The sequence below is a fragment of the Bos taurus genome, chromosome X (genome assembly GCF_002263795.3).
Source record: "Bos taurus isolate L1 Dominette 01449 registration number 42190680 breed Hereford chromosome X, ARS-UCD2.0, whole genome shotgun sequence".
Taxonomy (NCBI): Eukaryota; Metazoa; Chordata; class Mammalia; order Artiodactyla; family Bovidae; genus Bos; species Bos taurus.
The window spans coordinates 93,763,175-93,907,353 of NC_037357.1; the positions used below are offsets into that span (position 1 = coordinate 93,763,175).

At 38.3% G+C, this 144,179-nt stretch overlaps 1 protein-coding gene and 1 pseudogene across 1 annotated transcript; one reads left to right on the top strand and one right to left on the bottom strand.

Annotated features, from left to right (window-relative positions):
* Positions 1-16,386: 16,386 nt before the first annotated feature.
* On the top strand, positions 16,387-73,820 carry NBDY (negative regulator of P-body association). Its single transcript, XM_024988382.2, has 3 exons — positions 16,387-16,739; positions 18,592-18,728; positions 73,580-73,820. Exon 1 carries the CDS (start codon positions 16,504-16,506, stop codon positions 16,708-16,710), a length of 207 nt encoding a protein of 68 aa, XP_024844150.1. The 5' UTR covers positions 16,387-16,503; the 3' UTR covers positions 16,711-16,739; positions 18,592-18,728; positions 73,580-73,820.
* Positions 73,821-124,623: 50,803 nt separating this feature from the next.
* LOC112445017 (ubiquitin-conjugating enzyme E2 D3-like) lies at positions 124,624-125,527 on the bottom strand (annotated as a pseudogene).
* Positions 125,528-144,179: the final 18,652 nt, after the last annotated feature.

Consider the following 144,179-nt stretch of genomic DNA (forward strand, 5'->3'; position numbering starts at 1 on the left):
AGGGCTGATCTCCTTTAGGATAGACTGGTTGGATCTCCTTGCTGTCCAAGGGACTCTCAAGAGTCTTCTCCAACACCACAATTCAAAAGCATTAATTCTTCAGTGCTCAGCTTTCTTTATACTCCAACTCTCACATTCATACCTGACTACTGGAAAAATCAGAGCGTTGATTAGATGGGCCTCTGTTGGCAAAGTAATGTATGCTTTTTAATATGCTGCCTAGTTTGCTCATAGCTTTTCTTCCAAGAAGCAAGCGTCTTTTAATTTATTTCATGGCTACAGTCACCATCTTCAGTGATTTTGGAGCCCAAGAAAATAAAGTCTGTCACTGTTTTAATTGTTTCACCATCTATTTGCCGTGAACTGATGGGACTGGATGCCATGATTTAGTTTTTTGAATATTGAGTTTTAAGCCAATTTTTTCACTCTCTTCTTTCACATAGTCAAAGGCTTTGGTATAGTCAATAAAGCAGGAGTAGATGTTTTTCTGGGACTCTTTTGCTTTTTAGATGATCCAGTGGATGTTGGCAATCTGATCTCTGGTCCCTCTGCCTTTTCTAAATCCACCTTGAACATCTGGAATTTCACATTTCATATACTGTTGAAGCCTGGCTTGGAGAATTTTGAGCGGTAGTTTACTAGCTTGTGACATGAGTGCAATTGTGCAGTAGTTTGAACATTCTTTGGCATCATCTTTCTTTGGAATTTGAATGAAAACTGACCTTTTCCAATCCTGTGGCCACTGCTGAGTTTTCCAAATTTGCTGGCATACTGAGTGCAGCAATTTCACAGCATCATATTTTAGGATTTGAAATAGCTCAGCTGGAATTCCATCACCTTCATTAGCTTTGTTCATAGTGATGCTTCCTAAGGCCCACTTGACTTCTCATTCCCGGATGTCTGGCTCTAGGTGAGTGATCACACCATCATGGTTATCTGAATCATGAAGGTACTTTCTGTGTAGTTCTTGCCATCTCTTCTTAACAACTTCTGCTTCTGTTAGGTCCATACATTTCTGTCCTTTATTGTGCCCATATTCGCATGAAATGTTTCCTTGGTATCTCTAATTTACCTGAAGAGATCTCTAGTCTTCCCATTCTATCGTTTTCTTCTATTTCTTTGCACTGATCACTGAGGAAATCTTTCTCATCTCTCCTTGCTATTCTTTGGAACTCTGCATTCAGTTGGGTATATCTTTCCTTTTCTTCTCTGCCTTTAGCTTCTCTTCTTTTCTCAGCTATTTGTAAGGCCTCCTCAGACAACCATTTTGCCTTTTTGCATTTCTTTTTCTCGGGTATGGTCTGCATCACAGCTTCTTTTACAATGTCATGGACCTCCGTCCATAGTTCTTCAGGCACTCTATCAGATCTAATCCCTTAAATCTGTTTGTCACTTTCAGTGTATAATCATAAGAGATTTGATTTAGGTCATACCTGAATGGTCTAGTGGTTTTCCCTACTTTCTTCAATTTAAGTCTGAATTTGATAATAAGGAGTTCATGATCTGAGCCACAGTTAGCTCCAGGTCTTGTTTTTGCTGATGCTCTATATAGAGCATCTCCATCTTTGGCTGCAAAGAATATAACCAATCTGATTTTGATATTGACCATCTGGTGATGTCCATGTGTAGAGTCATCTCTTGTGTTGTTGGAAGAGGGTGTTTGCTATGACTGGTGCATTCTCTTGGCAAAACTCTGTTAGTTTTTACCCTGCTTTATTTTGTACTCCATGGTCAAATTTGCCTGTTATTCTAGGCATCTCTTGACTTCTTACTTTTGCATTCCAGTCCCCTATGATGAAAAGGACATCTTTTTTGGGTGTTAGTTCTAGAAGGTCTTGGAGGTCTTCATAGAACCATTCAACTTCAGCTTCTTCAGCATTAGTGCTTGGGACATAGACTTGGATTACTGTGATATTGAATGGTTTTCCTTGGAAACGGACAGAAATCATTCTGTCATTTTTGAGATTGCACCCAAATACTGCATTTCAGACTCTTTTGTTTACTATGAGGGCTACTCCATTTCTTCTAAGGGATTCTTGCCCACAGTAGTAGATAAAATGGTCATCTGAGTTAAAATTCGCCCATTGCAGTCCATTTTAGTTCACTGATTCCTAAAATGTCGGTGTTCACTCTTGCCATCTCCTGTTTGACCGCTTCCAATTTGCCTTTATTAATGGACTTAACATTCCAGGTTCCTATGCAATATTGTTCTTTACAGCATCAGACTTTACTTCCACCACCAGTGTTATTTTTGCTTTGGCTCTGTCTCTTCATTCTTTCTGGAGTTATTTTCTCCACTCTTCTCCAGTAGCATATTAGTCACCTACTGACCTGGGGAGTTCACCTTTCAATATCATACCCTTCTGCCTTTTCATAATGTTCATGGAATTCTCAAGGCAAGAACACTGAAGTGGTTTGCTATTGCCTTCTCCAGTGGACCATGTTTAGTCAGAACTCTCCACCATGACCCATCCACCTTGGGTGGCCCTACATGGCATGGCTCATAGTTTCATTGAGTTAGACAAGGCTGTGATTCATGTGATCAGTTTGATTAGCTGTTTGTGTTTGTGGTTTTCATTCTGTCTGCCCTCTGATGGATAAGGATAAGAGGCTTATGGATGCTTCCTGATGGGAGAGACTGTCTGTGGGGGAAACCGGTACTTGTTCTGATTGCAGGGATTGCAGGATCATGCTCAGTAAACCTTTAATCCAATTTTCTGTTGATGGGCAGGGCTGTGTTCCTGCCCTCTTGTTTGACCTGAGACCAAACTGTGGTGGAGGTAATGAAGATAATGGCAAACTCCTTCAAAAGATCCCATGTAGGCACTGCCACATTCAGTGCCTCCAACCCTGCAGCAGGCCACCATTAATGAATAGCTCCTCCAGAGACTCCTAGACACTCACAGGCAAGTTTTGGTCAGTCTCTTGTGAGGTCACTGCTCCTTTCTCCTGGGTCCTGGTGTGCACAAGGTTTTGTTTGTGCCCTCCAAGGATCTGTTTCCCCAGTCCTGTGTAAGTTCTGTAATCAAATTCCACTGACCTCCAAAGTGAAATTCCCTGGAGGTTCTCAGTCTTTTTGCCAGATTCCCAGGTTGGGGAATCTGTTGTGGGTCCTAGAACTTTCTCAACAGTATTGTGTCTTAAAATTCATGAACATGAGATGTTTTTCCATGGACTTGGCTCTTCTTTAATTTCTTTCTGAAACGTTTTTGTAGTTTTCAACGCACAGTTCAGTTCAGTCGCTCAGTTGTGGCTGACTCTTTGCAGCCCCACAGACTGCAGCACGCCAGGCTTCCCTGTCCATCACCAACTCCCGGAACTTGCTAAAACTCATGTCCATTGAGTCGGTGATACACAAATCTTGCACAAATAACTTTCAGTGGACAAATAACTTCCTTGGTTAAATGTATTCCTAAGCATTTCAGTCTTTTTAATGTTAGTATAAGTGGAATTGTTTTATTACTTTTTCTGGGTTGTCTATTGATATTATATAGAAATGCAATTGATTTTTGTCCAATATTCTGCTATTTTTCAAATTGATTTATTAATGCTAATAGCTTCTTTATAATTCTCTATGATTTTATGTATATAAAACCTTGGCATCTGAGATAGAGATAATAATACTTATTTTCAAAAGTAAGTGGTTTTTACTCCTTTCTCTTGTCAAAATGGTCTGCCTAGAAAGAACTTGCAGTACTATAATGAATATAAGTGGTGAAAGGTACACCATTGTATTGCTCCTGATCTTGAGGGGAAATTTTTCATTCTTTCACCATTCAGTATAATGTCAGCCATAGGTAATTCCATATGTGTGGTATGTCATAATGAGGCATTTCCTTTCTAATTCAGGTTTATTACTGGTGTTTTGTTTTGTTTTGGTCATGAAATGATACTGGATTTTGTGAAATGTTTTTTATGGATCAATCGAGATGATGATGTAGGGCTGCTTGCTGTGGGTTTGTCATATAGGCTTTTACTATCTTAGATAGGTTCCCTCTATGCGTTTTCTGGAGAGTGTTTAATCATAAATGGGTGATGAGTTTTGTTGAAAGCCTTACCTGCATCTATTTAGATGGCATGCCTTTTATCTCTCAATTTGTTAATATGGTATATTACATTCATTGATTTGTATATATTGAGGAATCCTTGTATCTCTTGGATAAACCCCACTTGATCATGTTGTATGATACCTTTAGTGTGTTGTTGGATTCTGTTTGCTAGTATTTTGTAGAGGATTTTTGTATCTATGTTCTTTAGTGATTTGATCTGCAATTTTCTTTTTTGTGATATCTTTTCTAGGTTTGGTATCAGGGTGATAGTGGCCTAATAGAATGAATTTGGGAATGTTCCTCCCTCTGCCATTTTTTGAGAGTTTGAGAAGGATAGGTGTTAGCTCTTCTCTAAATATTTGATAAAATTCACCTGTGAAGCCATCTGGCCCTGGGTTTTTGTTTGCTGCAAGATTCTTAATCACAGTTTCAATTTCAGTGCTTGTGATTGGTCTCTTTATATTTTCCATTTCTTCCTGGTTCAGTCTTGGCATATTGTACTTTTCTAAGAATTTGTCCTTTTCTTCCAGGTTGTTTCTTTTATTGGCATATGGTTGCTAATAGTACACTCTTTGATATTTCTGCAATATGGTTGTAAGTTCATAAGTTCTCCTTTTCATTTCTAATTTTATTTATTTGAGTCCTCTCCTTTTTTTTTTTTTTTTCTTGACCAGTCTGTCCAATGGCTTATAAATTTTGTTTATCATCTCAAAGAACTAGCTTTTAGTTTTATTGGTCTTCACTATTAATTTCTTCATTTCCTTTGCATTTCTGCTCTGATCTTTATAATTTATTTCTACTAACTTTGCATTTTGTTGCTATTGTCGTCATTCTTTCTCTAATTGCTTCAGGTGTAAGGTTAGGTTGTTGACATTTGTCTAGTTTCTTGAGGTATGATTGTATTGCTATAAACTTCCCCCTTAAAACTGCTTTTGCTACATCCCATAGGTATTGAGTTGTCATGTTTTCATTGTCATTTGTTTCTAAATATTTTTTATTTACTCTTTGATTTATTCAGTGATCTTTTGTTTACTTAGTAGCATATTGCTTAGCCTCCATGTGTTTGTGTTTTCACATTGCTGCTGCTGCTGCTAAGTCGCTTTAGTCGTGTCCGACTCTGTGCCACGCCATAGACGGCAGCCCACCAGGCTCCCCTGTCCCTGGGATTCTCCAGGCAAGAATATTTCCTGTAATTGATATCTAATCTCATAGCATTGTGGTCAGAAAAGTTGCTTTATATGATTTCAGCTTTCTTAAATTTACCAATGCTTCAGAAAATGAATTTCTTCAAAAAAGCAAAAACTAAAAGAACTCACCAATATGAAATATATAAATACATGTGTGTATAACTGAATCACTTTCCTGTATACCTGAAACTAACACAATATTGCCACTTAACTATACTTCAATTAAAATGGATATATTGTAGAATTCAGTGAATATACCCACTATTTTATAATAATTATAAATGGAAAATTACCTTTAAAAATTGTGAATCACTACATGTTTACCTGAAATATATAATGTTGTACATTAACTACACTTCAATTTTAAAAGTAAAAGAAATACCATATATATAAGGAAGTAATAATATGCACTTAGAATGCACTCACATGTATACCTGTGATGGATTCATTTTGATATTTGGCAAAACTAATACAATTATGTAAAGTTTAAAAATAAAATAAAATTAAAAAAAAAGAATGCACTCAAATTTAAGAGACCATTATCTTCTAATAGACTGCTACATAAGTAGATAATTATATCAATATATAAACCACATGGTAAACACAAAGCAAATAAACCTATAATAGAGACACATAAACTTAAAGAGAAAAGAATACAAACATAACACTTAAGAAATTCATCAAATCACAGGGAAAGGAACACAAGAGAAAAAAGGAGCATATAATAACTACTAAAAATAGAAAGCAATTAACAAAATTACAATACATATCATACATGCCTAGCAATAACTATGATAAATATAAATGCACTAAAGGCTTCCTCAAGGCATATATTTATGCTGCCTACAAGAGACTTACTTTGGATCTACAGAAACACACAGTCTAAAAGTGAAGGGATGGAAAAACACATTTCATGCAGGTGAAAATAACAACATAAAAGGTCTAGGATAGCAGTACATATATGAGACAAAATAGATTTTAAAACAAAGACTGTAACAAGAGACAAAGACCTTACATAATAATAAGGGTATCAATTAAACAGAAGGATGTGCCAATTATAAATATCTCTTCATTATAGGAGCACCTAAATGCATAGAAAATATTTACAGACAGAAAGTGAAGAATTGACAATACTACAATAATTAACAAGGGATTTTAACACTTCACTTTAATCAATTAATGAATCCTGGAGGCTGAAAAGCAATAAGGTAACATTGGCACTATATGATACCTTAAAGCATATGAACTTAATATATATACAAAGAGTATTCCACCCCCAAAAAGCAGAATACCCATTCTTTTCTAGTGCACATGGAGTACTCTCCATTATAGATCATATTTAGGACATGAAAGAATTCTCAGTACATTGAATAAGACTGCAATCATGTTAAGCATCTTTTCCGACCAAGGAAGTATTAAACTAGAAATTGATTTTTTAACAAAATTATGGAAGAAATAATCATAGAGAGGCTAAATAACCTGCTTCTATATAACTAGTGGGTCAAAGAATTAACAAAAATATCTGAGATAAATAAAACATAAACACAATGTTACAAAATCTAGGAGACACAGCAAGAGCAGTTTTAAGAGGGAAACTAATAGTAATAAAGTCCTACCAGAAAAACAAGAAAAATCTCAGTAAACATTCTTTCTAGAAAGAAGCAAATAATAAAGATCAGAGTGGAAATAAATGAAATGAAGACTGAAAGAGTACAGAAAAGATCAATGAAATTAAGAATTGGTTATTTGAAAAGATAAACAAAAGATAAAACTTTAGGTAGACTCAAGAAGAAAAAAGAGAAAAGATTCAAATAGATAAAATGAGAAATAAAAGAGAATTTACAATTGATACTATAGAAATAAAAAAGACTACAAGAGATTATTACCAAAATTTATATACTGCTAAAATGAACAGGTTAGAAGAAATGGATAGATTCCTAAAAATATACAATCTCCAAATACTGAATCATGAAGAAATAAAAAAAGATATGAACAGACTAGTTATCAGTAATGAAATTGAATCAGTAATGCAGAAAAACATTTTCAAGAAACAAAAGTCCAGGTTGTGATAGCTTCACAGTTGAATTCTATCAAATAGTTAACGGCTAACACCTATCCTTGTTAAACCATTACAGAAAATTAAAGAGGATGAAATGCTTTCAAACTCATTCTATGTGGCCAGCATTACTCTGACACCAAACCAAAGACATTATGAGAAAAAAAAATTATAGGTCGATATGCCTGATCAACTGGGCTTCCCAGTTAGCTTAGTGGTAAAGAACTTGCTTGCCAATGCAAGAGACAAGAGACATCTGTTCTATCCCTGGGTTGGGTAAATCCCCTGGAGGAGGGCATGGCAACCTACTCCAGTATTCCTGCCTGGAGAATCCTATGGACAGAGGAGCCTGGCAGGCTATAGTCCATAGAGTTTCAAAGAGTCAGACACAACTGGAGTGACTTAGCATGTATGCCTGATCAACATAGATGCAAAAATCCTCAATAACATATTAGCAAATAAAATTCAACAGTACATTAAAAGTTTCATACATCATAATCAAGTGGGATTTGTTTCATGGATGCAAATATGGTTCAACATGCAAAAGTCAGGCAATGCGATATACCACATTATCATACTGAAAAATAAAATTCATATGGTCATCTCAATAGATGCAGAAAAATATTTTGACAAAATTCACTATGTGTTTAAGACAAAAAAAATTTCAACAAAGGGGGTCTACACCTCAACATAATACTTTCATACACAACCAACTCACAGCCAACATCATACTAAATGATAAGAAACTGAAAGCTTTTTATCTAATATCAGGAACAAGACAAGGATGCTCACTCTCACCACTTTTATTCAATATTTTATTGGGAGTACAGGCTCCAGCAAACAGAGAAGAAAACACAACAAAAAGAATCTAAATTTTAAAGAAAATAAGTAAAACCACCACTATTTGCTGATGACATATAATATACAGAAAATGCTAAAGACTTTACAAAATAGCTAATAGAATAAGTGAATTCTGAATAGTTGTGAGATACAAAATCAGTATGTAGAAATCTGGTGTGTTTCTACTCACTGAAATAAACTAATGGCAAGAGATATTAAGTAAATTCCATTTATACTTTCATTGTAAAGAATAAAATACCTAGAAATAAGTTTAACCAGGGAGGTTTAAGACCTGTACACTGATAATCATAAGGTACTGATGTAAAAAATTGAAAAAAAAACACAAATAAATGATGAATTATTCTGTGTTCATGTATTGGAAGCATTAACACTGTTAAAAAGTCCATACTACTCAAGACAATATACAGATTCAATGCAATACTTATCACAATTCTAATAGCATTTTCACAAAAATAACAAACAGTCCTAATATTTGTCAACAAAGGTCCGTCTAGTCAAGGCTGTGGTTTTTCCAGTGGTCATGCATGGATGTGAGAGTTGGACTGTGAAGAAAGCTGAGCACTGAAGAACTGATGCTTTTGAACTGTGGTGTCAGAGAAGACTCTTGAGAGTCCCTTGGACTGCAAGGAGGTCCAACCAGTCCATTCTAAAGGAGATTAGCCCTGGGTGTTCTTTGGAAGGACTGATGCTAAAGCTGAAACTCCAATACTTTGGCCACCTCACGCGAAGAGTTGACTCATTGGAAAAGACTAATGCTGGGAGGGATTGGGGGCAGGAGGAGAAGGGGATGACAGAGGATGAGATGGCGGATGGCATCGAAGACTCAATGGATGTGAGTCTGAGTGAACTCCGGGAGTCGGTGATGGACAGGGAGGCCTGGCGTGCTGCAGTTCTTGGGGTCACAAAGAGTCAGACACGACTGACTGAACTGAACTGAATATTTGTTAATACATGACCAAACAATATTCACAAAAACCAAAGTTACCTTGTGAAGGAACAAAGCTGGAGGCATAATAACTCCTGATTTCAAACTATATTACAAAGCTGAGGTAATCAAAATAGCATGGTATCAACATTAAAACAGACACATAGATCAATAACATGGAATAGAGAGCCCAGAAATAAACCCATGCATATGTAGTGAATTAATTTTTGAGAAAGAAAACAAAATTATACAATAGGGAATGGACACTGTCTTCAATGAATGGTTTTGGGAAACACGTACAAAGAATGAAACTATACAACTTCCTCAAACTATACACTAAAAAAAGCCCTCAAAATTGATTATAGACTTAAATGTAAGACTTAAAACCATAATAAACTTAGAAGAATACATCAGAGACTCTTGATGAGAAGACTCTTAAGAGTCCCTTGGACAGGAAGGAGATCAAACCAGTCAGTCCTAAAGGAAACCAACCCTGAATATTCACTGGAAGGACTGATGCTGAAGGTGAAGCTCCAATACTTTGGTCACCTGATGCAAAGAGCTGAGTCATTGGAAAAGACCCTGATGCTGGGAAAGAATGAAGGCAAAAAGAGAAGGAGGCAACAGAGGAAGAGATGGTTAGATAGCATCACCAACTCAAATGACATGAATATGAGCAAACTGTGGAAGATAGCGGAGGACAGAAGAGCCCGGCATGCTGCAGTGCATGGGAACAAAAGTGTTGGACACGACTTAGAAACTGAACAACAACAAACTTTGTATAGGGACAGATGGTTACTAGACTTACTGTTGTGACCAATTCTGTGTATGTGTGTGTGTGCTCAGTCGCTCAGTCATGTCTAACTCTTTGCTGCCCCATGGACTGCAAGGTTCCTCTGTCCATGGAATTTTCCAGCCAAGAATACTGGAGTGGGTTGTCATTCCCTACTCCAGGGGATCTTCCTGATCCAGGGATTGAACTGACGTCCCTGGCATCTCCTACATTGGCAGACAGATGCTTTACCACTAGCGCCACTTGGGAAGCCCCATGATATCATAATGTATGCAAATAAGTCATTATATCATACACCTGAACCTACATTTTAGTAATAAAATAAATAAAAATAAAAATATTTTTACAATATATAAAAGGAAGGAAATTTAAACACATCCTACAACATAGATGAACCTTGAGAACATTATGCTAAGTAAAATAATTCAATAAGACTAATATTTTATTATTTTATTTATATGAATTAATACTATAGTTGTATCTATGTAGACAGAAAATAGAATGGTGGTTGCCAGGGGCTATGGGAAGTAGGGAATGGGAAGTTGTTTAATGGATGTAGCATTTCAGTTTTGCAAGATGAAAAGAGTTCCAGAGATTGGTTGTTTAACAATGTGAATGTACTTAATACTACTACTTTTTAAATGGTCAAGATGGCAAACATTACCTCAAATGAAAAATAAAAAAAAATATAGTAAACTTTATGTTATGTGTATTTTTATCATAATAAAAATATAAAAATAAAAAAGGATGAAGTACATTGCATAGCCTCATGAACCTTGGAAATATTGTGCTTGCTGAAAGAATCCAGACATGTAAGACCATATATTGTATGATTCCATTTGTATGAAATGTTCAGAATAGACAAATCAATTGAGACTGATAATAGATTAGTGGTTTCTAATGGCTCTGGTGAGGGAAGATTGGGAGTAACTGTTAATGAGTACATGGTTTCTTTTTGGAGTGATGAAAATGTTCTGGAATTAGTGGTAACAGATGCACAATTTTGTGAACATACATTAAAATACTGAACTGTATATTATTAAAAGGTGAATTCATGGTATATGGGTTAATTTTTAATTTAAAGAATTGGAATAACCAAAGAGTTCATAAACATACACAAATAGAGAATTATTTAAATAAAAAAAATTATGGTAAGTTCATACAATAGGATTGTGTGCAGCTATTAAAAGGACATTTATAAATGAGAACAAAAAACATGTTATATGGAAAAGTCACCAAGGTACATGGTTAAGTTAAAAAGGAAAACTACAAAAATGGTGACTATATGATCACTTTTGTGAAATGAAAAACAATAGCTATGCAAGTAGATACAACTCTCACACATATCTGTGTGTATGTGTATGTTTGTGCAAACATATACAAATTTATAGTCTGCCCCTCTCCCACCTAGTAATTACTGAAATGCAGCTAAAATGAACAACTTCAGATATTTTTACTTTTTTATTTGATCTTTCAGAAGTATTAATTTTTTTCCAGATTTATACTATTTTATCTCTTATACTTTAATGTTTTGAATGTTTAGAGCCTATCTAGGTGGAGAGATAATAGATCTCACTTTCTTTGTATTTCATAGAATTCTAAAAAATTCTTAGTGAAATATTACATCAAAAACCTGAAGTAAAACACACATTAAAAAAAAAAGATGTCGTCTTCCTCCAAATCATTCTTATTTTTCATTTTATGAGAATGTTATATGAACTCCATGGTTCTTATCCTTAGATTTTAGTTAAAAACAATTAACAGAGAAGTCCTTTATATTTGTACAAGGAAGAGAAAAATTCTTGGCCTTAAATGAAAGCTAATTTCCAAAGAAACACAACAAAACAACCAACTTCTCAATTTAAAAAAAATAAATGAAAACAGATTACTACTACCCAGAGGCAGATTCAGTTTTGTTCTCTGTTGTCATCCTCTAAGCTCTTGAAATTATGAAAGGAATTCAGATCTATGCTACTCAAATTTGATACAATAGTCCTTCAACTTAATAGTGCCTTCTTCTGGTGCCATGTTTCACATGCAACTACTTGTTTAGTTGCCAGTGGTGTCTGATTCTTTGCCACCCTATGGACTGTAGCCCCTCCAGGCTCCTCTGTCCGTAGGATTCTCCAGACAAGAATATTGGAATGGGCTGCCATTTTCTTCTTCAGCAGCTACTTAATCAATGTTAATAAAGAGGGAGAGGGGCTGAACTTGGAAAAGATGTTTGAGAAAAACCATTTTGAAACCTAGAAGTAAAATGTTTTAGTTTTCTATTATAATATAACAAAAATAAACAAAAATCCAGTTGTGAGTATAATGGGGGTTGACAGGGCTGGGGAGAGAGGAAAATGGGAAGTTGTTTGCAGTAGTATTGCAGTGCTAGTTGCTCAGTCATGTCCAGGGATCAAACCCAGGTCTCCTGCACTGCAGGCAGATTCTTTACCATTAGAGTCACCAGGAAGATCCCAGAAAGTTATTTAATGGGCATAAAAAATTCTGGACTTTGGTTGTACAACACTGTGAATATACTTAGCATTACTGCACTGTACACTTAAAATGGTTAAGTTAGTAAATTTTAGGTTATACGCATTATAACACAATTTAAAATAAAAATAAATAAATCCATTTGAAGTATAAATAGTTCAGGTTGATGTCAGCAGCTCTAAATTGAGACTGTTTTCACTTCAAGTCAAATCTTTACCATAAAGCAAATCCATGTGGATTTGATACAATTTTTAATTTCAGTCATTTTACTAAAATAGGCACATGTTTCTCTTAATTTACTGAGAGACAACTTAATTTCCACTTTAACTCTTGAAGTCTTTAATCTTTCAAGATAAAAGATTGTGAAAATGGTATGGTTTCCCCAGTAGTCATGTATGGATGTGAGAGTTGGACTATAAAGCAAGCTGAGCACTGAAGAATTGATGCTTTTGAACCCTGGTGGAGAAAACTCTTGAGAGTCCCTTGGACAGCAAGGAGATCAAGCCAGTCAATCCTAAAGGAAATCAGTCCTGAATATTCATTGGAAGGACTGATGCTGAAGCTGAAACTCCAATACTTTGGCCACCTGTTGCGAAGAAGTGACTCTTTGGAAAAGACCCTGATGCTGGGAAAGATTGAAGGCAGAAGGAGAAGCGGACAATAGAGGATAAGGTGGTTTGATGGCATCACTGACTCGATGGACATGAGTTTGAGCAAGCTCGGGGAGTTGGGGATGGACAGGGAAGCCTGGCATGCTGCAGTCCATGGGATCACAGAGAGTCAGACACGACTGAGCAAGTCAACTGAACTACTTCATTTATTTTAGGAAATAGTAAAATAGAGATATATATATATATATATATATATATATGCATAGTGATATATATATGCATATGATATATATATATGCATATGATATATATATATGCATAGTGATATATATATATATATATATATATATATATGCATGCATGCTCAATCACTTCATTCATATTTGAATCTGTGTGACTCCATGGACTGTACTCTGCCAGGTTCCTCTGTCCATCGGACTCTCCAGGCAAGAATACTGGAGAACCTGTCTGCCAATGGAGGAGACCTAGGATACTCCAATTCAATCCCTGGGTCAGAAAGATCCCCTAGAGGAAGGCATGGTTACCTACTCCAGTATTCTTGCCTACAGAATCCCATGGACAGAGGAGCCTGGTAGGGTACAGTCCATGGGGTCACAAAGAGTTGGACATGACTGAAATATACACACACACTCTAGGGTTTGAATTGTACAACTAGGTAGAAGGTTTAACATTCACTGAAGTGAAGACTAGGAAAGGAGCAAGTTTGGAGGATTAGGGATAGACCAACTGTTCTAAAAAAGTATTATCCGACCACCACCCCCCTTCCTTGCCACTCTTCCACCCTGCCCAGGGTATATTTGAGAGTACCTGGAGACATTTTTGGCTATCAAACCAGGAGGCAGTTGGGGCAGGGTTGCGGGACATGCTACTGGCCCGGATTGGCATACTGCTAAACATCCTACAATGCACAGGACAGGGTCTCACCACGAAGAATGATCTGGCCTCAAATGTCAATAGTGCCAAGACCAAGAAACCTTGGGTTGGAATCCTCTCTTCTGAATTTGTCCATTATTTCTCAGCCTTTACAACAGGCTTCTCCTCTTCTGACCCTAATTACTCAATAGTCTGTCTTTAGCAGCCCACTTCTCTTTTCTCTACACTTTCTCTTTGGAATATCACCCATAACTTCAACTACCACATCTATGTTACTGACTCCCACAATTTTGTCTAGTCCCAACCGTTCTTCTAGCTCTACAGCATTGTTTCTTTTACATTTTTTCATTAACTTACTGCTACATCTCTTGTCTTTATAAGTAGCATCTGATAGAAAACCACAGGGTCATTTATTTCCCAAACTGAGTATCTAGTTTGTGCAAAGGGCAACACTAGTACTCAGAGTAAGGTAGTGATGGTGATGAGAGGTAATCATGGTAATTGCTTTAAATGCATTATCCTTGTAAAGCAATTATCCATCATTTAGAAAAAAAAATTAATGCATTATCCCTGATTCAGTTCAGTTCAGTTCAGTCACTCAGTCATGTCCGATTCTTTGCGACTTCAAGAACTGCAGCACGCCAGGCCTCCCTGTCAATCACTGACTCCCAGAGTCCACCCAAACCCATGTCCATCGAGTCGGTGATGCCATCCAACCATCTCATCTTCTGTTGTCCCTTTCTCCTGCCCTCAATCTTTCTCAGCATCAGGGTCTTTTCCAATGAGTCAACGCTTCACATAAGGTGGCCAAAGTATTGGAGTTTCAGCTTCAACATCAGTCCTTCCAATGAACATCCAGTACTGATCTCCTTTAGGATGGACTGGTTGGATCTCCTTGCAGTCCAAGGGACTCTCAAGAGTCTTCTCCAACACCACAGTTCAAAAGCATCAATTCTTCGGTGCTCAGCTTTCTTCACAGTCCAACTCTCACATCCATACATGACTACTGGAAAAACCATAGCCTTGACTAGACGGACCTTTGTTGGCAAAGTAATGTCTCTGCTTTTTAATATGCTATCTAGGTTGGCCATAACTTTCCTTCCAAGGAGTAAGCGTCTTTTAATTTCATGGCTGCAATCACCATCTGCAGTGATTTTGGAGCCCAGAAAAATCCCTGATTATGACAATAGTTTTACAAGGAAAAAATTGTCATCTCCTGGGAAGGAAAGGTGCAAGTGTTTAATTAACTACTTAAATATAAGAGTGTTTGTAAATAGCAGAGTATTTTAAAAGTCAGTTCTATTTTGACATTATGGATTGCATTCTCTCCATTAAAAAACACTGGGAACAGAGCTGGAAAAGTGTGTCCATAGTCACAGGGAGGTGGATATGAATGATGAAGGCCTAAGAAGTTCTGCCTGTCTGTTTAGTTGCATCTGACTCTTTGTGAACCCATGGACTGTAGACCCCAGGCTCCTCTGACCACGGGATTCTCCAGGCAAGAATACTGGAGAGGATAGCCAATCTCTTCTCCTGGAGATCTTCCCAACCCAGGGATCAAACCAGTGTCCCCTGCATTGCAGGCAGATTCTTTATCATATGCGCCACCAGGGAAGCCCTAAGACATTCTGCTGCTGCTGCTGCTAAGTCGCTTCAGTCGTGTCCGACTCTGTGCGACCCCATAGATGGCAGCCCAGCAGGCTCCCCCGTCCCTGGGATTCTCCAGGGAAGAACACTGGAGTGGGTTGCCATTTCCTTCTCCAATTCATGAAAATGAAAAGTGAAAGTGAAGTCCCTCAGTCGTGTCTGACCCTTATTCTAAGCCGCAGTGTACCTGCTTCGGTTACTTACCTACCATATATCACAGAATATAATACACCAGCCATAGTGGAATGAATCATTATTTTCCTTAACTGTAGAGAAGGAAAAAAATGACAATGAAAGTATGACATACTGTCAATTGTCAGAGATTTCGTAGATGTTGACATATTTTAAAAAAGATAAGCCTTCAGAGATTTGTAATTTGTTAAAATATGAAGAAAAAACGTGATCTTAGATTCTATGACATACGGTGAATTTGTTTTCCACATTCAATTTCCATGGTCGGTGCCTGTGTGCTATCTGCACTTCAGCCAAGTAAGACGTTTGTATATCGCTTTCTAAAGGGTCGTAGGTAGTTTTATGACTCTGTTGTGCTTCTACAACTAGAACGTAAAGCTCTTAGCTTTTCAATCACCTCTTTGTTCTCCACACAAACACTCCCGCCCCGACACGCAGCGCCTTTCCACAATCTATGCAGATGCTTCCATTTAAGAGTAAACCTGAATTTGTTCTAATCTTAGAATTGCATAGATAGTATAAGACTATCTACAGATTTAGTTACACTGGGGGCGGGGGAGACATTCTATTAAATAAACGCTTCTTTTTTTTTTAAGACCCATCCTCGCAGAAACGTTAAAATAGGGTGGGGTAGGGAGCGAGGGCGGAGGCAGAGAGGGGATATACGTCTCAGGATACAGGAAATACGGAAAAAGCGAAACCCAGAGGAAGCTCTGTGCCTGGAAGGGACCCGCCGCCATCTCAGGTCTCTTGGCCTCGCCAGGGCCCACTGGAGAGAGCTGACACCCAGGTCCTATAATCCTTATGGGGGACCAACCTTGTACCTCCGGGAGATCCACGCTCCCACCTGGAAACACGCGGGAAACGAAGCCTCCAAAAAAGCGCTGCCTCCTAGCTCCACGTTGGGATTATCCTGAAGGAACGGCTAACGGAGGTAACACCACTCTCCCTTCCACACCTCCTCCAGCATCACCGGGCCTGAAGTCGCATCCACCTCCTCCGGAGAAGTAGTACAATATACTTCTTCCACTCTAAACCAGGTCAGATTCTTTCTCATTTGGGACAACCAGGCTCTCTCAAACTTAATTATGCATTTCCGCAGATCTCCTTCTCCCTTTCCCTATTCTTTTCACGATTTCAAAATGTAAAAAAAAAAAAAAAATGTAGGCATTAAATAGCTCTTTCACAAAATATGTGGGGGTGAGTTTATAGATATTTAATAACGTTAAGTAATTATTTTTAAATATATATTTTCAGTAGACGTATCTGTTGATTTGCTTTAAAGTCAGTTGGGCCCAGGTGAGGGGTACAAATGTTAATGACTTGATAATTGTTAAAGCTGAGTGATATATACATGGGGATTCATTAAACTATTCTTGCTACTTTGGTGTATATTTGAAGCTTTTCCGTTCAAAAAATGCCTGATTCAAGATCAATAACATCATTGTATTTAAGGCCTAATTCCTATAGCCATAGCTTTGTGCTAACAGAGTATTTTAAAGCGAACCTTCAGAGTTGTATAACAGGAGAATTTAATGATTTAAAAAATATAGTATGGTAAATCAAACCCAAGTACCATAATATTTGCTTGCTCAAGGTATTCAGGAAGCTTGGGGGACGGACCTTGAGCCATCAAAGAGGAAGGGGTAACTTTGGGTGGGCCTTAAAGGATGAGTGACATCTGCCTTGTGGAAGGGGCGGGAATGCTTTACTGGCCTAGCTTTCCCAGAACAAAAGCCCCAAGCAGGTTTGTGCTAGGAAAAGCTTGTCTATAATTCTGAATGTATGAGAAAAACTAGGAGGTGAGATAGTGTTGCAGGGGTTGAATATTTATGGTAAGGAGTATGCAGTTTAATCCAGAAGCAGTGGAAACCATTGAAGATTTTCAAGGAAATGATATATTTTAGGAGTCCAGTTTTTCTATCAGGAAAACAATCAATTTAGATGAGCTTACAGAATGTAAAAACTAAGGTCTGACTCAAAACTCATAGATTCTTGTACTCCAAATAAGACATGGCATACTTTCTTCATTTACGCAATAAACCTTTAAGGAACTGTTGCAATGGACTAAGCATTATGCTGGGAACTGTAGGGGTTAGATAACTAAAGCACATAGGAAAGTGAAGTGAAGCCACCCAGTCGTGTCCGACTCTTTGCGACCCCATGGACTGTAGCCTACCAGTCTCCTCTGTCCAGGGGATTTTCCAGGCAAAAATACTGGAGTGAGTTGCCATTCCCTTCTTCAGGAGATCTCCCCGACCCAGGGGTTGAACCCGGGTCTCCCACACTGTAGGCAGACGCTTTACCATCTGAGCCACCAGGGAAGTCACGTAGGAGGGAAACAGATATTGAATGAATAGGTCAATGATTGATGGGATTACAGTGGCAATTTAAGGAAGTTCTGGACTTGGGGCTTGGTGGTAGTGCATAGTAAAAGAATGAGCTCTTTTGTGCTTGAAAGCTTCACTCTCAGTCATTCCTTACTGCCTGATTTCCCTCAACTTTACCTCTCTGTTCAAAGGGGTAGAGTTGGGGTAAAAGGGAACCATAGGAATAGGAGTGCTTAAACAGAAAACAAAGGCGGTTGTATAGGGCAAAAAATGCAAGAAATATATAATTTCCTCCAGTGATTCAAATCATTGAAATTATAATAACAAACATTTACTGAACATCTTATATGCCAGACACTGTTCTACAAAACTTCCCAGCGCCTATGCTCTTAATTGCTGTGCAATAGATCCCTTCTAATTCTGTCTGTATAACTTTTTCAGGAATACATAACTGAAATAGCTGAAACGGGGGTATGGTAGAACATAAGAACTTGAGGAGGTCATGGGAAAGAGAGGAACAGTAAAAGAAGAAATGATTTAACCTTATTTTATTATTTTTCAGTCTATGAGGGATTGCAGTATGACTCCATTTCCTTGGTGTATTCATAAAATAGTTCACTCAGTGAAGACAATGAAGATTACTGACATTGCCACCCTGCTTTTTCTGATGTCCTGCACCAGGAAGTTGTGATTTTTAAGGTAATCTCTTTACTAAAAACTTATTAAAGAAGGAAGAGGAATAAGAGTTGATTATAACACATTAAAATAGTTAGCCAAACAAAGGGCTAGCACCAATGATAAATTGAAACCATTTTCTGCATTATATGAAACCATATATACCATATAATAATAATGCTATCTATAAGCTGTCTTGTTATATTCACTCCTAATTACCTTATAGTTTCTGGTATCGTGGTGAAATGAATCTTTTAAACCACATTTTCAGATTATTGTTGGTAAATGGGAATGTGATTGATATTGTAACATACTGATTTTATATGCTGTGAACTTTCTGATTTATATTTGTTCTAATATTTGTAGATTCTTTGTATTGTCTGTTAATTAAGTATATTGTAAATGATGGAAATTTCTTCCTTTCCAATATTTATTTTTTAATTAGTCTTACTGTGTTAGCTAGGATCTTTGGTATAATGAAATATAGTAGCAGTGATAGAGGATTCTTTTGCTCCTGAATTTACAAGGGAATTTTCATAAATGTTTCACCATTTTTAGTATTTTCTTTGTCAGGTTATGTAAGTTCCTTTATATTCTTCGTTTGCTAAGAGCTTTTATTATGGATGAGTATGGAGCTTCTCCAAATACTGATCACATGGAGTTTTTTCCTCCATTAACATGACACTGAGACCATGTGATAAATTACAGTATTCAATTTTCTAATATATTTCTTGCTTCTGGTTTCATCAGGCCTTACCACTGAACATTGTCTCTTATTTTAATAATTTTTCCTTTTATTTTCTTTTTGTTTGCTCTTTTTCTAATTTATTTGGACCATTAGCTCAGTAATTTTAAATCTTCTTTCCTAAAATAATTTATAACCATAAGTTTTCTACTATGTACTACTTTAGAAGAATTTCATAGGTTTTTATATGGAGTATTTTTATTATTATTCAATTATTATTTTATAATTGCTCTTAAGATTTATTTTTTGACTCATGAGTTATTCGGGTATTTTAAATTTACAAACATGGATTTTTTTTTAGAAATCATACTGTGAAATCATTAATCCAATTACAGTTAAACATTTTATTTTCTATTTTAAAATATTTAATGTTTTTTATTCTTGTAACAAAAAGCAAAATTATACACTGGCTCCTCATCTCAATAGATTTCAGCAATATAAAACTTTCATTAAATACATAAGAAAACTGTGCTTATGCTGTTCAATGATGGAGTTATTGCTGATATTTATACTTGTGGTTTTAAATCTTTTATTTTGATCTAATTCTACACCTAAAGAAAAATCGTGAGAATATTACAAAGAACTCCCATACACTCTTTATCCAGGTTCACCAATTACCATTTTGCCATGTTGGCTTTATAATTCTCTATTTCTGTTTCTTCCTCTCATTCCCCTTTTCTCTTTCCCTTTACTGTTGTCTACCTCTCCCGCCCCTTAGCCTGTCTTCTACCTCCTCCTCTTCCTGTTTCCTTCTCTCTCTTTGAGCTGTTTAAGAGTAACTTGAAGACTCCAAGTGCTTTTACTTGTAAATACTTCAGTGTATATTTTCTCAGAATAATACCTTTTTCTTATATAACCTCAGTTGCTGCTGCTGCTGCTAAGTCACTTCAGTCGTGTCCGACTCTGTGCGACCCCATAGATGGCAGCCCACCAGGCTCCCCCGTTCCTGGGATTGTCCAGGCAAGAATACTGGAGTGGGTTGCCATTTCCTCCTCCAATGCATGAAAGTGAAAAGAGAAAGTGAAGTCGCTCAGTTGTGTATGACTTGTATCGACCCCATGGACTGCAGCCTATCAGGCTCCTCTGTCCATGGGATTTTCCAGGCAAGAGTACTGGAGTGGGGTGCCATTGCCTTCTCCCACATAACCTCAGTACCTGTTTCAAAATAGAAGTTGGACCTTCTTCCAATTTTTGTTTCATAAGCCTTTATTGTCAAGATTATCCACTCATATTCATTGAAAAAGGGATGACTTTGGGAGAACATATATTTTAAATGGACAATGTAAGCTCTATTACAGTTCTTTTTCTCCTAGCTTTATTGAAATATATTTGACATATAACAGTGTAAGTTTAAAGTGTACAGTACAGTGTGATGATTTGCTAAATGTATATATTACAAAATGATTACCCACAATAATATTAGGTAAGACATCAGTCATATAATTAATATTTTTTTGTGTGATGAGAACTTGTAAGATCTACTGTCCTAGCAACTTTTAAGTATACAATACAGAATTGTTAACTATACTCACTATACTATAGTATTAACTATACTATCACTGTAGTTATGTAACTATATATTGATAGTGTAACTATAGTGTTATAGTATAATGTACATCATGCTGTAGATTAGTGCCTCAGAATTTATTCCTGTTACAACTGAAAGTTTATATCCTTTGACCACCTTTATACATTTCTCCTACCTTCCCTTCCCTGGAAACCACCAATTTACTTTCTGTTTCTATGAGTTCAGTTTTTTTTTAGATTCCATGTATAATTAAGAGCATTCAGTATTTATCTTTTTCTGTCTGACTTAACCTCACTTAGCCTGATATCCTCAAGGTTTATCCACTGTGTCATAAGTCCCTTCTTTTTATAGCTGAGTAGTTCCAGTGTAATGTGTGTGTGTGTATCACATTTTCTTTGTCCATTAATCTGTCAGTGACACTTAGATTGTTTCCACATCTTGCTTATTATAAAGAATGATGCAGTAAAATTGGGATTGCAAGTATCTTGTGATTGTGATTTCATTTCCTCAGAAGTGGAATTGCTGGATTATATGCTAGTTCTATTTTTAATTCTTTGAAGAACCTCCATACTGCTTTCCATAGTAGATATTTCACTTCACATTCCCATCAAGGAATATGCAAGGGTTCACTTCTCTCTATATCATCACAGGCATTTTTTATCTCCTGTCTTTGTTAATAGCCATTCTAAAAAGTGTGAGGTATCTCATTGTGGCTTTGATTTCCTTTTCCTTGATGATTAATGATGTTTAGTACCTTTTCATGTACCTGTTGGCAATCTGTATGTCTTTGGGAAAATATCTATTTAGGTCTTTTGCACCTTTTTGAATTAGATTATTTGTTTTTCTGATTTTGAGTTGTATGAGTCCCTTATATATTTTGGATATTAATTTTTTATCAGATATGTGTTTTAAAATGTTTTTTTCCCATTCCAAATATTGTTTTTTCATATTGATCATTTCTTTTGCTGTGCAGAAGCTTTTTTGTTTGATGTAGTACCATTTGTTTATTTTTTGCTTTTGTTGCTTATGTTTTGGGTGTAATATCCATAAAAACATTGCAAAGACAAATGTCAAGAAGCTTTTTCCCTGTTTGCTTCTAGGAATTTTAAGTCTTTAATCTATTTTGAATTAATCTTTGCCAGTGGTGTAAGATTGGGCTCCAGTTTTATTCTTTTTCATGTGAATATTCAGTTTTCTCAGCATTATTTATGAAATAGACTATCTTTTCTCCATTAAGTACTCTTGAATCCCTTGTCAAACATTAGTTGACTGTATATACAATGTTTTATTCTGGGCTCTCAATTCTGTTCCAAGGTCTATGTGTCTGTTTTTACGTCAGCACCATGCTCTTTTGATTAGTATAGCTTTGTAGTATATCATAAATTAGTGTTCCAATATTATTATCTAGACCATATTGCACTTTGACCAGTTTGTTCCAATAATGTGTTTTATAGCTATTTTGGGCTTCCCTGGTGGCTCAGATGGTAAAGCATCTGCCTGCAATGCGGGAGACTCGGGTTCGATTCCTGGGTTGGGAAGATCCCCTGGAGAAGGAAATAGCAATTAATTCCAGCAATCTTGCCTGGAAAGTCCCATGGACGGAGGAGCCTGATAGGCTACAGTACATGGGGTCACAAAGAATTGGACACGACTGAGTGATTCCACTTTCCACTTTATAGCTATTTTCTTTTCTTGATCAAAGTTTCAATCGAGGATGATGTGCTGCATTTAGTTTCCATGTTTCTTCAGTTTTCTTTAACCTGGAACAGTTCAACCTTTCTTTGTCTCTGATGACAATGACAGTTTAAAGATTTCTGGACAATTGTAGACAGTTGTTTTATAGGTTGTTCCTAAACTTAAATCTGTGTGCCCATTCCTCATTATTGTATTTAGATTATGGAATTTGGCAGGAATGTCAGAGAAGTAATGTATTATTCTCAGGGCAGCATATAAGTGGCACATAATGCTGATTTGACCCCTTAGAAGAAATGTTAACCTCGATTACTTGGTTAAGATGATGTTTACTAGATTAATCCACTCTAAGTTTCCATTTTCTGCTTTATACTTAATAAATTTGCTTGGGGTACTTTGAAACTGTGTAGGTATCCTATTTCTCCTCAAACTAAAATCCGCTGGCTTTAATATCCATTGATAATTCTTGACTGAATCAGTTATTACCCTGTTGCTGCTGCTGCTAAGTCACTTCAGTCGTGTCCGACTCTGTGCGACCCCATAGATGACAGCCCACCTGGCTCCTCTGTCCCTGGGATTCTCCAGGCAAGAATACTGGAGTGGGTTGCCATTTCCTTCTCTAGTGCATGAAAGTGAAAAGTGAAAGTGAAGTCGCTCAGTCGTGTCCAACTCTTTGTGACCCAATGGACTGCAGCCTACCAGGGTCCTCTGCCCGTGGGATTTTCCAAGCAAGAGTATTGGAGTGGGTTGCCATTGCCTTCTCTGAGTTATTACCCTAATGGCTGCAAAATGGTCATTTTCTTTCTTTCTGGCTGCACTGGGTCTTTGTTGCTTTTGAATGAGCTTTCTCTAGTTGCCATGAGCGGTGGCTACTCTTCATTGCAGCGCCTGGGCTTCTCACTGCCATGGCTTCTCTTGTTGCAGAGCATAGGCTCTAGGCTCACGGGCTTCAGTAGTTGTGGCACACAGGCTCAGTAGTTGTAGCTCTTGGGCCCTAGAGCTCATGGGCTTCAGTAGTTGAAGCACATGGGCTCAGTAGTTGAAGCTTGTGGGCTTTAGAGCGTGGGCTCAGTGGTTGTGCTGCACGGGCTTACTTGCTTTGCGGCATGTGGAATCTTCCTGGGCTAGGAATCTAACCTGTGTCCCCTGCATTGGCAGGTGGATTCTTACCCACTGGGGCATCGGGGAGATCCTGAAATGATCATTTTCAAATGTCATCTTTTCACTACATTTATTACTTTGTATTCTGCTTCAAGGAAGAGGTTTTTTCCTCCTCCTTTTATTTATTTATTTGCTTATTTTGGTTTTGACACATAGATTTTTATTTTATTTCATGAGTATGCTATTGCTATCATTATTTATTTTAATGCTCAAATTGTCCCAGTGGCAACCTATTCAAGCTGGATTCTCTGTCCATTTGACATATTCCCATGATTTTTTGATACATTCTTGACTTCAGCCATTTCCTTACTTTTTTAACCTTTATGCTTGTTTTGTATTCCCTGCTTCATTGCTAATTTCTCTATGCATCTCTGGTACATTTTGTGGGAGACGGTATTTGGAAACCAAGATGTGGGTACATGGATATATTTTGAAAAAAACTTTAAACATTTTAAAGATTACTTTCCAGTTACAGTTATTACAAAATATTGGCTATATTTGCCATGTTGTATGATACATCCTTGAGCCAATCTTATACCCAATAATTTGTACCTCCCCCTTCTCCCTATTGGTAACCACTAGTTTGTTCTCTATATTTGTGAGTCTATTCTTTTTTTTGTTACGTCTGTGTGCTAAGTCACTCAGTCACTCAGTTGTTCCAGCTCTTTGCAAACCTATGGACTGTAGCCCACCAAGTTCCACTGTCCATGGGATTTTCCAGGCAAGAATACTGGAGAGGGTTGCCATGCCCTCCTCCAGAGGATCTTCCTGACCTAGGGATTGAACCTGCTTCTCCTGCATTGGCAGGTGGATTCTTTGCTACTAGTGCCACTTGAGAAGCCCCTTTTTTGTTATATTCACTAGTTTTTTTTTTTTTTTTTTATTCTACATATAAGCGATACCATACAGTATTTGTTTTTCTCTGTCTGACTTATTTCACTTAGCATAATACCCTCAATGTCCATTCGTGTTGCAGTAGATGGCAAAATTTTAGTCTTTTTTATGGCCGAGAAGTAGTCCATTGTGGGCTTCCCTGGTGGCTGAGTAAAGAATCTGCCTGCCAATGCAGGAGATATTGGTTTGATCCCTGGCTTGTGAAGATCCCCTGAAGAAGGAAATGGCAACCCACTCCAGTATTCTTGCCTGGGAAATCTGGACAGAGAAGCTTGGTGGGCTACAGTCCATGGGGTTGCAAAAGAGTGGAACAGGACTTAGAGTCTAAACAACAGCAACAATGGTAGTTCTATTTTTAGTTTTTTGAGAAACTTTCAGACTGTTTTCCACAGTGTCTGTGCCAATTTCTGTTCCCACCAACAGTGTACAAGGGTCCCTTTTCTTCACATTTTCTCCAACATTTTTTATTTTTTGTTTCTTTTTGATAATAGCCCTTCTGGCAGGTATGAGGTGATATCTTATTGTGGTTTTGATTTCCATTTCCCTGATGGTTAGCAATGCTGAACATGTTTTCCTGTGCCTGTTGGCCATCTGCATTTCCTCTTTGGAAAAATGTCTGTCTTACTCTTCCTATTTTTTAGTTGGGCTGTTTTTATGATGTTAAATTGTATAAGCTGTTTATATATGTTGGATATTAATCCCTTATTGGTCATATCATTTGCAAATATTTTCTCCTATTCAGTAGCTTGTCTTTTCATTTTATTGATGGTATCCTTGGCTGTTCAAAAACTTTTAAATTTGATTAGGTCCTATTTGTTCATGTTTGCTTTTGTTTCCTTTAAGAGACAGATTTAAAAAAAAAAATGTTGCACAATTTATGTCAGAGTGTTTTGCCTGAGTCTTTCTCTAGGAGTTTTGTAGTATCCAGTCTTATATTTAGGTCTTTAATCCATTTTGAGTTTATTTTTGTATATGGTATTAGAGGATGTTGTGATTTGATTCTTTTACATGTAGCTGTCCAGATTTCCCAGCACCATTTATTGAAGAGACTGTCTTTTCTCCACTGTGTATTCTTGCCTCCTTTGTCATTGATTAATGACTGTGACTGTGTGGGTTTGTTTTGGGGTTTTCTGTCTTGTTCCATTCATCTATACATATGTTTTTGTGTTACACATAGTTTTGATTACTGTAGCTTTGTAATGTAATCTGAAGTCAAGAAGCATGTTCTTCTCTGTTCTTCTTTCTCAGGATCATTTTGGCTATTTGGGACCTTTTGTGTTTCCATACAGATTTTAAGGTTTTTTTGTTCTAGTTTTGTGGAAAATGCCATTGATATTTTGACAGGGAAATGCATTGAATCTGTAGACTGCCTTGGGTAGTATAATCATTTTAATAATACTTATTTTTTCAATCCAAGAGCATAGTATATCTTTCCATCTATTTGTCTTCAGTTTCATCAGTGTCATAGTTTTCAGAGTACAGGTCTTTCACCTCCATAGGTGGGTTTATTCTAGGTATTTTATTCTTTTTGATGCAATAGTGAATGTGATTGTTTCCTTAATTTCTGATAGTTCATTATTAGTGTATAGAAATGCAACAGATTTCTATATATTTATTTTGTATCCTGCAACTTTACTGACAATTGATGAGCTCTAGTAGTTTACTGGTGGCATCTTCAGGATTTTCTACATATAGTATCATGTTATCTGCAAACAGGGATAGCTTTATTTCTTCCTTTAGAGCACATGGATATTTTTTAGCTTAGCATTTTGTTACTCTTTTCCATTTAATTGCACTTAATACAGACAACATGGTTTACATGATACTGATTATTTAGTATATGTTGAGATATGCTTCATGTTTTAAAGAGCAAGATCAATTTGTGATGCACGTGTGCTTGAAAATATTTTGTATATTCCAATTGTTTCATATAGTATTCTGTAAATGTCTGTTAAACTTATTGATTGTATTGTGTGTCTTCTATATCACTATTAATTCTGTTTATTACATCTATCAATTATTGAAACCAATTTAAAATCTTCCACTGTAGTTGTATAAATTCTTGTAGTTTGTATATATTCAAGGATTTATTATTATGTGCATACAAATCTAAAACAGATATACCTTTTTATCATTTTTAGTGACTCACTTGAATTTAAAGTCTATTTTGTCTGATAGACTTCTTTTTGGGTGATATTTCTTTTTTCCATTCTTTTACTTAATTCTTTTTTTTCCCTTTCTTTTATTTTTCAGCAAATGTTCTGCCAAAAAATTGAATACACTGGTTTATTTCTGAATTTACCGTCAGGATTTATAATTAGAATTAAGGATAAGCTTTATAGCTTCAAACATTGTTTTCTTCACAATTTTTAAAAAATTTTATAAAATTCCAACTCTTCAGGAATGCCAAAAGACATCATTCATGTAGATACATCATTTGTTTTTCTACATATGTTTTTCTTTCTCTTTTTGTGTGTGTGTATATATATATACACACACACACATACATACACATACACACAATATACACTTTTTTGCTAAACCATTTGGAAGTAACTTGCAGATATCATGACACTTAAGCCTTAAACACATCAAAGAGTATCTCTTAATAACAAGGCATAGCATTCAGAAAAATTCAACTTTGATACAATTATATAGTATACCATTGATGTCAAAGTTCCCCAACTGTCATAACAATGTCCTTTATATCTTTTTATTTGTTTTGATCCAGGATCCAGTCAAAAATCATGCACTGTATTTAGCTGTCACGCCCCTTTAGTCTTTTAAAATCTAGAATAGCACCTTCTCATTCTTTTCTTTCTGGAGAAGGAAATGGCAACCCACTCCAGTATTCTTGCCTGGACAAGCCCATGGACAGAGGAGCTTGGTGGGCTACAGTCCATGGGGTTTCAAAGAGTCAGACACAACTGAACGACTAAGACAGACAATTTTTTTTCTTTATATTTTTCATACCATTGGCAGTTTTGACAAGTCCAGGCAGTTGTCCTGCATTCATCCCACAATATGAATGTGTCTGCTTTACCAAGATTAATTTGAACATTTTTAGTAAGAAGACTACATAGGTGATGCTGTGTCCTTGCTATTGCATCACATCAGGAGACACAAAATGCCATTTGGTCCCATTCATTATTGATGATGCTAAGTTAGTTGATTTTGTTCAAACCACACACCCTACTTTCCTTAAGCAACCATAAACTATCTTCTACACCAGTATTCTATAGATTAGTAAACATAAATACCAATGATTTCTAAAAACATGTGCTTTCTCAAAGAGAATATCTCAGGGTGGCATCAAACTCTGTTTAGTAATTGATAACTCAGTATCTTATTTTATTTGGGAATGACCTAGCTATTCAATAAACTGCCATCGCTTAATTTAGAACAACTCTAAATATCAAATAAATTTTCAAATACCTAGAGATTATATTTGAAAAAAAATTTTATTGGAGTACAGTTGATTTAAAATATTGTATTAGTTATTGGAGTTGGTGATGGACAGGGTGGCCTGGCGTGCTACAGTTCATGGGGTCGCAAAGAGTCGGACATGACTGAGCGACTGAACTGAACTGATTAGTTTATGTATACCAAGGTGAATGAGTTACATATATCCTCTCTTTTATAGATTTTTTTCCATTTAGATCATTACAGAATACCCTGTGCTATACAGTACATGTTTGCTGGTTATTTGTTTTATATATGGAGAAGGCAATGACACCCCACTCCAGTACTCTTGCTTGGAAAATCCCATGGACGGAGAAGTCTGGTAGACTGCAGTCCATGGGGTCGCTAAGAGTCAGACACGACTGAGCGACTTCCCTTTCACTTTTCACTTTCATGCACTGGAGAAGGAAATGGCAATCCACTCCAGTGTTCTTGCCTGGAGAATCTCAGGGATGGGGGAGCCTGGTGGGCTGCCGTCTATGGGGTCGCACAGAGTCGGACACGACTGAAGTGACTTAGTAGTAGTAGTAGTATATCAAATGATTCATAAAGCACAGATATTAATAGAGTTTCCTGAGGAACCTCAAACACCAAGAAACATGAAGAAATCTAACAAATATTTTATCCCTGTTATGAGCCTAAAAATAAAACTGTCCCAGTTTTAAATGGGTATGCATAAAAATTCTAAAATGGTGATGATTAGGGAATACCAGACCACCTTACTTGCCTCCTGAGAAACCTGTATGTGTGTATGTGTTGATCCCAATCTCCCAATTTAACCCTCCCCCCATAGATTACACAAATAAGCAATATCCTATGATATCTTTCTATGTCTGACTTACTCTAGGTTCATCCATGTTGCTACAGATTACATATTTACAAAACAGAAATAGAGTCTCATGTGTAGAAAACACACAGTTTGTTGTGATCCACATAGTCAAAGGCTTTAGCATAGTCAATAAAGAAGAAGCAGATATTTTTCAGGAACTCTCTTGCTTTTTCCATGAGTGAGTATTATTCCATTGTACATATGTACCACATCTTTATCCATTCCACTGTTAATGGACATTTAGGTTGCTTCCACATCTTGGCTATTGTAAATAGTGCTACAGTGAACACTGGATAGCATGTATCATTTTGAATTATGGTTTTCTCTAGATATATGTCTAGAAGTAGGATAACTGGATCATATGATAGTTCTGTTTTTAGTTTTGTAAGGAAATTTCATACTGATATCCATACTGGCAGTACCTATTTACATTCCCACCAACAGTGTAGGAGAGTTCCATTTTTTCCACACCCTTGAAACCGTGCACCTCAGACTGGGACTTGAACCCATGTGCTGGGACTTGAACCTGCCCAACAAATTCTGTTAAGGCAGCCGAATTGAGGAAAAGCATCAGATAAGATCAGCCTCTTACCTAACTACCCAGCACAGACCACACAGTCTCCTACAATGGAGCAGCCTTGGTATCTGGATGAACTGAAGTTCAGGGTCTTTTTTTTCTCAGTGCAGAACAAATTCAGCAAGAGGCAAAGTGATAGGCATGAAGTAGGTTTATTAATACAGAAGGTTTGGGAGAGATGCAAGCTGACAGATGAGCATCCTCTGTCCTGAGGATTGTGTGGGCTGCAATTTTATAATCAAAGGAAAGTGGGGAAGAGAAAGACTGCCTTTGAGTAGACCTGAGAATAATATCACTAGCTTCTCTGTTGTAACAGGCAGAAGAGTGTCTGACCCTGTGAGATCAAACAGTTCACTAACTCAGTCATGTCTGAGTCTGTAACTATGTGGACTGCAGCACACCATTCTTCCCTGTCCATCACCAAATCTTGGAGCTTGCTCAAACTCATGTCCATCAAGTTAATGATGCCATCCAACCATCTCATCCTCTGTCATCCCCTTCTCCTGCATTCAGTTTTTCACAACAGCAGGGTCTTTCCTAATGGGTTAGTTCTTCACATCAGGTGGCCAAAGTATTGGAGGTTCAGCTTTAGCATCAGTCCTTGCAATGAATATTCAGGACTGATTTCCTTTAGGACTGACTGGTTGGATCTCCTTGCAGTCGAAGGGACTCCCAAGACTCTTCTCCAAAACCAAAGCATCAATTCTTCAGCGCTTAGCTTTCTTTATGGTCCAAATCTCACATCCATACATGACTACTGGAAGAACCATAGCTTTGACTATACAGACCTTTGTTGGTAAAGTAATGTATCTGTTTTTTACTATGCTGCCTAGGTTTGTCATAGCTTTTCAACCAGGGAGCAAGCGTCTTTAAATTTCATGGATGCAGTCACCATCTGCAGTGATTTTGGAGCACAAGAAAATAAATTTTGTCACTGTTTTCATTGTTTACCCATCTATTTGCCATGAAGTAATGGCACTGGATGGCATTATCTTAGTTTTTTGAATGTTGAATTTTATGCCAGCTTTTTCACTCTCCTCTTTCACCTTCATCAAGAGGCTCTTAAGTTCCTCTTCACTTTCTGCCATAAGGGTAGTGTCATCTGCATATCTGAGGTAATTGCTATTTCTCCTGGTAATCTTGATTCCAGCTTGTGCTTCATCCAGTCTAGCATTTCTTATGATGTACTCTGCATATAAATTAAATCAGCAAGGTGACAATAATTCATAGCCTTGACATATTCCTTTCTCAATTTGGAACCAGTCTGTTGTTCCATATCCAGTTCTAACTGTTGCTTCTTGACCCACATACAGGTTTCTCAGGAGGCAAGTAAGGTGGTCTGGTATTCCCATCTTTTGAAGAATTTTCCACAGTTTGTTGTGATCCACATAGTCAAAGGCTTTAGCATAGTCAATAAAGAAGAAGTAGACGTTTTTCAGAAACTCTGTTGTTTTTTCGATGATTCAGTGGGTGTTGGCAATTTGATCTCTGGTTTCTCTGCATTTTCCAAATCCAGCTTGAACATCTAGAAGTTCTTGGTTCACATACTGTTAAAGGCTAGCTTGGGGAATTTTGAGCACTACTTTACTAGCATGCATGGTGAGTGGGATTGTGCAGTAGTTTGAACATTCTTTGGCATTGCCTTTCTTTGGGATTTGAATGAAAGCTGACCTTTTCCACTCCTGTGGCCACTGCTGAGTTTTTAATATCTCCTAGTATGTTGAGTGCAGCACTTTAACAGCATCATCTTTTAGGATTTGAAATAGCTCAGCTGGAATTCCATAACCTCCACTAGCTTTGTTCATAGTGATGCTTCCTGAGGCTCACTTGACTTCACAATCCAGGATGTCTGGCTCTAGGTGAGTGATCACGCCATCGTGGTTATCTGGGTCATGACGATCTATTTTGTGTACTTCTTCTGTGTATTCTTGCCACCTCTTCTTAATATCTTCTGCTTCTGTTAGGTCCATATCATTTCTGTTCTTTATTGTACCCATCTTTGCATGAAATGTTCCCTTGGTATCTCTAATTTTCCTGAAGAGAACTCTTGTCTTTCCCATTCTATTCTTTTCCTCTATTTCTTTGCACTGATAACTTAGGAAGACTTTCTTATCTCTTCTTGCTATTCTTTGCAACTCTGCATTCAGATGGATATATCAAACTAGGATTATCTTAATGCTGATTCAAATCAGAAGAAGGAGGTCAACATTTTTCTGTCACCTAATGGACTGGGGCATATTTCATAATTTTATTTATGGTTTTATACATAACAAAGCCTGCTTCATTCCATGACATTCCAATAGCTTTCCTGATCCATCATTAACTTACAGTGGTCTTCCAAAGTTTCCTAGGTTTCCCTCTCTATCTATAATCCCCTACTGGGACCTGTATAACTATCTGGTTCTTGTTACTGAGTCCACACTCATTGTGCTCACTGCACAACAGGCCAGTGAATCCTAGAGATGAGGTGTTGAGGCCAGGATTATGACTTTATTTGGAAAGCCAGCTGACCAAGAAGATGGCAGACTAATGTCTCAAATTAAGCATCTTTTTGGGGTCTGGATGCCAGCTTCATTTATAGAGTCAGAAAGAGAAAGAGAGAGAAAAGCAATGAGGAACTAAAGTCAAAAGGCAGAATAGAGAAGGAGAGGCAGTGAGAAGTGAAGTAAAAAGGGTCTTCAGTCTTGCAAAACATCTCCAAGAGCAGCCTCTGGAAAAAATGTGTTCAGTTCAGTTCACTTGCTCAGTTGTGTCCCACTCTTTGTGACCACATGGCCTGCAACATGCCAGGTTTTCCTGTCCATCACCAACTCCCAGAGCTTGCTCAGACTCCTGTCCATCAAATCGGTGATGCCATCCAACCATCTCATCCTCTGTTATCCCCTTCTCCTGCCTTCAATCTTTCCCAGCATGAGGGTCTTTGTCAATGAGTCAGTTCTTCGTATCAGGTGGTCAAAGTTTTGGAGTTCCAGCTTCAGTATCAGGATGTGTTAACGGTCGGCAGGGTCTGATTATCTCTCTATGAGCTGAACAAAGGCACATTAATTTACATTCAGGCAGTGGTACACTCAATATGCTAGCAAATTTTCAAAATTCACCATTGGCCACAGGACTTGAAAAGGTCAGTTTTAATTCCAATCCTAAAGAAAGACAATGTGAAAGAATGTTCAAACTACCATACAATTGCACTCATTTCATATGGTAGCAAGATGGTGCTCAAAATCCTTCAAACTATTCTTTGATAGTATGTGAACCAAGAAATTCCAGATGTACTAGCTGAATTCAGAAAGAGCAGAGAAACTAGAGATCAAATTGCCACCATCCACTGGATTATAGAAAAAGCAAGGGAATTCCAGAAAAACATCTACTTCATTGACTATGCTAAAGCCTTTGACTGTGTGGATCACAACAAACTGTGGAAAGTTCTTAAAGAAATGGAAATACCAGACCACCTTACCTGTCCCTTGAGAAACCTGTATGTGGATCCAGAAGCAGCAGTTAGAACAAGGCATGGAACAGTGGACTGCTTCAAAATTGAGAAAGAAGTACATTGAGGCTATATATCGTTACCCTGTTCATTTAACTTATATGCAGATTTTGTCATGTGAAATGCTGGGCTGGATTAATCACAAGCTGGAATCAAGTTTGCTGGGAGAAATATCAACATCAGATATGGAGATGATACCACTCTAATGGCAGAAAGTGAAGAGAAACTAAAGAGCCTCTTGAAGGTGAATGAGGAGAGTGAAAATGCTGGCTTGAAACTCAACATTCAAAAAAACAAAGTTCATGGCATCTGATCCCATGACTTCATGGCAAATAGATGAGGGGAAAGTGCACACAGTGAGATTTTATTTTCTTGGGTTCTGAAACCATTGTGGACAGGGACTGCAGCCAAAAAATTAAAAGACACTTAACTTCTTGGAAGAAAAGCTGTGACAAACCTAGACAGCATATTAAAAAGCAGAGATATTACTATGCCATCAAAGGTCCATATAGTCGTAGCTATGCTTTTTCCAGTAATCATGTATGGATGTGAGAGTTGGACCATAAAGAAGGCTGTGTGCTGAAGAATTGATGTATTCTAATTGTGGTTCTAAAGGAGACTCTTGAGAGTCCCTTGGACTGCAAGGAGATCAAACCAGTCAATCCTAAAGGAAATCAGTCCTGAATATTCATTGGAAGGACTGTTGCTGAACAAGTTCCAGTACTTTGGCCATCTGATGGGAAGAGCCAACTCATTGGAAAAGACCCTGATGTTGGGAAAGATAAAGCACATGAGGAAAAAGGGGCCACAGAGAATGAGATGGTTGGATGGCATCACCCTCTCAGTGGACCTAAATTTGAGCAAACTCTGGGAGATAGTGAAGGACAGGGAAGCCTGCCATGCTGCAGTCCATGGAGTCACAAAGAGTCAAACATGAGTTAGCGACTGAACAACAACAGTTATGTATGATCGTAATAACAAAAGCAAGTCAAAGAAATATTTCCATTATGGAGTCAGAATTGGATTCTTTGCAACAATTCTGCACTTTAAAAGCCCATTCCACAATCTTGTGGAAAAAAGGGGTGACAACCATTTTGCTTCATCAGATGGATCTTTCTGAGAATGTCTGCCATTAGTGCCAATGTTTCACATGTTAAGATTTGTCTTCCTTTTGTTCCTCTTCAGTAAATGTCTACTTTATACTTGTCGACTTTAGAAATACTGATCTTCAAATCCAGGAGGCAGCATTTCAAATTAAAGGTATGTAGTACTTTTCTAAATATAGGAAGATGCAAGAGTCAGGGATCATTAAAATTATTTCCTTTATATGTACCTCAGCTATCTGGGGGCTTCCTTGGTGGCTCAATCTGTAAGGAATCCGCCTGCAATGCAGGAGACCTGGGTTTGATCCCTGGGTTTGGAAGATCCCCTGGAGAAGGGAATGGATACCCACTCTAGTATTCTTGCCTGGAGAATTCCACAGACAGAGGAGCCTAGCAGGCTGCAGTCCATGGGGTCACAAAGAGTTGGACAGACTGAAGGACTAAGGACAGCACAGCACAACTGCCTGGGGGTCTGTAATCCTGTATTCTCAAAGTTTCCTCAGAGTTCACCATAGGAAGAGGCAGCAGTGTGATGACTGCTAGATGGCAGGTATTCTCCTTCCTCGGGTTTCACTGGCTCATGTTGAAGGGCTGCAATTCCCGATTCAATTCCTCAGGTCTTCCCTTCTTGGTCATGAATTTGACCAATGTTTGGAAGACATTTCATGATCAACTTTTGTCCCACAGCACTGGGAGACTTATCCTAGTTCAGGCAAAATGCTTGATATGCCCCTCCAGGTGTTACGTTTTGGACTAGGCCCCATCAATAATTAAAAATTGGATTTTGTCTAACTATAATCCAGGAGACATTTTCCACTGTTGCTTCTTTCCATACCTAGAATCACACTATTACAGTCATTTTATTTTATATATGTGATTTTCTCAAAATATTTAGCCACACAAATATTTTTGGAGGTCTGATTATACATTGGTTACTACAAGAGACAACAGTCTTATAAATTAGAGAGGACATAAGTAGTGCAGCTAGTAACATTGACAATGACATAGTGCAGCACAAAGCACTATTTGAAAACAAAAAAATTAAACAATGATTTGTATAACTAGTTGTAATCCAGTTGTAGTAATTGAGTGACCAAAGGAGCTATAACTGATTTAATGACCTATTTGCAGTTCCATTGTACTGGCCATGTACATTTATGCTTGGCTTAATCTTTTGAGACAAGCATATGTTACTGGCAGGATCAACCAGGTAGAGAGAAAAAGAATAAATGTTCCAATTCTCACAAAAGGCAAAATCTACCAAATTACTACAAGTCATAATTAAATGAAGAAGAACATTTTTCTTACACCTAGAAAACACAAACCGATAGTCCTTTTAGATAGAAACCATAAAAATTACAACCATATTTACCCATTTACTCATTCTTGTGTAACTTTTTGTTAAGGGCTTTATGAAGTCATCAGGTGTTCTAGTAGAATTCTTCAATTTTCAGTTCAGCATTGTGTGTGGAAAGTTAGACACTTATATTTCTCCAAAAGTCCTTTTTAATTGTTAAGAGGAGGCATTTTTGCAATGGCATTAGAGTGAAACCGTACCTGTCATCAAAAAGACTTAAGAAAGCACATTTAAATCTAATTACAATGCAATTGATAAAGCAACCCAGTTGCTGCTGTGACATATGACAGTTTCAGAAAATAACTAGAATTATGACTGATAATATTCCACCTGGACATATCAGACTCTTAGGAACTCTATATAATCTCTAGAATATTTGTACTATTTATCATATAATGCAACTTAAAATTTATTACTCACTTGACAATACTCTATTAACATACCAAGTGAACCTAATTAGTTTAATATCTCCCTTTGGGGTGCCTCAGGGGCTCTTTGAAGCACCCCAAAGTTAGCTAGAGGTCAAAGGAACTTTATTATATAATTTAATTTGTGAAGCCCTATCAAAGGAACACCAAAAATTTTTTTAAATACATCAGGACCATAGGTCACTGTGAAACTTAGCCAAAGTGACTATACAAAATTTCAAAGGCAAATACATTCTTTAAAAGGTAAACTTAAATATCAAACGCAGTTTAGCATGTTAAGAAAACTTGTCTGTTTTAACAGAGAAAAAAGCCAAATTTACATTTTGCACCTGCTTATTTTAAGTTTCATTTACTCAGTTAAACTTGTTTGAAACTTTGTCAGTCCTGATTGATCATGTACATAACCCTTTTTGGGGTCCATTTTCCATAAACCTCTCATTACTTTATTTGTTTTAACAAATTTTACCTTTTAAGTTGTAGAATATCTGGAGAGATCCTAAAACATGTATTTATAAAAGTTCACTTAAAGCTCATATCTCATTTGTATTTTCTTAAAATTTATCTAAAAAGCTGTTGTTTCATTTACACTTCTTTATCTAAATGTTTGTTTACATTGAATTGGGTCACCACCCAGTTGTGGGTGCCTCACTTAGCTTCCTGATGTATTACAAAGAGCATGTACTGCGGCTCAAGGTCTAGTGGAAACAGACTAGTCTACCATGTTGGACCTGTTTGCTTATAATCAGCCTTGTAATGTCCTAGGGTTATGTCACTCTTTCAAAGGTTGTTCCCTGCCCTCTTCCCTCCTGTTTCATTTCCCCTCTCAGAGATTTTACTCCCATATTCTTATGGAAAGCAGAGAGGGGATGGTCTTATTTTCTGTAACTGCTTCAAGTCTGAGTAGTGGCATGGACTGCTGGTCAGGGAATAAAAGTCTTTGGATACCTGATATAGGGGCCTCAGGGGCAGGACAGCTTCTTGCTTTAATCCATATGGATTAGAATTCTTGAATAGCCATCATTTTGATGTGGAACTATTTTAAGTGCTTCCATAGACTTCCTGTGAATTTCCTTGATAAAAAAGCCCATTTTGTAACAGCATCAGAATGCAGATGTATCTATAAATGACAAAAGACTTAAAAGTCATAGTTAAACATCTGGTTAATTGGTAAAGTAAGTTGGATCACACTTATTCCTTAAGCAAAGTAACCAGAGATCTCAAAGGCAAATACAAAGCACTTAAAGGCAAAGAAACTCATATAATGTGTTATCAAAAATGGCATTCCAAGAATACTTTTTTCTCTGAACAGAAAGAAAAAGCCAAATCCAAGTCTTAGCTTATTCCCAACATGATTCATTTACTCAACTAAATTCAATCTAGTCTTAGGAAATCCTGATCATGCATAGCTCTTTTCAGTATTTTTTTTTAATTCCTCACACCTTCTTCTACTGACAACACATATCTTGATATCCCTACAGTTTTTTTCCCCCACATTGAGGTACTTTACTTGCTGACAAATTTTTGACAGATATAATACCTTATTTAGCTTATGTTAAGCGTAGACACAATGAAAGTCTTATGCTTAATATTATAGTTAATTTGATGATGACTCAGGACATGTCTATATCATTAAAATTAGATCAACAAACTTAAACATTGATACCAGCTACCAATTTAATATTAAATATTTACCAGTTCACGTGAGCCTGAAAGTCATTTTTAAATTTCTCTTATATTTAGAGTTGATTGGTTTGTCAGTGTTTATTACTTTTATTTAAGCCAATTAAATAGAGCTCTTTTTACAAATCAACTGCAGCAATGTTATCCAAAAACAAAGATATATGTAATGCACATTGAGGCCTCAGTTCTTCAAGGTTTCTGTCCTGAATCAGATATAGCAATGTAAAACCCAGTTTACAGAAGAGGTTGGATTAAAATTGGCTTTCTCACAGGTGGAACAAATCAAGCTCATTTGGCTAGATGGCTAAATATTAATATTTGCATAAAAAGGAATTTCTAATTACCTTGGACGAGACAACTTCTGAATTACTTTACCCTCTCTAAAGAAAGGCATTGCAAGAGAATGTTCAAATTACCATACAATTGCACTTATTTCATATGCTATCAAGATTATGCTCAAAGTCCTTCAAGCTTGGCTTCAGCAGTACATGAACTGAGAACTGCCAGATGTACAAGCTGGATTTAGAAAAGTCAGAGAAACCAGAGATCAAATTGCCAGCAATAACTGGATCATAGAAAAAGGCAAGGGAATTCCAGAAAAGTATCTACTTCTGCTTCATTGACTATGCTAAAACCTTTGTGTGGTTCACAACAAATAGTGGAATATTCTTAAAGAGATGGAAATACCTGACCACATTTCCTGCATCCTGAGAAACCTGTATGCAGGATAAGAAGCAACAGTTGGAACTCAACATGGAACAATGGACTGGTTCTAAATTGGGAAAGGAGTACATCAAGGCTATACATTGTCACCCTGTTTGTTTAACTTATATGCAGAGCACATCATACGAAATGCTGGGCTGGATGGCTCACAAGCTGGAATCAAGATTGCCAGGAGAACTATCAACAGCCTCAGATATGCAGATGATACCACTTTATTGACAGACAATGAAGAGGAATTAAAGAGCCTCTTGATGAAGGTGAAAGAGGAGAGTGAAAAAGCTGGCTTAAAATTCAACATTCAAAAAAAGAAGATCATGGCATCTGGTCCCATCACTTCACAGCAAATAAATGGGGAATAAGTATCAGATTTCATTTTCTTGGGCTCCCAAATCACTGTAGATGGCGACTTAAGCCATGAAATTAAAAGACTCTTGCTCCTTGGAAGAAAAGCTATGACAAACCTGAACAGTATATTAGAAAGAAGAGACATCAAATTGCCGGCAAAGGTCTGTATAGTCGAAGCTATCATTTTACCAATAGTCATGTATGGATGTGAGAGTTGGACCTTAAAGAAGGCTGAGTGCTGAAGAAGACTCTTGAGAGAGTCTCTTGGACAGTAAGGAGATCAAACCAGTCAATCCTAAAGGAAGTCAACCTTGAATATTCATTGGAAAGACTGATACTAAAGCTGAAGCTCCAGTACTTTGGCCACCTGCTGAGAAGAGCCAACTCATTGGACTCTGATGTTGGGAAACATTGAAGGCAGGAGGAGAAGGGTGCCATAGAGGACAAGATGTTTGAATGGCATCACTGACTCAGTGGACATAAGTTTGATCAAACTCAGGGAGATAGTGAAGGACAGGGAAGCCTGACATGCTGCAGTTCATGGGCTTGCAGAGTAGGACAGGACTTAGGGACTGAACAACAATAACTCTAAAATTTACATTAAAAAACAAAAAGCAGAGATAATGGTTTTTGAGAAGACCAGAGAAGGCATTTGCTTCTCAGTGGTACAGGCAATTTCTTCCTAGGATGATTTTGTTTCCCCCTTTTAAAAATATTTACATGACTCTTAAGATGAACAGGCAAGATTTTGGAAGTGGTAAAAGGACTTTTTGGAGCCTCCCTTCTGGTGCTATAAAGACTACATTGTAAAACAAGTTTTGTTTTTTTCCCTTTTTATTTTTTTGAAAGAATTGAGTGGCTACCTCAGGAAAGTTTCACCCATCCTTCTCTCTCATAGGGGAGAAGGCCTCCTGGGATGGCCGAGTGACAACACTCAGGCTTCTGCAAAATTAATCTCGACTGAGAGGGAAAGAGGTGAAGGCAACAGGGAAGACAGGCTGAGGAATCTGCCTTGTAATCCTACTGGGAACTTGTCTGTCAGGGGAGTGGGCTCAGTGTTTTGCTTGAACCAATATGTATCTGAGTTTCACAGAAGTTGTCTTGTTGGGGACAGATACTCTAATACTGTAGTCCATTTCATGATTCCTTTATCCTGTCACTGGAGTCTGCAAGTGGCAGGCACCCTAATGGCTTTTCTGTGCCTGACTTGTGCCCACATGATATTAATTGGCCTGGTCTTCAGCTTAAGGGAGGGAGAGGAAAGGAGAGCCCTCACCCGCTTAGGTGGCAGCTACTGGGGCACAGTGACCTTTGGGCCTTCAGAACACACCAGAGAGGAACCCTGGCCAGAGTTCCTCAATTGCTTCCATAGCCACTTACCTGTTTGCAGAGGGTTCGAGGAGAAAGAAGCAAGAAGATGTAGAAGAAGCCTTAGAGGAAAGAGTACCAGATGTCTATGTATTACCAAAGTACCAGAATAAACCAAAACCTAGCCAACCAGAAAGTCACATTAGACCTGTGACCTTTGTCCAAATGCTCCGAGTTTTCCCTCTCAGGGGGAGCTCCCTAAACTGGAGCTGGTGCTCCCCACTGTCAAAGTTACCTGGGGCTGCTGTAGTGGAACTAGAATCAGATGCCTCAAGTCCAAGGGAGCCCTAGGGCCTCTTCATTTTCAGGGAGTTCCTTTCCTTTGTACTTCTATCTGAGAGACTATAATTGTGAGCCATTCTGGGGCCATTGCTCTTCTGATCTTAGTATATCTAATATATGCCCTAAAGAGCTTTCCTTAGGGATAGATTAAATATTTCCCATTTTTATAAGTTTGATAACGCCAAAACACAAAAGACATGTGCAAATTCCAAGAAAGACAGCACAAACAAATTCCAGCATTGATGCACAGATGAACCGGTTCCAAAATCAGGTGGATAAATTTACCCTATGAAACAAATGAACTAATTCCAATGAGGGTAGGCTTGTCTTACAAGAAGTAATTCCCCAATGAACTGGTTCAATGTAGAGTCCAACAACACTTCCGCTTTCCAACAGGGTACCCCAACCAAATTGGCTTTTCCCATAAAGGAAAAGCCCAAATTGAAGGGGGGAATATGTTCCTGGTGTGTACAGCAGAGCAACTTCACCTCCAAAATTGAGATCACTGACTCATAACACAAAAGGGCAGACAAACAAGCAAATTGACTGAATGGGCCATCAAATTGAGTAGATTTACCCTTGAACAAAATCAAGTCTGTTGACTTGTAGAAGTTTGTTGGTTCCTTGTCTCAACTCCCAAGTGCTGGGGTAGCTGGTGCCGCTTCAGGGAATCTTGAAGAATAGATCCTCAGGACAAATGGTCCTAGAAGCTGCTTAGGGCCTTGTCTAAATATTCCCTGATCGGGGCCAGCTAGCCATGAGCAGTAAGGCTCCTGTGCTGGCTCACCAAATTTGTTTCCGTGTCCAAGCTTACTGTACTTGTTGCATAACAGGGCGATAAATCAAAGAGAGGTATTGAAGCAAGGAATATGACTTTATTCGGAAAGTCTTCTGACCAAAAAGACGGCAGACTAATGTCTCAAAGTAACCATTTTGTTGGTGTCTGGATCCAGGTTCTTTTATAGAGTCAGAGAGAAGCAATGAGGAACTAAAGTTAAAAGGCAGAATAAAGAGGGAGGGGAAGTGAGGAAGTAAAGTAAAAAGGATCTTCAGTCTTATAAAACATCTGCAGGAAGGGTCAGCTTTTGGAAGGGATGTGTTAATCTCTTCTATTCACAAGTGAGCAGGGTCTGATTGTCTTTCTATGAGCTGAACAAAGGCACATTAGTTTATAGTCAGGCAGAGGAACAGGGTCCTTTGAAGCAGGCCATTATGTATGACTGTAATAACAAAAGCAAGTGAAAGAAGCAGTTCCAGCATGGAGTCAGTATTGGCTTCTTTGCAACATTCTATCCCTATCACCCCGGAGAGATTATTTTTAAGTAGATATTCCTAAAGCATAATTACTTCTAAAAAGTTCACCTAAAAGCTCTTACTTCACTTGCATTTAATTCACTTATAAAAATTTCATCATGCCAAGTTATTTTTCTTGCTGTCAGAACAGATACAGAAAGGTCTCATTTGAGCTCTAGTAAACGTAGGTACAACATTTTATTTTTTAATTAGAGGAAAATTGATTTTACAATGTTGTGTTGATTTCTGCCATACAACAACGAAAATCAGCCATAATTACACATATATCTCCTCCCTCTTGAGCCCCACTTCCCCTGCCCATCCCACCCCTCTAGATCATCACAGAGTGCCAGGCTGAGTTATCTGTTATATAGCAACTTCTAACCATCTCTTTTATATGTGATAGTATATAAAGACATTTATATTAATCAAACTAAAAAGTGCATACTAGATATTAATATAATACTGAATATTTTTTAGATCACATGAACATGAAATTTACTCTCGCTAGTTTCCTTCATATTTATGAGTATTTATATACAAATCAAGGTCACCTATCTAGGTTAAATAATTTTTTACTGGCATTTATGAAAAATACACTGAAGACATTTATTTGTCCTCGACAAGTTCCAAATTACCTACCCTTTTTCAAAATTTGTATTTTAAAAAGATGGCAGAGATAAGGGTTCCTCTAGAAAAACAGGTAGAATATTTTCATTTCAAAAGCATGAGAGGAGAAAAGCAAGTTCTTCCTTGATGATTTTGTCCCTCTTTTGTTCAATACTTACAAGCTTCTGAAGACAAATAAGGAAGGTTTTGGGAATGGTAAAAGAATTGATGGGCTTTGGATTATTTTTGGAGCCACCCATTTGGTCTTCTTTTCCATTCTCAGATCTCTGTTTCCATACCATGGTTTGGACCATTACCATTTTTCTCCTAAATGACAATAATAGTTTTCTAACTGACCTCCAGCCTGTTCCACTACCGCCTGTTGAGCTGTGGCACAGCCTCTAGAATAAATACCTAACCATATTTTTCCCTACTCAAAATCCTTTAATGACTTCCTGTTTTATATAATAAAATATTAGCATGATCTAAGATTCTCTCAAAAGCCTCTTAATTTAGCCTTGCTTGTTGCTTTTAATTCCTACACTCCATCCTGGACTTCTCCAACCCTCTTCTTGTATATTATATTCCACTAGGCTGTCCTTGAACATATTTTGTTATTTCATTCCAATCTTTTGTACATTTGGCTCTCTCCAATACCTTTAGACCCGTGTCTACCTCATGGTCTTTGTTCTTCAAGCTCTGCTCAGTTGTGCTAGTCTCAGGGAAATATTTCCTTATTTCCTGTCCTCTGCATCTAGAGGTGACTAATTCCTCTTTGCTACTTCTCTGCGTGGTATACATATCATACATACACTTGGTAGGTGCACATTGATTTCAATCAAATTCTCAGTGTAGTATCTTGTCATCTGGTTGATTAGGAGTGTAAAAGAAAAATAAAGTACACAACAAGAATCCATAGGTTCGTTGTATTTGTTTTACTTATTAATTGAGATATAACTCACAGTGAAGTACTATATTTTAAGTATGTAGTTCAATGAATATGTGTATATATATACATGCTTGTATAAATATCACCACTTAAAACAAAATATAGAACATTTCCAATAACTCTGAAGGCCCATTTCTGCCTGTTCCAAGTCAATACCCTTGAGAAGTAACCATTATTGTGACTTCTATCACCATTGGTTAGTTTTGCCTGTTTTTGAAATTTGCATAAATGGAATCACAGACTATGTGCTCTTTTGTCTGACAGGTTTTTATGTGAAGCCTTATAAAAACCATAATGGTGCCTATGAGGGCACAATATACTGAAATAGTTCATGAGGGTAATGCTCAAAGAGGGAAACAAATACTTTAACAACTCTTAAATAAGTAGAATCAAAAAGTCTAAGAACATTTGGATGGGTATCCTCACACTGAAATAAAATAATCTGGCACATGGCTTCTCAGGTGGTGCTAGTGGTGAAGAACCCACCTGCCAATGCAGGAAACATAAGAAATGCAGGTTCTATCCCTGGGTCGGGAAGATCCCCTGGAGGAGGGCATGGCAACCCACTCCAGTATGCTTGCCTGGAGAATCCCATAGACAGAGGAGGCTGGTGGGCTATAGTCTGTAGGGTTGCAAAGAACCAGACATGACTGAAGTGACTTATCACAGCACAGCACATATATTGTCTATGATAATGCAAAATTAAATATAAAAAACTTTTGAAGAAACTGTAGAAGAGTTCTTCACATTTTTCTGGGGTAGAGAAGATATTAATTTTAAGTTAACTCAGTTCTATTTTTTTATTTCTATTTTTCCTTTACACAAATGTAAAAAGCTGATAAATCTAAAGATTATAAAATTGGTTTATTGTAAAAGCAATTCAAGAATACCTAGTTAAAATCTTATTCCAATGCCACCCAATACAACCAAGAAGCAGTTAAACACTTTTACATTAGAAACAAGGACAAAAACCAAGAAAGACTACATCAAAGCTGTAATTCAAACTCAGAAAGAGAAAGGCTTAGGTCTCCTTCAGGTCAATACAATGGGTACAATTAGGTCAAAGCACCATTTTCTTTAGACACCACGGTGCTGCTACAACATTGAGGTGTAACTGATTCTATTTAATCAATACTGACTGAGAACTTACTGTGTGTTGGGCACACAGCTCACTAAACCGTGCATCTGCCTTGAAGATCATACAGTCTAGTGCTGGAGAAAAAATCATCTTGTAAGGGAGAAGATAAAGATAGGAAGCACAAAGGAGGGATCATAAGCTCTAAGAGAAGGGTTCTTGGAAGGGATAATGTTTGGATTAAACTTACTTTATAATTGGGGGACACGCAGGTGAAGAAAGTTGACAAATTATTTCATTTTCATCCGTAATGAATTTGAGATACCTGTGGGATATTCAAGTGTGCATGTTCATTAGAATGTCAGCATTATAGGCAAGGAATGCATATTTGGATGTTACCAGCATGTGATGGAAGTTGTCAGCATATATATGAGAGCTGCAGTCATGAGGAATGTGTATTGTGAGAAGAAAGCAAGAATTGAATTCTGAAAAACACCAATGATGAAATGACTGACAGAAGAAGATCCTGCAAAGGAATTGAATAGGCAAAGAAGTAAGGAAGGAAAGCAGGAAATGAAGTGTCTTGAAACCTGAGAGAAGACATTAACCCAAGAAAAAAGAAATAATCAACAATGTCAAAGAGTTTTGTCATTTTGCTTAGTCACTCAGTTGTGTTTGACTCTTTTCAACCCTGTGGACTGTAGCCTGTCAAGCTCCTCTGTCCATGGGGATTCTCCAGGCCAGAATACTGGAATGGGTTGCCATGCCCTCCTCCAGGGAATCTTCCAAACCCAGGGATTGAACCCAGGTCTCCCACATTGCAGGTGTGTTCTTTACCATCTGAGCCACCAGGGAAGCCCAAGAATACTGGAGTGGGTAGCCTGTGCCTTCTCCAGGGAATTTTCCTGACAGGAACTGAACAGATATCTCCTGCATTGCAAGTGGATTCTTTACCATCTGAGCTATCAGGGAAGCCCACTTAAAAGTGTCCATTGATGTTGGGGAAGAAAGGAGACAACAATCACTGAATTTGTCAAAAGATGTTTGTGACTTTATCAAGAGCAGATTCACTGAGGAGACAGAGAAAAGATTGTAATAAGTAGAGGAATTTGTGGAGGGAATGTGAGGAAGTGGTCAAAGAGAGAACTGACAGTGCTTTCAAGAATCTGAGCTATGATACGTAGGAAGAAAGAGAAAAAGTTATAACTGAAGGGGACTATAAGGTAAAGGGTCGTTTTTTTAAGAAGGAAAAGATGAGCATATTTAAATGTTTATGGGAAATATCAAATAGAAAGGGAGCTAGGAGAAAGTGGCTATAATTAATAGTCTGACAGAAGTGAGATCATATGAGATCAAGAGTGGAGATAGGAAAGTATGCTGTAAGAAAGGAGAGAATTGAAGGGAGGAATAGACAGTAATAGTTGGAGACAAATACTCTATTCTCAATAATTAATAACACATGTAAACAGAAGACCAATAAGGAAATGGCAGACTTACACACCACTATAAACAAGTAGACCTAACAGACAAGTATATCACAGTCCTTGCAACAATAGCAGTGTACATATTTCTCTCAAGTGCCAGGAACATTCTCTAGGATCGGCCATGTGTTACTTCACAAATTTAAATCATACAGTGTATCTTCACCCATGACAATGTAATAAAACTAGAAATCAATAACACGGAAACTTATGTAGAGAGAGAGAGAGAAATAGATTGATTATACACCATGATGCAAAGGCAATCCCAAAGAAAAGGGATTCCCAAAGAAAGGCAGTGCCAAAGCATGTTCAAACTACAACACAATTGCACTCGTTTCACATGCTAGCAAAGTAATGCTCAAAATTCTCCAAGCTAGGCTTCAATAGCACCTGAACCAAGAACTTCCAGATATTCAAGCTGGATTTAGAAAGGACAGAGGAACCAGAGATCAAATTGCCAATATCTGTAGGATCATAGAGAAAGCAAGAAAATTCCAGAAAAAACATTTACTTCTTCTTCACTGACTACGTTAAAGCCTTTGACTGTGTGGAACACAATAAACTGGAAAATTTTTCAAGAGATGGTCACCTTACCTTCCTCCTGAGAAACTTGTATGCAGGTCAAGAAGCAACAGTTAGAACTGGACATGGAACACCAGACTGGTTCCAAATTGGGAAAGAATTTAACTTATATGCAGAATACATCATAAGAAATGCCAGGCTGGATGAAGCACAAGCTGGAATCAAGATTGCCAGGAGAAATATCAATAACCTCAGATATGCAGATGACACCACCCTTATGGCAGAAAGCAAAGAGGAACTGAAGAGCCTCTTGATGAAAATGAAAGAGGCTAGTGAAAAAGCTGGCTAAAGACTCAACATTTAGAAAACTAATATCATGGCATCCAGTTCCATCACTTCATGGCAAATAGAAGGGGAAAAAATTGAAACAATAACAAGCTTTATTTTCTTCCAAAATCACTGCAGATTGTGACTGCAGCCATGAAATTAAGACACTTGCTCCTTGGAAGAAAATCTATGACCAACCTAGACAGCATATTAAAAGGCAGAGACATTATTTTGCCAACAAAGGTCCATTTAGTCATGTGTGGATGTGAGAGTTGGACCATAAAGAAGGTTGAGCACTGAAGAATTGCTGTTTTTGAACTGTGGTATTGAAGACTCTTGAGAGTCCCTTGGACAGGAAGGAGATCAAACCAGTCAATCATAAAGGAAAGCAATCTTGAATATTCATTAAAAGGACTGATGCTGAAGCTAAAGCTCCAGTACTTTGGACACCTGATGCGAAGAGTTGACTCATTAGAAAAGACCCCGATGCTGGGAAAGATTGAAGGCAGGAGGTGAAGGGGATGACAAAGGATGACCTGTTTGGATGGCATCACCTACTCAATGGACATGAGTTTGAGCAAGCTCTGAGAGATGGTGAAGGACAGGGAAGCCTGGTGTGCTGTAGTCCACAGGCAAACAAAGAGTTGGACATGGCTGAGTGACTGAACAACAATATACTATGATGAGGTGAGATTTACCTCAGAAATAAAGAAGGGTGGTTCATTATAAGAAAATCAATCATTGTAACACATCACACTAACAAAATGAAGAAAGGAAACAATAATCACAATTGATGCAGAAAAAGCATTTGACAAAGTCCAATACTATTTCGCAATTGGAAAAAAAAGTCAGAAAACTAGGAATAGCAAGAACTTCGTCAATGTAATAAAAGGCATCTATGAACCCCAGGTGACTCAGTGGTAAAGAATCTGCCTGACAATGCAGGTGACATGTGTTTGATCCCTGGGTCAAGAAGATTCCTGGAAGAAAATGACAATCCACTTCAGTATTCTTGCCTGGAGAATCTCATGAACAGAGGAGCCTGGGGGCTACAGTCTGTAGGGTTGCAAAGAGTTGGAAATGACTGAGAGACTGAGCATGCACACACATATGAACAACAAACCGCTAACATCATTCTTAATAATAAGTGAGTAAAAACATTACTCTTTAGATCAAGAAGACAAGGATGCTGCCTTTCACCACCGCGGTTCAACATTACACTGGATGTTTTAACCAAAGCAATTGTGAAGAAAAAAGAAATAATAGGAATCCAAATTGGAAAGAAAGAAGTAAGACGGTCTCCATTTGCAGATCACATAATCCTATATAAAATCCCACAGGATTCTCACACCAAAAAAAAAAAAAAAAAAAAACCCTGCTAGAGCTAATAATTCAGTAAAGTTGCAGGATACAAAATCAGCACACAATGTTCAGCTAAGTTTCTATACACCAGCAATGAACAATCCAAAAGGAAAATCTAGAAAACAGCCCTCTTTACAATAGTATCTCCCCAAAATAAATACATAGAATAAATTTAACCAAGTAGGTCAAAGACCTGTACCCTCAAAGCTACAAAATGTTGATGAAAGAAATTAAAGAAGACAAATGGAAAAACATTCCATGTTCATGGATTGGAAGCCTTGATATTGTTAAGATATCCATACTACTGAAAGTGATATACAGATTCAATCCAGTCTCTATCCAAATTTGAATGGCATCTTTTTTTTTTGCAGAAATAGAAAAAATGCATTCTAAAATTTGTATGGACACTTAAAGGAATCCCAAACAGCTTGAACAGTTTTGGAAAAGAACAAAGTCGTAGGACTCACACTTCTTGATTTTAAAACTACAGTAATCAAAACAGTGTAGTACTGGCATAAAGATAGACAAATAGACTTGAGAGTCCAGAAACAAACCTATATGGATCAGATGAACTTCAACAAGGGTGCCAAGACCATTTAGTGGAGTAAGCACAGTCTGTTGAACAAATGATGTTGGAAAAACTGGGTATCCATGTACAGATGAATATAAGAAATTCAACTCAAAATGAAATAATGACCTAACTACAAGAGCTAAAACATAAAATTTTTAGAAGCAAATATAAATCTTCTTTACCTTGGATTTGGTAATGTTTGAATAGGACACTGAAAGCAATAACAATAAAAGAACAAAAATAGATGGATTTATCAAAATTGAGAACTTTTATTCAGCAAAGGTCTATAATAAAGAGAAGACAGCCTACAGAATGGCAGAAAATATTTGCAAATTATATATCTGGTAAGGGCCTATATCCAGAATATGAAAAAAAAAAATTGCAACTCAACAACAGAGCAGTGAACAGTACAATTTTAAGAAAAATGGAGAAACTTGAATTAGACATTTCTCTAAAGAAGATATACAAATGGTCAATAAGACTTTAAAACGTGCTGAACATCATTAGTCATAAAGGAAATATAAATCTAGACCATAACTTTACAAACCCACTAGGATGGCTATAATTGGGGGGAAATAAAGGAAATAAGTATTGGGGAGGACATAGAGAAATTGAAATACTGATAAAATTACTAATAGAAAAGTGAAATGATGCAGGTGCTATGCAAAAAGTTTTCCTGTTTCTCTAAAAGTTAACATAGAATTGCTTCAACCCAGAAATTCCATTCCTAGATATAAACCCAAAAGGGCTGAAATAGATACTGAAACAAATTCTTTCACATTAATGTTCAGAGCAGCACTATTAACAATAGCTAAAAGGTGAAAACAACTCGAAGAAACGAATTGATAAAGAAATTGTGGTATATACAATAAAATCAAATATTATAGTTTGTGGTCAGTTGCTTCAGTCATGTCTGACTCTTTGAGACCCTATGGACTGTAGCCCACCAGGCTCCTCTGTCCATGGGATTTTCTTGCAAAACTGGAGTGGGTTGCCATGTCTTTCTCCAGGGTATCTTCCTGACCCAGGGATCGAACCCACGTCTCCTGCATCTGCAGGTGGATTCTTTACCACTGAGCCACTGGGGAAGACCCAAATATAATATTCAGCCATGAAAAGGAATGGTGTTCTTATACATGCTACAACATGGATGAACCTCAAAAACGTAAGTGAAAGGATGTAGACAGAAAAGGTCACTTACTGTATGATTCACTGATATGAGATGTCCAGAATGGGTAAATTTGTAGATGTGGAATGTAACTAGGGGTGGGTGGTGAGTAGGGAAGTGGCAAACTGCTTAATGGATAGGGAATTTCCTTTTCCTGCTAAAATGTAGGGATGGGGAGGGAGGTGGGAGGGGGGTTCAGGATGGGGAACACATGTACACCCATGGCTGATTCATGTCAATGTGTGGCAAAACCACTACAATATTGTAAAGTAATTAGCCTCCAATTTAAATAAATAAATTAAAAAATAAAAATAAATTTAAAAAAGAAATTAGATACAGGTGGAGGTTACACAACATTGTGAATGTGATAGATGCCACTGTTCACTTCAGAAGTAGTTACTTTCATGATACATGAATTTCACCACAATTGAATAAAGAAGAAATGAAATAGTAACTATTTGGAAAAGAAAACTGTTCAGTAAGACGGATATATAAATCAGAAGTCAAAAAGGGAAAAAAAAGTAACATTTAACAAACTAAATTATGAGAAGACTTACTCTATGAAACACCTAAGAAAAGATAAGCAAGTAGGAAAGAGATAAAGTCATGTCAAAGCCAGTAGGATCCAGGGCTCCTAGATCTGTCTTTCCCATTGTGGGGAGGGCGTCCCCTTAGGCTTCTGAAAGTTACTTAGGATTTTACTTCTCCCAAGAGCAGGCGTGAAGAAAAAAACGGGTTGGAGGCAAAGAAGGGGGAAAGACCTGCAGGACGTCCAGCCTCCTGACCAGTGGTCATTCTGTCCTTTTCTCCCGTCCTTCACGGGGTTGTCTGTGTTGGTCTGATAGTGGTTTTGCCTTGGAAGGGGAGGAGGATCAAGGCCTGATGGGATGATGGAGGCAGGGTCCAGCCCTCGGTTGGCATTTGGGGAGCCATGCTGCCATTAAGTGGAGCTTGTCTCTGTCAAAGCCAGTCATCTGGGCTCAAGTGATGGAGACAGCCATGGATTGGGAAGAAACTGGCCCTGTGGGGGTTGAGGGGGGTGGGGATGGGTGTTGTGTCATCCTGAGGGTGCACATGGGCAACGGGCTCCCGGCTGTCCCTTCATCTGTGCGCTCCATGGGAGACTGGACCGTGGTTCCGCAGTTGTGGAAGGCCCTCAGATACCTCAGGGGCAGCCCGAGATGGCTGTCACTGGGAGTGCCAAGTGTAACTGGCCCCAGTCCCAGAACCTCAAAGCCCCTCAGCTCCCAGTGAGGAAAGAGGCCGCCTGACCCCCAATGTGGTCCCAGGCAGGGCACCCCGGCACTCCCCAGCAGGGACACCACAGGAAAAATTGCAGAATCTCTCTGGGTCCAGCCCAAAATGACAGACAGGGGAAGCTCCGCCCCCTGAGCTGGTCGTTCCCTGTGCTATCGGCAGGGTCCAAGGCTCCTAGAGCTCTTGTCTTTCCCGTGGTGGGGCAGGGGTCACTTTAGGCTTCTGAACTTGGGGTGGGGGTGGGGTGGGGAAGGAGAACCTTCAGCTTGGGCAGACCTCAGAAGGCCCAGCACAGCCTTGCTGATCCCTGGAGGCCTGGCAGAAGACAGGTGTCTGCTGCATGGACTTTTGAGATACACGTTCCGCTGGGTGGCACTGTGGCTCCAGAAATGGCAGTCGCCCCTTTCCTAGGCCCCAGCAAGCCTTCCTCTCCTTCCTTTAGCTGCCAGACAGAGTATGGGATGGGGGTGGAGATGAGGAAACGCTCAGGTCACCTTTCTCCTCCTCCTCTTCTTGCTTCTCCTGCCACCCCCCTTCCTCCTCACTCCCCCCATCATCACCATCATCATGAGCAGCAGCGGGAGCAATATCCCAATACCCTCATCACCACTGATAGTCCAGCTCACACAGCACCCAGCTCCATTTCAGCTGGGCTCCTCATAACCTTGGCCACTTAGGGATAACCTGCAGGTGTAGCTAGGCTGTTCTTGACTGCCTTCACGTGAACACCAACAACCCTGCAGAGATCCCACCAGTAGGCTTGCAGTTTCTTCTTTGTATCTTCGGGCTCCTCACAGCCTCTCTTGCTTGTCTGCACTGTGCTCTTCTAGGCAGCAACCCCTGTTCTCCCGAGGATCTGGTGGGACAGAGGCAAGCAGGTCCCAGGGAGGTCCAGAAGTTTTTTACCCCTTCTGTAATAAGGGGGAATCTTTCCAGGAGTCTCGAGGGTCTGGAAGAGGCCACCAGGCTGCCTCCCAGCGTGGTACCTCTGAGCACTCATTCTGTGCCCATGGGTGGGACTTTGGGGGATGGCATGTATCACACAGGTGGAATCTTTGGGAATGCCCCACTTGGCCTCGCCTACATTTGTCCACAGGTTTGCCATCTGGGTCTTTTCTGCCCACAGGCCTTGGTAGCCAGGCTCTTGCAGGCTTCAGTTCTGCACCAGGAACCCGTCCGCATGTCACCTTCAATCTTTCTAGGTGCCCTCCCTCTGCTAGCAGTCCTATTAATTTTTATCCTCTGGGGAGTAGGTGGAGTTTAGGGGGAAGGGAGAGAGGAGGCGGGCTTGGGGATTGAAGGGGTCAGGTGGCAAGAAGGGAGTTTGGTGGCTTGGTTTGCCATGTAGGTCTCTTAGCTTCGAAACCTAACCCCTGACAGTAGCCTAGTATTCACCCTGGAAGCTCACCCCCACCCCAGGGGAATTATGGATCCCCCTTAAACAGACACACACACACACACACACACACAAGCGGGCATGGCAATCATGACAAGGGAATCAGGGCCTTTATCCAGAGAGTTTTGGGATGTGGGCAAAGAAGGAAAACACACAACCTGAAAGCTGACAGTTTCCTTTCATTCGGGGACCTTCCTGAAGGATACAGCCACAGGGCCACATCTGCTCTGATAGCTCTGAGGAAAGGTTTCCCCAGAGGTAAGGGAGGAAGGAGCCAGCCTATTTTAGGAGTTTTTGTTGAAAAAAAGAGAGGAAAAAATTAAAACGTGGGGAACACTGAAAGGTTACTGCTAGTCCACTGCCCACCCCCCGCATTCCACCCCTCCCCCCATCCCAGGCCAGCAAAAGCCAGTAAACATACATACATACATATATACACAGAAAACAGCCAGACATCTCATTCTCTGTGTGGAAAGGTTTCAGAGTTTGGGCCCACTGAAATCATTCCTAGATTCACATCTGAACTATCCAGGCCCCGTATCTTGCTCTTCCCCATCCTGAATCCCTCTCAGGGTGACACCTTTCGGGGCAGCTGCAGTGGCTGAGGGCAGGGCCACAGTCTTTGTTCATGGAAAAGGCCAGGGACATTGTTTTGGTCTGCAGGTGCAAGGGAAAGCAAGTGGTCACCATGGCCTGAGTGTTTAAGGATGTCGTGCCCATGCCACCCAGTGCCTCGTGAGAGACCAGTGTGGAAGGTGAACCCGAGTCTCTTTTGTAAGTTCCTCAATGGTTCCTTTCTTTGCTCCTTTAAAGTCTTCCTAGATGTGTAACCCGAACAGGAGGGAGCTCCAAAGGAAAGCAAATCCACGTCCCAGGGATTTCCCACACTCAGTATCTTAAGGACTCTTAGAACTGAGGAGCAAATCCACGTCCCAGGAATTTCCCACACTCGGAAGTATCTTAAGGACTCTTAGAACTGAGTGGCAGTTTCAGACATTCTTCTACTTATGCCAAGCTGTCCCAGAAAGTAGGCCAACATTCGAAATTGGTGAGAGAAACCAAACACATAGCAAACAACCCACTAAAACCAAAGTCACCACCTTCCTATCAGGTAGGACCTGAGGTGGATCTTTCCCAGGCATTAAACATCAGGACTTGTGGAACACTTACTTGGGGAAGATGCAGGGAGGAAGGAAGGAGGGCAGGGATTGGGACCAGCAAGTGGTGGAATCCCTACTCTCTGAATCACTTCACACCTTCCCCTGCCTTTGCCCGGGCTTACTGTCCTGAACTGGGGCACACACCCACACAAAGGTTGCATTCCTGAAAACATGCCTGTGCAGGCCCCACCACACCCCCAACCCCCGTGCTGGCACCCATTCCACCAAGTCTCGGCAGACCCGATGGTTGCCTTTCCTTCCTTGTTCCCTGTCCTTCCTCCTTGCCCCTTTTCTGTTTGTCTTTCCACTTCCCAGTTGGGCACTAGGGCATCACAGAACAGGCCTCTCTCTGGATGGGGTTCAGCCCCTTGCCTGCATGGCTGAGGCTCTGCCCTGGCTGATGACTCTTTGGCTGATGGCTCTTCTCTTAGGAGGCCACGGTTGGTTCCACCAGCCTACTTGGGACACAGTGCACTGGAGACCCCCTTTACACTTCACCTCCACTGTGGTTCTTTCTTGTGCTTTCAGTTTGCTCTCCACTTTCAGCTCCTTCCTTTCAGTTCTTCCCTGTGTCCTGAAGGCAGGGTTGGGCGGGTGTCTGAGAGCATCAACGCTGCCAACACTTTTACTTTTCCTGTGGGAGTGAGGGGAATTCCCTCACAACCATCCTTTAATTGCCATCAGAGATTATTACCTCATCCCTCTCATGTGTGCCCTTCACCTCCCACTTTTAACCTACAGTTCCTGGAGTCCTCCCTAGCTTTGCTGAGCCCCGCGTGCACGCCCCGGGCTCTTTAGCCCTGACATGCTCAAGGCATCCAAACTTGGCCGCGCCTCTCCTTTTGCCTTCTGGAGGCCCACCAGGCCTCCTGCCCGGTTGGTTGGTTGGTTTGTCCGTTGGTCAGTCTGGAGCCCTGGAAGGCACTCAGGAGGGACCACTCCTGACAAGGGGCTGCCTGGCAGCGTATCCTTTGGGCTCCAGGCAGCTTGTGTTTCCCTGTCATTCCTTGTGTATGTTGTGTGAGAGACACAATGAAGCGCCCTTGCACAGGGCCCAGGGGCAGACAGTGTTGGAGGTTGGAGCTTGGAGGTGGCATGACCACAGTGGTAGTGAATTACTGCTTCCCACTCTGCCTTTCAGTTTCTTTTAGCTGGCCTAGTGTCCTCAGTGTCCTTGCTCTTCTGCTCTTTGGTTAAGGGGGAGGTACAGGTGTAGGAGAAAGCAGTAAGTAGTGTGGTTCAGTTTCCACTCTTCCCCTGCATCATTGACATCTCCCTTCTCTAGTGGTGGAGATCCCTGCCATCCTCCAGAAAAACCCCAAGAACTAAACATAAATAAAACTGAAGGTGTTCCATGAATTACTTGGCAATGAAACAGCAAGAGAAGCTCAAGGCTTGCAAAAATATCTCTTGACTTTGCATTCCTTACAGCTGTCATGCTTATGGGAGCTCTTAAAGTCCAGAGGTGAGCCAGTAGGAGCCTCCTCAAGTCGTGCCCTGCTCCCTTTAGGTTCCCAAGACCAAGGGCATGAAGGGAACAATACACATTTCACTGTATACTTACAGGCTGTTGCCTCTATATCCAGGAGCCTGGCTAAGCTGGTTTTTAAAATCATTTTCAATTTTTTACTTGTCATTGACCTATTCAGTTTTTCTGTTTTCCTGTTTCAGTCTTGGTAGGGTGTACATTTCTAAGTATTCATTTCTTCTGGATTGTGTATTTCATTTCCATATATTTGCTTCCAGTAATCTTTTATGATTTTATTTATGTGGTTTCCATTGTAACTTCATTTTTTAACTTTCTACTTTTATTTATTTGAACCCTTTTTTTTCTTGAGGAGTCTGACCAGAGGTTTATTATTATTATTATATCTTCAGAGAACCAGCTTTTAGTTTATTTTATCTTTTGTATTATTTTCTTCATATATGCTCTGATATTTATGATTTCTTTCCACTAACTTTGTTTTTTGGTTGTTCTTTTTCTAGTTGCATTAGGTTTAAAGTTAGGATATTTATTGTGGATATTTTTGCATAAATGCTAATTATTTTTCACTATTGTATCAGCTGTTACTTTCCTTTTTGGCAAAATAGCCAACTGATTTTCATAAAAATTACAGAGAACTTCACCTTGAAATTCATTTGGAACACTCTATCATCCATTCCCAGCATTAATTAATATCCTATAAATAATCCCTTCTCCATAAAGCCATTGAAAGAAGTTTACAGTGTTGAAATCCTCATTATCCCTTGCACTTGCTAAGGTAACACTCATTTTACAGTTGATAAAACCTAAGAGCTGAGTCTTGAACTTTGTTTGCAACCTTTATGGAGATAACAACATAGTTATTCCTATGATCTATAATCCTCATACATTACTAAAGTTCATTCCTATTGGAAATAAATTCTTTACCATAATTTTCCAGCTAATGGAAGTGTGTACTCAATAGCTTTTTGCTTTACTTGGGAGCAGAATCAATTTTCTGGACAGTAATGCTTCAGGGTTATACTGAGTGTCCTTATTCCTCACACAACCTGTTGGCTGTTCTGGAAGACATAAAGTTCCATAGAGGCTTTATTTTGTTTTAATATACAGATAATATGCTTCTTTGCTCTCTTTCTCATGCCTCCTCACAGAAAGACAGCATCCACTTGCTAAAGCTTTTAACCTTAAAATGTCATAATGCTGCGAAAGCAAAACTGTAGGTTTCCCAAATCCATGTTTGAGAAAGCTATCTTGAATGCTGCCTCTGAGGCTTGAATTCCTCAGAAAGGGTTTCTGATGTTAGAAAAAGAGTTTCAGCTAGATTTAGATAGACTTTATGTTGCCCTAATTTTTTGAAAACCTCATACAATGCACAAACACCAAGGTTTTCTCTGGTTAGTTGTTGCTGATACTGGATTGCAGTTTCTCTCTTATGGCCAAATGTCCAAATTTTTACTCAGCTGTAACAATTTGGACCCAGTTTTATAGAACTAGATCATGAAGCTTTCAAGGCCTTAAGGTAGAATTTGATGGACCCACCTAAACTTGGGCATCCCAATTATCATATTCTTTTTTTTTCCTTTCTCTATTTGAAAAGATAGGGGATGCCCTTGGGGTACTCACCTATAAACAGAGGGTTCACCATAGATCCACAGGTTATTATAGCCAGCATCTGGATCCTGTGGCAAAGGTATACCCCATTTGTGTTAGAGTAATTACAGTCACTGCTTTTTTTGGTGAACACCAATGAGAAAATTGTGAATTCTTCTTTAACCTTTTTTGTACCTCTTGCAACAGAAGCGCTCCTGAAATCTAATCCGACTCAACCTTTTCTCAAGTAGCTGCTTCACTTCCTTTGAAGTAATTTTGTTTCCTGCCCTTCACCTAAACGTTTTACATTGTGAGAACATTAACCCAAATATACTTCTCCCCTGCATCACCAACGTGTTCCTTTACAACTGTTTGATTCTTGGATCAGGAAGATCCCCTGGAGAAGGGCACAGCAATCCACTCCAGTATCTTGCCTGGAGAATCCCATGAACAGAGGGTCCTGGCAGGCTACTGTCCATAGGGTCACACAGAGTCAGACATGACTCAAGCAGACTTAGCATGCACGTATGTCTTTTGACGTAAAATAATTATGGATATTATGTACTTATTGCCATTTAACTACATGTTTTTCCAGTTGTTTTTTGTAGTTCTTCCTTTTTCTTTATTTTGTAGTTCATTGATTTTCTTTACTGGTATGCTTGTATTCCTTTCTCATTTGTTTTTGTGTATGTATCATAGATTTTTGATTTGTGCCTACCATGGGATTCACATATGTTGATCTATTACTATATCTACTTGTTTTAAACAGGTAGTGTTTGAACTTCAAGCAAGTACTAAAGGACCTAAATTTATTAATATTACTACCTTCCACTATACTTTATGTTTTTGATGTTACATTTTACATCTTTATGTTTGTCCCTTTACTGATTATTACAGTTATATTTGATTTTGCATTTTATTTTTACTTTTAATTTTCATACTGGCTGATTTAAGAGGTGGAATCTCAGTCTTTGCTATATATTTGCCTTTAGTAGTGGGATTTTTCATTTTGTCTAGGTACTTCTTGTTAAAGCCTTTTATTTTCTACTTAGATAATACATGTTAACATTCTTGTAAGGTGGGTTTAGTATAGAAGAAGTCTTATTTATTTCTTCTCAGAGAAGTTCTTTATCTCTTTTTCAGTTCTAAATCATAATCTTGCTGGGTAGATAATCCTAGGTTGCAGTTTTTTTTTTCATTTTAGCACTTTAAGTATTTCATGCCACTCCTTTCCACCATGTAAAGTTTGTGCAGAAAAATCACCTGATAGCCTTATGAGGGGTTCCCTTGTATATAAATCTATTTTTTTCTCTTGCTACCTTTATAATTTTTCTTCTTTTTTTTCCTTTTTACAAACTTTTATTTTATGTTGAAGCATAGTTGATTAACAATGTTGTGTTTCAGTTGGATAGCAAAGTGATTCAGTTATATATAAACATGCAGTTATTATTTTTCATTTTCCCCCATTTAGGTTATTACAGAATATTCAGCAGCATTCCTTGTGCTATACAGTAGGTGCTTGTTGGTTATCTATTTTATATATAGTAGTGTGTACATGTCAATCCCAAATGCCCAATCTATCCCTGCCCTGCACCCTCTCCCCCTGGTAACTATAATGTTGTTCTCTAAGTCTGTGAGTGTGTTTCTGTTTCATAAATAAGTTCATTTGTATCATTTTTTTAAGATTCTACATGTAAGCAATAATACTAATATATATTTGTCTTTTTCAGGCTGACTTACTTTATTTAGTATGATAATCTCCAGGTCTTGTTTCTTAAAATGGCATTATTTTGTGCTTTTTAATGGCTAAGTAGTATCCCCTTGTATATGTGTATTACATCTTCTTTATCCATACGTCTGCTGGTAGACATTTAGGTTGTTTCCATATCGGGGCTGCAAAGAACATTGTGTGGATGTATCCTTCCGAACCATGTTTTTCTCTGGGTATATGCCTAAGAGTGCAATTGCAATAGTATGTGTTGGCTCTGTTTTTAGTTTTTTGAGGAACTTCCATATTATTCTCTACTGTGGCTGAACCAGTTTATATCCCCTCCAGCAGTAAAAGAAGGTTCCCTTTTGACCACACCCTCTCCAGCATTTATTGATGTAGACTTTTTAATGATGGTCATTCTGACTGTTGTGAGGTGATATGTCATTGTAGTTTTTTTTTTTTTTTTAATTTATTGATTTTTAATTGGGGCATAATTGCTGTACAATATGGTGTAGTTTACTGCCATACATCAACATGTTTCAGTCATAGGCCTACATATGTCCCCTTCCTCTTGAACCTCCCACTCACCTCCCACCCTATACCACCCATCTAGTTTGTCACAGAGCACCAGGTTTGAGCTCCCTGGGTCATACAGCAAATTCCCACTGGCTATCTATTTTACATATAGTAAAGTATATGTTTCAATGCTACTCTTTATTTGTCCTACCCTCTCCTTCCTCCTTTCTGTCCAAAAATCTGTTCTCTAAGTCTGTGTCTCCATTCCTGCCATGGAAATATGTTCGTGAGTACCATATTTCTAGACTCCACATATATGTGTTAATATACAATATTTCTTTTTCACTTTCTGACTTACTTCACTCTGTATAATAAGCTCTATGTCATCCACTTCATTAAAACTGACTGGCCCTGAATGCCAGTGTCTTTGAGTTTCTGTTTAATTCTTTACTTCCTATTATATTTTGCTTTCTTTATCAAGAAGCTTGGTTTTCAATGGCAGTCCCTGAGGGTACCCAGTGTTTTTAACTCTAGAGACAGGGATGAGCATCTGAAATGCCTATGAGATTGTGTATGGATGTGCCACTAATGCTTATGACTGGATGGTAAGAATGTCATTCATTCCTTTTTTTAAGTAACCATGTAATTTATCATTTTTTGCCAAACTTGTATTGCTTTTAACAATAAAGTTTAACAGTAAAAAAAAAAAAAAAAAACTGACTCAAATGCATTCTTTTATGACTGCGTAATACTCCATTGTATATGTATGTACCACAGCCTCTTTGTCCATTCATTTGTCAGTAGACATCTAAGTTGCTTCCATGTCCTAGCTATTGTAAATAGTGCTTTGATGAACATTGAGGTACATGTGTCTTTTTCAATTATGGTTTCCTCAGTGTATATTTCCGGTACTGGGACTGTTGGTTCATATGGTAGTTTTATTCTCAGTTTTATTGGTGTAAAGTGATACCTCATTGTAGTTTTGATTTGCATTTCTTTAATAATATCTTTTCATGCATTTATTAGCCCTTTGTATGTCTTCTTTGGATAAATGTCTGCTTATCTGCTTAGGGATTTTGCCTACTTTTTTATTGGGTTGTTTGTTATCCTGGTATTGAGATGCATGAGCTGCTTGTATGTTTTGGAGATTAATCCTTTGTCAGTTCTTTCATTTGCTATTCTCGTATTCTGAGGGTTGTGTTTCTACCTTGTTCATAGTTTCTTTTGCTGTGCAAAAGCTTTTAAGTTTAATTAGGTCCCATTTGTTTATCTTTATTTTTATTTCCATTACTCTAGAAGGTGGGTCATAAAGAATCTTGGCATGATTTATGTCAAGGAATGTATGGCCTATGTTTTCTTCTAAGAGCTTCATAGTTTCTGGCCTTATATTTGTGTATGGTGTAATATTAGGAAGTTCTAGTTTCATTCTTTTACATGTAGCTGTCCAGTTTTCCCAGCACCACTTACTGAAGAGGCTGTCTTTTCTCAATTGTATGATCTTGCCTCCTTTGTCAAAGATAAGGTGCCCATAAGTGCGTGTTTATCTCTGGGTTTTCTATCTTGTTCCATTGGTGTATATTTCTGTTTTTGTGCCAGTACCATACTGTCTTGATGACTTTAGCTTTGTAGTATAGTCTGAAGTCAGGAGAGTTGATTCTTTCAGCTCTGTTTTTCTTTCTCAAGACTGCTGTGGCATTGTTGTTGTTGTTCATTTGCTCAGTCTTGTCTGACTTTTTGTGACCCCATGAACTGCAGGATGCCTTACTTCATTTGGGGTCTTGTGTTTTTCCATACAAATTGTGAAAAAAAAAATTGTTGTAGTTCTATTTTGGAAGTCCTAGCCATAGCAATCAGAGAAGAAAAAGAATAAGAGGAAGCCAGATTGGAAAAGAAGTAAAACTCTCACTGTGTGCAGATGACATAATACTATACATGCTGCTGCTGTTGCTAAGTCGCTTTAGTCATGTCCGTCTCTGTGCCACCCCATAGGCGGCAGCCCACCAGCCCCCTCCCCCCACCCCCCCATCCCTGGGATTATCCAGGCAAGAATACTAGAGTGGGTTGCCATTTCTTTCTGCAATGCATGAAAACAAAAAGTGAAAGTGAAGTTGCTCAGTCGTGTCCGACTCTTAGCGACCCCATGGACTGCAGGCCACTAGGCTCCTCCATCCATGGGATTTTCCAGGCAAGAGTACTGGAGTGGGGTGCCATTACCTTCTCCACATAGAAAATCCTAAAGATGAAGGAAACCAAAAAATTACTAGATCTAACCAGTGAATGTAGTAAAATCACTAGATACAAAATTAATGCACAGAAATCCCTTGTTTCCTATACACTAACAATGAAAAATCAGAAAGAGAAATTAGGGAAACAATCTAATTCACCATTTCTACAAAAGAATAAAATACCTAGGAATAAACCTACCTAAAGACCTGTATGCAGAAAACTATAAGATACTGATGAAAGAAATAGAAGACAACACTAACAGATGGAAAGATACACCATGTTCTTGGATCAAAAGAATCAATATTGTAAAAATGACTATACTACCCAAAGCAATCTACAGATACAATGCAAACCCTATCAAACTATAAATGGTATTTTTCTCATTGTAGTTTTGGTTTGCATTTCTCTAACTGTTAGTGATGTTAAGCATTTTTTCTGTGCTTCTTGGCCATCTATATGTGTTCTTTGCAGAAATATCTATTTAGGTCATCTGCTCTTTTTTTTTTTAAACTGAGTTGTCTGTGTATCAGATTTATTGAGCCCCATGAGCTCTTTGTAAATTTTAGAGAATAATCCCTGTTAGTTGCTTCATTTGCAAATATTTCTTCCATTCTTTGGTTTTCCTTTTCAGTTTGTTAATGATTTCCCTATCTGCAAAAGTTCCTGAGTTTAATGAGGTCCAAATTGTTTCTTTTCATTTTTCTATTTCTTTTTCTAGGAGGCGGGTTCACCAAGATATTACTGCAGTTTATGTTAAAGAGTGTTTTGCTTGGGTTTGCTTCTAAGAGTTTTATAATATTCCACCCAACCTTTAGGTCTTTATTTCATTTTGAGTTTATTAGGGTGTTAGTGAGTGTTCTAATTTTATTCTTTTACATGTAGCTGTACAGTTTTTCCAGCACTTATTGAAGAGATTGTCTTTTCTGCATTGTATATTCTTAACCTCCTTTGTCATGGATTAATTGGCCATAGATGTGTGATTTTATTTTCAGCTTTCTGTTTGTTCCATTAATCTATTTTTCTGTTTCTATGTCAGTACCAAACTCTTTTGATAGCTGTAGCTTTGTAGTAGAGTCTGAAGTTGGGGAGCCTGATTTCCTCCAGCTCTGATTTTCATTCTTAAGATTACTTTGGCTCTGCAGAGTCTTTCATATCTCCATACAAATTTTGATGTTTTTATTCCAGTTCTGTGAAAAATGCCATTGATAATTTGATAGGGATTATAATGATTCTGTAAATTGTTTTGGGTAGTATAATTATTTTGACAATATTGTTTTTTCTGATTCAGGAGCATGGTATATCTTTTCATTTGCTTGTGTCATCTTTAGTTTCTTTCATTGGGGTCTTATAGTTTTCAGAGTACTGGCCTTTGCCTCATTAGATTGGTTTAATCCTAGACATTTTACTGTTTTTGATGTGATGGTAAATGTGGTTGTTTCTTTTATTTCTCTGTCTGATCTTTCCTTGTTAGTGTATAGAAAAGCAACAGACTTGTCTGTATTAATTTTAAATCCTGCAGCTTTACTCAGTTCACTTTTGAACTCCACTAGTTTTCTGGTGCCAACTTTTGGGATTTTCTATGCATAGTTTAAAGCCTTCAACAAACAGTGACAGTATTACTTCTGATTTTCCAATTTGCAATGCTTTTATTTCTTCTTTTTCTCTGATTCCCTTGGCAAGGACTTCCAAAACTGTTGAATAAAACTGATGTGGGTGGTCATTCTTGTCTTGTTCCTCATCTTGGAGGAAATGCTTTCAGCTTTTCACCATTGAATATAATGCTAGCTGTAGGTTTGTCATATATGGCCTTTATTATGTTGAGGTAGGTTTCCTCTATGTCCACTTTATAGAGAGTTTATCATAACTGGGTGTTGAATTTTGTCAAAAGGTTTTTCTCTATCTATTTGCATGATCATATGGTTTTTGCTTTTCAGTTTATTCATACAGTATATCACACTGGTTGATTTGAAAATATTGAAAAATCTTTGTATCCCTGAGGAAAATTCCACTTCATCATGGTGTCTGATTAAAGTCATATTTTCAATATCAGTACTTGTGATTGGTCTGTTCATATTTTCTAGTTCTTCTTGGTTCCATCTTGGGAGACTGTACCATTCTAAGAATCTGTCCATTTTTTTCCTGGTTGTCCATTTTATTGACTTACAGTTACTTATAGTATCTCTTATGATCCTTTGTATTTCTGTGATGTCCATCGTAGTTTCTCCTTTTTCATTTCTAATGTTACTGATTTGAGGCCTCTCCCTCTTTTCTCAGTAAATCTGGCTATAGGTTTATCAGTTTTGTTTATCTTTTCAGAGTCAGATTGTAGTTTCATTGAAATTTTCTATTGTTTTCTCCATCTCTATTTCTTTGATCTCTTCTCTAATCTTTATGATTTCTTTCCTTTTACTATTTTGGGGTTTTGTTTTTTTTCTCTTCCCCTAGTATCTTTAGGCATAAGGTTAGGTTGTTTATTTGAGATTTTTCTTGTTTCCTAAAGTAAGGTTGTATTTCTATAAACTTCCCTGTTAGAACTGCTTTGCCACATCCCATAGGTTTTGGATCATTGTGCTTTCATTTTCTTTTGTCTCTGTGTATTTTAAAAAATTTCCTTTGATTTCTTCAGTGATCCATTGGTTGTTTAGTTGTATATTGCTTCCCCTCCACGTAATTGTAGTTTTTACAGTTTCTTTTTCCTTGCAGTTGATTTCTAATCTCAATAATTCTGTGATCAGAAAAAGATTCTTGATAAGATTTCAATTTTCCCACTGAGTCTAAAAGACTTTTCTTTACATCTGTGTCTCCTTTGCTGCCCTGTAAGTAGGATCATCGGTACCACCTTTCTAGATTTCATATATATGTGTTAATATATGGTTTTTGTCTTTCTCTTTCTGACGTATTTCACTCTGTATAATAGGCTCTATGTTCATCCACGTCATTAGAATTAACTCAAATGAATTTCATTGTAGAGCTAAGTAATATTCCATTGTATATATGTACCACAGCTTCCTTATCTATTCACCTGCCAATGGACATCTAGGTTGCTTGCATGTCCTAGCTTTTGTAAATAGTGCTGGAATGAACATTGGGGCACATATGTCTTTTTCAATTCTGGTTTCCTCAGGGTATATGCCCAGTAGTGGGATTGCTGGGTCATATGGTAGTTTTATTCCTAATTTTTTAAGGAATCTCCATACTGTTCTCCATAGTGATTTTATCAGTTTATATTGCCACCAACAGTGTAAAAGTGTTCCCTTTTCTCCACACCCTCTCCATCATTTATTATTTGTAGACTTTTTGATTATGGCCATTCTGACCAGTGTGAGATGATTCCTCATTGTGGTTTCGATTTGCAGTTCTCTAATAATGAGTGATGTTGAGCATCCTTTCATGTGTTTATTAGCCATTTGTGTGTATTCTTTGGAGAAATGTCTGTTTAGGTCTTCTGCTCACCTTTTGCTTGGGTTGTTCATTTTTCTGGTATTGAGCTGCATGAGCTGCTTGTATATTTTGGAGATTAATTCTTTGTCAGTTGTTTCATTTGCTATTATTGTCTGCTATTCTGAGGGCTGCCTTTTCACTTTGCTTATAGTTTCCTTCTTTGTGCAAAAGCTCAGTGGTAGAAGGAGAGTGTGGGATGATTTGAGAGAATAGCATTGAAACATAGACATTACAATATGTAAAATATATGACCAGTGTGAGTTTGATGTGTGAAGCAGGGCACCCTAAGCTGGTGCTCTGTGACAACCTGGAAGGATAGGGTTGGAAGGGAGGTGGAGGCGGTTCAGGATGGCAGAGACACATGTATACCTATGGCTAATTCATACTGATATATGGCAAAACCATCACACTATTTTAATTATCATATATAAAATAAATAAATAAATATTTTTAAATGATTTCAACTTTCTTAAATTTACCAATGCTTGATTTGTGTCCCAAGATGTGATCTATCCAGGAGAATGTTCTGTGTACAATTGAGAAGAAAGTGTATCCCTCTGCTTTTAGATGCAATATCCTATAAATATCAATTAAGTACATCTGATCTAATATGTTATTTGAAGCCTGTGTTTTCTTGTTGATCTTCTGTGTGACTGATCTTCCATTGATGAAAGTGGGATGTTAAAGACAAAAGTGCCACTATTATTATGTTACTGTTGACTTCTTATTTAATGACTGTTAGCTTTTACCTCATACATAGGGATTCTATGTTGGGTGCATGCATGCATGCTCAGTTACTTCAGTCATGTCTGATTCTTTGTGATCCTATGGACTGTAGGCTGCCAGGCTCTTCTGTCCATGGGATTCTCCAGGTAAGAATACTGGAGTGGGTTGCCATGCCTTTCTCCAGGGGATCTCTCCCACCCACGTATCAAATCCAGGTCTCCTGCATCTTCTACATTGCAGGTGGATTCTTTATGTTGAGCCACTGGGAAAGTCCATGTTGGGTGCATATATGTTTTCAATTTACAATCTTCTTGAATTGACCCCTTGATTTTTATGTAGTTTCCTTCTTTGTCTCTTACAAGTTTATTTTAAGGTTTATTTTGTCTTATGACAGCATATATATGGGTCTTGTTTTTGTATCTATTCAGACAGTCTGTGTATTTTGATGAACATTTAATCTATTTACATTTAAGGTATTTATTGATAGGTATGTTTCTACCACCTTTTTTAAATATATATGTTTGCATTGCCATTTTGTTAGGTTTGTTAATTTTTTTCAATTTATTTTGTAGGTCTTTTTCTTCCCTTCCTCTTTTGTTCTCTTCTGTTTTGATTTGATGATTAAACTTGGTTTTGTGTTTAGACTGTTAGAGTGTTTGTTTTCTTTTTCGTATTTATATCTAGTGTGGATTTTCAGTTTGGGTTACCATAAAGTATTAATATAGCAGTCGATATATAAACAGGATTGTTTTAAATGATTGGTCTTTAATTTATTTTTTAATTAAGGATAATTGCTTTACAATACTGTGTTGGTTTCTAACATACAACAATGAAAATGAGACTTAACTATATATATATAACTTCTGCAATGCAGAAGATGCAGAAGACCCAGATTTGATCCCTGAGTGGGGGAGATCCCCTGTAGAAAGGCATGGCAACCCACTCCAATATTCTTACCTGGAGAATCCCAGGGATGGGGGAGCCTGGTGGGCTGCTGTCTATGGGGTCGCACAGAGTCAGACACAACTGAAGCTACTTAGCAGCAGCAGCTTCCCATTAACTATCTATTTTACACACGGTATTGCATATGTGTCAATGCTACTTTCTCAATTTGTCCTGTTCTTTCCCTCCCCCATTGTGTCCACAAGTCTGTTTGCTACATCTGTGTCTCGATTCCTTCCATGCAGATAGGTTCATCAGTACTGTTTTCTAGATTCTACATGTATGCTTTACTATATGATATTTGTTTGTTTGTTTTTTTCTTTCTGACTTCCTTCATTCTGTGTAACAGGCTATATGTTCACCCATCTCAGTTCAACTGATTCACATTTATTCCTTTTTATGGCTGAGTGATATTCCACTGTATATATGTACCACAACTTCTTTATCCATTCATCTGTCAATTTACATCTGTGTTACTTTCATGTCTTGGCTATTGTAAATAGTGCTGCAATAAACACTACAGCACATATGTCTGTTTGAATTGTGGTTTTCTCAGGGTATATGTGGAGAATAAAATGGCAACCCACTCCAGTACTCTTGCCTGGAAAATCCCATGGATGGAGGAGCCTGGTAGGCTGCAGTCCATGGGGTCGTTAAGAGTCAGACACGACTGAGCGACTTCACTTTCACTTTTCACTTTTCATGCATAGGAGAAGGAAATGGCAACCCACTCCAGTGTTCTTGCCTGGAGAATCCCTGGGACAGGGGAGCCTGATGAGCTGCCATCTATGGGGTCGCACAGAGTCAGACACGACTGAAGTGACTTAGCAGCAGCAGCAGCAGCAGGGTATATGCCTGGTAGTGGGATTTCTGAGTCATATGATACTTTTCTAAGGAACTCACATACTTTTTTCCATTGTGGCTGTATCAGTTTATATATATTCTTACCAACATTGCAAGAGTGTTCCCTTTTCTCCACATCCTCTCCAGCATTAATTATTTGTAGATTTTTTTTGATGATATTCTTTCTGTGTGTTTTAATTTTAAATACATTTCCAGTATCCTGCATTTGTACTCTCCTCACAATTGCTTGTTTTTATATCATATTTTTGTGTAGTTCATTTCCTACCTTTATTCTTGTCTTTATCCATCAACTTTTTTATTTGTAATGGTCTTGCTTTTTGTAGTGGACTTTTCTTTTCTACTTACAGAATTTCCTTTAGCATTTGTTGCAAACATAGTCTGGTGTTGCTGAATTCTCTTAACTTTTTCTTGTCTATAAACTTTGAGTTCTCTGTTGCATCTTAATATGAGCCTTGCTAGGTAGAGTATTCTTGGTTTGTAGGTTCTTCCTTTCATCACTTTAAATATGCCATGCCATTCCCTTTGACCTGCAAAGTTCCTACTGGGAAATCAGCTGATTACCTTATGGAGTTCCCTGACATGGTATTTGTTGCTTTTCCTTTGTTGCTTTTAATATCTTCTTTGTTTTTAATTTTTGTCAGTTTGATTAAAATGTAACTCTCTGTTCCTCCTTCAGTTTATCCTGCCTGAGGTTCTCTGTGCTTCTTGTACCTGGGTAACTGTTTCCTTTCCCATGTGGGGAAAGTTTTCAGCTATTATCTCTCCAAGTATTTTTTTCAAGTCATTTCTCTCTCTGTTCTCTTTCTGGGATCCCTATAATGCAAATGTTCATACATTTAATGTTGTCCTAGAGGTCTCTTAGACTGTCGTTATCTTTTTCTCATTCTTTATTCTGTTCCACAGCAGTTGTTTCCACCATTCTATCTTCCAGCTCACTGTTTTTCTGTTATTCTCCCTCAGTTCCTCTGATATTGATTCTTTCTAGTGTATTTTTAATTTAACTATTGTATTGTTCATCTCTTTGTTTGTTTTTTATTTATTTTTATTGAAGGATAATTGCTTTACAGAATTTTCTGTCAAACCTCAACACGAATCAGCCATAGGTATACATATATCCCCTCCCTTTGAAACTCCCTCCCATCTCCCTCCCCATCCCACCCCTCTAGGTTGATAAAGAGCCCCTATTTGAGTTTCCTGAGCCATACAGGAAATTCCTGTTGGCTATCTGTATTACATATGGTAATGTAAGTTTCCATGTTACTCTTTCCATACATCTCACCCTCTCCTCCCCTCTCCCCATGTCCATAAATCTATTCTCTATGTCTGTTTCTCCACTGTTGCCCTGTAAATAAATTATTCAGTACCATTTTTCTAGATTCCGTATATATGTGTTAGAATACGGTATTTATATTTCTCTTTCTGACTCACTTCACTATGTATAATAGGTTCCAGGTTCATCCACCTCATTAGAACTGACTCAAATGCATTCCTTTTTATGGCTGAGTAATATTCCATTGTGTATATATACCACAACTTCTTTATCCATCATCTGTTGATGGACATCTAGGTTGTTTCCATGTTCTAGCTATTGTAAATAGTACTGCAGTGAACAGTGGGATACATGTGTCTATTTCAATTTTGTTTTCCTCAGGGTATATGCCTAGGAGTGGAATTGCTGGATCATATGGTGGTTTTATTCCTAGTTTTTTAAGGAATCTCCATGCCATCTTCCATAGTGGTTGTATCAATTTACATTCCAACCAACAGTACAAGAGTGTTCACTTTTCTCCACACCCTTTCCAGCATTTACTGTTTGTAGACTTTTTGATGAGGGCCATTCTAACCCGTGTGAGGTGATATCTAATTGTAGTTTTGATTTGCATTTCTCTAATAATGAGCAATGTTGAACATCTCTTCATGTGTTTGTTAGCCATCTGTATGTCTTCTTTGGAGAGATGTCTGTTTAGGTCTTTTTCCCACTTTTTGATTGGGTTGTTTATTTTTCTGGTATTGAGTTGTATGAGCTGCTTGTATATTTTGGAAATTAACCCTTTGTTAGTTGTTTCATTTGCTATTATTTTCTCCCGTTCTGAGGGTTGTCTTTTCACTTTGCTCATAGTTTCCTTTGTTTGCTTTTAGTCCTTCTGCATCTTTGTTAAACATTTTTTGCATCTTCATAATCTGTACCTCCATTCTTTTCCTGAGATTTTGGATTATCTTCACTATCATTACTCTGGATTATATTTCAGCATATTGCCTATTTCCACTTCATTTTGTTGTTCTTCTGGGGTTTTATCTTGTTCCTTCATTTGGGATATATTCCTCGTTCATCTCTTTTTGTCTAACTTTCTGTGATTGCAGTTTCTTTTCTGCAAGCTGTTGGACTGTTGGATGAGGCTATCTAAGGGCCTTTTGCAGGCTTCTTGGTGAGAGGATCTGGTTCCTTCCTGCTGGTGGTTGGAGCTGGGTCCTGTCTCTCTGGTTGGCAGAGCTCTGCTCAAGAAGGCTTTACCCAGCCTGTAAGCTGATATGTGGGACTCTGTTCCCTCCCTGTTGGTTGTTTGGCCTGGAACATCCCAGCACTGAAGCTTACAGGCTGTTAAGTGAGGCTAAGTCTTGAGTAGAAAATGGTGTTCTGCAGGAAGGCTTGTACCAATGAGTACTTTCCCGAACTGTTGTCTACCAGTGTCTTTGTCCCTGCAGTGAGCCACAGCCACCCCCAGCTCCACAGCAGACCCTCCGATACTAACAGGTAGGTGTGATCTAGTCTCTTATGAGGTCACTGATTTTTGCCCATGTGTCCTGATGCTCACAGGGTCTTGTTTTCCCCCTCCAATAGTGCGGTTTTTCTTTCTTCCTGTCCCGTGGAATTCCTGTGATCACCCTCACTGTCCATCAAAGCCAGATTCTCTGGGGTCTCCTTCTCTTGTTGACCCAACCCCAGGCTGGGAATCCTGATGTGTGGCTCAGGACTTTCACTCTGTCTCATTGCCACTTCTGTGTTGTGTTTGGATACTGGGTACCAATTTTTGGTAGATTCCTGTGTTTTTTTATCGATTGTTCTTTAGCAATTAGTTGTGATTTTCATGTTTTAATGAGAAGGTGTTGCTTATGTCCTTCTACTCTGTCATTTTGTCAGCCATCTGTATAGCCTTTATCAAGGTCACTGCAGCAGTACATATGAGGCTTGTCTTGGGCACTACATGATGAACAGACCACACTGGCTGCCAGAATTTTATAATGTATATAAAGGTTTTAATTGGGTTCACTCCTGTATATAGGTCATCCAGATAGTCCCCAAAACATATTATGCTCACAAGACCATATCCTTGAAGGAGCTTCTAGTGGAGGGATGACACGTGGATGCATATTCCAGGGGTAGAGAGAAAGAAGGGGCCTCCAGCAAGATCTTCCAACAGTTTCATTCACCCCATGACCTATAATTATTTATCTTTGACTTTAGCCATTTTGATTATGACTGTGTCTTGCTGTGGGTCTGTTTGGGTTCAATCTTTGTTTTCCTGTACCTGAATATTTTTCCTTTTCCAGGTTTTGGAAATTTTCTTCTATAATTTTATTAAATGTATTTTTACCCCCTTATCTATCTCTTCTCTTTCTGGAACCCCTATAATGTGAGTGTTTGTATGCTTGATGTTATCCCCAAAATCTCTTAATCAGTTTCCATTTTTAAAAATTTAGTTTTCTTTTTCCTGTTGTGCTGCTGATTTATATTCTATCTTTCAGATAGAATGCATTCTTCTGTATGCATTCTTCTGTATCACCTAGTTTGCTGTTCACTCCTTCTAGTGTGTTTTTTATTTACTTTATTTTTACTTCTTTAAAAAATGATTTTATTTATTTATTTTTGTTTGTGCTAGGTCTTCATTGCTTCATAGGCTTTTCTCTAGTTGTGGTGAGTGGGGGCTACTCTTGTTATGTTGCACTGGCTTCTCATTTTCATGGCCTCTCTTGTTACAGAGTATGGGCTCTAGGGTGCATGGGCTTCAGTAGTTGCAGCATGTGGGCTCAACAGTTGTGGCTCTGGTTGCTAGAGTACAAGCTCAGTGGTTGTGGCATGCAGGCTCAGTCGTCCTGCAGCATGTGGGATCCTCCCAGACCAGGGATCAAACCCATGTCTTCTTCATTGGCAGGCGGATACTTTACCACTGAGTCACTAGGGAAACCTTATTCTTTACTTCTGCCCTATTTTATATATATATATATATATATTTTTTTTTCTGCTTCCTTGTTAAAATTTTCATTGTGCTCATCTATTCTCTTACATCATTTAGTTAGCATTGTTATTACTAATGCTTTGAATTCTTTATCTAATAAATTGTTCATTTCTGTTTTATTGGTTCCTTTTTTTCTTTTTCAAATGAGAAAAATTCCTCTGTCTTCTCAATTTGCTTATTCTTCTCTGTCTCTGTGAAATTAAGTAAAACAATTATCTTGAAGGGATGTCCTTATGTGTGAGTCTATGTGTGCCTAGTGACTTTCGTGATAGAGCTAGATTTGATGTGAGCATAAGTCACATCTTTTCTCAGGGTGTAATAGCATCTATCATCGTGGTAGAAGATGGGGCTGAAGAGTCAGGGGCTAAGGCAGAAAGCAAATGTGAAGAGGGGCTTTCCCTCTGTTCAGTGACTGTCACCACCCTATTGGGGGTTGGGTCAGATCTCAGGTTGCTGGAACAGAAGCCCTGAGGGTTGAGTCTGAAGTACCTCAGTTCCCTTGAAGTGTGTATTCTTCTGCTTTCCAGCACAGTCTCCCTTAGCCCCAGAGAAAAGCAGTGCTGGGGCAAGAGGTAATGGTGTGGGTACTGAACAAGGGTCAGGGCATAGAGTATGGTATGGCAGTCTGGCCACTTTCAGCAATCTGGTCTTCCTGTGATGTGCTGCCTGTGCTATCAACCACAATGGCTGCCCAGTCCCTGCTCAGACATGCTTAGTGTCTGAGTCACTGTGACATCTTATAGCTGAGCTCTTTCTTCATTTCTGACTGCTTTTGCTTTAGTGGGGAGCTTGAGTGTGAGGCAGATGGGGCTACAGTGTTTGCTTGATTCAGGCTGGGGCATACACCAGATTGGTCACAGGGAATGAGTCAACGACCTGTGTGGTTTCAATTCAACCTTTCCTGCTTCCTTTCCCTCCTTCAATGGAGCAAGCAAGCATTCAAGTGCTCATCACAAAGAGAGTCAAGGCTTCCCACAGCACTCTTGAGCCTCCAGTCAGCCAAGGGGGCGCTTCCATTTGTCAGACTCCAGGGGTGGGTCATCTAATATGTTGCTCAAACTACTCACTCTCCAGTGAATGTCTATGCCTGTATAGTCTCCCTTTTCCTCTGAATCTTCTCCCAGAGGCACAAGTCCTAATCTGATCATTTCTTTTCCCTTCCTACCCAATTCTTCATGTATCTTTCTTTCTTACAACCTTGATTGTTCAGGAGTCTTTCTGCTGGTCTTCAGTTAGTTTTCACTGAGCATTTTTTTCCACTTGTAGATGTATTTTTGATATGTTCATGGGGGGAGGGCCACATCCTCCTACTCCACCATCTTGATTTGAGTCCTTAAAACACTTTTATATATAACACAGAATACAAATAACTTGATAGAAAAATGTTCAAGGAACAGACAGTTCTTAGAAGGCAAAATATTAATGACCAATAATGATAATTAATTAACTTCCTTATTAATCATTGAAGTATAATTCAAGATATCATTTTTAGCACATCACATTTGCAACAATCAAAAATCTATGTAATCTGTTTTAGGGAGGATGTGGTGATATATACACTGGTTATGAGAGTGTGTATTTTTATATTAGCAGCATTAAAACTTTAAAGTGTGTACTCTTTGACACATAATTTGCTTATGGAATCTATGGGAAAATTCTTACATATAGACAAATATGCTTTTTTATTATAAAGAAAAATTTCAAAGATAGAAATTCCTTTTGAGAGAGGAATGACTATTCTGTCATGCAGTATAATATTGTGAGCTGTTGAAATATGTAGATAGATCTATTTTGATAAAGAAAAATCATTAATATCTTATTAAGTGGTTAAAGTGAATTAAAACAATTTGCAGAATGAACTAATTTATATTCAAACTGTCTAAATTTTATATTACTGTAAGTACTATCTGTATGAACATTTAAATGCATAGAAAAGGATTTAGAAAGAACTGATACCTGTGATTTCTTTTAGAAATAGAACTGAAGAAAAGTAGAAGTTTGGTGACAAGGATAATTTTGTTTAGGTTGTTTAAATTATATACTGTTCAATTATAAACATGTATTATTTCTGTAAATAAGTACAGATTTTCTGGAGAATAAAATACACCAGGTATAAATAATATGCCTATTATCAGCATCTTATGACTTTGATTTAATGTTTATGAAGAAATACACTAATAATTTTGCTTCCCTTATAATCTGCCTAGAAGGAAATGTGGGGTGTTACCTTCTCAAGAGACATATCTAATCTGTATAATTATTGCATTTCTCAATATAAATGAATAAATTGTCCTCTTTTATATCTTTCAGTCTTATGATATAATCATCAAAATTTCACCTCCTGTATTTGGATGGATTCTGGGACATGACCAGTAGATCTCTAAATTTGAAGACCCCAGCCTGGATTGTGGTGACCTCACCAAAGCAAATAATGCCTGTGAGGTGGTCCTGCAGCAGCCAGTCAATGCTCTCTTTTGGTGACACTCAGTCTTTGCTGTATAACTTTGAATTCTTATAAATCCATTAAGTTTCCAATAAAGTTTTTCTCTCATTTGCTGTTAGTTCTATATGACTATGATCTAGTAAATTGTCAATTTTCAGTAAAGGTTTCATAGTAATTCCAAGCATCAGTAAAATTGGTATCAAAGTATGACCTTCTTCCTAAGAATTACCATTCACTGATTCTTTATAGTGTGAAAATACCAGAAGAATGAGGGGGGAGGATTGAGGGGAAATATGAAAAATAATTAAATTCCCAGCACATTCTCTTTACTATCAACTTTTCTATGGTATCTTATCTATTCTATGGCATTCCTTATTCTTCTACATCTTAACTGCTTTCTTGGTCAAGATGGCTGCTATGCTTTTCATTTGCTATTTTCTAATTTACTTCTAAAACACTCAGTATTAAACAAATAGGTTATCTTAATTAAAAACATTAATAAAAATTATGATAAAAAATAAAAGGAAAACGGGAAAATTTCAGTCAGCAATTTTAGTATTTTCACATTGTTCATGTATTTTTCATAAATCATAGGAAAAATTAAAGTTAAATTTTGGAGATCTTTATGTACATTAATATAAAAATGATGCAATAATTAAAACAACCTATTATTTATGTAGAAATGTGTACACAAGTCAATATAACAGGATATAAACCCCAGAAATGGACACATAGAAGACTTTAAAGGTAGTATGTCAAGTAAGTGAGGAATGGCTGAATCATTCATTAAATTGTATAAAGAATATCTGGCTGATCATATGAGGAAAAAACAGATTAGATCTTCCCCCTCATACCACGAATTTAAATTAAATACATCAAATCACAAAAATATTAGAAAAAACTTTGGTGAATATTTATATTATTGTACAATGAGCATACCCCATGCATAATAATTTAGTTTTTCAAAAGATGGTGTTTAACTATTTATGATGTAATAAATGCTACAAACTATGGAAATATGAGGGTGAGTAAGATAGTAGTCAGTATAACTTGCAGTTTAACAGGAAAGGCAGTTAATTAAACAAATTTATAAAGCAAGTCTGGATCTACATACTGAAGCTGCCTTCAGTGATCTCTCCTCATCTTTCAGTTCAGCATTCCTTTGCTTACTTCATTTTCAGCCTTTTTCTTCATATTGAGAAAGATGGTACCTCAGTACCTTCAGAATTATATTACATTAAGCTCACACACTCAGAAGGAGAAGCAATCTCTTTTCCAAGTTCCCATATTAATAGCTCCAAAAGTACTCAGTTTGACCTTGCTTGGATCACATATGAATTTATGGACAAATCACTATCCACTAGAATGGGTGCTCTGATTGGCCAGTTTAAAGATTATATTCTTACCTCTATGGAGAGGAAGGTAGGGTTCCTGATTGACATTCTCACCAGAGTCATACTGAATCAGGAAATGGCAATTCCCAAAAGGAAGAGACACAAGACAGATTAAAAAGTAGTATATATATATATATATATATATCCACTAAGCAAGAAAATATTTCCTACTTGACAAATTAAAAAACAATTTAGCTAAACTATAAAGTAGATGGAGTGGTGAGAGATCAGACAGGAGTGATAGGTAGAGGTGATCACAAGGATTTACGTAAATTGTTTTACAGAATTTAGACTTTATACCTATGGGTTTTTTTAATTGCAATAAAATATACATAATATAAAATTTATCATTTATTCATTTAAATTAACTCTTTTAATTAAAAAATGTTTTTGACCATGCCATGTGGCATGTGGGATCTTAGTTCTCCAACCAGGGATTTAATCTGTGCTCCCCACAGTGGAAGCATGGAATCTCAACCACTGGACCACCAAGGAGGTCCCTAACCATTTTTTTAAATTGGAGGATAATTGCTTTACAATAATGTGGTCTTTGCCATACATCAACACGAATCAGCCATTGTACATTTATACATGGTTAATATGCAATTGTAACCACCATCCATTCTCAAGAATTTTTCATTTTCCCAAACTGAAATTCTGTATTCATAAAACAGTAACTCTCCATTCTTCCCTCCCACCAGTTCCTAGAAACCACCATTTTATTTTTTGTTTCTATGAATTAAACTACTCTATGTACCTCATATCAGTGGAATTATACAATATTTGTATATAGCTTATTTCAGATTGTATAATCTCTTCAAGTTTCATCCATGTTGTAGCAATGTATCAGAATGCCTTCCCTTTTTTAAATTGTGGTAAAATACGCACAACATAAAATTATAATTTCTAACTTTACAGCTTAGTAGTGTTGAATATACTCATATCATACAATCTATCTCAAATCCCTTTTCATCTTGCAAAGTGAAAATTCTATGCACATTACATAATAATTCATTTACCTCTATACCAAGCCACTGGCAGACAACATTTCACTTTCTGTTTCTATGAGACTGACTACTATAGATACCTCATATAAGTATAATAATACAGCATATGTATTTTTGTTATGTGATTGGCTTATTTCATTTAGCATAATATCCTCAATTCATGTTGCACCATGTGACAAGACTTCCTTCTTTTAAAGATTTTTTTTTTTTTTGTAAACACTTTATTTTTTTAGAACAGTTTTAGGCTCACAGAAAAATTAAGTGTAAAGTATAGAGTTCCCATGCATTCCCACCCCAATAGGTGCATAAACTCCCCCATCATCACCCACTACAGTGGTGTATTTGTCACAAATGATGAACCTAAATTGACCCATTGTAATACAAAGTTTACTCTAGGATTCTCTCCTAGTGTTTTACATTAAGTTTTTCATTCTGTGGGTTTGGACAAAGGTATAATAATATGTGTACATCATTATAGTAGTGCACATCGTATTTACACCACACTAAAAATCGCCTGTGCTCCACTGATTCATGCCTCCTCTCCCTACCACCAAATCCGGACAACCACTTGTCTTTTTACTAACTCCATAGATTTGCTTTTTCCTGAGTGTTATGTCCCTGGAATCATACAATATGTACTCCATTCAGTTTGGCCTTTTTCACTTAGTAATATGCATTTAAGTTTCTTTCATGTCTTCATGGCATGATAGCTCATTTATTTTTATTGCTGAATAATATTCAATTGTTTCGATGTACCACAGTTTATAAATCCATTCACTTATTGAAAGACTTCTTGGGTGCTTCCAAGTTCTGGCAATTATGAATAAAGCTCCCATAAACATCCTTGTGCAGATTTTTGTTTGGACATAAGTTTTCAATTCTTTGGTTAAATATCAAGAATGCAATTGCTGAACTGTAGGAAAAGAATTGGATTAGCTTTGTAAGAAATCACAAACTGCTGACCAAAGTGGTGGTACAGTTTTGCATTCCAACAAGGAATGAATTAGTGTTCCTATTGCTCTTCATATCCTAGCCAGCATTAGCTACTTTCAGTGTTCTGTGTTTTGGTCATGCTAATAGGTATGTAGTGGTATCTTACTGTTGCTTAAACTTATATTTCCCTGATGACATATGATGTGGGGCACTTTTTCATATGCTTCTTTGTCATGTGTATATCCTCATTGATGCTATGTTTGATAAAATTTTTGGCTTATTTTTTAATCATGTTTTTTGCTGCCTTATTTGTGAGTTTTAATTATTTGTATTGTTGAGTAACATTCCTTAAGCACATGTGTTTTTTTCTTGTGGAGAGCTCTAAATTTCTTGTATTTAAAGTAACATTGGTTTATAACATTGTGTAAGTTTCAAGTATACAATATTATATTTCAACTTCTTTATACTATAGCCTGATCACCACTAAAAGTTTAGTTTTCATCTATCATCATATAGTTGACCACCTTACCAATTTCATCTTCCCCCAGCCCCCTCCCCCAGTGGTAACTATTAATATGTTCTCTGTATCTATATGTATAATTTTGTTCATTCAGGAGCAGACCAATCAACCTGTGCTCAAGCTGCAGCTCAGCCAATCAGATCATGTGTCTCTGAGGGTGTTGGTGTGGCCATTTTCCCTAAGGTAGGAGATTTACAACACAATAGAGTCGAGTTCCCAATTGAAGGCCTGTTTTAGAAGGACAATCTCTCAGCCTGGGGAAGGGGGGTAGTCTAGGGGCCATGTCCCATGCCTGGCAGTTCCAGTAATTCTCAACTGGAAAAACGCCTGGGAAGGTCAGAATCAAAGCAAGTTTATTAGTCCTCATCCACCTCTGCCATCCCAACCTCCACCTATTGATTCAAGGGCAAATATATTCTTTTCTTATTTTGTTAACTCTTTGGGAATAGGAACTCCTTTAAAACATCCAAGGAAAGCATGGACCTTACCCCTTGAAAAACACCATTCTGCTTTGCATTCACAAGGATGTCTCCTGATCCTTCTCCCCCTTCGAGGCCCAAACGTCACCCAGGTTCTGATTCCCTAATGAAAGGGTTGCAAGTGGCCCCCATCCAAGCACTGCTGCATTTTAAGTTTTATTCACTGTGCAGGCATGATGAAAGAACTTGTAAGAAAAGAGAACCTCAGGGCCTGCCAAAATGCTGGGGAAAGAGTGGAGCAATCAGGGAAGGCAACTGGGTTCTGAACAGTCTTTGTGAGGAAAGGCACATTTAAAAGACTAGTGCTTCAGGATATCTCATTCTTTAATGTGACAAATAGTCGAGCTCTCCCTTTTCAAGGCTTGGGCTCTGCTGAATCCACTCCTTTACAGTCCAGGCTCAAAACCATCTCCAAGAAAAAAAAATGCAAAAAGGCAAAATGGTTGTCTCAGGAGGCCTTACAAATAGCTGAGAAAAGAAGAGAAGTGAAAGTGAAATGTGAAAGTCGCTCAGTCATGTCTGACTCTTTACAAAACCACGGACTGTCCATGGAATTCTCCAGGCCAGAATACTTTAGTAGGTAGCCTTTCCTTTCTCCAAGGGCTCTTCCCATCCCAGGGATCAAACCCATGTCTGCTGCATTGCAGGTGGATTCTTTACCAGGTGAGCCACAAGGGAAGCCCATCTGAATGCAGACAAGATATGTCTTGGTTTACCTAGAGACTTCCTTTGTGTTGAGCTATCCCGAGGCAGTACCATTGTAAATGACTGTGTGGAATATCTTTGGGCACAAACCTGTTGTGCTTTTCAGAATGATTTTTGCTTTCATTTTGTTTTTGTAAAATAAAGTTCCTTACGGGGTCTTATTGGGAAAGACCCAGTGATTATTTTTGAAGTACCTGGTTTACAGGGTACTTTTAACCTAGGCCTGCTTTTAACTTCCTCTATTGTCCTAAGACTTTTATGGGGCTCAGTTCAGTTCAGTTCACTTGCTCAGTCGTGTCCGACTCTTTGCGACCCCATGAATCGCAGCACGCCAGGCCTCCCTGTCCACCACCAACTCCCGGATCTCACTCCGACTCACATCCATTGAGTCAGTGATGCCATCCAGCCATCTCATCCTCTGTCATCCCCTTCTCCTCCTGCCCCCAATCCCTCCAAGCATCAGAGTCTTTTCCAATGAGTCAACTCTTCACATGAGGTGGCCAAAGTACTGGAGTTTCAGCTTTAGCATCATTCCTTCCAAAGAATTCCCAGGGCTGATCTCCTTCAGAATGGACTGCTTGGATCTCCTTGCACTCCAAGGGAATCTCAAGAATCTTCTCCAACACCACAGTTCAAAAGCATCAATTCTTCAGCGCTCAGCTTTCTTCACAGTCCAACTCTCACATCCATACATGACTACTGGAAAAAACATAGCCTTGACTAGACGGTCCTTTGTTGACAAAGTAATGTCTCTGCTTTGCAATATGCTATCTAGGTTGGTCATAACTTTTCTTTCAAGGAGTAAGCGTCTTAATTTCATGGCTGCAATCACCATCTGCAGTGATTTTGGAGCCCCCAAAAATAAAGTCTGACACTGTTTCCACTGTTTCCCCATTTATTTCCCATGAAGTGATGGGACCAGATGCCATGATCTTCGTTTTCTGAATGTTGAGTTTTAAGCCAACTTATTGACTCTCCACTTTCACTTTCATCAAGAGGCTTTTTAGTTCCTCTGCACTTTCTGCCATAAGGGTGGTGTCATCTGCCTATCTGAGGTTATTGATATTTCTCCCGGCAATCTTGATTCCAGCTTGTGCTTCTTCCAGTCCAGCGTTTCTCATGATGTACTCTGCATATAAGTTAAATAAGCAGGGTAACAATATACAGCCTTGACGTACTCCTTTTCCTATTTGGAACTAGTCTGTTCCATGTCCAGTTCTAACTGTTGCTTCCTGACCTGCAAAGAGGTTTCTCAAGAGGCAGGTCAGGTGGTCTGGTATTCCCATCTCTTTCAGAATTTTCCACAGTTTATTGTGATCCACACAGTCAAAGGCTTTGGCATAGTCAATAAAGCAGAAATAGATGTTTTTCTGGAACTCTCCTGCTTTTTCCATGATCCAGCGGATGTTGGCAATTTGATCTCTGGTTCCTCTGCCTTTTCTAAAACCAGCTTGAACATCTGGAAGTTCACAGTTCACGTATTGCTGAAGCCTGGCTTGGAGAATTTTGAGCATTACTTTACTAGCATGTGAGATGTGTGTAATTGTGCGGTAGTTTGAGCATTCTTTGGCATTGCCTTTCTTTGGGATTGGAATGAAAACTGACCTTTTCCAGTCCTGTGGCCACTGCTGAGTTCTCCAAATTTGCTGGCATATTGAGTTCAGCACTTTCACAGCATCATCCTTCAGGATTTGAAATAGCTCATCTGGAATTCCATCACCTCCACTAGCTTTGTTTGTAGTGATGCTCTCTAAGGCCCACTTGACTTCACATTCCAGGATGTCTGGCTCTAGGTGAGTAATCACACCATTGTGATTATCTTGATTGTGAAGATCTTTTTTTGTACAGTTCTTCTGTGTATTCTTGCCACCTCTTCTTAATATCTTTTGTTTCTGTTAGGTCCATACCATTTCTGTCCTTTATCGAGCCCATCTTTGCATGAAATGTTCCCTTGGTATGTCTAATTTTCTTGAAGAGATCTCTAGTCTTTCCCATTCTGTTGTTTTCCTCTATTTCTTTGCATTGTAATTTGCATTTTTTGGTCTTAAATCCATTGTCTTGCCTGCTCTTGTGATTGAAATGTAATGAAGGAGTTAAAGCACATTCTTTCACATTTGTCCAATTGTGAAAAAGCTTTATTGATATGGACTCTAATAATAGATGATGTGGCAAACAGAGAAAAGAGAAAGTTCCATGTTTGAATTCATTTTCTAGGTGAGAGTGTGGCTTAAGAGGACTCTTACCTTCAGGACACTCATAAAATGGCACCCCCACTCTTGAATGAAGACTACTTTCTCAGCCTGACCTCTAATGCTGTTGATGACCCGCTTTCCAGCTTCATTATTTACTACTCCTGAACCATTTACTATCATTTCCGGCTTCTTATGCTACAGTCCATTTCCCTCAGAATTCCAAGTTTTCTCATTGTTTATATTTTGACAGTGTATTTCCTTGTTGCTTTCTCTTCATTTTCCTGTCTCATTCTGAACCGGTAGATAAAATGTCAGCTTGTTACTTAGATACAGACAAAAGTGTTATTACTAACTGGGTACATGGAAATTAAGGCATTAAGCATACACAAACAAGGACCCTTGGTGAGAACTGCTGCTGCTGCTGCTAAATCACTTCAGTTGTGTCCGACTCTGTGCGACCCCATAGATGGCAGCCCACCAGGCTCCCCCATCCCTGGGATTCTCCAGGCAAGAACACTGGAGTGGGCTGCCATTTCCTTCTCCAGTGCATGAAAGTGAAAAGTGAAGGTGAAGTCACTCAGTCGTGTCCGACTCTTAGTGACCCCATGGACTGTAGCCTACCAGGCTCCTCCGTCCATGGAATTCTCCAGGCAAGAATACTGGAGTGGATTGCCATTTCCTTCTCCATTGGTGAAAACAGAACAACAGAATTCCAGAGCTGTTTGGGCCTTTGGAATTATTTTGTTCAAATCCTTATTGTACTGAATACTAAACCATTCTAGAGAGACAAAAGGATTTAGAGCATTGTACTATCCTTTAAGGAAAAAAAAAAAAAAACTGAAAGTTTGTCTCACAGTCATGTCTGACTCTTTGCAATCCTATGAACTGTAGCCTGCCCAGTTCCTCTGTCCATGGAATTCTCCAGGCAGTAGTGACGTAGTGCATTGCCATTTCCTTCTCCATTGGTGAAAACAGAACAATAGAATTCCAGAGCTGTTTGGGCCTTTGCAATTATTTTGTTCAAATCCTTCTTGTACTGAATACTAAACCAGTCTAGAGAGACAAAAGGATTTAGAGCACATTGTACTATCCTTTAAGGAAAAAAAAAAAAACAAAACAAAACTGCAAGTTTGTCTCACAGTCATGTCTGACTCTTTGCAATCCCATGGACTGTAGCCTGCCCAGTTCCTCTGTCCATGGAATTCTCCAGGCAGTAGTGATGTAGTGTGTTGCCATTTCCTTCTCCAGAGAATCTTCTCAACCCAGGGATTGAACCCAGGTCTCCTGTACTGCAAGCAGATTCTTTATCAACTGAGGCAGGCCTTAAATGAATATTTCTTGATTCCTGGATCTAGGTTCTACTGCTGCTACTTTCCTTCTCCCTCATTTTTTATTTCAAAAGGAAATAAAATATTAGAGATGTATTGTAGCCCTTATTATGTCCTTTACACATTTTTTTCCCTTTGACCCTGAACTGAAGTCAGCGTATGCCCTTTCTTCTAATGTTTCTAATTTTACTACATATGTATCCCAAAAATGTATATAATAGTACTTTTTCTGATACAATAATGATTCCCATCATTAATTCATCCAGGATACCACTTTCATGATTTTTCCATACTCATACTACTTATACTGCATTTTTTTCTTTAGAAGATGCATTTAACTATCAAATTATTTCCCAGAATAATGTACCATCTAGTGACATATGGACAACTGCTCTGATATCTTTGAGATACCTTATGCCTTAGATCATCTACAATCATCTAAAAGTCTACCATTGGTACTGCAGTTTAGAAACCATTACACTACACTTCACATGGGATAAATGTGTGTTAATACAGTGATGTTTATCTCTGATTAATAGGGTTTTTATATTTCATTGTTTTGACAAGGAAATTTTCTACCTGTAACTTCATCTTTAACATGACACTCTTTTGACCTGCTGACAAAGATTCTCTCCTTGACCAAACTCCACTCAGGCTCTTTTGATCTCTCTTCTCAACTAGACTTTGACTTTTGGGCTTCCATATTTATCTCTGTATTATCAGTTTTAGCATGAATCTTGCTAAGTAAGTTTCGCCAGAATTCCCAGTCTCAATATCTAAGTGGGTTCCTCTTCCCACACATCTCCCACATGATATCTGATCACCCTGGCCTGCCTTCAAACAAGAATCCTGTTCGGTCAGTTTAGCCAGAATCCTCTCCTTACCTCTGATGTTTCCTCTTAGTGATTTTACATCCACTGACAACTCCCCTTCCATCATCACCACCACCATGTTCCTTGGCTTAAATTTCACATTTTTCCTTGCTGTATTCAGAGTTAAGTCTGATCTCCCTCCTCCACTGCAAGACACCATTACAATGATCCCTATAATTACCACAATAGTCCTCCATCGAATGAAGTTTTTCTTACCATCTATAACAAGGGCCATGAATAATTTTTTCTTTAACAGCTATGGTGCCCAAACCCAGATGGGATCAGATTTATCATTGGATCCCCAGATTCTCACTCAGGACTCTAGGTGAGTATGTTTGCAGCCTTTGGCTTCACTTCTGACTGACTGGTCAGGTGTCCATTGGTCAATCTGACTCCTAAACCATTGCTCTGGACAAATATTTGTTGAAGTTGGTAAGGACAGATTTTGATTCTTAACATTCTGAGTAATACTCTAAAAGTTGAGGTAGAAGTCCCAGACAGAGGTTGCATTTAAGTACTAGGATCTCTATAATAAATGGGTTAGAATCCCAGGCTTCTTTGTTTGAAAGATACCTGCTGGGCTAAAAGTCTTTCTTTCTGGCTCTCTTCTTAACTGGAGGATTATTCCCTCATTCACTGGACTTGAAGTTCTTCTGGCTCCTTTTTTAAAAATTAACTTATTTTAATTAGAAGCCATATATTGACATGAATCAGCAATGGGTGTACATGTGTCCCCCCATCCCGAACACCCCTCTCACCTCCCTCCCCACCCCATCCCTCTGGGTTGTCCCGGAGAACCAGTTTTGAGTGCCCTGCTTTCTGTATCAAATTTGTACTGGTCATCTGTTTTACATACGGTAATATACATGTTTTGATGCTATTCTCTCACATCATCCCAACCTTGCCCTCTCCCACATAGTCCAAAAGTTTGTTCTTTACATCACTGTCTCTTTTGCTGTCTTCCATATAGGGTCATCTTTACCATCTTTCTACATTCCACGTATATGCATTAATATACTGCATTGTTGTTTCTTTTTCTGACTTACTTCACTCTATATAATAGGCTCCAGTTTCATCCACCTCATTAGAACTGGTTCAAATGCTTTCATTTTTATAGCTGAGTAATATTCCATTGTGTATACGTACCACAATTTCCTTATCCATTCATCTGCCGATGGACATCTAAGTTGCTTCCATGTCCTAGCTATTGTAAACACTGCTGCAATAAATACTGGAGCACATGTGTCTCTTTCAATTCTGGTTTCCTCAGTGGGATTGCTGGATCGTATGGCAGTTCTATTTCCAGTTTTTTAAGGATTCTCTACACTGTTCTCCATAGTGGCTGTACTAGTTTGCATTCCCACCAACAGTGTAAGAGGGTTCCCTTTTCTCCACACCCTCTCCAGCATTTATTGCTTGTAGACTTTTGGATCGCAGCCATTCTGAGTGGTGTGAAATGGTACCTCATTGTGGTTTTGATTTACATTTCTCTGATAATGAGTAATGTTGAGCATCTGTCCATGTGTTTGTTAGTCATCTGTATATCTTCTTTGGAGAAATGTCTAGTTCTTTGGCCCATTTTTTGATTGGATCATTTATTTTTCTGATACTGAGCTGCAAGAGTTGCTTGTATAGTTTGGAGATTAATTCTTTGTCAGTGTTTCATTTGCTATTATTTTCTCCCATTCTTACAACTGTCTTTTCACCTTGCTTATAGTTTCCTTTGTTGTGCAAAAGCTTTTAAGTTTAATCACGTCCCATTTATTTATTTTTTGTTTTTATTTCCATTACTCTGGGAGGTGAGTCAAAGAGGATCTTGCTGTGATTTATGTCAGAGAGTGTTCTGCTTGTTTTCCTCGAAGAGTTTTATAGATTCTGGTCTTACATTTAGATCTTTAATCCATTTTGAGTTTATTTTTGTTTATGGTGTTATACATTGTTAGTTTCATTGTTTTACCTTTGCCCCCTTGAGTCTGGCTCCTTGTTTTGATTAGGGTTCTTTCCCTGACTCCTGGACTGGAAGGCTTTCCCCTAATCTCCTTTCTTCAATTTCAATTCTCTCCCTCCTTCCTGGGTTGGATTTTATTCCTGACTCTTTGTGAAAACATTCTATTCTCTTGTTGATACTGCTTTGCCAATGGGAACTTCCCAATTAATTGAAACCCCTTTCTTGAGTATCTGCTCACTATATGTTCTGCCAACTCTGTCCACCTCTTTCTTGCTGGCATGATTTTGCTGATGATAATTTGGAAGTTTTTTACCTCCTTGGGAATTTTGAAATCTCCCCCAGATTTCTCTTCTAAGATCTCTCTCTTCCTGTTACATCTGCTCCTCCGCCTTTCTCTTACCACCTTCAATCTCCCCTCCAATTCCATTGAATCCTTTGACATGTTTGCCTTCAAAGTCCTCCCCTCTTCATCTCTCTTATCCATACATCCCTGACAGACTTTTCCCTTCTCACTTCAGCTCCTTACAATCACTTTTGCCCTGTACTCTTCATTGGGTACCATCTAAGCATTCATGTATCCCTGCTGGCAACCATCTGAGGCTTCTGAAAAGAGCAAAAAGGGTTAACTGCAAATAGAACTGGAAGTTTCCTTCACTCATGAGCTTTGGAGATATCTAGGCACCTGGCATGTGTTTATCCTTTCAATCTCTTAAAATTTAGTCCACATCCTCTATATTGTTATCCTCCATGGCAAAAGAAAATGATGAAATCTACTCCACAGTTTTTGATAAAAGTGTAATTTTTTGTTATTTTTCTTAAAGCAATTCAAATAAAAACAAAAGGTTGATATAAACTAGTGGATTTTTGTCACTATATTTTGCTGACTGATCACTAAAATTTCATAATTAAAGCTACAAGGTATCAGCATGGATCAGTGTGTACGTTTTTACATATGTCCGTATATTTGTTATGTATTTGTTATATTTTTCTGTCTCTGGATGGTTCAGTTCAGTTCAGTTGTTCAGTCATGTCCGGCTCTTTGTGACCCCGTGAATCGCAGCACGCCAGGCTACCCTGTCCATCACCAACTCCCGGAATTCAGTCAGACTCACGTCCATCGAGTCAGTGATGCCATCAAGCCATCTCATCCTCTGTTGTCCCCTTCTTCTCCTGCCCCTAATCCTTCCCAGCATCAAGGTCTTTTCCAATGAGTCAACTCTTCGCATGAGGTGGCCAAAGTATTGGAGTTTCAGCTTCAGCATCAGTCCTTCCAAAGTACACCCAGGACTGATCTCCTTTAGGATGGACTGGTTGGATCTCCTTGCAGGCCAAGGGACTCTCAAGAGTCTTCTCCAACACCACAGTTCAAAAGCATCAATTCTTCAGCGCTCAGCCTTCTTCACTGTCCAACTCTCACATCCATATGTGACCACTGGAAAAACCATAGGCTTGACTAGATGGACCTTTGTTGACAAAGCAGTATCTCTGCTTTTGAATATGCAGTTTAGGTTGGTCAAAACTTTCCTTCCAAGGAGCAAACGTCTTTTAATTTCATGGCTGCAATCACCATCTGCAGTAATTTTAGAGCCCCAAAAAATAAAGTCTGACACTGTTTCCACTGTTTCCCCGTCTATTTCCCATGAAGTGATGGGACCAGTTGTAGTTTGAAAATAATATCTGTTTCAATTTGTTTACCAATAATAAGAACTTATATAAATTATCTTTTCCTAAAACTCTCAGAAATATAAAAATAATCCCAGTATTTTAAAAATTATTTCACATCTGAGGTAATTTATCACCCATGTATAACCTACTCTATGTGTAAAAGATTAAAATATTATAAATATAACCTAAGAACCAAATGTACAATAAAAATTAATTGCTCAATGTCTATGAAGCACAGAAGAAAAAAATAAGGTGGACAATTCATATGTTTAAATTTTTGAATTCTTTTGTTGTGTAAAACTTTTATTACTCACCTGATTTACCACCAAGAAAAGTAACTAAAGATGATGACAATCTTTAATATCTCATGAAATTTTCATGATCAATTCAGGCATAATTCTTTAAAATAAAGTATAAATATGTAAGTGATATAAAAGTTTATAAATGAAATTTTTAGAAATAATTATGTTTTATAATATCTATACTGTAAAATAGTTCAAATTTATTTTTGTAACTTGAAACTTTAAAAATATGCTAAATTATGAGATCAGGCCTGGGTGTTCATTGGAAGGACTGGTGCTGAAACTCCAATACTTTGGCCACCTCATGCGAAGAGTTTACTCATTGGAAAAGACCCTGATGTTGGGAGGGATTGGACGCAGGAGGAGAAGGGGATGACAGAGGATGAGATGGCTGGATGGCATCACCAACTCGATGGACATGAGTTTGAGTAAACTCCAGGAGTTGGTGATGGATGCGGGGGCCTGGCGTGCTGCGATTCATGGGGTCGCAAAGAGTGGGACACAACTGAGCGACTGAACTGAAATTGGTGTAGCCAGTATGGAAAATAGTATGATTTCCTCAAAAACCTAAAAAGAACTACAATAAGATCCAGTAATTTCACTTATGGGTATATGTTCAAAGAAAACAAAAATATCAATTTGAAAAGATACATGCATAGCATTATTTACAATAGCCAAAATATGGAAACAACCTAGGTATCCATCGACAGATGAATGGATAAAGAAGATGTGGTACATATATACAATAGAATTCTGCTCAGCTATAAAAAGAATGAAATTTTGATATTCGTAACAACATGGATGAACTTGGAAGGTATTATATTTAGTGAAATAAGTCAGAGAAAGGCAAATAGTATATGCTATTTCTCACATGTGGAATCTAAAATATTAAACAAATGGATGAATATAACGAAACAGAAACAAACTCACAGATATACAGAAGAAACTAGTGGTTACCAGTTGGGAGATGGAAGCAGAGACGGGTCAGTTAAGGGTAGTAAAATAATAGGTACAAACTACTATACATAAAATAAAGAAGCTATTGATACAATGATACATTGTTCAGTACAGTAAATTTAGCCAGTATTTTATAATAACTTTAAATGTTGTATAATCTATAAAGATATTTTGTGCACCTGAAGCTAATATACTACCAACCATTTCCATATAAGATAAAATATTGATATATTAATTGTTTCAATGCTATCCTCTCATATCATCTCACCTTCTCCTTCCCACACTGTGTCCAAAATGCCTGTGTTTCCTTTACTGCCCTGCAAGTACCACTGTCAGTATTATCTTCCTAGATTTCATATATATGCATCAATATACAATATTTGTTTTTCTCTTTCTGACTTACTTCCCTCTCTATAAAAACTCTAGTTCATCCTCCTCATTAGAACTGACTCAAATGCATCCCTTTTTATAACGGAGTGATAGTCCATTGTGTATATGTACCACAACTTCCTTATCCATTCATCTGTTGATGGACATCTAAATTGCTTCCATGTCCTAGATATTGTAAATAACACTGCACTGAACATTCGGGTACATGTGTCTTTTTCAATTTTGATCTCCTCAGAATGTATGGCCAGTGGTGGGATTGCTGGGGTGTATGGTATCTTTAACCCTAGTTCTTTTAAGGAATCTCTATAGTATTCTCCATAATGGCTCTATCAGTTTGTATTCCCACCAACAGTTAAGAGGGTTCCCTTTTCTCAACTCTCTCTCCAGCAATTATTGTTTGCACACTTTTTGATGATGGCAGTTCTGACGGGTGTGAGAGGGTACTTCACTGTAGTTTTTATTTGCATTTCCCTAATAATGAGTGATGTTGAGCATCTTTTCATATGTTTACTAGCCATCTGCATGTCTTCTTTGGAGAAATGTCTCTTTAGATCTTCTGCCCACTTTTTTATTGGGTTGTTTGTTTTTCTGGTATTGAGCTGCATCTGCTGCTTGTATATGTTAGTGATTAATCCTTTGTCAGTTGTTTTATTTGCCATTAATTTCTCCCATTCTCACAGGGGTCTTTTCACCTTGTTTATAGCTTCCTTCACTGTGCAAAAGCTTTTAAGTTTAATTAGGTACTATTTATTTATTTTTATCTTTATTTCCATTATTCTAGGAGGTGAATCATAGAGGATCTTGCTGTGGTTTATGTCACAGAGTGTTCTACCTATGTTTTCCTCTAAGAGATTTAGTTTCTGATCTTACATTTAGATCTTTAATGCATTTTGAGTGAGTGTTTGTGTATGGTGTTAGGAAGTGGCATAATTTCATTATTTCACACAGAGGTGACCAGTTTTCCCAGCACCACTCGTTGAAGAGACTGTCCTTTATCCATTGTATATTTTTGGCTCCTTTGTTAAAGTGTCCATGGGTATGTGTATTCATCTCTGCACTTTCTATTTTGTTCCAGTGATCTGTATTTCTGTCTTTGTGCCAGTACCATACTGTCTTGATGACTACAGTTTTGTAGTATAATCTGAAGTCAAGAAGGTTGATTCCTCTAGTTCTATTCTTCTTTGTCAAGGTTGCTTTGACTATTTGAGGTCTTTTGTGTTTCAATTCAAGTTGTCAAATTATTTTTCCTCGTTCTGTGAAAAACACTATTTGTAGTTGGATAGGGATTCCACTGACTCTAGATTGCTTTGGGTAGTATGGTCATTTTCACTATATTGATTCTTCTGGTCTAAGAACATGGTTTATCTCTCCATCTGTTTGTGTCAACTTTGATTTCTTTCACCAGTGTCTTATAGTTTTCTTCATACAGGTCTTTTACCTCTTTAGGTAAATTTACTTTGAAGTATTTTATTCTTTTTGTTCCAGTGGTGAATAGGATTGTTTCTTTAATTTCTGTTTCTGATATTTCATTGTTAGTGTATAGGAATGCAAGAGAGTTCTGTGTATTCATTTTATATCCTGAAAATTTACTGTATTCATTGATTAGCTCTAATAATTTATCTGCAAACAGTGAGAGTTTTCTTTCTTTTCCAATCTAGATTCCTTTTATTTCTTTTCCTTCTCTTATCACTGTGGCTAGGACTTCCAAAACTAGTTTATTCCTAGTTATTTAAGAAATCTTCATACTGTTCTCCATAGTGGATGTATCAATTTATTGTCCCGGTAACAGTGCAGCAGGGTTTCCTCTTCTCCATATCTGTTCCAGCATTTGTTTGTAGATTTTTTGATGATGGCCATTCTGACCATTGTCAGGTGATACCACATTGTAGGTTTGATTTTTTTTTCCCAATAATGAGCAATGTGAACATTTTTTCATGTGTTTATTAGGCATCAGCATGTCTTCTTTGGAGAAATATCTGTTTAGGTCTTCTGACCATTTTTTTACTGGGTTGTTTGTTTTTCTGGTGTTGAACTGTATGTGCTGCTTGCAGATTAATCCTTTGTCAATTGTTTCAATGGCAATAATTTTCTCCCATTCTAAGGGTTGTTTTTTCACCTTTTTTATAGATGTCTTTGCTGTGCAAAAGCTTTGAAGTTTAATTAGGTCTGATCTGTTTGTTTTTCTTCTTATTTTCATTACTTTAGAATGTGGGTCATAGAGAATCTTACTCTGATTTATGTCAAGGAGTGTATGGCCTATGTCTTTCTCTGAGAGCTTTATAGTTTCTGGCCTTACATTGAAGTCTTTAAATCATTTTGAGTTTATTTTTGTATGGTGTTAGGAAGTGTTCTAATTTCATTATTTTACATATAGCTGTGCAGTTTTCCCATCACTACTTATTGAAGAGACTGTCTTGTCTCCATTGTGTAATCTTGCCTCCTTTGTCAAAAATAAGGTGCCCATAGGTGTGTGGGTTTATCTCTGGTTTTTCTACCTTGTTCTATTGGTATATTTTTCTGTTTTTATAAGAGTACCATACTGTCTTGATGACTATAGCTTTCTAGTATAATCTGAAGTTACAAACATTGATTCATCCACCTCCATTTTTTGTTCTCAAGATTGCTGTGGGTATTTGGAATCTTTTGTGTTTCAATGCAAACTGTGAAATTATTTGCTCTAGTTCTGTGAAAATACCATTGGTAGTTTGATAAAGATAACATTTAATCAGTAGATTGCTTTGGGTAGCATAGTCATTTTCACTATGTTGATTCTTCCAATCAAAGAGCATGGTTTATCTCTGCATCTGTTTGTACCATCTTTTATTTCTTCTTTTTTCTTAATTTTATTTTTTAATTTATTGATTTTAATTAGAAGCTAATTACTTTACAGTATTGTAATGATTTTTGCAATACATTGACATGAACCAGCCATTGGTGTACATGTGTTCCCCATCCTGAACTTCCCTCCCACCTCCCTCCCTATCCTACCCCTCAGGGTCATCCCAGTACACCAGCCCTGAGCACCCTGTCTCATGCATCGAATCTGGACTGGCGATCTATTTCACATATGGTAATATACATGTTTCAATGCTATTCTCTCAAATCATCCCACAGTCACCTTCTCCCACAGACTGCAACAATCTGTTCTATTCAGCTGTGTCTCTTTTACTTTCCCACATACAGGGTTATTGTTACCATTTTCCTAAATTCCATATATATGCATTAATATTACTGTATTGGTGTTTTTCTTTCTGACTTACTTCACTCTGTATAATAGGCCCCAGTTTCATCCACCTCATTAGAACTGATTCAAATGCATTCTTTTTAATAGCTGAGTAATATTCCATAGTGTATATATACCACAGCTTTCTTATCCATTTGTCTGCCAATGGACATCTAGGTTGCTTCCATGACCTGGCTATTGTAAACAGTGCTGCAGTGAACATTGGGGTACACGTGTCTCTTTCAATTCTGATTTCCTCGGTGTGTATGCCCAGCAGTGGGATTGCTGGGTCGTGTGGCAGTTCTATTTCCAGGTTTTGAAGGAATCTCTACACTGTTCTCCATAGTGGCTGTACTAGTTTGCATTCCTACCAACAGTGTAAGAGACTTCCCTTTTCTCTGCACCCTCTCCAGCATGTACTGTTTGTAGACTTTTGGATCGCAGCCATTCTGACTGGCGTGAGATGGTACCTCATTGTGGTTTTGAATTGCATTTCTCTGATAATGAGTGATGTTGAGCATCTTTTCATGTGTTTGTTAGCCATCTGTATGTCATCTTTGGAGAACTGTCTGTTTAGTTCTTTGGCCCACTTTTTGATTGGGTCATATATTTTTATGGATATGAGCTACAGGAGCTGTTTGTATATTTTTGAGATTAATTCTTTGTCAGTTGCTTCATTTGCTATTATTTTCTCCCATTCTGAAGGCTGTCTTTTCACCTTGCTTATAGTTTCCTTCGATGTACAAAAGCTTTTAAGTTTAATTAGGTCCCATTTGTTTATTCTTGCTTTTATTTCCATTACTCTGGGAGGTGGGTCATAGAGGATCCTGCTGTGATGTATGTCGGAGAGTGTTTTGCCTATGTTCTCCTCTTGGAGTTTTATAGTTTCTGGTCTTAAATTTAGATCTTTAATCTATTTTGAGTTTATTTTTGTGTATGGTGTTAGAAAGTGTTCTAGTTTCATTCCTTTACAAGTGGTTGTCCAGTTTTCCAAGCACCACTTGTTAAAGAGATTGTCTTTTCTCCATTGTATATTCTTGCCTCCTTTGTCAAATATAAGGTGTCTATAGGTGTGTGGATTTATCTCTTGGATTTCTGTTTTGTTCCATTGGTCTATATTTCCGTCTTTGTGCCAGTACCATACTGTCTTGATGACTGTAAATTTGTAGTTTAGCCTGAAGTCAGACAGGTTGATTCCTCTGGTTCCATTCTTCTTTCTCAAGATTGCTTTGGCTATTCAAGGTTCTTTGTATTTCCATACAAATTGTGAAATTGTTTGTTCTAGCTCTGTGAAGAATACTGTTGGTAGCTTGATAGGGATTGCATTGAATCTATAGATTGCCTTAGGTAGTATAGTCATTTTCACTATATTGATTCTTATGAACATGGTATATTTCTCCATCTATTTGTGCCCTCTTTGATTTCTTTCATCAGTGTTTTATAGTTTTCTATATATAGGTCTTTTGTTTCTCTAGGTAGATATATTCCTAAGTATTTTATTCCTTTTTGTTGCCGTGGTGAATGGAATTGTTTCCTTAATTTCTCTTTCTGTTTTCTCGTTGTTGGTATATAGGAAGGCAAGGGATTTCTGCGTGTTAATTTTATATCCTGCAACTTTACTATATTCATTGATTAGCTCTAGTAATTTTCTGGTGGTGTCTCTAGGGTTTTCTGTGTAGAGGATCATGTCATCTGCAAACAGTGAGAGTTTTACTTCTTTTCCAATCTGGATTCCATTTATTTCTTTTTCTGCTCTGATTGCTGTGGCTAAAACTTCCAAAACTATGTTGAATAGTAGTGGTGAGAGTGGGCACCCTTGTGTTGTCCCAGACATTGGGGGAAATGCTTTCAATTTTTCACAATTAAGGATAATGTTTGCTGTGGATTTATCATATATGGCTTTTATTATGTTGAGGTATGTTCCTTCTAATCTGCTTTCTGGAGGGTTTTTATCATAAATGGATGTTGAATTTTGTCAAGGGCTTTTTCTGCATCTATTGAGATAATCGTGTTTTTTAATCTTTTAATTTGTTATGTGGTGTTTCATATTGATTGATTTGTGAATGTTGAAGAATCCTTGCATCCCTGGGATAAAGCCCACTTGGTCATGATGTATGATCTTTTTAATATGTTGTTGGATTCTGTTTGCTAGGATTTTTTTTAAAGGATTTTTGCATCTATGTTCATCAGTGATATTGGCTTGTAGTTTTCTTGTTTTTGTCACATCATTTTCTGGTTTTGGTATTAGTGTGATGGTGGTCTCATGGAATGAATTTGGCGGTTTACCTTCCTCTGCAATATTCTGGAAGAGTTTGAGTAGGATAGGTGTTAACTCTTCTCTAAATTTTTGGTAGAATTCAGCTCTGAAGCCGTCTGATCCTGGATTTTGTTTGTTGGAAGATTTCTGATTACAGTTTCAATTTCCGTGTTTGTGGTGGGTCTGTTAAGATTTTCTGTTTCTTCCAGGTTCAGTTTTGGAATGTTATCCATAATTCCAAGATATTTTATTATTTTTTGATTCAATAGTAAATGGGATTGTTTCCTTAATTTCTCACTTTCTAATGTTTCACTGTTAGTGTGTAGGAATGCAAGTTATTTCTTTGTTTTAATTTTATATTCTGCACCATTAATTTTTTGGTGTCATCTTTAAGGTTTTCTATGTATGCTATCATGTCACTTGCAAATAGTGAGAATTTTACTTCTTCTTTTCCAATCTGGATTCCTTTTTTTTTTTTTTTTCTTTTCCTTCTCTGCTTTCTGTGGCTAACACATCCCAAACTATGTTGAATAATAGAGATAAGAATGCGAAGCTTTGTCTTGTTCCTGAATGAAGAGGAAATGCTTTTAGTTTCACCCTTGAGACTAATGTTTGCTGTGTGTTTGTCATATGTGGCCTTTATGATGTTGAAGTATATTCCTTCTATACCTACTTTCTGGAGAGTTTTTTTTTTTTTTTTTTAATCATAAATGGCTATTGAATTTTGTCAAAAGCTTTCTCTGCATCTATTGAGATGATCATGTGGCTTTCAGTTTTCAATTTGTTACTATAATTTATCACATTGAATTGGATATATTGAAGAATCCTTGCATCTTTGTTTTTTTTTTTTTTCTAATTTTATTTTATTTTTAAACTTTACATAATTGTATTAGTTTTGCCAAATATCAAAATGAATCCGCCACAGGTATACATGTGTTCCCCATCCCGAACCCTCCTCCCTCCTCCCTCCCCATACCATCCCTCTGGGCCATCCCAGTGCACCAGCCCCAAGCATCCAGCATCGTGCATCGAACCTGGACTGGCAACTTGTTTCCTACATGATATTTTACATGTTTCATTGCCATTCTCCCAAATCTTCCCACCCTCTCCCTCTCCCACAGAGTCCATAAGACTGTTCTGTACATCAGTGTCTCTTTTGCTGTCTCGTATACCGGGTTATTGTTACCATCTTTCTAAATACCATATATATGCGTTAGTATACTGTATTTATGTTTTTCCTTCTGGCTTACTTCACTCTGTATAATAGGCTACAGTTTCATCCACCTCATTAGAACTGATTCAAATGTATTCTTTTTAATGGCTGAGTAATACTCCATTGTGTATATGTACCACAGCTTTCTTATCCATTCATCTGCTGATGGACATCTAGGTTGCTTCCATGTCTTGGCTATTATAAACAGTGCTGCGATGAACATTGGGGTACACGTGTCTCTTTCCCTTCTGGTTTCCTCAGTGTGTATGCCCAGCAGTGGGATTGCTGGGTCATAAGGCAGTTCTATTTCCAGTTTTTTAAGGAATCTCTACACTGTTCTCCATAGTGGCTGTACTAGTTTGCATTCCCACCAACAGTGTAAGAGGGTTCCCTTTTCTCCACACCCTTTCCAGCATTTATTATTTGTAGACTTTTGGATCGCAGCCATTCTGACTGGTGGGAAATGGTACCTCATAGTGGTTTTGATTTGCATTTCTCTGATAATGAGTGATGTTGAGCATCTTTTCATGTGTTTGTTAGCCATCTGTATGTTTTCTTTGGAGAAATGTCTATTTAGTTCTTTGGCCCATTTTTTGATTGGGTCATTTATTTTTCTGGAGTTGAGCTGTAGGAGTTGCTTGTATATTTTTGAGATTAGTTGTTTGTCGGTTGCTTCATTTGCTATTATTTTCTCCCATTCTGAAGGCTGTCTTTTCACCTTGCTAATAGTTTCCTTTGATGTGCAGAAGCTTTTAAGGTTAATTAGGTCCCATTTGTTTATTTTTGCTTTTATTTCCAATATTCTGGGAGGTGGGTCATAGAGGATCCTGCTGTGATGTATGTCGGAGAGTGTTTTGCCTATGTTCTCCTCTAGGAGTTTTATATAGCCCACTTGATCATAATGTGTGATACATTCAGTGTATTACTGAATTCTGTTTGGTAGAATTTTGTTAAGGATTTTTGCATCTATGTTATTCAGTGATATTGACTTGCAATTTTCTTTTTTTGTGGCATCTTTGGGTTTGGTATCAGAGTGATGGTGGCCTTATAGAACGAATTTGGGAATTTTCCTTCCTCCAAATTTTCTGAAAGAGTTTAAGCATGGTTGGCATTAATTCTTTTCTAAACCTTTGGTAGATTTGCCTGTGAAGTTATCTGGCCCTGGGCTTTTGCTTCTTGGAAGATTTTTTTTATTACAGTTTGGATTTCCATGCCTGTGATTTGTCCATTCATATTTCTATTTCTTCCTGGTTCAGTTTTGGAAGGTTATACTTTAAAGAGTTTGTCCTTTTTTCGAAGTTGTCCATTTTACTGGCATATATTTGCTCATAGTATTCTCCTATGATCCTTTGTGTTTCTGCATTATCTGTTGTAACTTCTCCATTTTCATTTATAATTTTTGTGTCTTCTTCCTTTTTTTTCTTGATGAGTCTGGCTAATCATTTGTCCATTTTGATTATCTTCTCAAAGAATGATCTTTTAGTTTTATTGATCTTTGCTATATTTTCCTTCTTTTTCATTTATTTCTACTCAGATCTTTGTTAATTCTTTCTTTCCACTAGCTTTGGCATTCTTTCCCTCTTTTTCTAGTTCCTAAGTGTAATGCTAGTTGTTTATTTGATGTCTTTCTTGTTTCTTGAGGCAGGCTTGTATTGCTATAAACTTCCCTCTTAGCACTGCTTTTACATCCTATAGGCTTTGAATTGTGTTTTCATTGTCATTTATTTCTAAGCCACATTTTAATTTTCTTTTTGATTTCTTCAGTCATCTATTGATTATTCAGAAGTGTATTGTTTAGCTACTACGTGTTTGTGTGTGTGTGTGTGTGTTTCCCTGTAGTTGGTATCTAATCTTACTGTGTTTTGATTAGGAAAGATGCTTGAAATGATTTAATTTTTTAAAAAAATTACCACAGCTTGATTTTTGGCCCAAGATATGATCTATTCTAGACAATGTTCTATGTGCACTTGTGAAAAATGTGGAATTTACTGTCTTGGGGTGAAATGCCCTATAGATATCAATTAGGTCCAACTGGTCCATTGTATCATTTCAAGCTTGTGTTTCTCCACAAATTTTCTGTCTGGATGATCTGTCCATTGGTGTGTGTGGGGGTGTTAATGTCCCCCACTATTACTGTGTTACTGTCGATTTCCCCTTTAATATTTGTTAACATTTGCCTTATGTATTGAGTTGCTCTTATGTTGCCTGCATATATATTATAATTGTTACATCTTCTTCTTGGATTAAGCATTTGATCATTTTTAAAAATAAATTTACTTATTTTAATTGGAGGCTAATTACGTTACAATATTGTAGTGGTTTTGCCATACATTGACATGAATTCACCACGGGTATACACGTGTTCCCCATCCTGAACCCGCCTCCCACCTCCCTCCCCATCCCATCCCTCTTGGTCATCCCAGTACACCAGCCCTGAGCACCCGGTATCATGCCTCGAACCTGGACTGGCAATCCATTTCACATATGATAATATACATGTTTCAATGCCATTCTCCCAAATCATCCCAACCTTGCCCTCTCCCACAGAATCCAAAAGACTGTTCTATACTTCTGTGTCTCTTTTGCAGTCTCGCATATAGGATTATTGTTACCATCTTTCTAAATTCCATATATATGCATTAGTATACTGTATTGGTGTTTTTCTTTCTGGCTTACTTCACTCTGTATAATAGGCTCCAGTTTCATCCACCTCATTAGAACTGATTCAAATGTATTCTTTTTAATGGCTGAGTAATACTCCATTGTGTATATGTACCACAGCTTTCTTATCCATTCATCTGCTTATGGACTTCTAGGTTGCTTCCATGTCCTGGCTATTGTAAACAGTGGTGCGATGAACACTGGGATACACGTGTCTCTTTCAATTCTGGTTTCCTCAGTGTGTATGCCCAGCAGTGGGATTGCTGGGTCATAAGGCAGTTCTATTTCGTTTTTTAAGGAATCTCCACACTGTTCTCCATAGTAGCTGTACTAGTTTGCATTCCCACCAACAGTGTAAGAGGGTTCCTTTTTCTCCACACCCTCTCCAGCATTTATTGTTTGTAGATTTGGGATAGCAGCCATTCTGACTGGTGTGAAATGGTACCTCATTGTGGTTTTGAATTGCATTTCTCTGATAATGAGTGATGTTGAGCATCTTTTCATGTGTTTGTTAGCCATATGTATGTCTTCTTTGGAGAAATGTCTGTTTAGTTCTTTGGCCCACTTTTTGATTGGGTCGTTTAGTTTTCTGGAATTGAGCTGAAGGAGTTGCTTGTATATTTTGTGATTAATTTTTTGTCAGTTGCTTTGTTTGCTATTATTTTCTCCCATTCTGAAAGCTGTCTATTAACCTTGCTTATAGTTTCCTTCGTTATGCAAAAGCTTTTAAGTTTTATTAGGTCCCATTTGTTTATTTTTGCTTTTATTTCCAATATTCTGGGAAGTGGGTCATAGAGGATCTTGTTGTGATTTATGTCGGAGAGTGTTTTACCTGTGTTTTCCTCTAGGAGTTTTACAGTTTCTGGTCTTATGTTTAGACCTTTAATCCATTTTGAGTTTATTTTTGTGTATGGTGCAGAAAGCGTTCTAGTTTTATTTTTTTACAAGTGGTTGACCAGTTTTCCCAGAACCACTTGTTAAAGAGATTGTCTTTTTGTCCATTGTATATTCTTGCCTCCTTTGTCAAAGATAACGTGTCCATAGGTGTGTGTATTTATCTCTGGGCTTTCTATTTGGTTCCACTGGTCTATATTTCTGTCATTGTGCAGACAATGGGATTGAATTGAATCTATAGATTACTTTGGGTAGTATACTCAATTTCACTATATTGATTATTCCAATCCTTGAACATGGTATATTAGGTCCAACTGGTCTACTATATCATTTAAAGTTTGTGTTTCCTTGTTAATTTTCTGTTTAGCTCATCTATCCATAGATGTGAGTTGGGTATTAAAGTCTCCCAGTATTATTGTGTCATTGTTAATTTCCCCTTTCATACTTGTTAGCCTTTGCCCTACATATTGCGGTGCTCCTATGTTGGGTACGTATATATTTATGATTGTTATATCTTGTCCTTGGATTGATCCTTTGATCATTATGAAGTGTCCTTCTTTGTCTCTTTTCACAGCCTTTATTTTAAAGTCTATTTTCTTTGATATGCGTATTGCTACTCCTGCTTTCTTTTGGTCTCTATTTGCATGGAATATCTTTTTCCATCCCTTCATTTTCAGTCTGTATGTTTCCCTTGTTTTGAGGTGAGTCTCTTGTAGACAACATATATAGGGGTCTTGTTTTTGTATCCATTCAGCCAGTCTTTGTCTTTTGGCTGGGGCATTCAGCCCATTTAACTTTAAGGTAATTATTGACAAGTATGATCCCATTGCCATTTACTTTGTTGTTTTGAGTTTGAGTTTATACGCCCTTTCTGTGTTTCCTCTCTAGAGAAGATCCTTTAGCATTTGTTGAAGAACTGGTTTGGCGGTGCTGAATTCTCTCAGCTTTTGCTTGTCTGTAAAGCTTTTCATTTCTCTTTCATATTTGAATGAGATCCTTCTGGGTACAGTAATCTTGGCTGTAGGTTATTTTCTGTCATCACTCTAAGTATGTCCTGCCATTTCCTTCTGGCCTGAAGAATGTCTATTGAAAGATCAGCTATTATTATGGGAATACCCTTGTGTGCTATTTGTTGTTTTTCCTTATTGCTTTTAATATTCTTTGTGTTTGATCTTTGTTAATTTGATTAATATGTGTCTTGGGGTGTTTCACCTTGGGTGTATCCTGTTTGGGACTCTCTGTGTTTCTTGGACTTAGGTGACTATTTCCTTCCCCATTTTAGGGAAGTTTTCAACTATTATCTGCTCAAGTATTTTCTCTTGGTCTTTCTTTTTGTCTTCTTTTGGGACTCCTATGATTCGCCAATGTTGTGGTGTTTCAGTGTCCCAGAGGTCTCTGAGGTTGTCCTCATTTCTTTTAATTCTTTTTTCTTTTTTTTTTTTCTGCTTCATTTTTTCTACCATTCTATCTTCCACCTCACTTATCCTATCTTCTGTCTCCGTTATTCTACTGTTGGCTCCCTCCAGAGTGTTTTTTTTTTTTTTTTTAAATCTCATTTATTGTATTATTCATTATATATTGACTCTTTTTTATTTCTTTATTTTACTTTAAATTTATTCATTTTAATTGGAGGCTAATTACTTTACAATATTGTATTGGGTTTGTCATACATCAACATAAATCCACCACGGGTGTACACATGTTCCCCATCCTGAACCCCCCTCCCACCTCCCTCGGATGTATAGAACAGTCTTTTTTATTTTTTTCTAGGTCCTTTTTAAACATTTCTTGAATCTTCTCCATCCTTGTCTGCATGTTATTTATCTGTAACTCCATTTTGTTTTCAAGATTTTGGATCATTTTCACTATCATTTTTTTTGAATTCTTTTTCAGGTAGATTCCCTATCTCTTCCTCTTGTGTTTGTTTTGGTGGGGATATATCCCTTTCCTTTACCTGCTGGGTATTTCTCTGCCTTTTGATCTTGTTTATATTGCTGTGTTTGGGGTGGCCTTTCCATATTCTGGCAGTTTGTGGTTCATCTTTACTGTGGAGGTTCCTTGCTGTGGATGGGGTTGGACGTGTGGCTTGTCAAGGTTTCCTGGTTAGGGAAGCTTGTGTTATTGTTCTGGTGGGTGGGTTGGATTTCTTCTCTCTGGAGTGCAATGAAGTGTCCAGTAATGAATTTTGAGATGTCAATGGGTTTGTTGTGACTTTGGGCAGCCTATATATTGAAGCTCAGGGCTATGTTTCTGTGTTGCTGGACATTATGCATGGTATGTCTTGCTCTGGAACTTGTTTCTTCTTGGGTGGTTCTTGGTTTCAGTGTAAGTATGGAGGCTTTTGGATGCTGCTGCTGCTGCTAAGTCACTTCAGTCGTGTCTGACTCTGTGCAACCCCATAGACAGCAGCCCACCAGGCTTCTCCATCCCTGGTATTCTCCAGGCAAGAGCACGGGAGTGGGTTGCCAATTCCTTCTCCAATGCATGAAAGTGAAAAGTGAAAGTGAAGTTGCTCAGTTGTGTCCGACTCTTAGTGACCCCATGGACTGCAGCCTACCAGGCTCCTCTGTCCACCGCATTTTCCAGGCTTTTGGATGAGCTCTTATCAATTAATGCTCCCTGGAGTCAGGAGTTCTCTGGTGTTCTCAGGTTTTGGACTTAAGCCTCCTGCCTCTGGTTTTACGTCTTATTCTTACAGTAGCCTCAAGACTTCTCCATCTGTACATCACCAATGAAAAAACATCTAGGTTAATGAAGAAAAGTTTCTCCACAGTGAGGGACACCCAGAGAGGTTCACAGTTACATGGAGAAGAGAAGAGGGAGGAGACAGATAGTGGTGACCAAAAAGAGAATAAGGGGAATCAAAAGGGGAGAGAGCAAGCTAGCCAGTAATCAATTCCCTATGTGCTCTCCACAGTCTGGACCCCTCAGAGATGTTCACGGAGTTACACAGAGAAGAGAAGAGGGAGGAAGGAGACAGAGGTGACCAGGAGGATAAAAGGGGGAATCAAAAGGAGAGAGACAGATCCAGCCATTAATCAGTTCTCTAAGTGTTCTCCATAGCCTGGAACACACAAAGAGATTCTCAGAGTTGGGTAGAGAAGAGAAGGGGAGGGAGGAGATAGAGGTGACCTGGTGGAGAAAAAGGAGAGTCAAAAGGGGAAGAGAGCAATCAAGCTAGTAATCACACTCCCAAGTAAAAATGGGTACTGAAGATTGGATCCTTAAAGGTACAAAATTGATAACAAATATCAGAAAGCAAAGATTAAAAACCTAGAGTAGATGTTAGACTCTTGAAAATACAATATTAAAAAAATCACAAATATTATATATATATATATATATATATATATATATATATATATATATATACACACACACACACACACACATATATATGAAGTTTGCTTTAAAAATAGGGTATTTTTTTGCAAGATAATCACAATGGTGTGATCCCTGACCTAGAGCCAGACATCCTGGAATGTGAAGTCAAGTGGGCCTTAGAAAGCATCACTACAAACAAAGCTAATGGAGGTGATGGAATTCCAGTTGAGCTATTTCAAATCCTGAAAGATGATGCTGTGAAAGTGCTGCACTCAATATGCCAGCAAATTTGGAAAACTCAGCAGTGGCCACAGGACTGGAAAAGGTCAGTTTTCATTCCAATCCCAAAGAAAGGCAATGCCAAAGAATGCTCAAACTACTGCACTATTACACTCATCTCACATGCTAGTAAAGTAATGCTCAAAATTCTCCAAGCCAGGCTTCAGCAATATGTGAACCGTGAACTTCCTGATGTTCAAGCTGGTTTTAGAAAAGGCAGAAGAACCAGAGATCAAATTGCCAACATACGCTGGATCATAGAAAAAGCAAGAGAGTTCCAGAAAAACATCTATTTCTGCTTTATTGACTATGCCAAAGCCTTTAACTGTGTGGATCACAATAAACTGTGGAAAATTCTTCAAGAGATGGGAATACCAGACCACCTGATCTGCCTCTTGAGAAATTTGTAAGCAGGTCAGGAAGCAACAGTTAGAACTGGACATGGAACAACAGACTGGTTCCAAATAGGAAAAGAAGTTTGTCAAGGTTGTATATTGTCACCCTGTTTATTTAACTTCTATGCAGAGTACATCATGAGAAACGCTGGACTGGAAGAAACACAAACTGGAATCAAGATTGCCGGGAGAAATATCAATAACCTCAGATATGCAGATGACGCCACCCTTATGGAAGAAAGTGAAGAGGAACTCAAAAGCCTCTTGATGAAAGTGAAAGTGGAGAGTGAAAATGTTGGCTTAAAGCTCAACATTCAGAAAACAAAGACCATGGCATCCAGTCCCACCACTTCATGGGAAATAGATGGGGAAACAGTGGAAACAGTGTCAGACTTTATTTTTCTGGGCTCCAAAATCACTGCAGATGGTGATTGCAACCATGAAATTAAAAGACGCTTACTCCTTGGAAGCAAAGTTATGACCAACCTAAATAGCATATTCAAAGGCAGAGACATTACTTTGCCAACAAAGGTTCATCTAGTTAAGGCTATGGTTTTTCCTGTGGTCATGTATGGATGTGAGAGTTGGAATGAGAAGAAGGCTGAGTGCCAAAGAATTGATGCTTTTGAACTGTGGTGTTGGAGAAGACTCTTGAGAGTCCCTTGGACTGCAAGGAGATGCAACCAGTCCATTCTGAAGGAGATCAGCCCTGGGGTTTCTTTGGAAGGAATGATGCTAAAGCTGAAACTCCAGTACTTTGGCCACCTCATTCGAAGAGTTGACTCATTGGAAAAGACTCTGATGCTGGGAGGGATTGGGAGCAGGAGTAGAGGGGGACGACAGAGGATGAGATGGCTGGATGGCATCACTGACTCGATGGACGTGAGTCTGAGTGAACTCCGGGAGTTGGTGATGGACAGGGAGGCCTGGCGTGCTGTGATTCATGGGATCGCAAAGAGTCGGACATGACTGAGCGACTGATCTGATCTGATTTGATCTCAATAAATTATAAAAATGAATATTAAAGGAATAATAGAGGAGTTAAAAATAAACAAAAATAAATTTAAAAAATGATAATAGTAAAAATATATCTAGGAATTTCTCTGGAGCTCTTGTTGACAGTGTGGGTTCAGTTCAGTTTCATAGTTCCTTGATGTGGCTTATACTTCTCAAGATCTATAGGCCCCTTCCAGTGTAGTTGGTGCTAATTACAGGGTTTTAATCTGTTGCACCTCTCAATTCCAAAGTGGTTCCCTCTGTTTATTTTAGCTTCTTCTGTTTGCTGGTCTCTTCAGTGTCTCATTTCTGCCCTGACACAAGGGGGCGATGGTGGTCATTTATTTAAGCTTACTTTTTCAGTCGTGCTTTGGGGAGGGAGGAACACTGCAAACAAATATCACTGGTGTGTTTGGGGAGTGGTCACAGTGGTTCAGCCGCACTGGGGTTGCCCCTGATCATGGCGTGTGTGCTTTTGTAGTCTACACTCCTCAGGCTCTAGGTTGCTCTGCCAGAAACTGTCTGAGGCAGGCTCTGGGTTGCCTGCACTTCCCAGGTCTAAGCCACTCAGGTTCAGGTTCTTGGGTACTCTACAAAGGTACAGACTTGATTGGGCCTGTGTTTTGTGTCCTTCCCAGGTCCAAGCAGCTCAGGTGACCAGGTGCTTCATGAGCACAGTGACCCCCAGGTGGGCGGTGCATCTGATTGCCTCCCCTGTCCCAGCCGCTCAGTTTTCTGGGTGTACAACCAGCATGCCTTCTCAAGTGTCCCGTGTGTCTCTTCTGGGGAGCTCATCTCTGGCTGCAACCCTCCTGGTGGATGTCAACTGTGCAGAATGCCAGGAAGTCTTGGTTAGCAACAAAGCCTGCTTACAGTTTGGTAGAGGATGCCTCTCTGGGGCCGCAATTGCCCCCTTCCAGCTCTTGCTGCCCCCACCTGCCAGTCTCCAGCAGGAGATGGGCTGGTGTGCAGCCTGCTAGCTCTCCTCTGGTATTCTCTCAGTCCTTTGTTCAGTAGCAGGCCTGGCAATGTCTTAGGTTAGGGCTTTTCATGGGATAGTTCTCTCTCTCTCTCTTTCTCTCTCTCTCTTTCTGGCTATCCCACAGTTTTGGTTGCTATCTCCGGTTAGTTCCCTCAGATTGCCCTCAGGGCATTCAGGCCTGGTCCTTAACCTAAGCAATGCAGCCAGCGCCTCCCTGTTCAGCCCCCACTTGCTGGTTGGGGCTTGAGCTCTGGGAGTTGCTGTTAGGCACGTAATCTATGGGTTCTAATTATTTATTTTTCCTCCTGGTTATGTCACCCTCTGAGATTCCAAGACTCCCCACAGATCCACTGGTGAGAGGGTCTCCTGGTGTTTTGGGAACTTCTCTTTTAAGACTCCCTGCCCGTGATGGATCTCCATCCCTAACTCTTTTGTCTCTGTTTTTATCTTTTATATTTTGTCCTACGTCCTTTCGAAGACAATGCGCTGCCTTTCTGGGTGCCTGATGTCCTCTGCCTGCATTCAGAAGTTGTTTTGTGGAATTTGTTCAGTGTTCAAATGTTCTTTCAATGAATTTGTTGGGGAGAAAGTGGTCTCCCATCCTATTCCTCTGCCATCTTAGGACTGCCCCCCTCCTTTGATCATTATGTAGTGTCCTTCTTTATCTCTTGTAATGGTCTTTATTTTAAAATCTGTAATTTCTTCTATGTATATTGCTACTCCGACTTTATTTTGATTTACATTTGCATGGAATATCTTTGTAGAGCCTTGCACTTTCAGTCTGCAAGTGTCTCTCTTTCTGAGGAGAGTCTCTTGTAAACAGCATATATTGGGTCTTATTTCTGTGCATCTATTTAGTTAATCTGTGTATTTTGGTTGGAGAACTTAACCCATTTATGTTTAAGGTAATTATTGATATATATGATCCTATTTAAATTTATTTTATTGATTTGAGTTTGTTTTTGTAGACTATTTCCTTCTCTTGTGTTTCTTTTCTAGACAATTTCCTTTAGTATTTGCTGTAAATATGGTTTGGTGGTACTGAATTCTCTTAATTTTTGCTTATCTTTAAAGTTTTTGATATCTCCTTTGAATTTGAATGAGATACTTGCTGGATAGAATAATCTTGCTTGTAAGTTTTTCCTTTCATCACTTTAAGTATATTTTGCCCCTCCTTTCTGGTCTGCAGATTTTCTGTTCAAAGATCAGCTTTAGCCTTATGGGGATCTCCTTGTATATCATTTGTTGCTTTTCCCTTGCTGCTTTTAATATTTGTTCTTTGTGTTTAATTTTTGTTAGTTTGATTAATATGTGTCTTGGAATGTTTCTCCTGGATATTTCCTGAATGGGACACTCTGGGCTTCTCATATTTGGGTGGCTATTTCCTTTTCTATGTTCGGGAAAATCTTAACTACAAACTCCACAAATACTTTCTCATATCCTTTCTTTTTCTCTTCTTCTTCTGGTACCCCTATACTTGGAATGTTGGTGCACTTAATATTGTCCAAGAGGTCTCTGAGACTGTCATCATTTCTTTGTATTCTCTTTATTTTCCTCTGATCTGCTTCAGTTATTTCCAACTTCCAGCTCACTTATTCATTTTCCTCCCTCAGTTACCCTATTATTAGTTCCTTTGTGGGAATTTTTAATTTCAGTTATTGTGTTGTTCATTGGTATCGTCTATTCTTTACTTCCACATCCTTGTTAAACATTTCATGTATTTTCTTTTTTAATTAAATTATTTTTATTGAAGGATAATTACTTTACAGAATTTTGCTGTTTTCTGTCAAACCTCAACATGAATCAGCCATAGGTATACATACATCCCCCCTTTGAAACTCCCTCCCATATCTCTCCCCATCCCTCCCCCTCTAGGTTGATACAGAGCCTGTGTTTGAGTTTCCTGAGCCATACAGCAAATTCCCGTTGCCTATCTCTTTAACATATGGTAATGTAAGTTTCTATGCTACTCTTACCATACATCTCACCCTCCCCTCCCCTCTCCTCATGTCCATAAGTCTGTTCTCTATGTCTGTTGCCCTGTAAATAAATTCTTCAGTACAGTTTTTCTAGATTCCATATATATGTTAGAATACAGTACTTATCTTTCACTTTCTGACTCACTTCACTATGTATAATAGGTTCCAGGTTCATCTACCTCATTAGAACTGACTCAAATGCTTTCTTTTTTATGGCTGAGTAATATTCCATTGTGTATATATACCCCAACTTCTTTATCCATTCATCTGTCAATGGACATCTAGGTTGTTTCCATGTTCTAGCTATTGTAAATAGCGCTGCAATGAACAATGGGATACATGTGTCTCTTTCAATTTTGGTTTCCTCAGGGTGTATGCCTAGAAGTGGGATTGCTGGGTCATATGGTGGTTTTATTCCTAGTTTTTTAAGGAATCTCCATGCCATCTTCCATAGTGGCTGTATCAGTTTACATTCCCACCAAAAGTGCAAGAGTGTTCCCTTTTCCCCCACACCCTTTCCAGCATTTACTGTTTGTAAACTTTTTGATGAGGGCCATTCTGACCTGGGTGAGGTGATGTCTTATTGTAGTTTTGATTTGCATCTTTCTAATAATGAGTGATATTGAGCATTGTTTCATGTATTTGTTAGCCATCTGTATGTCTTCTTTGGAGAAATGTCTATTTAGGTCTTTTTCCCACTTTTTGATTGGGTTGTTTGTTTTTCTGATATTGAGTTGTGTGAGCTGCTTGTATATTTTGGAAATTAATCCTTTGTTAATTGTTTCATTTGCTATTTTCTCCCATTCTGAGTGTTGCCTTTTCACCTTGCTTATAATTTCCTTTGCTGTGCAAAAACTTTTAAGCTTAATCAGATCCCACTTGTTTATTTTTGTTTTTATTTCCATTACTCTAGAAGGTGGGTCATAGAGGATCTTGCTTTGATTTTTGTCAGAGAGTGTTCTTCCTATGTTTTCCTCTAAGAATTTTATAGTTTCTGGTCTTACATTTAGGTTCTTAATCCATTTTGAGTTTATTTTTATGCATGTTGTTAGGAAGTGTTCTAATTTCATTCTTTTACGTGTAGCTGTCCAGTTTTCCCAACACCATTTATTGAAGAGGATTTCTTTGCCCCATTGTATATCCTTGCCTTCTTTGTCAAAAATAAGGTACCCATAGGTGCATGGGTTTATTTCTGGGCTTTCTATCTTGTTCCATTGGTCTATATTTCTGTTTTTGTGTCAGTACCATACTGTCTTGATGACTGTAGCTTTGTAGTATAACCTGAAATCAGGAAGATTGATTCCTCTAGCTCCATTCTTCTTTCTCAAGACTGCTTTGGCTATTTGGGGTCTCTTGTGTTTCCATATGAATTGTGAAATTTTTTATTTTAGTTCTGTGAAAAATGCCATTGGTAATTTGATAGGGATCACATTAAATCTGTAGATTGCATTTGATAGTATAGTCGTTTTCACAATATTGATTTTTCCTACCCAGGAACATGGAATATCTCTCCATTTGTTTATACCATCTTTGATTTCTTTTATGAGTGTCTTATAACTTTCTGTGTACAGTTCTTTCATCTCCTTAGATAAGTTTATTCCTAGATATTAAATTATTTTTGTTGCAATGGTGAATGTGATTGATTCCTTAATTGCTCTTTCTGATTTTTTGTTGTTCATATATAGAAATGCAAGGGTTTTCTGTGTATTGATTTTCTGTCCTGCAACTTTGCTAAATTCACTGATTAGCTCTAATAATTTTCTGATACTATCTTTAGGGTTTTCTGTGTACAGTAACATGTCATCTGCAAACAATGAGAACTTTACTTTTTCTTTTCTGATCTGGATTCCTTTTATTTCTTTTTCTTCTCTGATTGCTGTGGCTAAAACTTCCAGAACTATGTTGAATAACAGTGGTGAAAGTGGACACCTTGTCTTGTTCCTGATCTTAGGGGGAGTGCTTTCAGTTTTTTAGCATTGAAAATAATGTTTGCTGTAGGCTTATCAGATATGGCCTTTACTATGTTGAGGTAGGTTCCTTCTATGCCCAGTTTTTGAAGAGTTTTAATTATAAATGGGCTCTGAATTTTGTCAAAGCCTTTTTCTGCATCTATTGAGATGATCATATGGTTTTTATCTTTCATTTTGTTAATATGGTGTATCATGTTGTTTGATTTGTGTATACTGAAGGATCCTTGCATCCCTGGAATAAACCCAACTTGATCATGGTGTATGAGCTTTTTGATGTATTGCTGAATTCTTTGCTAAAATTTTGTTGAGAATTTTTGCATCTATGTTCACCAATGATATTGGCCTGTAGTTTTCTTTTTTTGTTGTCCTTGTCTGGTTTTTGTATCAGGTTGTTTGTGGCCTCGTAGCATAAGTTTGGAAGTGTTCCTTCCTCTGCAATTTTTTTGAAAGAGCCTTAGAAGGGAACACATTAGCTCTGCTCTAAACGTTTGATAGAATTCTCCTGTGAAGCCATCTGTTCCTGGGCTTTTGTCTTTGGGGAGATTTTTGATCACAGCTTCTATTTCAGTGCTTGTAATTGGGTTGTTTATAATTTCTATTTCTTCCTGGTTCAGTCTTGGAAGATTGAACTTTTCTAAGAGTCTGTCCATTTCTTCCAAGTTATCTATTTTATTGCCATTTAGTTGTTCATAATAGTCTCTTATAATCTGTGGTATTTCTTCATTATCTGTTGTAACTTCTCCTTTTTCATTTCTAATTTTGTTGATTTGATTCTTCTTTCATTTTTTCTTGATGAGTCTGGCTAAGGGTTTGTCAATTTTCTTTATATTCTCAAAGAACCAGCTTTTAGTTCTCGTAATCTTTACTATTGTTTCTTTCATTTCTTTTTCATTTATTTCTGCTCAGATCTTTACGATTTCTTTCCTTCTACTAATATTGGGTTTGGTTTTTTTTTTTTTCCCTTCTTTTTCCAGTTGCTTTAGGTGTAAAATTAGGTTCTCTATTCAATGCTTTTCTTGTTCCTTCAGGTAGGATTGTATTGCTATAAACTTCCCTCTTAGAACTGCTTTTGCTGCATCCCGTAGGTTTTAAGTTGTGTTTTCATTGTCATTTGTTTCTAGAAATTTTTTGATTTCCCTTTTGATTTATTCAGTAACCTGTTCGTTATTTAGAAACGTGTTGCTTAATATTCATGTGTTTGTGTTTCTCATGGTTTTATTCTTGTAATTGATATCTAGTCTCATAGTGTTGTGTTTGGAGAAGATGCTTCTTAAATTTACTGAGGTTTGATTTGTGACCCACGATGTGGTCTATCCTGGAGAATGTTCCACGCACTTGAGAAGAAGGTGTATTCTTCTACATTTGGATGAAATGTTCTGAAGATATCAATGAGATCTATCCCATCTAATGTATCATTTAAGACTTTTGTTTCCTTATTAATTTTCTATTTTGATGATCTGTCCATCAGTGTGAGTGGGGTGTTAAAGCTTCCTACTGTTAATTTGTTACTGTCAATTTCTCCTTTTATGTCTGTTAGTGTTTGTCTTATGTATTGAGTTGCTCCTATGTTGGGTGCATAGATATTTACAATTGTTATGTCTTCCTCTTGGATTGATTATCTCTTCTAATCTTTATTTTAAGGTCTATTTTGTCTGATATGAGGATTGCTACTCCAGCTTTCATTTGCTTCCCATTTGCATGGAATATATTTTTCTCTCCCCTCACTTTCTGTCTATATGTGTCTTGAGGTCTAAAGTGGGTTTCTTGTAGACAACATATATATGGGTTTTGTTTTTGTATTCATTCAGCCAGCCTGTGTCTTTGGTTGCAGCATTTAATCCATTTACATTTAAAATAATTATTGATATATATGTTCCTATTGCCATTTTCTAATTGTTTGGGGTTGATTTTATAGATCCTTTTTCTTCTCTTGTATTTCTTGACTGTTTAACTTCATGTAACATTTGTTGTAAAGCTAGATTGGTGATACTGAATTCTCTTAATTTTTGCTTGTCTGAAAAGCTTTTTATTTCTCCATCAATTTTGAATGAGATCCTTGCCAGGTACAGTAATCTTGGTTGTAGATTTTTTCCTTTCTGTACTTTAAATATATCCTGCCATTCCCTTCTGGCCTACAGAGTTTCTGTTGAAAGATCAGCTGTTAAGTGTATGGGGTTTTCCTTGTATGTTACTTGTTGCTTCTCCCTTGCTGTTTTAATATTCTTTCTTCCTGTTTAGTCTTTGTTAGTTTGATTAGTATGTGTCTTGGCATGTTTCTCCTTGGGTTTATCCTGTGTGGGACTCTTTGTGCCTCTTGGACTTCATTGGCTATTTGCTTTTCCATGTTGGGGAATTTTTCAACTATAATCTCTTCAAAAATTTTCTTGTACCTCTTCTTTTTCTCTTTTTCTTCTGGGACCCCTATAATGTTGGTGCGTTTGATATGGTCGCAGAGGTCTCTGAGACTGTCCTCAGCTCTTTTCATTCTTTTTACTTTATACTGCTGTTCAGAAGTTATTTATAGCTCACTGTCTTCCAGATCACTGATTTTTGTCTTCCGGATCACTGATTCATTCCTCTGCTTCAGATATTGTGCTATTAACTCCTTCTCAGTTCAGTTCAGTTCAGTTGCTCAGTCGTGTCTGACTCGTTGCGACCCATGAATCGCAGCACGCAAGGCCTCCCTGTCCATCACCAACTCCCGGAATTCACCCAGACTCATGTCCATTGAGTCAGTGATGCCATCCAGCCATCTCATCCTCTGTCATCCTCTTCTCCTCCTACCCCCAATCCCTCCCAGCATCAGAGTATTTTCCAATGAGTCAACTCTTCGCATGAGGTGGCCAAAGTACTGGAGTTTCAGCTTTAGCATCATTCCTTCCAAAGAAATCCCAGAATGGACTCGCTGGATCTCCTTGTAGTCCAAGGGACTCTCAAGAGTCTTCTCCAACACCACAGTTCAAAAGCATCAATTCTTTAGCACTCAGCTTTCTTCACAGTCCAACTCTCACATCCATACATGACCACAGGAAAAACCATAGCCTTGACTAGGCACCTTTGTTGGCAAAGTAATGTCTCTGCTTTTGAATATGCTATCTAGGTTGGTCATAACTTCACTTCCAAGGAGTAAGCGTCTTTTAATTTCATGGCTGCAATCACCATCTGCAGTGATTTTGGAACCAAAAAAAAAAATAAAGTCTGACACTGTTTCTACTGTTTCCTCATCTATTTGCCATGAAGTGATGGGACTGGATGCCATGATCTTCGTTTTCTGAATGTTGAGCTTTAAGCCAACTTTTTCACTCTCCACTTTCACTTTCATCAAGAGGCTTTTGAGTTCCTCTTCACTTTCTGCCATAAGGGTGGTGTCATCTGCATATCTGAGGTTATTAAAATTTTTCTCGGCAATCTTGATTCCAGCTTGTGTTTCTTCCAGTCCAGCGTTTCTCATGATGTACTCTGCATAGAAGTTAAATAAGCAGAGTGACAATATACAGCCTTGACATACTCCTTTTCCTATTTGGAACCAGTCTGTTGTTCCATGTCCAGTTCTAACTGTTGCTTCCTGACCTGCATACAAATTTCTCAAGAGGCAGGTCAGGTGGTCTGATATTCCCATCTCTTTCAGAATTTTCCACAGTTTTTGTGATCCACACAGTCAAAGGCTTTGCCATAGTCAATAAAGCAGAAATAGATGTTTTTCTGGAACTCTCTTGCTTTTTTGATGATCCAGTGGATGTTGGCAATTTGATCTCTGGTTCCTCTGCCTTTTCTAAAACCAGCTTGAACATCAGGAAGTTCATGGTTCACATATTGCTGAAGCCTGGCTTGGAGATATTTGAGCATTACTTTACTAGCGTGTGCTATTGCTACTGCTAAGTCACTTCAGTCGTGTCCAACTCTGTGCGATCCCATAGATGGCAGCCCACCAGGCTCCCCCGTCCCAGGCAAGAACACTGGAGTGGGTTGCCATTTCCTTCTCCAATGCAGGAAAGTGAAAAGTGAAAGTGAAGTCGCTCAGTCGTGTCTGACTCTTAGCGACCCCATGAACTACAGCCTACCAGGCTCCTCTGTCCGTTGGATTTTCCAGGCAAGAGTACTGGAGTGGGGTGCCATTGCCTTCTCTGATGAGTGCAATTGTGTGGTACTAATGTGTTTTAAATTTAAGTAATTGTGTTGTTTGTCTCTGTATGCTTATTTTTTAATTCTTCTAGGTCTTTGTAGATGGATTCTTGGATTTTCTCCATTTTGTTTTCAAGGTTTTTTATTATCTTTATTATCATTATTCTGAATTCTTTTTCAGGTAGTCTTCCTATTTCCTTTTCATTTATTTTGACTTCTATGTTTCTAGTTTTTCCCTTCATTTGTGCAGTATTTCTCTGCCTTTTCATTTTTTTTTAAGTTACCGTTTTTGAGATCTCCTTTTCCCAGGCTTCAAGGGAAGTTGAATTCTTTCACTGAAGAAGGTTGAATTCTTTCTTCCTTTTTGCTTCTGCACTCCTAATTTTGGTCCAGTGGTTTGTGTGAGCTTCATATAGGGTGAAATTTGTGCTGAGTTTTGTTTTTTTGTTTGTGTTTTCCTCTGATGGGCAAGGCTGACTGAGGTGGCACTCCTGTCTGCTGATGATTTGGCTTGTATTTTTGTTTTGTTTGTTGTGTAGATGAGGCATCCTGCACAGGTGGTTGTGTAATGCTGGGTCTTGTATTCAAGTGATTTCCTTTGTGTGAGTTCTCACTATTTAATACTCCCTACTGTTAGATCTCTGGTAGTCTAGCATCTTGGAGTCAGTGCTCCCACTCCAAAGGCTCAGGGTTTGATCTCTGGTCAGGAACGAAGATTCAACAAGTGGTTTGTTGTGGCATTAAGGGAGAGTAAAACAAATATCAAAAAATGAGAAACCAAAGATGAACCCCAGACAAATGGCAGTTACAAAATCAGGCATATAATAAGTTAAATAATGGAATATACACCCATGATCAAAGTGAAAACAGTCCAACAATAATAAAGTATAGTAGATTGATCTGGTGAACAAAGGAAATCAATAATTAGATTTACCAGTTAAGAACAAAACTAACTTAAGCACAAACTGGAAAACAAAACTAAACCAAGGTGCCAAGTGGGGAATAAAGCAGTGAAAACAAAACAAACTAATATGTTGAGAGGAAAGGAAAGAAAGAAAAGAAAGAAAGAATAGATATGCAATGTTAAATAGAGGTAGATGATGAAGGTTTATATACATTAAAGATTAACTACAAGGGGAAAAGAACAGGAGGAAAAGCAAACAAAGGAATAAATGTAGAAAAAATATAATAGGTTTTAAAAATTAAAATTATAGAAAAGAGAAGAAAACAAAGAAAAAAGGGGAAAAGAATGAAAACTCCACAGAACTGCAAAAGCCCAATGTAAAGGCAGAGGTTTATAACAACAATAGGAAATGTGACTGAATATACACATCTACATATACATCCATAAGCAAAATCAAAACAGTCCAACAAATATTAAGTACAATAGATTCACCTGGGGAAGAAAGGAAACCAAAAATGATATCTACCAGAACAAAACTAATTAAACCACAAACTGGAGGACAAAACTAAAGCAAAGTGACAATTGGGGAATAAAGCAATGAAAATAAAACTAACAAATATGTTGAGAGGAAAGGAATGAAAGAAAAGAAAGAAAGAATAGACATGCAGGAGAAGGAAATGGCAACCCACTCCAGTATTCTTGCCTAGAGAACCCCATGGACAAAAAAACCTGGGGGTCTATGATCCATGAGTTCATAACTTAGCGACTAGACCACAACAACCATAACAACAAACACACAATCAGGCAGATTATGATTCAGGGAAATACCTTTCCATGAAAATGTGGCATAAAATGGAGAATGAAGAGACCTAGCAACGTGGAATGTAGAGTTTTGTAAGAAATTAAAATGTGTGTATAGAATAATAGTTGTTAATATTCAAGCAATAAAGTCAGTGGCTACAGGAAAAAAAAATAAAGCAGTGAAAACAAAACTAACTAATATGTTGAGAGGAAAGGAAAGAAAGAAAAGAAAGAATAGACATGCAAAGTTAAATAGAGGTAGATAAATAAGATTTATATACATTAAAGATTAACTGCAAGGGTAAAAGAACAGTCAACAAAGCAAACAAAGGAATAAATGTAGAAAAAATAATAATAGGTTTAAAAATTAAAAGAAAAGAAAAGGAAACTCCACAGAACTGCAAAAGCCCAATGTAGAGGCAGAGGTTTATGACAACAATAAAAAAAAAATGTGACTGAGGAAAAAGAAAAAAACTCAAAAGCTTAATTTGATTTCTCAGTGCCAATAAAATCGACAACAACAACAGAGGGAAAAAAATGGGGGGGGAAATCCAACATAATCTACAGAACAAGTCAAAAATAAGAATAATAAATATTTTTCTTGAGTCACTGCTGTCAGAGTCCTTTCCTGCACTGGTAATCACAGTCCACCTTACCTCCCTAGGATGCCCTCCAACACTGTACTGATCTCTGGACCTGCTGTGGGGGCTGCTCAGATTCTAATCTGATCCTACTCCTGTGTGTTCTTGCCTCCAGTGTCCACAGCTATCAGAACTAGTGTTTCTTTTGTGGGAGCTCTCAGTGGCCTTTTATATATTCCGTAGCCACAGAGTCTGCCTAGTTGATCTTGTGGATTTAATCTGCAGCTTGTACGGCTGGTGGGAAGGTTTTGGGTCTTTTTCCTTAGTCACACTGCCCCTGGGTTTCACTTGTGGTTTTATTTCCACCCCTACAAGTGGGTCGTCCACTGGGGTTTAGCTCTTGAGGCTGCCCTGGATGGCTTGGGTTTTCCCCTTTGAGGGCCAGGTGTGGAAGTGGTGCAGCTGCTTGGGTTGCTGGGGTTCTGGCAGCACCAGGTACTCAGGGGGTTGATGGCTAGGGCAGCAGGAAATATAGTGCTCTAGAAGGGTATGGCAACCAGTACTGGCCAATAGGCTCCAGTATTCTTGCCTGGAGAACCCCTTCTCTGACAGAAGCCTGGCAGTCCACAGTCTACATGGTCACAAAGAGTCAGACGGACCAAAGCGACCCTGCATGCATAAACACAAGACATTTTGTGTGTGTGTGTGTGTGTGTGTGGCAGCTCTGCCCCAGTGAGAGTTGAACGTGAAGGTAGTGCATCTGCTTGGCCTGTGGGTACCTTGGTGGCGTCAAGTGTTTGGGGACAAAGACTGCCTCAATGGCACGAGTTATGGCCCTATCAGAGTCTTTTATCGAGCCTCTTGTAGCTGATGATCAGAAGGCCTCTTTGGCCTGTCTTTCTCCATAGCTCTGCAGTTCAGGCACTTAGAGGGATCCCTTGCCTGGGGTCGTTCTCTGTTGTTTAGTGCTTCAGGCACATAAAGGAGCCCCCCTGACTGGGGTCCTACTCTGTAGATTGATGCATCAGGCACTTAAAAGGGCACCCTGGGTGGGGTCGTACTCTAGCTCAGTGCATCAGGCCTTTGATGGGCCAGCCTCTCTATTGTTCAGCTGACCAATGCTGGTGTCTGGAGAGAGAAAGGCTATGGTGATGGCTCCACTCCCTACACGTGACTCAGCAGTATCACCTTACTTCCATGGCTGCCTGGCTTTTCTCCGCATGCATTTCCCACCACGATCCACTCCCTCACATCCTCTTGATCCGTCTTTCCACAGTCAACAGCAGCCCTCGCACTGGGATTGCTCCACAATCTCTAAACTCCAGCACCCAGCCGCTGCCCCTTCCAGGAGACCATGTTCCTGAACAGTGTATGTATGACTGCGACTATGGCAAGAACTGTCTGATTCTCATTACATTTAGGCTGCCACAGATGAGCTGTTTCACTCTCAGCCTTAAATGTTTCTCCTCTGACTCAGACAATTGCCCCACTATGGGGATCGGACTCCTGCTTCAGTTCCCTCACCCACCAAGGGCAAGTACAGTTTTAGTAATACTCGTGTTTCTCCCCCTAGTTCCTTCAACCTACCAAGTTTTTGTGGTTCCATATATTCTTTTCCACTGGTCAGGTATTCCTGTCTTCTCTCAGCTGATGTTCTGTATGCACTTCTGTATCCGAAGGTGTATTCCTGATGTATCCATGGAGAGAGATGCACTCCATGTCCACCTACTCTTCTGCCATCTTGTTCTTCCTCATGTATCTTCTTGATCTGTGTCTCCAGTCTCTTTATCTGTGCTTCCATTTTATTTTCAAGATTTTGAATAGTCTTTACTATGATTACTCCAAATTCTTTTTCAGGTGGACTGCCTGTTTCCTCTTCATTTGTTTCATGTTGTGGGTTTTTACCATATTCTTTCATCTGCTACATGTTTATTGTCTTTTCATTTTGTTTAACTTAGTGTGTTTTAGGTCTCCCTTCTGTAAGGTGGAGGACCACAGTTCCTCTTAATTGTAGTCTGCCTTCCATGGGTCTGCTGGACCAGTGCATTGTGAACGTTTCTTGGTTTGGGGGACGTGTGCCACTGTTCTCATGGATGGAGCTGGCTCTTGTCTCTCTGAAGGACAGCTGTGTCCAGTAGTGTGTTTGGGGATGTATTTGGGCTTTATATGGCTTTAGGCAACCTGTCTGCTAATGTGCAGTTTTGTATTCCTGTTTTGCTGAAAGATTGGCATGAGACATCAGGCACTGGAGCTTGCTAGCCTTTGGATGGAGCTTGGTCTTAGTGTTGAGATGGAGGCCTTTGGGAGAGGTCTTTCTGATTAATATTCTGTGGGGTTGGGAGTTGTCTGGTGGTCCAAAGTCCTGGACTTGGTTCTCTCATCTCGGGGATTTAGGCCTGATTGCTTACTGTGACAGCAAGACTTCACAGGCCACATAGCACAGAAGACAAAACCCCAAGACTAGTGGTGAAGGCAACAGTCAACAACCAAAGAAACTCACACTCAGATGTCACTTTTCCTTAGCTCTTCATTCTCAAGTTGATGTACTGGAATCTTTATTTCTTTCAGATTGGGCCATTTGGTGCCTAATTCTCCTTCCAGCATGTTACCATGCCTTTCTAATCACCTGCTGAGGTGATTTTCCTATATGATCAGTCTGGTTTCACTTACTCACAGGTACTGCATGCAAGGGCCTGGCATTTGATACTTCATAACCATTTCTTTATCGTTTAAGCTAGCTGCCTGAGAAATCAAGTTTGTATGATTTAGAATGGTTTTCTGTGCTTGATGTAATCTTTATAAGGTCTTTAATTACTTAAGAAAATTGGGTGTTTTTAATATTAAAAGAGCTAAAGATTTTTTGTTTGCCTTATAAGCACATAACCTTCTAAGAGAAGCAGACGATATTAAGACAAGGTGACAAGAATACACAGAACTATACCAAAAAGATCTTCATGACCCAGATAACCATGATAGTATAATCACTCACCTATAGCCAGACATCCTGGAGTGTGAAGTCAAGTGGGTTTTAGGAAGCATCACTAGGAGCAAAGCTAGCTGAGGTTATGGAATTCCAGCTGAGCTATTTAAAATACTAAAAGGTGATGCTCTTAAAGTGCTGCACTCAATATGTCAGCAAATTTGGAAAACTCAGCAGTGCCCACAGGACTGGAAAAGATCAGTTTTCATTCTAATCCCAAAGAAGGGCAATACCAAAGAATGTTCAAACTACCACACAGTTGTACTCATTTCACATGCTACCAAAGTAATGCTCAAAATTCTCCAAGCTAGGCTTCAAAAATACATGAACTGAGAACTCCCAGATGTTCAAGCTGGATTTAGACAAGGCAGAGGAACCAGAGATCAAATTGCCAACATCTGCTGGATCATAGGAAAAGCAAGAGAGTTCCAGAGAAGCATCTATCTCTGCTTCATTGACTATGCTAAAGCCTTTGACTGTGTGGATTCCAACAAACTGGAAAATTCTAAAAGAGATGGAAAGGGTTCAGGATGGGGAACACATGTATACCTGTGGCAGATCCATTTCGATATTTGGCAAAACTAATACAATATTGTAAAGTTTAAAAAGAAAATAAAATTAGAAAAAATAAAAATAAAACTTATAGCCTAAAAATAAAATAAAATAAAAGAGATGGAAGTACCAGGCCACCTAACCTGCCTCCTGAGAAACATGTATATGGGTCAAGAAGCAGCAGTTAGAACTGGACAACAGACTGTTGCAAAGTTGGGAAAGGAGTACATCAAGGATGTATATTGTCACCCTGCTATTTGACTTATATGCAGAGTACATCATGCAAAATGCCAGGCTGAATGAGGCACAAGCTGGAATCAAGATTGCTGGGAGAAGTATCAACAACCTCATATATGCAGATAACACCACCCTTATGAGAGAAAGTAAAGAGGAGCTAAAGAGTCTCTTGATAAATGAAAGAGGAGATTGAAAAAGCTGTTTAAAACTCAACATTCAAAAAACTAATATCATGGCAACAAGTCTCATCATTTCATGGCAAATAGATGGGGAAAACAATGGAAACAGTGACAGACTTTATTTTCTTGGGTTCCAGAATCATTGCAGATGGTGACTGCAGCCGTGAAATTAAAGACCTTTGCTCCTTGGAAGAAAAGGGTCTTAGACAGTGTTTTAAAAAGCAGAGACATTACTTTGCTTACAAAGATCCATATAGTCAAGGTATGGTTTTTCCAGTAGTCATGTATCATGTAAGCGTTGGACCATAAAAAAGACTGAGTGCTGAAGAACTAATGCTTTTTAACTGGTGTTACAGATGACTGTTGAGTGTCCCTTGGACTGCAAGATCAAACCAGTCAATCCTAAAGTAAATAAACCCTGAATATTCATTGGAAGGACGGATAAGTTGAAGCTCCAATACTTTGGCCACCTGATGCAAAGAGCCAACTCATTAGAAAGACCCTGATGCTGGGCAAGATTGAAGGCAGGAGGAGAAGGGGATGACAGAGGATGAGATGGTTGGATGGCATCCCCGACTCAGTGGACATGAGTTTTGACCAAGTTCTGGGAGAAAATGAAGAACAGGGAAAGCCTGGAGTGCTGCAGTCCATGGGATCACAAAGAGTCAGACACGACTGAGTGACTGAATAACAACAACTTTCTATATTAATGTTTGAAATTTTGTTGTAACTTTTATTAAATTGATAGCCATCTACCTGTGATCCTATTTAGTCAACTGTTCCATCTTTTTGACAATTTTGAAACTTCTCAAAATAAAATTCTGAATTGAGCCTTTTCATAGACAAACTAACTTTGAGGTTTCCCAGAAGCCCCCTGGAAAGTCTTGAAGTATTTTTCTCTCACCTTGTAAAACAGAGGTATATTTAGGTTTATCTGATATGTCAAATTACGTGGCGAGCATTGTCAAAAAGGAAGTAATGATGAACTGTCTTTCATTATATGTGTACAGATATATATTTTTAATGTAGATATTTCAGAATTAACATGAAGTTCATAGAAACATGTTGATATTCTTGTTGTTCAGTTAGTATGTTAACATGTTGTATGCCACAGAAATAACTAAAATTCCTCCACAAATGAACTTACAGCAGGTCTTTAGCCATGGTCATTTTTTTATCTTTCATCATTTTCAGTTACTGCTATATTGCAATTATTCTCTGAAAGTATTTATAATTAGCTGCAAATAAGAATGCTCCATAATGGTGTGCCTTCAATAACTTGAGGACCATACCACTGAACTGTGTAAGAATTTCCAGAACTAATGAAGAAACTCATGAATTCATATATTTTCCAGCCTGAGATCAAGAAAAATAAGAATTAGTTACATTTGACTAAATGAACTGGTATGTATTTTTGGAATTTTTAGAATATGACTTCTTGTTTGATATATTGCTGTTTAAAGCATTAAATATTTTATTTTCCATATTTAAGGAAACATGTTTTCCTCTTAAGCTATCTATCTGCTGTGGTGTCCTTAGTTACTCAGTTGTGTCCAACTCTTGGTGACCCCATGAACTGTAGCTCATCAGGCTCATCTGTCCCTGGGGATTCTCCAGGAAAGAATACTGGAGTGGGTTGCCATGCCCTCCTCTAGGAGATCTTCACGACCCAGGGATCCAACCCAGGTCTCCTGCACTGCAGGCGGATTCTTTATCATCTGAGCCACCAGGGAAGCCCAAGCATACTGGAATGGGTAGCCTATACCTTCGCCAGGGGATCTTCTCGACGCAGGAATCAAACTGGGGTCTACTGAATTGCAGGTGGATTCTTTACCAGCTAAGTTACCAGGGAAGTCCAAGCTATCTATAACTTAGAGTAATTTGGTAAATTATATCTTTGTAAACAAAATTCAACCTTTTATCATTTCCTCTTAACTGATACCTCAAGAATTTGGAAACTCTTAGAGAATATTCTTATTTTAATGGAAATATAGTTATTTGCATCAATTCAGTTAGAGTCTGTTCTCCTTGTAACAGAACACAATTGCAAACATTAAATTATTAGCAATGCTCTGAATGGAATGTTATATTTTAGAATGATGTACAATAAATCAGATGACCATTGACTTTAAGGCACCAGTGCTTATAAAGCCAGGCTTCCCAGGTGGTTCAGTAGTTAAGAATCCACCTGCCAGTGCATGAGACAGAGGAGAACTGGGTTCAATCTCTGGGTCAGGAAGATCTGCTGGAGTAAGAAAGAGCAACCAGCTACAATACTCTTGCCTGTAAAAATCCCATGGAAAGAAGAGTTTAGAAGGCTACAGTCCATTGGGTCACAAAAGGTCAGACATGAGTGACTGAGCACACAGGCACGCTTATGAAGTCACTCCTTAGAAAAACTGTCTATACCTGGACTATAGGCTTTCTTGCCTTACAAGTGAGTAAGGAATGTCACTTCCTGGCAGGTTTAGGAAGTTCAGGATATTTCAAAGACCTGAAGAAAGACAAATACACTTAAATCTATAGGTATTTCAGGCAAAATCTGGTGATGAGTTTTTGCCTTGTTTTCCTAGTCTCAAGAGGCTTTTAAAAGCCCAATCTGAAATTCCATATGTAAAGTTCCAGCAAGGCAAACTTAAAAAGGGCCCATGTGGGCAATTGCTGTGCCTCAGTTATGTAAAGAGTAAAACCAAGTTTAATGAAACTAACTTATTTTGTAAACAAATTAGTCTTATGAATACTTTGATTATCTTTGATAAAAATGGAGGTGATTGCAGAGGGAACTTTTTTAAAATTGAAAACTATGGTGTACCCATGTGGATTTAATCTTGCACATTTTGCCATTCCTTACCCAATCCTTCTTCTCTCCTGTATCCTGCTACAACTCTCCAAATTAAAGTTTCCACTTTTTCCCCTCTTCTGACTTAAAATCATTCAGGACTGAAACTGTCCTTTGCTTAAAGTCTTGCCAGCTGAAACTGATGACTTCTTATAAAGTTAAATAATTGCCACATCATTTTTTTAATAGGCAGCCTTTGAGCCTACTGCTGTATGGACAACTCAGAAAGTTTACCAGAACACCTGATTTTTCCTCACAGTATTTTTCTCTTCCATGGACTACTTCTTGATGATAAATATCCACTTTTCCATCCTGTGGTTGGAGTTGAAACCAATCTCTGTCCCCCATTGTAAAAACCCATTGTAGTTGTTATTATACCTATCTAAACTGTCCTGAATAAAGTCTGTCTTACCATCTTTAACAAGTGTCACTGAATATTATTTTCTTTAATAGTTATCAGGACACCTTGTTTGGTATTTTAAAACTGACTTTAAATTGCTTTGCTCCTTCTTTTATTGTCTTAACACTTTTATAGGAGCAGTCAGTAATAACCTGCATTTCCTTCTGTTTTAGATTACTTGTCTTATCTGCTTTTGTGATGAGGATACAATGAAGGGGTTATTATAGAATGCATTCCTTTACATTTGTCCAACTGGATATGCTGAACTTATATAAAATTAATATTTGCTATGCCAATGCATGTGAAAATCCAACCTTATATTCCTTCAGTTTTTTTCTTTGTTTGTTTAAGCAACTTTATTGAAGAAAAATAAATCAATTACTAGCAGACTATTAGTTGATCACTCATCCATTGACAACTCACATCATTTATTCAGTGCTATATTAAACAATGCATTGGAAGATAGATTAACTAAGAGCTCTAAGCCTCCTAACAATTTAAGTGAAAATTACAAAATGTTTGAGATGTTATTTTGGAATAGAAAGGGTGTTTGACTTCTAATTTTTATTCTCTGTAGAACAAGAACAGGTCATTCTTTTATTGACATGCATAAAATACATCACATTTTCTGTTCTGCTGATGCTGTAAATTCAATACCAATTCTCCAGCCACATCAGTTATGAGCATAAAGTGTATCATGTAACCTCAAACCTTTAACAGTGGAAGGCTTAAATGGATGTTGCTAGAATAATTCTGCTTCCTATGACGTGACAGCTCAGCATCCATCTCCCTCCCTCTCAGATGATTCTTCAGGATGTTAGAGCAATTAGGAATGGTTTTAGTCTCACAACCAAGACACTGGCCACATAATACACATGATCCATTAAAAAAAAAAAAAAAAAACTCCTAGAGGAAAACATAGGCAAAACACTCTCCAACATAAATCACAGCAGGATCCTCTATGACCCACCTCCCAGAGTAATGGAAATAAAAGCAAAAATAAACAAATTGGACCGAATTAAAATTAAAATCTTTTGCACAACGAAGGAAACTATAAGCAAAGTGAATAGACAGCCTTCAGAATGGGAGAAAATAATAGCAAACAAAGCAACTGACAAAAAACTAATCTCAAAAATTAAAAGCAACTCCCGCAGCTCAATTCCAGAAAAATAAATGACCAAATCAAAAAATGGGCCAAAGAACTAAACAGACATTTCTCCAAAGAAGACATACAGATGGCTAACAAACACATGAAAAGATGCTCAACATTACTCATTATCAGAGAAATGCAAATCAAAACCACAATGAGGTACCATCTCACGCCAGTCAGAATGGCTGCCATCCAAAAGTCTACAAACAATAAATGCTGTAGAGGGTATGGAGAAAAGGGAACCCTCTTACACTATTAGTGGGAATGCAAACTAGTACAGCCGCTCTGGAGAACAGTGTGGAGGTTCCTTAAAAAACTGGAAATAGAACTGCCTTATGACCCAGCAATCCCACTGCTGGGCATACACACTGAGGAAACCAGAATTGAAAGAGACACGTGTACCCCGATATTTGTCTCAGCACTGTTTATACTAGCCAGGACAAGGAAGCAACCTAGATGTCCATCAGCAGATGAATGGATAAGAAAGCTGTGGTACATATACACAGTGGAATATTACTCAGCCATTAAAAAGAATCCATTTGAATCACTTCTAATGAGGTGGATGAAACTGGAGCCTATTATACAGAGTGAAGTAAGCCAGAAAGAAAAAGACCAATACAGTGTATTAACACATATATATGGAATTTAGAAAGATGGTAACAATAACCCGGTGTACGAGACAGCAAAAGAGACAGAGATGAATAGAACAGTCTTTTGGACTCTATGGGAGAAGGAGAGGGTGGGATGATCTGAGAGAATAACATTGAAACATGTATATTATCATATGTGAAATGGATCGCCAGTCCAGGTTCCATGTATGAGACAGGATGCTCGGGGCTGGTGCACTGGGATGACCCAGAGGGATTGGATGTGAGGGAGGTGGGAGGGGAGGTTCAGGATGGGGAACCCATGTAAACCCATGGCTGATTCATATCAATGTATGGCAAAACCCACTACAATATTGTAAAGTAATTAGCCTCCAACTAAAATAAATAATTTTTTTTAAAAGAATCAACACCAAAACATAAAAATAAAAAAAAATTAAAATTCTGAATCTTGGGCAACCGTTCTCTTGTAACTGCTTTAGTTTCTAAAAGCAGTTGTTGTCCAAAGCTGGAAGAACTTAAGTCTTCTCAGATTAGCATGTGAATGACTGGAGGAGGTAGACAAAAAATAAAATAAAAAAAGATGAGGTCCAAAAGGGGAGCAGCCAGATAAGAAAAAAATAAGTAAATAAAAGGAATAGTAATTTATAAGTTTATTACAGCTATAATGCAGGTTATTCTGACTTTAAGGTAGAATCACATGGCATACTGCTGACTCCATTCCTGAGATATTTTGTTGTACTTATCTCTGTTTTATAGATCTGTGCAATCTCTGGCACTAGGGTGTCATCTGGGTTTGAATCACATAGCAGTGAACAAATGGATAAAAAACTTTAGAAATAGTTAAAGCAGGAGACCATTGTGATTTTAGAATATCAAGACAAATGCTGCCATTAATGTTAATATTTGTATGATAGATTATTGTTGTAAATGCAACCTTAGGTGGTTTGAAAGGGTAGTCTGAAGGAAAATGAATTGTCAAAAATACACCACCTTGAAATGGCTGTCATTAGGTCCCATAATTGTGGCTTGCCAATGAAATGTATCATCTCCAAATCGACCTGCATGTGCTAGAGGGTCACGGGCCAAATCACTAACTTGCTTATTAATCCATTTCAGCGTCCTGGTCTGTGCCATAATCTGGCTCCTCACTCTCTCAGTGGGTGCTCAAAGGTCCTGCAAAAACCCTTGATTATACCAGCAGCTGGGAAGGATTGTCTTTTGATCTCCCATCGGCTCTGCCAGATACAGGCGCTTGGTATTGAGGTGGAACTCGTGAGAATCTCAAGGCTGGTTAACAGGAGCTGTCATGCTGCAATGACTAAAGGGCAATTTTGTGCACTCCTCCTGACAGGGGCCCGTCTCCTTTCTTCACTTTTTTTTTTTAAATTTTTAAATTTTAAATTTTTTTTACAGTTTTATTGTGTTTTTATTTTTTACTTTTTTTGCTTTATTTATTTATTTTTACTTTACAATATTGTATTGGTTTTGCCATACATCAATATAAATCTGCCACGGGTATACACATGTCCCCCTTCCTGAACCCGCCTCCCACCTCCTTCCCCATACCATACCTCTGGGTCATCCCAGTGCACCAGCCCCAAGCATCCTGTATCCTGCATCGAACCTGAACTGGTGATTCATTTCTTATATATTACACATGTTTCAAGGCCATTCTCCCAAATCATCCCACTCTCTCTCTCTCCCACAGAGTCCAAAAGACTGTTCTATACATCTGTGTCTCTTTTGCTCTCTCGCATACAGGGTTATCATTACCATCTTCCTAAATTCCATATATATGCGTTAGTATACTGTATTGGTGTTTTTCATTCTGGCTTACTTCACACTGTATAATAGGCTCCAGTTTCATCCACCTCATTAGAAGTGATTCAAATGTATTCTTTTTAATGGCTGACTAATACTCCATTGTGTATATGTACCATAGCTTTCTTATCCATTCGTCTGCTGATGGACATCTAGGTTGCTTCCTTGTCCTGGCTATTGTAAACAGTGGTGCGATGAACACTGGGATACACGTGTCTCTTTCAGTTCTGGTTTCCTCAGTGTGTATGCCCAGCAGTGGGATTGCTGGGTCATAAGGCAGTTCTATTTCCAGTTTTTTAAGGAATCTCCACACTGTTCTCCATAGTGACTGTACTAGTTTGCATTCCCACCAACAGTGTAAGAGGGTTCCCTTTTCTCCACACCCTGTCCATCATTTATTGCTTGTAGACTTTTGGATCGCAGCCATTCTGACTGGCGTGAAATGGTACCTCATTGTGGTTTTGATTTGCATTTCTCTGATAATGAGTAATGTTGAGCATCTTTCCATGTATTTGTTAGCCATCTGTATGTCTTCTTTGGAGAAATGTCTGTTTAGTTCTTTGGCCCATTTTTTGATTTGGTCATTTATTTTTCTGGAATTGAGCTGTAGGAGTTGCTTGTATATTTTTGAGATTAGCTGTTTGTCAGTTGCTTCATTTGCTATTATTTTCTCCCATTCTGAAGGTTGTCTTTTCACCTTGCTTATAGTTTCCTTTGTTGTGCAGAAGCTTTTAATTTTAATTAGGTCCCATTTGTTTATTTTTGCTTTTATTTCCAATATTCTGGGAGGTGGGTCATAGAGGATCCTGCTGTGGTTTATGTCGGAGAGTGTTTTGCCTATGTTCTCTGCTAGGAGTTTTACATTTTCTGGTCTTATGTTTAGATCTTTAATCCATTTTGAGTTTATTTTTGCGTATGGTGTTAGAAAGTGTTCTAGTTTCATTCTTTTACAAGTGGTTGACCAGTTTTCCCAGCACCACTTGTTAAAGAGATTGTCTTTTCTTCATTGTATATTCTTACCTCCTTTGTCAAAGGTGTCCATAGGTGCGTGGATTTATCTCTGGGCTTTCTATTTTGTTCCATTGATCTATATTTCTGTCTTTGTGCCAGTACCATACTGTCTTGATGACTGTGACTCTGTAGTAGAGCCTGAAGTCAGGCAGGTTTATTCCTGCAGTTCCATTTTTCTCTCTCAAGATTGCTTTGGCTATTCGAGGTTTTTTGTATTTCCATACAAATTGTGAAATTATTTGTTCTAGCTCTGTGAAAAATACCATTGGTAGCTTGATAGGGATTGGAGAAGGCAATGGCAACCCACTCCAGTGTTCTTGCCTGGAGAATCCCAGGGACGGGGGAGCCTCGTGGGCTGCCGTCTATGGGGTCGCATAGAGTCAGACACGACTGAAGCGACTTAGCAGCAGCAGCAGCAGCAGCTTGATAGAGATTGCATTGAATCTATAGATTGCTTTGGGTAGTATACTCTTTCACTATATTGATTCTTCCGATCCATGAACATGGCATATTTCTCCATCTATTAGTGTCCTCTTTGATTTCTTTCACCAGTGTTTTATGGCTTTCTATATACAGGTCTTTAGTTTCTTTAGGTAGATATATTCCTAAGTATTTTATTCTTTTCATTGCAATGGTGAATGGAATTGTTTCCTTAATTTCTCTTTCTATTTTCTTTCTTTCTTTTTTTTTTACTTTACAATATTGTATTGGTTTTGCCATACATCAACATGCATCCACCACGGGTGTACACATAGGAATGCAAGGGATTTCTGTGTGTTGATTTTATATCCTGCAACTTTACTATATTCACTAATTAGCTCTAGTAATTTTCTGGTGGAGTCTTTAGGATTTTCTATGTAGAGGATCATGTCATCTGTAAACAGTGAGAGTTTTACTTCTTCTTTTCTTATTTGGATTCCTTTTATTTCTTTTTCTGCTCTGATTGCTGTGGCCAAAACTTCCAAAACTATGTTGAGTAGTAGTGGTGAAAGTGGGCACCCTTGTTTTGTTCCTGACGTTAGGGGAAATGCTTTCAATTTTTCACCATTGAGGATAATGTTTGCTGTGGGTTTGTCATACATAGCTTTTATTATGTTGAGATATGTTCCTTCTATTCCTGCTTTCTGGAGAGTTTTTATCATAAATTAATGTCAAATTTTGTCAAAGTCTTTCTCTGCGTCTATTGAGATAATCATATGGCTTTTATTTTTTCAATTTGTTAATGTGGTGTATTACATTGATTGATTTGCGGATATTGAAGAATCCTTGCATCCCTGGAATAAAGCCCACTTGGTCATGGTGTATGATATTTTTAATGTGTTGTTGGATTCTGATTGCTAGAATTTTGTTAAGGATTTTTGCATCTATGTTCATCAGTGATATTGGCCTTTAGTTTTCTTTTTTTGTGGCATCTTTGTCTTGAGAGTCCCTTGGACTGCAAGGAGATCCAACCAGTCCATTCTAAAGGAGATCAGCCCTGGGTGTTCTTTGGAAGGAGTGACGCTAAAGCTGAAGCTCCAGTATTTTGGCCAACTCATGTGAAGAGTTGACTCATTGGAAAAGACTCTGATGCTGGGAGGGATTGGGGGCAGGAGGAAAAGGGGACAACAGAGGGTGAGATGGCTGGATGGCATCACCGACTCGATGGACATGAGTTTGAGTGAACTCCCGGAGTTGGTGTTGGCGTGCTGTGATTCATGGGGTCTGAAAGAGTTGCGCACGACTGAGTGATTGAACTGAACTGAACTGAACTGAACTGTCAGGTTTTGGTATTAGGGTGATGGTGGCCTCGTAGAATGAGTTTGGAAGTTTACCTTCCTCTGCAATTTTCTGGAAGAGTTTGAGTAGGATAGATGTTAGCTCTTCTCTAAAATTTTGATAGAATTCAGCTGTGAAGCCATCTGGATCTGGGCTTTTGTTTGCTGGAAGATTTCTGATTACAGTTTCAATTTCCATGCTTGTGATGTGTCTGTTAAGATTTTGTATTCCTTCCTGGTTCTGTTTTGGAAAGTTGTACTTTTCTAAGAATTTGTCCATTTCTTCCTCGTTGTCCATTTTATTGGCATATAATTGCTGATAGTAGTCTCTTATGATCCTTTGTATTTCAGTGTTGTCTGTTGGGATCTCTCCATTTTCATTTCTAATTTTATTGATTTGATTTTTCTCCCTTTGTTTCTTGATGAATCTGACTAATGGTCTGTCAATTTTATTTATCCTTTCAAAGAACCAGCTTTTGGCTTTGTTGACTTTTGCTATGGTCTCATTTGTATCTTTTGCATGTATTTTTGCCCTAATTTTTAAGATTTCTTTCCTTCCTGGGGTTCTTCATTTCTTCTTTTTCTAGTGGCTTTAGGTGTAGAGTTAGGTTATTTATTTGAATTTTTTCTTGTTTCTTGAGGTATGCTTGTATTGCTATGAAATTTCCCCTTAGCACTGCTTTTACAGTGTCACACAGGTTTTGGGTTATTGTGTTTTCATTTTCATTCATTTCTATGAATATTTTGATTTCTTTTTTGATTTATTTTGTGATTTGTTGGTTATTCAGCAGCGTGTTGTTCAGCCTCCATATGTTGGCATTTTTAATAGTTTTTCTCCTGTAATTGAGATCTAGTCTTACTGCATTGTGGTCAGAATAGATGCTTGGAATGATTTCAATTTTTCTGAATTTGCCAAGGCTAGATTTATGGCCCTTGATGTGATCTATCCTGGAGAAGGCTCCGTGTGTGCTTGAGAAAAATGTGAAATTCATTGTTTTGGGGTGAAATGTCCTATAGATATCAATTAGGTCTAACTAGTCTATTGTATCATTTAAAGTTTGTGTTTCCTTGTTAATTTTCTGTTTAGTTGATCTATCCATAGGTGTGAGTGTGGTATTAAAGTCTCCCACTATTATTGTGTTATTGTTAATTTCCCCTTTCATACTTGTTAGCATTTGTCTTACATATTGTGGTGCTCCTATGTTGGGTGCATATATATTTATAATTGTTATACCTTCTTCTTGGATTGATCCTTTGATCATTATGTAGTGTCCTTCTTTGTCTCTTTTCACAGCCTTTGTTTTAAAGTCTATTTTATCTGATATGAGTATTGCTACTCCTGCTTTCTTTTGGTCTCTATTTGCATGGAATATCTTTTTCCAGCTCTTCACTTTCAGTCTATATGTGTCCCCTGTTTTGAGGTGGGTCTCTTGTAGACAACATATATAGGGGTCTTGTTTTTGTATCCATTCAGCCAGTCTTTGTCTTTTGGTTGGGGCATTCAACCCATTTACGTTTAAGGTAATTATTGATAAGTATGATCCCGTTGCCATTTACTTTATTATTTTGGGTTTGAGTTTATACACCCTTGTTGTGTTTCCTGTCTAGAGAAGATCCTTTAGCATTTGTTGGAGAGCTAGTTTGGTGGTGCTGAATTCTCTCAGCTTTTGCTTGTCTGTAAAGCTTTTGATTTCTTCTTCATATTTTAATGAGATCCTTGCTGGGTACAGTAATCTGGGCTGTAGCTTATTTTCTTTGATCACTTTAAATATGTCCTGCCATTCCCTCCTGGCCTGAAGAGTTTCTATTGAAAGATAAGCTGTTATCCTTATGGGAATCCACTTGTGTGTTATTTGTTGTTCTTCCCTTGCTGCTTTTAATATTTGTTCTTTGTGTTTGATCTTAGTTAATTTGCTTAATATGTGTCTTGGGGTGTTTCACCTTGAGTTTATCCTGTTTGGGACTCTCTGGGTTTCTTGCCCTTGGGTGATTATTTCCTTCCCTATTTTAGGGAAGTTTTCAACTATTATTTCCTCAAGTATTTTCTCATAGTCTTTCTTTTTGTCTTCTTCTTCTGTGACTCCTATCATTCGAATGTTGGGGCGTTTAACATGGTCCTGGAGGTCTTTGAGGTTGTCCTCATTTCTTTTCATTCGTTTTTCTTTTTTCGTATCTTATTCATTCATTTCTACTATTCTATCTTCTACTTCACTAAACCTATCTTCTGCCTCTGTTATTCTACTATTTGTTCCCTCCAGAGTGTTTTTGATCTCATTTATTGCATTATTCATTATATACTGAGTCTTTTTTATTTCTTCTAGGTCCTTGTTAAACCTTTCTTGCATCTTCTCAATCCTTGTCTCCAGGCTATTCATCTGTGATTGCATTTTGTTTTCAAGATTTTGGATCATTTTCACTATCATTATTCGGAATTCTTTATCACATAGATTCCCTATCTTCCTCTTTTGTTTGGCTTGGTGGGCATTTATCCTGTTCCTTTACCTGATGGGTATTCCTCTGTCTCTTCATCCTGTTTATATTGCTGTGTTTGGGGTAGCCTTTCTGTATTCTGTCAGTTTGTGGAGTTCTCTTTATTGTGGAGTTTCCTCACTGTGGGTGGTGTTGTGTGGGTGGGTTGTCAAGGTTTCCTGGTTAGGGAAGCTTGCGTCGGTGTTCTGGTGGGTGGAGCTGGATTTTTTCTCTCTGGAGTGCAATGAAGTGTCCGGTAATGAGTTATGAGATGTCAGTGTGTTTGGTGTGACTTTGGGCAGCCTGTATATTGAAGCTCAGGGCTGTGTTCCTGTGTTGCTGGAGAACTTGTGTGGTATGTCTTGCTCTGGAACTTTTTGGCCCTTGGGTGGTGCTTGGTTTCAACGTAGGTATGGAGGCGTTTGATGAGCTCCTGTCAATTAAATGTTCCCTGGAGTCAGGAGTTCTCTGGTGTTCTCAGGATTTGGACTTAAGCCTCCTGCTTCTGGTTTTCAGTCTTATTTTTACAGTAGCCTCAAAACTTCTCCATCTATACAGCACTGTTGATAAAACATCTAGGTTAAAGATGAAAAGTTTCTCCACAGTGAGGGACACCCAGAGAGGTTCACAGAGTTACATGGAGAATAGAAGAGGTAGGAAGTAGTTAGAGGTGACCTGAATGAGATGAAGTGGAACCAAAAGAGGAGAGAGCAAGCTAGCCAGTAATCACTTCTTTATGTGCGCTCCACAGTCTGGACTGCTCAGAGATGTTCACGGAGTTAGAAGAGAAGAGTGAGGAAGGAGACAGAGGTGGCCAGGAGGATAAAAAGTGGGGAATCAAAAGGAGAGAGCCAGATCCAGCCAGTAATCAATTCCCTAAGTGTTCTCCACCGTCTGGAACACACAAAGATATTCACAGATTTGGGTAGAGAAGAGAAGGTGAAGGGAGGAAATAGAGGCAACCTGATGGAGAAAAAGGAGAGTCCAAAGGGGGAGAGAGCAGTCAAGCCAGTAATCTCACTCCCAAGTAAAAATTAGTACCGAAGATTGGGTTCTTAAAGGTACAAAATTGATAACAAATATCAAAAAGCAAAGATTAAAAATCTAGAGAAGAGGTTAGATTTTCAAAAATACAGTGTTAAAGAACAGGAAAAAAAAAGTCACAAAAATTATAATATATATATATGAAGTTTGCTTTAAAAAATAGGGTCTCTCTCTTTTTTTTTTTTTTGCAAAGTAATAGTGGGTTATAAAAATGAAAAATAAAGGAGTAATAGAGGACTTAAAATTAAAAAAAAATAAAAATGATAGTAAAAATATATCTAGGACTTTCTCTGGTGTTGTTGTGGGCAGTGCCGGATCAGTTCATTTTCAGCTAGTTCCTTGGTCCAGCTTATATTTCTCAAGATCTATAGGCCCCTTTCTATGTAATCGGTACTAACGACAGGGTTTTGATCTATTGCACTTGTCACTTCCAAGACGGTTCCCTCTGTTTTAGGTTCTTCTGTTTGCTGGTGTCTTCAGTGTCTGATTTCCGCCCTGACACAAGGTGGCAGTGGTGGACACTTTTTTAGCTCACTTGTTCAGTTGTGCTGTGGGGAGGGAGGGACCCTGCAAACAAATAACACTGGCGTTTGCTCCTAGTGTCTGAGCCACACTGGGCCTGCCCCCGCTCACACTGCATGAGCCCTCCCTGCCCACAGTGCTCAAGCTCTAGGTTGCTTTGCTGGGAACTGTCCAAGGCCGGCCCTGGGCTGCATGCACCTCCCAGGTCTAAGCCGCTTAGATTCAGGTACTCAGGTAGTCCTCAGAGGCGCAGACTCGGTTGGGCCTGCATTTTGTGTCCTTCCCAGGTCCGAGCAGCTCAGGTGATGAGGTGTGTGGCGAGCGCGGTCGCTGCAAGCTGTTGCCTCCCCCGTCCCTGCTGCTCGGTTTTCTGGGTGTACAACTGGTGCACCTTCTCAGGTGGATGTTGACTGTCCAGAACCCCAAGAAGTCTTAGCAAAGAAGCCTGCTTGCTTCTTGGTAGATAATGTCTCTCTGGGGCTGTGATTGCCTCCCCCCACCTCCCCCCTGGCTCTGGCTGCTTGTCACCGGAGGGAGATGGTCTGTAGCTGACTAGCTCTGTACAGTCCTTTGTTCTGTGAGCAGGCCTGGTGGTGTCTTAAGTTAGGGCTTTTCACGTGGTAGCTTAGCGGGATCACTGTCTGGTTTGCTGGCCCAAGTTAGTTCCCTCAGATTGCCCTAGGGGCATTCAGGCCCGGTCCTTTCTCTAAGCAATGCAGCCCATGCCTCCCTGCCCAGCCCCTGCTTGCTAGTGGTGGGTGCAGGCGTCTGCGCTGCTTCTCCACTGGGGGAGTTACCACTGGGCACGTAATCTGTGGGTTTTAATTATTTATTCATTTTTCCTCCCAGTTATGTTGCCCTCTGACATTCCAGGGCTCGCCACAGACTCGGCAGTGAGTGTGTTTCCTCGTGTTTGGAAACTTCTCTTTTTAAGACTCCCTTCTCAGGACGGAGCTCCGTCCCTACCACTTTTGTCTCTTGTTTTGTCTTTTATATTTTTTCCTACCTCCTTTTGAAGAGAATGGGCTGCTTTTCTGGGTGCCTGATGTGCTCTGCAGGCATTCAGAAGTTGTTTTGTGGAATTTACTCAGCATTTAAATGTTCTTGTGATGAATTTGTTGGGGAGAAATTGGTCTCCCCGTCCTATTCCTCCACCATCTTCCTGCCCTCCCCCTTCAGTTTTATTATAGTAATTGATGAAACTATTAAACTTTTTTCTCAAAATGTAGTCTTTAAAATCATGAGCAAATATCAAATCTGACTTTTGAAATAATATATTTCATAATGCTATCTCTTTTATGCTTCTCTTAATTTTTTTCACCACCACTCCAGCCTTTTCAAACACACACCATATATAGTCTTATTCCTTTAGGAAACATTTATAAACAGGAAGCTGGAAAATAAGACCAAGTAATCTAATCCCACCTACCATCTATTTTCATAAATAAAGTTTTATTGGAACACAGCCACATACCATCATTTACATGTATCTACAGTTTTGCTACAAAGACAACCGAGCAGTTGTGACTGAGGCCATATAGCCTACATAGCTTAAAATATTTGCTCATTTTAAAAGCTTTTTCAGACCTATTATAGAATACTGAGATATTGTTAAGTCTTCTTTATCTCTAAGAATATCCTTTGTAAATGATTTTTATATTGCATAATTTTATTGGGCTGCCTGTTTTATTTTAAAAAATTTTATAGTATATCACAATGTAAGAAAAACTGAAGAATTAAACTTTAATAATTATGATAATGCCTACCTAATATTTGTTTTAAGAATTAAACAAATATGAAATATCTAGAGCATAAAGATTAGATTATCATGAATCTAGAGACAAAATCAGTCTTCCACTGGAGAAGGATTTAGATTGTAAATGAGCAAGTCACCTTTGTAGGATCTTTAAGGATTATTCCAACATGGTAGTGAGTACTACACTCAGAAAAGAGTATAAAAATAAAGCATTTATTACATACAGGTTCTAGAAAAGAGAGGTATGGCACATCACAGGATACGAGAGGAGTGCCAAAAGAAAGAACTCAACTAAGCAGACAGGGAGCTTAGAGAGAGTAAATACTGCTGGGCAAGTGCCTTTAAGGGTCGAGGTGGAGTGTACAAGCAAAAGACATGAGAAAATTTCACTGGTGTATTTATATGTCCTGAGATCACAGACAGGGGAGGACAAAAAGGGGAACTTGTGTCTAGAAACAGTTTTGGTGCACCCAAACATCTAGAAGTGCTCACAGCCCAATGCTGAGGAATCAAGATACTGTGAAGTTTTAAAAATGTACAATATGAAATTATACTTTGGAAAAACAATTTCATAGTAAGAAAGAAATAGAGAAGAGGTCTAGGCCTACCTACCTAGAGCTTCCATTTAGATTTACTTGGCAATGTGACTGGGTGCTGAAAGTGGATGGCCTGTATTACAGAATAAAAAATAAATAAATAAAAACTATTCATTCAAGGCACTTATTAAGGACAGAAAGTCAGAGCCATTGAGATAAATATCAGGACCACTGCCAATGGGGTCTTGAGGTGGGGGAGAAAATAAAGCAAGGAAAATTTAGAAGGTATAACTGAGGAGTGAGTTAGGGAGTCTATGGATGGAAGATTACTAAGAGAAAACATCAGGTGTAAGGGGATATTCTGGTTAAACTGACCTAACAGGATTCCTAGTGAAGACAGGTGAGGGTGCTATCATCACCTGAGGGATAGTGGAGGATGAGGAACCCAATTAGATATTAAGGGTGATCAGATATCAAGAATGCGGAAATTCTATCTAGCTAGAATTGCTAATCTTGCTTATTGCAATCTTTCTAACACTGACAATGCAGAGACAAACACAGAAGCCCAAAAGTCAGGGCCTAATTGGGAAGAAAGTCTGAAGAACCTGAGTAGAGTTTGGTGAAGGACTTTTGTCAATCCCTCTTCTTATTCAAAGAAAGAAAAGACATCCTTCTTTGCTCTGAACAATATAATTCCATTTCTTATAAGTTGCCTTTTCTTCACTAAGGGTGAGCTAACCTCAGATATGCAGATGACACCACCCTTATGGCAGAAAGTGAAGAGGAACTAAAAAGCCTCTTGATGAAAGGGAAAGTGGAGAGTGAAAAAGTTGGCTTAAAGCTCAACATTCAGAAAACGAAGATCATGGCATCTGGTCCCATCACTTCATGGGAAATAGATGGTGAAACAGTGAAAACAGTGTCAGACTTTATTTTTCTGGGCTCCAAAATCACTGCAGATGGTGACTGCAGCCATGAAATTAAAAGACACTTACTCCTTGGAAGGAAAGTTACGACCAACCTAGATAGCATATTCAAAAGCAGAAGCATTACTTTGTCAACAAAGGTCCATCTAGTCAAGGCTATGGTTTTTCCAGTGGTCATGTATGGATGTGTGAGTTGGACTATGAAGAAAGCTGAGCGCCGAAGAATTGATGCTTCTGAACTGTGGTGTTGGAGAAGACTCTTGAAAGTCCTTTGGACTGCAAGGAGGTCCAACCAGTCCATCCTAAAGGAGATCAGTCCTGGGTGTTTATTGTAAGGACTGATGTTGAAGCTGAAATTCCAATACTTTGGCCACCTGATGCAAAGAGCTGACTCATTTGAAAAGACCCTGATGGTGGGAAAGATTGAGGGCAGAAGGAGAAGGGGACAACAGAAGATGAGATGATTGGATGGCATCACCAACTCGATGGACATGGTTTGGGAGTTGGTGATGGACAGGGAAGCCTGGCGTGCTGTGGTTCATGGGGTCGCAAAGAGTCGGACACGACTGAACTGAACTGAATCATTTATTGCAACTTGGTAGTAGAGGTGTTTGCTGGATGGTTCAGTTAGGTATTTAGTGAAGGGATAGTCTACGAAAACAAAACCAAAGATTAAAAGTTGAAAACCTAGTTGCTAAGTCCAGAAGGTAAACTATACAGAATATTTCTAGACTTGAGATGAAAGCATGTTTTGATGATAGAGTTAAGAATGACAGTGGTAATCTGATAAATTTCTTGATTTGCAGTTTGAATTTCTTTGGTGATGGCAGAGATATCACTGTTGTTGTCATGGTTATTTGTTGGAGCAGAGCATGGAAGTATCTAACCAGTTCAAATGAGCTTCTTTAGATGGTTCTCATAAGTGTCTAAGTGGGCATGTTTCAGTTATCAGTGGTGCAAAGTCAAAAAGATGGGAAAAAATATGGAAATGTTAGTTTAGTGAATTCTAGGCCAATGTAGGAATAAACTAGGAGAACTGAGAACCCATAAGGGTGTGATATAGTTTTACACTGAAACAAAATTTCTCTGTACAGTCACCTCACTATTGATTTTTGTTTATAGAATAAGTCGTCTCATTAAATTTAGCCTGATTATTTGCATGAGGCAGAAAGCAAAGAAGAACTAAAGAGCCTCTTCTTGAAAGTGAAAGAGGAGAGTGGAAAAGTTGGCTTAAAGCTCAACATTCAGAAAACTAAGATCATGGCATCTGGTCCCATCACTTCATGGCAAATAGATGGGGAAACAGTGGCTGATTTTATTTTTCTGGGCTCCAAAATCACTGTGGATAGTGATTGCAGCCATGAAATTAAAAGACGCTTGCTCCTTGGGAGGAAAATTATGACCAACCTAGACAGCATATTAAAAAGCAGAGACATTACTTTGCCAACAAAGGTCCGTCTAGTCAAAACTATGTTTTTTTTCAGCTGTAATATATGGACTTGAGAGGTGGACTATAAGGAAAGCTGAGCACCAAAGAATTGATGCTTTTGAACTGTGGTGTTGGACAAGACTCTTGAGAATCCCTTGGACTGCAAGGAGATCCAACCAGTCCATCCTAAAGGAGATCAGTCCTGAATGTTCATTGGAATGACTGATGCTGAGGCTGAAACTCCAATACTTTGGCCACCAGATGGGTATAACTGATTTATTGGAAAAAAAAAAAAAAAAAACCCTGATACTGGGAAAGATTTAAGGCAGGAGGAGAAGGGGACGATGGAGGATGAGATGGTTGGATGGCATCATCGATTCAATGGCCATGAGTTTGGACAGGTTCTGGGAGTTGGTGATGGACAGGGAAGCCTGGCATACTGCAGTCCATGGGGTTACAAAAATTTGGACATGACTGAGTGACTGATCTGAACTGAATTTGCATAAGTGCAGCTGCTGCTGCTAAGTCACATCAGTCATGTCCAACTCTGTGGGACCCCATAGGCGGCAGCCCACCAGGTTCCCCCGTCCCTGGGATTCTCCAGGCAAGAACACTGGAGTGGATTGCCGTTTCTTTGTCCAATGTATGAAAGTGAAAAGTGAAAGTGAAGTCGCTCAGTCATATCTGACTCTTAGCGACCCCAATGACTGCAGCCCACCAGGCTCCTCTGTCCATGGGATTTTCCAGGCAAGAGTACTGGAGTAGGGTGTCATTGCCTTCTCCAATAAGTGCAGCAAGAATGGTAATTGATAACATAAGCCCTTTTGAGTTTGCTTTACTGGAGCATTTATAAAAAATCTCAAATTAAAGGCTCTTGATGGTAGGAAGCCAAGCCAAGAATATAATACCAGATTTCATCTTCAGTACATATAGATTTGAGTGAATTCTTCTCTCGTCTTCAGTACCTATAGATTTGAGTGAGTTCTTCTCTTTTTGAAGTTTCCCACATACCTTGTGTTTCCTATGTCTTTCAGGAAGCAACATTCCTTATGCACCTATAAGGCTGTGAACACTGTAAGTCAAGAGTCATTGGTTCCATAATATCAGTCTTGGTTCCTTAAAGCTGTCTAGTCATATTTAATTCTATTCATCATTCTCAAATATCACATTTTAGTGAAAGTTTCCAGTACTCTTGCCTGGAAAATCCCGTGGATGGAGGAGCCTGGTAGGCTGCAGACCATGGGATCACTAAGAGTCAGACATGACTGAGCAACTTCACTTTCACCTTTCACTTTCATGCACTGGAGAAGGAAATGGCAACCCACTCCAGTGTTCTTGCCTGGAGAATCCCAGGGACGGGGGAGCCTGGTGGGCTGCCGTCTATGGGGTCGTGCAGAGTCGGACAGGACTGAAGCAACTTAGCAGCAGCAGCAGCATGGTTAAACAGAGAAGCTTGGCTGGCTACAGTCATCAGGGTCACACACAGTCAGACATGACTGAAGCGTATTAGCATGCACTCACGCTATGGTTAAATATCTAATGAGAATTCATTAGACAAGAAAATTTAGTTATTTTTGACATATTAAGATAAAAACTGGTATCATTACTGAAAAAATTATATAAAGGATAATCATGTATTAAAAACTGTATGACGTATTTCTATGGACTTCATACAATTTCTGAAATATGTTTAGTAATAAAGTTTACTATATGAACATAATCTGGGGTAGTTTAGGTTCTCTACTTATTTGAAAATGCTTTCCCATGCAATTAAATATATCAAACAAACCCAATTACTTCTTAATTTACTTTTTTCTCCTTACAAGATGAAACAACAAACCCTCCAAGATTTTTCAGGGGCCTTCTGGGAAATCTTAAAGTCAATTTGAGGAGAAGAAAATTTCTTTTAGCTTTTCCTTTGGAGAGGTTATCAAAAAAGTCAAAAGATTTGAACATCTAATTAAGTTGGTTCACAGATCACTGTGAAACAAAAGTTCCACTCTGTTAAGAAATCTAGAACATGATAAATGTTAGCATAAGGTGGAGGAAATTATTCTGTTAAAATTAAGAATATGTCCTAAGCAGTTCATTTAAAAGGTAAAGAAAAACCTTTTACAATCTCTTATTAAGGAAAGATCAATAATCCAATAAAAGAGTCATTCTAGTATCATGCATTGAACCTGGACTGGCAACTCATTTCATATATGATATTATACATATTTCAATGCCATTCTCCCAAATCATCCCATCCTTGCCCTCTCCCACAGAGTCCAAAAGACTGTTCTATACATCAGTGTCTCTTTTGCTGTCTCATATACAGGGTTATTGTTACCATCTTTCTAAATTCCATATATATGCGTTAGTATACTGTATTGGTGTTTTTCTTTCTGGCTTACTTCACTCTGTATAATAGGCTCCAGTTTCATCCACCTCATTAGAACTGATTCAAATGTATTCTTTTTAATGGCTGAGTAATACTCCATTGTGTATATGTACCACAGCTTTCTTATCCATTCATCTGCTGATGGACATCTAGGTTGCTTCCATGTCCTGGCTATTATAAACAGTGCTGCGATGAACATTGGGATACACATGTCTCTTTCCCTTCTGGTTTCCTCAGTGTGTATGCCCAGCAGTGGGATTGCTGGATCATAAGGCAGTTCTATTTCCAGTTTTTTAAGGAATTTCCACACTGTTCTCCATAGTGGCAGGCTGGTGCACTGGGACGACCCAGAGGGATGGTATGGGGAGGGAGGAGGGAGGAGGGTTCAGGATGGGTAACACATGTAAACCTGTGGCGGATTCATTTCGATATACGGCAAAACCAATACAATATTGTAAAGTTAAAAAATAAAATAAACTTAAAAAAAAAAGAATAAAAAAAATACAAACAAATGGAAAGGAGAAGGGGCCAAGAAAGATTTCTGGGGGAAAAAAAAAAAAAAGAGTCATTCTACTTTTGTATCAGTACACTTTTGATATTAAGGCTCATTTAAAAGCATATAAATCAATGCATTCAAATATTAAAACAGCACACACATAAAATTCCATAACCAAGTTTCCTTTTTCCACAAGCTTTGTACAATTAAAAAAATATCTGTTGTGTTTTCCCCCTATATTTTCCTTTTTCTTATTCTGGAAGAAGAAATCATGCTAGTTAAGAATAAAACTACATTGTTGTGGAAAACCAAGGTGGCAGAGAAGTAGAAGGACATGGAATTCATCAGGAATACATCTACAGGTGCAACAGCTCTCGCAAAACACCAGCTGAACACTAGCAGAAGACTTTGGTCACCAGTAGGAACTATAATGATTCTTGCATAACTTGGTAGGAAGAAAGAAGAGAAGAGGAGAAGAAGTGTAACAAAACCTGGACTCTGTAGAGGGGCATGCTGAAGGAGAAGGGAGATTCCCATATCAGGGGAAGCCCCCTCATGAAGGTGGAAATCAGTTGATCAGGACAGAAAAAAAAAGCTTTTGAAGTCGTTGGAGGATGGTGAAGTGGCTGATCTGTGGCAGAGGCAACAGAGTGAGAACTATACAGATGGACCATGTTGTGGCCCTATGTGCCCTGGACTGGGGTGTGTGTCTACCAGAGCACACAGGGGTTGGGAGCTGGATTGTGGGAATTAGAGACCACAGCCAGGGCAAAGATTACTTTTGGTTGTGGCAACCTGAAGGGACATGAGGGAGGAAATTCACAATGGGGAATGTCTATGGAGGAAAGCCAGACTGCCATGGAAGCAGGGCCCTACTGCTGAGTAACATGCAGGGAGTGGAGCCACCTGCATTTGTAGCCTTCTTTCCTCATATGCCAGCACCTGCTGCTGAGCAATAGAAAAAGGCTGGCCAGGGCTGGCCCTCATGCGCCTGCCATATGGTGCTAAAAATGCTCCCAGTAGGGCCATATCTCTTGCACCTGTGGCCACTGACTTCCCTGCACACCTAGCACACAAGAGATCTTGCAATTTAAGCAGCCATGCCACCTCTGAACCCTGTCCTCACCAGGGCAGACCCAATTACTCCAGGGCAGCCTCAGAGCAGAGTCTCATGGATGGCCCAAATACAGAGGTGGGGATACAATCACAGCTTAGCCCTAGTGGTGAGGTGATTAAGGAAGAGGATAGAAAGTCCTTCCATCAGCTGCACAAGCTGCATATTAAATCTCTGTATTCAGTCAGTAGACCCTGCATCTATGGAATATCTGAATGGACAATGAGTAATCCAAAAAATGAAATAGTCTAGTTATGGCAACTGTGGACCTTGAGGGCAAGCACATGTGAGAGTTGGGCCAGACCAGAATCTGGACTGTCCCTACAGGTCCCACAGCAGGTCCAGAGACCAGCCTAGAGGCACTGGAGGGCCTCCTCTGAAGGCAAAGGTGTGACTCATGGAGGGCCTCCTCTGAAGGCGAAGCTGTGACTCATGGTGGGGGCAAAGAAACTGGGAACTGAGACACTAGGAAAACATTATTACTGTTGCTTTTATTAAGCTTTGATTCATTCTGTTGTTGGTTCTGTTTTCTTTCTTTTTGTTGTTTATTATTTTTATTCAGTCTTTTGGGGGTTAAAAAAGTTTTTTTTTTTTTTAATATTTCTACTTTTACTTTACCTTTCTGTTGTTCTGTGAAGTATTTCTTTGTTTTTAATTTCTTTATATTTCCATTTTTATTTGCTTTCTTCTTTTCTTTGTTTTTCTCCCTTTTAAAAATAATTTTTGTCTGATTTGTTTTCTTTGCTTTATTCTTCAATTTTTACTTTCCTTTGACTTTGTTTTCTGCTTTTGCTAGTTTTGTTTTCAATGGTATGATATCATTTTCGGCTTCTTTTGTCTGGTTGATTGTTCTCTTGTTTTCCTCCTTTGGTTCTGTTTTGTTTCTTGTGTGTGTATGTGTTTCTGTGGTTTTGTTTTTGTTTGTTTGATTTTGATTTTATTATTTGGGGTTTTGTTTGCATTTTCTTTCTTTTTCCTCTTTAATCCCCTTTATTGCTCTGATGAGAGACTTGTAGGGTCTTGTTACCAAAGTGGAAGTCAGGCCTGAGCCTCTGCGGTGGGAGAATCAAGTTGAGGATGCTGGACTGCTAGGAAATTCCCAGACTCAGAGAATTTAATCAGCAACAGTTTTCACAGAGGCCTCCATCTGAATCCATGACTTGGCTCTACCCAACTGCCTGCAGCCCCAGTGCTGGACACCTCATGCCAAACAATAAGAAAGACAGGGACACACCTCACCCATAAGCAAATAGGCTACATATAGCACAAAGATCACAGACATCCCAAAATGCACCGCCTGAGATGGTCCTGCCCATCAGAAGGAAAAGAGCTCCATCCACCACAACACAGGCACCAGTGCCTACTACCATGAAGCCTCCACAAATCACTTGACCAACCTCACCCATTGGGGGTAGGGACAACAAGCAAGAGAAATTTTGACCCTACAGCCTGGGAAAAGGAAACTTCAAACACAGTAAGCTGGACAAAATGAGAAGACAGAGAAATATCTCACAGACAAAGGAGCAAGGTAAAACCCTACAAGACCAAATAAACGAAAAGTAAATAGGCAATCTATGTGAAGAAGAATTCATGGTAATGATAGTAAAGATGATCAAAAATCTCAAAAATAGAAAAAATAAAGAAATGGTTTAAAAGGACCTAGAAAAACTAAAGAACATATAGTGCTGAACAACACAATAATTTAAATAAAAAAGATACTAGTAGGAATCAGTAGCAAAATACTTGAGGCAGAAGAATGGGTAAACGAGGTGGGAAATGGTGGAAATAACTGTTGAGGAGGAGAATAAAAAAGATGAGAAAAATTGAGGATAGACTTAGAGACCTCTGGGACAAAATTAAATTCATCAACATTTGAATTATAGGGGTCTAACAAGAAGAAGATAAAGTGTCTGAGAAAATAATTGAAGAGATTATAGCCAAAAACTTCCTTAACATAGGAAAGGAAATAGTAGATCCAGTCCAGGAAGCACAGAGAGTCCCATTCAGAATAAACAGAATAAGAATAAACACAAGGAGAAGATATAAATAAGAAGATACAAATTTGTATCTTATTTTTGGATACAAAAGTAAGACCCATATATATCCTGTCCATAAGAGACCCATTTCAGATCTAGGGACACAAACAGACTGAAAGTGAGGGGATGGAATGAGATATTCCATGTAAATGGAAATCAATAAAAGCCAGTGTAGATATTCTCATATCAGAGAAAATAGACTTTAAAATAAAGTCTATTACAAGAGATAAGAAAGAACATTACCTAATAATCAAGGGATCAATTCAAGAAAACATAACAATTATAAATATTTATGCACCCAACATAAGTGCATATCAATACATAGTCAAAGGCTAACTGCCATAAAAGGGGAAATTGATAGTAACACAGTAATAGTGGGGGACATTAAAACCCCCACTTACACCAATGCAGTGATCATCCAGACAGAAAATTAATAAAGAAACTCAACCTTAAAGCACATTATACCAGATGGACTTAACTGATATTTATAGAACATTCCATCCAAAAGCAGTAAATACATTTTCTTAAGTGCACACTGAACATTCTCCAGGAGAGACCACATCTTGGGTTACAAATCAAAGCTCAATAAGTTTAACAAAATTTAAATCATATCAGGCATTCTTTTCCAAATACAATGCTATGAAATTAGATATCAATTACAGGTAAAATAATGTAAAAAATACAAACACGTGGAGAATAACCAATACAATACTAAATAATCAAGAAATTACTGAAGAAATCAAAGAGGAAATAAAAACTACATAAAAACAAACGACAATGAAAACTCAGCCATGCAAATCCTGTGTGATGCAACAAAAGCAGTTTTAAGAGGGAAGTTTATAGCAATACAGTTTTACCTCAAAAAAAAAATCCCCAAATCTCAAGTAGTCAACCTAACCTTACAACCTAAAGCAATTAGAAAAACAAGAACAAGCAAAACCCAAAGTCA

Excerpts from the sequence above, each read along its gene's own strand:
- NBDY (XM_024988382.2), top strand. The coding sequence starts at position 16,504 with ATGGGGGACCAACCTTGTACCTCCGGGAGATCCACGCTCCCACCTGGA.